Source organism: Zootoca vivipara, chromosome Z (genome assembly GCF_963506605.1).
Source record: "Zootoca vivipara chromosome Z, rZooViv1.1, whole genome shotgun sequence".
Classification (NCBI taxonomy): Eukaryota; Metazoa; Chordata; class Lepidosauria; order Squamata; family Lacertidae; genus Zootoca; species Zootoca vivipara.
In genome coordinates this window covers 819,572-960,332 of record NC_083294.1, presented here as the reverse complement: position 1 = coordinate 960,332, position 140,761 = coordinate 819,572, and the positions used below count along the sequence as shown (strand labels likewise).

Sequence of the window (140,761 nt, the reverse complement as noted above, 5' to 3'; positions counted from 1 at the left end):
AGGTACTGCCTGGGTGGGTCAGCAGGGGAACCCCAGGAATTTGCACCAGCAGACACAGAGAGGCCAGCTGGAATGGAGGCCGGGTTGGCATTCCCTCTTGAGGAGGACAGCAGGACCCATATGAGCCCAATGGGCAGGGGGGGGGCAACTGAAGGGAGCTGAGCCACTAGTGACCATCTTTTAGCCCACCAAAGGGCCAGGGGTCAACCTGGAAGAATAGGGCAGCTTTTCATATAGGTTGTGTTTTTATTTCTCACTGCCACCAGTATAAATGAAAGCCTGGTTCCTTTAAGAGTACACGGAACCTTCAGTCGCAAAAACGATGGAACTCACAGGTGGATAATACCTTTTATTTTAATAAACCTTATTTCTTTGCAAAGGGAATACTTGAAGGCGTTGATACTATACTACACCTTTGGAGCTGCGCCGGATCTTTGTGTGCATGCCGGGAGAATCCGCAACAACCTACCTGTAAACAGGATCCTGCATGACCACCATCTTCCCCTCGTCCCAGGCCCACTCCTTTCTCTGCAGACAGGAACAAAACATTAGTATAGCTCTCTCCTCCTCCTCCATGAATTTGCCTAGTGCCCCTTTAATGCAATCTAAGTTGGTGGCCGTCTCTGCCTCCTGTAGAAGTGAGTTCCACAGTTTAACTATGTACTTTATTTCGCCTGTCCTGAATCTTCCAGCATTCTGAATCCCCTGAGGACCCCATTAGTTTCTAGAACTAGGAGAGAGGGAAAGGGAGGTCCATCTACTTCTTCAACCTCATGCGTGATTTTCAACAACATTCACACTCTCCCCTCACCTTCTTTCCAAACCAAGAAGTCTCAAATGTTGCTAAGGGAGTTTGCCCTCCATCCCCTTGATCATTTTTTGCAGGATGAGTGGGTGGGGGCCCTTTTCCTGCCCCCTCCCAGCTCTCCAGCATGACTTGTCTAGGCCCCACTCCTCACCTTCTGCTTCTTGCGCAAGATCACCTTCACTCCGTCCACCGAGATAATGATGTTGACCTTCTTCTTTTTGATGTTCTTGGCCTTAAATTCATACTGCGGGGAGGAAGAGGGCAGAGAGATGCATTAGGGTGGCCAGTTGCCATCCAGCTTGGCCCCAAGGCTTTGCACACCACACCTTTCCAGTGTGGGGGGGAGGGGAAGGTCATGGCAGCAGCCCTGATACTTGGCTAGTGGATAAAAATACCTATCCAATTTCCACCTCTGGATTTCATGATGGTCAATTTGTAAATGCAACCATTTGCACCCGCTGCATTACCCATCCTGATTTTTGTTCATTGCAAACTGCAAAGCCCCTCCCCGACCTTCCTCTCTCTCTCTCAGCCGGAAGCACAGGGCTACTTTTATCTCAGCTCAGGAGGGAGGCAGGCAGGCAGGCAGGCAGGGCCTGCAGGGGGATTGTTCAAAGACCACTTGTGGGGGGGGGGGCTGTCAGACTGAAACGGCCCCTGATGCAGCTGCACCACTTAAATATTCATTAAAGCGGGTTTTGAATGAAGCAGCAGAACGGAGCAGTTTTTGTGTGTGTGTTGTAGCAAACAAAACAGCCCTCCCCAAAGCCCAAATAAAATCATTTGGAGAGAAAGTCAGTCGGATGATGATAATAATAATAATAATAATAATAATAATAATAATAATAATAATAACAATTTATTATTTATACCCCGCCCATCTGGCTGGATTTCTCCAGCCACTCTGGGTGGCTTCCAGCAGAAATATTAAAAATACAATAAAAACCAGACATTAAAAACAGGGCTGCCTTCAGGTGTCTTCTAAAAGTCACATACTGTTTATTTCCTTGACATCTGATGGGAGGGTGTTCCACAGGGTGGCGCCACTACCAAGAAGGCCCTCTGATTTCATCTTTTGATTTGAAGGGCTCAGTCTTGAAATGCAGGTAGTTGTGCTTACTCGACGGGGTGCAGATGTGTGAACTCTGCACATCCTCGGAGGCGCCTGCATTTGCTTCATGGCAAGGGTCCCAAGCTCAGTCTCAGCTGTGTTTTAAGCCTTCCTCACTTGACCTTCCGCCAGTAGCCTTTCTCCACCCTGCCCTGAACTTTGCTCTCCACCTACTCAAGTCAGAAGGCTGGATTAGCCTAGCCTAGCCTCCCCCCACCCACAACCTTGCCTACTCCCAAGGTCTAGGGCTGAAGGCAGCAAGCAGGCAAGAACAGTGCCCCACCACCACCACTTGGTCCCCGTTAAGCTGTGACCTCTTGATCAATCCATGAATTATTACACAGGGCAAGCTGTTTAGAAAGCTAAATTTAGCCACAAAGTGTGAACACACAGAGAGAGGGAAAGAGGAAGAAAGGAAGAAAGAAATGCAGGCCGGCCAGGTGGGTTCTTATTTACACAAAAAAGAGAGTTCAGGGGTGCTGGACAGGGCATGATCCGTGCTGAAAGGACAGCAGCTGCTCCGCCAAAGCGGATCCTTCAGAAGCATTGCCACCACAAACTCTGCCTGTGGCTAAGAACATGGCTTATCTCTCCCCTAACACACACACATACTGGATATGCACCTGTGGGGCCAAAATCAGCCAGGTGCTGCTTGTTCTTTCGAATACAGCAGGCATCCCCAAACTTCGGCTCTCCAGATGTTTTGGACTACAATTCCCATCATCCCCAACCACTGGTCCTGTTAGCTAGGGATCATGGGAGTTGTAGGCCAAAACATCTGGAGGGTGTTTGAAAAAAGCAAAATCCTGGTGTTTGGTAACTCATGCAAGAGTTATAGCTGGGTTTTTGGAGGTAAACCCATCCAGCAGGTCTTTAAATTCAATTATCTAGGAATCACCCTTCACCACGGGCTCCTCTGGTCTCCACATCGAGGCGTGGCGGTGAACGCCAGTAAGATATCCATGCAGGCAATTACGCGATTTTTTTACAACAAGGGGCAACTCGCATATCCCTTCTGCACTCAAGATCTTCAATGCCAAGACCATTTCACAACTGCTCTACGGCATTCCAATCTGGATCCCGGGGTTCACCCAGACAGTAGAGCAAGTGCAATCAGCCTTCCTCTACAAGATTTTATCTGTTCCAAGATGCGTCCCATATGCAGTTTTATGTTTAGAGGGAGCTCAACACAAGGTGGAATCTGTCGCCTGGGCAAGATTCCTTATATTCTGACTAAAAATCTGCCTCAACTCTGACAGAGATCCCTTCCTCCAGGTAATGCTTTCAGACACCTTCTTCCCCCCAGGGCTGCAACACTTCAACAGGAAGGTACAGCAACTGGGGCTTTCAGTAGAACTTCTCCGCTCAATGTCCTTACAATCTGCCAAAGCCACAGTCATAACAAGGTTGTGGGACATTGAGAGACAGGATCTTGTAGCGGCAGCAGACAAAACATGTTCCCCCCTTCTTTTCCACCTCCCGTGGGCTTATGAAACAAAACCTAATTATCTTGACTTCCTACTGAACCCACAAGAAAGAAGGGCATTTTCGTTGGCCAGGTTCAACGCAAATCCATCGAACCCCAGAGGACAGGATCACACTTCAAAATGACCTTAACAGATTAGACAACTGGGCCAAAGCAAACAAAATGAATTTTAACAAGGAGAAATGTAAGGTACTACACTTGGGCAAAAAAAATGAAAGGCACAAATACAGGATGGGAGACACCTGGCTTGAGAGCGGTACATGTGAAAAGGATCTAGGAGTCCTGGTAGACCACAAACTTGACATGAGTCAGCAGTGTGATGCAGCAGCTCAAAAAGCCAATGCGATTCTGGGCTGCATCAATAGGAGTATAGCATCTAGATCTAGGGAAGTAATGGTACCACTGTATTCTGCTCTGGTCAGACCTCACCTGGAGTACTGTGTCCAGTTCTGGGCACCACAATTCAAGAAGGATACTGACAAGCTGGAACGTGTCCAGAGGAGGGCAACCAAAATGGTCAAAGGCCTGGAAACGATGCCTTATGAGGAACGGCTTAGGGAGCTGGGTATGTTTAGCCTGGAGAAGAGAAGGTTAAGGGGTGATATGATAGCCATGTTCAAATATATAAAAGGATGTCATATAGAGGAGGGAGAAAGGTTGTTTTTTGCTGCTCCAGAGAAGCGGACACGGAGCAATGGATTCAAACTACAAGAAAGAAGATTCCACCTAAACATCAGGAAGAACTTCCTGACAGTAAGAGCTGTTCGGCAGTGGACTTTGCTACCAAGGAGTGTGGTGGAGTCTCCTTCTTTGGAGGTCTTTAAGCAGAGGCTTGACAGGCATATGTCAAGAATGCTTTGATGGTTTTTCCTGCTCGGCAGGGGGTTGGACTGGATGGCCCTCGTGGTCTCTTCCAACGCTATGATTCTATGATTCTAAAAGCCTACTTGAAGCTGCCTGCTATAAAAATGGGAAAGCATAGCTTTAAGAGCGATGGAACGGGCAACCTCTGAAGGTGGTGGACTCTCCTTCGATGGAAGTTTTCACACAGGGGGTTGGACTGGATGGCCCTCGTGGTCTCTTCCAACTCTATGATTCTATGATTCCTGTGGGGAAGATTCTCAGGCAGGGCGAAGGATGAGAGGATCTGTCCGTGTCATGACCCTCAGGTGGGAAGCCTTCTACATATGGTTTTTCATTGTAATCTCTACGTCGACCTTCGTCAACAATTCCTGGACCGGCTCTGCATCCCCAGAAGGAGACCAGAGCGGGAAATCTTACAATTCCTTTTGCTGGGGAAGGACCCGGTCCTCACCAAGATGGTGGCTCAATATCTTAATTTACTATTTTCTCGTCGTTAAACTCTGCAGTCGTCTGAATTATTAGAAGCCCCATTGTCGTGAAAGCGGATAGCAGATTATTCCCTTCTCTCTCTTAACACAGCGTTTGCCACAGTGACAGTTTTAATCTGTTATTATTTTGTCTGCAAGTTTGTTTGATGCCAATAAAGGTTTTACTTACTTACATGTGTTGCAAAGTGCAATATACAATTGTGACACTAGATGACTGTGAGCTATAGCAAATTCAATGCATTTTTCAAAACAATTTTTAAAAAAGCATTTTCACAACGATTTTAACATGTGTAGATTCCACCCTCCTGATCTTTTGTTGTTGTTGTTAAAGTTTTTATTTATATAAAAAAAACTTTACTAAGGGGTTTAAATATTTTGCAATGAAGCAAAACAAAGAGTCAGGTGGCGACTTGCTATTATAGATCCAGCGTACATGGCTGGATATATGACATTGGAACCTGAATGAGTAGGATGGCTGTTCTTGCAGGAACAATGAAGCCTTGCAGTAGTGGATATCAGTATCTACCAAATCAGTACCAAATGAAGTATGATTCGGTGGGAGCCTGCCAGCCATGCGCTTGCGTCTTAATATACGCCAGAAAACACCCTCAACATGGCAGCGGAGTCCATTGGCTTAGCGGTGACGTGTGAAACATGTGCATTTGGTGAAACGTGCGTTTCATTTGGTGATCTCTCCAGCAACCCCACCCTGAGCTAAAATATTATGCCAGGGGGTGAAAACCTCCCCTGCACACACACATTCTTAGGGCTGTGCATGATTTCACAAGCATCAGTCATGTCCCACTTGCAGAATGAAATGAGCTTGGAGAAGAGCGTGATGGATGGAGCCTCATCAGAATTATCTGGAGGGGAGAGGGGGGGAGTTTAATGAGCACAGACCTCCCTTTGGCAGGCAAGAGGCGTTTCTCTGGAGGTGCTGCAGACACAAGGAGAATCCGTAATGCTGCCATCTTGTGTGGGCATCTTGCAAAGGAGCTATTTCGGGCTGTATGGATTTACAAGCCAGAGAGAGGTGGGGAGAGATTCATTCACTTAGCACAGGAAAAGAACAAAAATCCCTTGAGCCAGTCTTCACAGAATGGACTCCCTGAATAGCAGCAGAGATGGAAGACAGGACGTTTGGAGGAGGAAAAAAGAAGCGTGGGGTGGGGGGGGCTGGCATGCAGCTGGGGGACCCGGGGCTAGCAGCCTGCTTTAAGGTAGTAGGGCTTGGAGGGTGTGGTGGGGGGCAGATGTCTGGGCAGGGCAGCTAGGCTTATCCCAGGGGGCTGGAATGCTGGTTCGGAAGAATCCTTGGCCGCTCACCCCTTCTTGGAAGCAAGGAGCGCCGCGGAGCCAGGCCAACCTTCTGAAAGGAGCTTCTCTGCTTGACTTTTGTGAACGAAGGATGATGTTGCTCTTGAGAAAAAGCCTCCGTTTCCGGCTCCCATGCTCACCTCCTGGCTCCAGGATGCCTTGTTTGCATCACTCTGTGTGCTGGCACAAGCCGGGGCCCAGATGACATAATGACACAGACCGTTCCTCAAGCAGCAGGCGTACCCCACACCTCTCGTGCAGGAATGCACAGCCTGCCCCATCCCAGGACTTGGCCACCTCCCTGGGTGGAACATTTCATGGCTCCATGCCTGTGTTCATCTGTCAGTATAGTACTGGCTGGCTCCAGGCTTCAGCTCAGAAGGGGAGCACGGACAACATCAGAAGAGGGGCAGTTTAAAAAACCCAAACCAGCATGCCAAGGAGTCACAGAATAATAAAATCATAGTGTTGCGAGGGACCCCAAGGGTCACCTAGTCCAACCCCCTGCAATGCAGGAATCACAGCTAAAGAACCCCTGACAGGCGGCCATCCAACCTCTGCTTAAAAACCTCCAAGGAAGGAGAGCCCACCGCCTCCCAAGGGAGAACGTCCCACTGTCAAACAGCTCTTAGTGTCAGAAAGTTCTTCCTGATGTTTAGATGGAATCTCCTTTTTTGTAACTTGAAGCCATAGTTCCGAGTCCTACCCTCCGCAGGAGAAAACAAGCTTGTTCCATCTTCCATGGGACAGACCTTGAGATATTTGAAGCTGGCTATCATATCTTCTTTTCTAGGCTCAACATTCCCAACTCTCTCAACCCTCCCTCCTAAGGCTTACTTGATCATCTGGGTCACCCTGCTCTGCATACCTTTCAGCTTGTCAATGAGATAATAATATGAATTAGCAAAGGCCAGCTGGTATTATTTTCAGAAACCTGCTGAGGTAACAGATAAAGGGCAGGTAGAAAATTTATAATAAATTGAGAAGGTTTGGAGACAGTGACCTTTTAATGGAAAGCCATAGGTTGCTAGGCAGATACAAAGAACCTGAGAAGAGCCTACTGGGTCAGGCCAGCAGTGGCCCATCTAGCGCCCAGCACCCTGTTCTCACAGTAGCAGCAGATCAGATGCCTGTGGGGAAACCTACAAGCTGGATCCGAGCACAAGAGCCCTCTGTCCTACGGCTTCCAGCACCTGGTATTCTTGAAGCGTTGTTGCTGCGTCCAGCTGTGGAGTCTGAGCATAGATGTTATGGCTACCAGCCACTGATAGCCCTCTCCTCCTCCTCCTCCACGAATTTGTCTAACTCACTTTTAAAGCCATTCAGGTTGGAGGCCATTACTATCACTTGGGTGAATGAGTTCAACTATGCCGTGAAGAAGTACTTTTATCTGTGCTAAATCTTCCAACTGGTCCCATCACCTCCTGGCAAATAGAAGGGGAAGAAATGGAGGCAGTGAGAGATTTGACTTTCTTGGGCTCCTTGATCACTGCAGATGGTGACAGCAGTCACAAAAATTAAAAGACGCCTGCTTCTTGGGAGAAAAGCAATGACAAACCTAGACAGCATCTTAAAAAGCAGAGACATCACCTTGCCGACAAAGGTCTGTATAGTTAAAGCTATGGTTTTCCCAGTAGTGATGTATGGAAGTGAGAGCTGGACCATAAAGAAGGCTGATCGCCGAAGAATGGATGCTTTTGAATTATTTTGCTGGAGGAGACTCTTGAGAGTCCCATGGACTGCAAGAAGATCAAACCTCTCCATTCTGAAGGAAATCAGCCCTGAGTGCTCACTGGAAGGACAGATCCTGAAGCTGAGGCTCCAATACTTTGGCCACCTCATGAGAAGAGAAGAATCCTTGGAAAAGACCCTGATGTTGGGAAAGATTGAGGGCACTAGGAGAAGGGAATGACAGAGGACGAGATGGTTATAGACAGTGTTCTCGAAGCTACGAACATGAGTTTGACCAAACTGCGGGAGGCAGTGGAAGACAGGAGTGCCTGGCGTGCTATGGTTCATGGGGTCACGAAGAGTCGGACACGACTAAACGACTAAACAACAACAAATCTTCCAACATTCATCTTCATTGAATATCCACAAGAGAGAGTGAGAAAAACCATTTTTCTTTCCACCTTCTCCACACTATGCAGAATTTTGTATGCCTCTTTCACATCACCTCTTACTTGCCTTTTGTCTGATCAAAGAAGTGCCTAGCGGTGCTACCTTTCCTCATAGGAGAGTCACTCCACCCGCTTGGTAATTTTGGTTGCCCTTTTCTGACCTTTTTCCAACTCTACAGTATTCTTTTTGCAGTGAGGCCACCAAAACTGTACATGCAAGGACAGGGGCGTACCCAGGATCAAAATTAGGGGGGGCAAGGGGCGGGGGCAAGGGGTGGGAGGGGAGGGGCCCCAGTGGGAATGTGGGTGGGGCTACATGGCCTGCGCCTCCCAGTTCTTCCGAAGAGGCGGTCCCAGGCTTCCGCTCTCGGCGCGAAGCTCCAGAGGCACGTGGGGAACACGAGCCTGTGGCTGCCTTCTCCGCTTACGCTCCCCACTCCCGCTTAACGCTCCTCCGCTTACGCTCCCCGCGCGCCTCTGGAGCTTCGTGCCGGGAGTGGGAGCCTGGGGCTGCCACGCTGCGCCCCTCAGCCTTTTGCTTCGGGGGGGGGGAATTGCCCCCTCCTGCCCCCCCGCCTACGCCCATGTGCAAGGAAGCAGAGTTCAACTGTGGTCCACTAAAGTTTACACTATCGTAGATATACTAGTCTTTAAGGCAGTGATGGCAAACCTATGACACACGTGTCAGACGTGACACACAGAGCCCTCACTGCTGGCATGTGCCCCATTGGCCCATTCACGCTGTTGTTGTCCCCCCCCCCATTTGTTCTACTGCTCCTCCTACAGCTTGTCTCCACTACAGCTTGTCTCCGCTGTTGCTAGTAGCCAGCGGTTGGTTTTTTAACCCGTTCTGTGCTAGTTTTGTGGCACTTTGGCAGACTATGTCGGTGCTGCGTGTTAGTTCCAGCGAAGGTATTATTCGTCATTTATTTCTGTTCTCTTCCCCCCCCCCCAAAGCACAGCAGCTTTGGGGCATCCCCCCAAAAAGCAAAGCAACTTTTGCACCCCCCCAAAAAAAACTTCCAAAACTTTGGTTAGCAGCTCCCCCCAAACAGCTCAACAACTCTGGGCACTTTGTGATAAATAAGGGTTTTTTGGTTTGGTTTGGTTAAATAATTAGTTTTTGGTTTATTAAATACAGTTATATATTAAAGGTAAAGGTAAAGGGACCCCTGACCATTAGGTCCAGTCGTGACCAACTCTCTGGGGTTGCGCGCTCATCTCGCATTATTGGCCGAGGGAGCCGGCGTATAGCTTCCAGGTCATGTGGCCAGCATGTCAAAGCCACTTCTGGCGAACCAGAGCAGCACACGGAAACGCCGTTTTCCTTCCCGCTGTAGCGGTTCCTATTTATCTACTTGCATTTTGACGTGGTTTTGAACTGCTAGGTTGGCAGGAGCTGGGACCGAGCAACAGGAGCTCACCCCGTCACAGGGATTCGAACCGCTGACCTTCTGATCAGCAAGCCCTAGGCTCAGTGGTTTAACCCACAGCGCCACCTGGGTCCCTCTCACAGTTATATATTACAATTATACATTTTTGTTATTTAAACTATGAATATCATGAAATTATGGGCTTTTCTCGTAGTGACACACCACCCGAGTTATGCTCGGTTTTTTGGCGAATTTTGACACACCAAGCTCAAAAGGTTGCCCATCACTGCTTTAAGGTGTTAGCATAATTTTTTGCCAGAGACTTGCGTTGTGCTGGAAATCTAGCCAAGGGTATCTGAAGAAGTGTGCATGCACATGAAAGCTCATACCTATGGCAAATTTAGTTGGCCTCTAAGTTGCTACTGGAAGGATTTTTAATTTATTTTTTGTTTTGACTACGTCAGACCAACACGGCGACCTACCAGGGACATCTGTAATGCTAGTTCACTCTTTACTGCTCCACCATGGAATCTCTTGCCTGTGAGACAGGGTGCCCCCAGGGCTGTTTTAAGCAAATCCGGCATTGTGGTGCAAATATCCCTCCATCGCACACACCCCCATTTCCCAGAGTTGTCAACTTTTTAAAGGGGGGGACCCCAAAGTTGCTGACCTTTAGGGAGCTGACACCGTGCTTACACATGATCTCTGCTTGGGAAAAGAAATTTATTCATGTTAAATAGTTTGATACATTACATTGTATGGTATAGTTTTTTCTCACATTCTAAGGTTCTCCTAACACCTTAATCCTTTGCTTTAATAAGGGAGACCTTAAAACAACGTGCGAACATATTTAAAAATAATTAAAATTTGAAATCCACTACATCAAGGCAGCTCTAAAAAAATGCTCAGTTTTTTTATTTAAAAAAAATTCTGTCTAGCAGATTCGTTGGTCATAAAACATTGTTCAATGTGGAAAATGTGAAAAGTGACCAAAAAAAAAAAAAGTCACTAAAAGTCAATGTGTATCAAACATTTTCTCAATTGGAGCCATGGTTAGTTTGCTTTCATCTCATAAACACATACTGTATGCTTCAAATACCAATTAAGAGATTTTGCGTACTGTTGGTCAGATAACCTTGTTAACATCAGTAGAATTCACAACAACAACAAAATGCTTGCCCCTAGCACATTTCACAGCTTCAACTGCTACAGACTGTCACTGAAAACAATGCATTGGTCAGTCTGAACCATGTCAAGTAAGCTATGAAAGTAGCATATCCACAACACAAACTGTGTAAGTACTTTCTTTTCAAGTCTTAATTCCATAATGGGTACAATATGAGGGAGCCACTACTCCCAGCCTGTGAAAAGTAGTGGAACTTGGCTATCAGACATTTTGAAAATGTGATAGTTTACAGCAGTGATGGGCAACCTTTTGAGCTTGGTGTGTCAAAATTCGCCCAAAAACCAAGCATAACTTGGGTGGTGTGTCACTTCAAGGCAAAAACCATAATTTTGCGATATTTATAGTTTAAATTAAAAAAATGTATAATTGTAACATATAACTGTATTTAATAAACCAAAAACTAATTATTTAACCAAAAACCCCTTATTTATCACAAAGTGCCCAGAGTTGTTGAGCTTTTGGGGGGAGCTGCTGACCAAAGTTTTGGAGGTTTTTTGGGGGGATGCAAAAGTTGCTTTGCTTTTGGGGGGGGGATGCCCCAAAGCTGCTGCGCTTGGGGGGGGGGAAGAGAACAGAAATAAATGACAGATAATACCTTCGCTGGAACTAACACACAGCACCGACATAGTCTGCCAAAGCGCCAAAAAACCAGCACATAATGGGTTAAAAATGAACACTGTTACACCCAATCATCGTCTGCCAAAACGCCAGAAAAACAGCACAGAAAGGGTTAAAAAACCAATCTCTGGCTACCAGCAGCAACAACAACAACAACAAAGGATCCGGGTTTTGACAATGGGTTTCAGCAGCGGAGGCAAGCTGTAGCGTGAGGAGGAGTGGGAGAACAAATGGGGACAACAACAACAACAACAACAACAACAACAACAACAACAACAACAACAGAGCAATTGGGCCAATGGGGCGTGTGCCAGCAGTGAGGGCTCTGCGTGTCACCTCTGACACACGTGTCATAGGTTCGCCATCATTAGTTTACAGCACATTCTTGTAGCCCAGTGCCAGGTTACAAGCATTGCAGTGGGTTGGACCCTTGGGTCCCTTCCAGCTTTACAGTTCTAAGATTTAATAAAAGGTCCTTACAACATAATGCAATTTAGTCCCATATGATTATGCAATTATAAATAAGTGAGTCCCCCACCCTGAGAATAATGCACTCAAGTAAACTGGCTTGTGCAGATCTTTTGGGGTAAGATACTTTGGTCATAATAACAGGCTACATCCTGTTGTATATTGTCTCCCTGCTTATTTAACTTATATGCAGAATTCATCATGCAAAAGGCTGGACTAGATGAATCCCAAGCCGGAATTAAGATTGCCGGAAGAAATATCAACAACCTCAGATATGCAGATGACACAACCTTGATGGCAGAAAGCGAGGAGGAATTAAAGAACCTTTGAATGAGGGTGAAAGAGGAGAGCGCAAAAGATGGTCTGAAGCTCAACATCAAAAAAACCAAGATCATGGCCACTGGTCCCATCACGTCCTGGCAAATAGAAGGGGAAGAAATGGAGGCAGTGAGAGATTTTACTTTCTTGGGCTCCTTGATCACTGCAGATGGTGACAGCAGTCACGAATTTAAAAGACGCCTGCTTCTTGGGAGAAAAGCAATGACAAACCTAGACAGCATCTTCAAAAGCAGAGACATCACCTTGCCAACAAAGGTCCGTAAAGTTAAAGCTATGGTTTTCCCAGTAGTGATGTATGGAAGTGAGAGCTGGACCATCAAGAAGGCTGATCGCTGAAGAATGGATGCTTTTGAATTCTGGTGCTGGAGGAGACTCTTGAGAGTCCCATGGACTGCAAGAAGATCAAACCTATCCATTCTGAAGGAAATCAGCTCTGAGTGCTCACTGGAAGGACAGATCCTGAAGCTGAGTCTCCAATACTTTGGCCACCTCATGAGAAATCCTACTGAGGGCAGACCCTTTGAAATTAATGTTTGGATTTTTAATTCATTTCAGTGAGTCTCCTCTGAGTAGGACTAGCATCTGATGAAACTGTGTTTGTGTGTTGTTGGGGGGGGGGGTTGTGTGTGGGAGGGAGGGAGGGAGAGATATGTAAACCTACATAGTAGGAGGAGGGCAAATGAAGGATGAGAGCAAATGCAAAAAGGTGATCTTCAACAGGTCCCTTCCAACTCTACAATACTATAATTCTAGAGCAGTGATCTACCCAGTTGGAAGTGATGACCCTTGATCTACATATCCATAATTCATACTTCATCCATTGTTATTTTCCTAATTTTACCCAAATCTCTACTGATTGCAAGTGTATTGTCCAAGCTTGTTAATATATCGATTTATTTACATTATTTTGCATATATATAACAATTATTTCCCATTCTTTTTCCTAACTTTGGCATACTTATATTTCGGCGATTATCAAATGACTCATGTTTAAGATTGTGCTCACCTTCTTCACAGGCTCCTCTTTGTCTCAGAGACTGTATTTTCAACCTCTTTCCAACCATCGAGGCATCCTCAAGTGTTGCCTGCTTCCCACCCCTACCATCCATATCTAACCTACATGTCTCCTGAATTCTTTCATATTAGTCTCATCCATTTCCCCCTCAATTTTCCTCCCTTTCTTGCTTCAATACATTCACCGCTTCTGTTACCAATGGCTCTCTCTATCTTAGGAGTCGATTCTGACACCATTTCAATATTTTCATCCATTCGGGCTCAAATCTCGTATGCTAAATTATCCCAAATTTCCTTCACCTCTTTAATCAACTCTTTCCACACAGAGAGCCCCCCCCCCAAATTCCAAGCAAACCTTGTCTCTTCCCATGTTTTAAACTACTCAAAATACTCAGGACCGAGTGAAATGAAAGCAATTCACTCTGCCTTCCCTGGTTCTCAAAACAGTCATCAGTTTTACAACAGTACATTATCACTTTGTCAAGGACACTTTCCCAGGAAACAGCTTCCTGTACTTTCCCTCCAGCCCGGTTACCCACTGTTGTCTCACCCTTCCAGCAAAGCAGGGGAGCGCATATATAGCCCTGGCCGGATTCTTTTCCCTCTGCTTAACGCAGGACGAGGGGGGGTTCCGCCACCGCTTGCAAGAGTGCGCTCCTCCGGTGTGGTCCCTGCAGCTACGATGGCTTCGCCGGACAACGGCCTGGAGAACATACTTTGTGCCTACGAGAGCCAGTTGGCCGAGGTCCGAGGGGAGCTCCACGAGCAAGTCTTGAAGTACGCTGCTCTTCAGGTCGAGCTGGAGACCCTGCAGGAAGAGCACAGGCAGCTGCTCGCCAGGTGAGAGCCTCTAGAGGGCGTGCCTTCCTTCTCCCTTGATCCCGCTTTCTTTTCTTCTTAAAACAAGGGTTCTTCATTTAGTCCATAGATTTCAAGTTTTCTGAAGTTAAATGTCGAAACAAAATTTTTAAAATGCCTCCCAGTAGCACCTTAGAGACCAACTAAGTTTGTCATTGATATGAGATTTCGTGTGTATGCACACTTCTTCAGATACGGATGCACATGAAAGCTCATACCAATGACAAACCTAGTTGGTCTCTAAGGTGCTACTGGAAGGAATTTTTTTTATTTTGTTTCAACTACGGATACCTACCTGTAACTGAAGTTAAATGTGTTCATGGCTGGAGCCGGGGGGGGGGGGGAACAGTTGCACCCCTCTTAAATCAAGTAACTAAATAAAAAATACTTAACTTAAAGTAAGTAACTGGGGGACCCAGGTGGCGCTGTGGTTAAACCACTGAGCCTAGGGCTTGCTGATCAGAAGGTCGGCGGTTCGAATCCCTGTGACGGGGTGAGCTCCCGTTGCTTGGTCCCAGCTCCTGCCAACCTAGCAGTTCGAAAGCACATCAAAATGCAAGTAGATAAATAGGTACCGCTACAGCGGGAAGGTAAACGGCGTTTCCATGTGCTGCTCTGGTTTGCCAGAAGTGGCTTTGTCATGCTGGCCACATGACCTGGAAGCTATACGCCGGCTCCCTTGGCCAATAATGCGAGATGAGCGCGCAACCCCAGAGTCGGTCACGACTGGACCTAATGGTCAGGGGTCCCTTTACCTTTACCTTTTAACTTAAAGTAGAAATTATTATTATTATTATTATTATTATTATTATTATTATTATTATTACTACCGTGCCCATCTGTCTGGGTTTCCCCAGCCACTCTGGGCGGCTTCCAATAGAATATTAAAATCACCAAACATTAAAAGCTTCCCTAAACAGGGCTGCCTTCAGATGTCTTCTAAAAGTCAGATACTGTAGTTGTTTATTTATTTGACATCTGATGGGAGGGCGTTCCACAGGGTGGGCACCACCATTGAGAAGGCCCTCTGTCTGGTTCCCTGTAACCTCACTTCTCGCAGGGAGGGAGCCGCCAGAAGGCCCTCGGAGCTGGACCTCAGGGCTGTATGATGGGGGTGGAGACGCTCCTTCAGGTATCCTGGGCCAAGGCTGTTTGGGGCTTTAAATGTCAGCACCAACATGTACTGGGAGCCAATGTAGGTTTTTCAGGACCGGTCTTATGTGGTCTCAGAGGCCCCTCCCAAAATCCAAAATATTTTGACAGATGGTTCTGAGCACTTAGGAGTCAAAGGAAAGTAATTTAAAAGAACTGTTGTTGAGACATTTCATTCCGAATTTGCTAGATAGAGCCAGACAGAGGATAATGACAAGTAGTGGCTAACCCCCCACCCCCCCAATATCCTTGCTATGCCCATGGATTTGTGTTTTTATTGTGTGGTCTCATTTTCTTGCTCTGAACTACTATAGGATGAATGCTGAGGCATATAGACCCATAGAATGGTAGAGTTGGAAGGGGTCCCAAGGTCATCTAGTCGAGCCCCCTGCAATGCAGGAATCTCGACTAGATGGCTATCCATCCTTCACTCTCCCTCCTAGTGATAGAGCTTGTGATGTCCGAATTTGATTTAAAAATGCTAAAAGCCATACCTGTTGAGATGCAAAGCCTTTTATTTACACTTGCAATCTGCTTGTTCTCAGGAATTCTAAAAATGAGAATGATTTAAGCCTGGCAGTCACTCGTGTGAAGGACCTCGATGCTCAGCTCTACTGCAAAGAGGCCGAATTGGCGACATCTTTGAGAAGACAGCAAAACCTGCAGAACCATCTTCAAGAGTCAGAGCATGAAATTGCCTCTGTAAGGGTTTGTTCTGTAAAATCTAAACTGTCCTGCTGAAATGACAAATGTTGTTAATAGATATTCAGGTCACAAGTAAAATGTTCTGTTATTTTTGGGTGTATTTTGAGAGGTGAGAAGTTCCAGGGGCAGCAGGTCTTACCTGCATTTGGAAGGTCACTGGGGGCTTATGGAACCTTGTGATATTTAAGGGCTCCTTGTGCCCCTGTCTGGTCACTACAGTCGCACTCACCCGATTTCCCCTCCACAACTGATAGGAGCTTTGTTTTTACCTCCTCCCATATTGTGGTCCCAATGAAATTTGCCCCCTGGAAGCTGCTTCCCCCCACAAGAAGTGAAGTTGCTACTGAGTCTGATAGCAGTTTCCAAACTTGGATGGGAAGGGGCTCTCACCATGGTTTCACGCAAAGTTACAGCCCTGTAATGGCACATCTAAAAATGTACACTTTGGCTGGGTACAGAACATGCATTTAAAGCACAGTTCCTCCCTGCTCCCAAAGAACCTTGGGGAACTATAGTTTAAGGGTGCTGGGAACGGTAGCTCTGCGAGGGTTAAATCAGGATTTTTTGAGTGGTGAGGCAAGTGTGTGGTCTGAATACATCCTAAAGGCAAGGTTTCAATAAAGCCTCACATTTGGTTCTTAAGTTGTCAGAATATCTTGAACTGGCCAAACTTACAGGTTAAATAAGAAATTATTCTACAGTAATGAGAAAATAAGGGGAGAGTGGAAAGCCATTATAAATTATATGAAGAGAACTGATTCCCAGATCCATACTTGGTTTAGCTTAGAATAAAAAAATCTTACAGGTAATTAGAATATTTCTCCAAAACTTTAATCATTGCAGACAACCAGTGATATGAGGAATAAAGATCCACATGGAGTTAGTTGGAAGTCACTTTTTTCTTTCTTCTTCTTCTTGGGCATTATTTTTTTGTTTTTGTTTTTTCTCTTTTTTTAAAGGAGAATATGTTTTATATTTTCGATTGTAGTTTATGTTATTATGTTTATATCCTTGTAAATTTGTTTTTGTATTTTCTTCTGTTTTTGTATTATTTGTTCATTTTTTCAATGCTTGTTTGTATGATGTATAAGTATCATATATATATCCATCCTCACATTTGCTAGGACATAGTCTGAAACCTATGGCTTAACCAGTGCTTTTTTTTCCAGCCGGAACTCAACAAAAATCAGTTCTGGCACCTCTCAGGTGGGCACCATTGCCATTGTAAGAGAACATGGGAGGTGTCCATGGCGAGTTTTGGCACCTCTTTTTCTAGAAAAATAGCACTGGGCCTAACACAAAGTCTGCACTAGCAGAAATCCAAAAAAGAAAGGCAGATGTACACAGATGCACAACCGATCCATTAATCTATGTTGCTCTCTGTGTCTACACCAGTCTCTCTTGTGTTCCATTGTTTGACTTTTTAACTAGTGGTATGTTTGCTTGGTGAACAATAGTATGTTATATGCCTAAGAACAATGACATTGCACAATACAAAACCTGCAGTTAATAAGAGTAACATAACCTTGCTTGCAGGCTTGTAATCCCAAATGAACGTGAGGAAAAGGGAAAGGAGTATGAGAAGATGGATTTCGAGTTCTGTTAAAACATGTTGGTTTCCCAAGGTTCTCCTTTTGGCTTATTAAACACTGTGGCTGAACAGGAGTCTTGGAGGTACCCTGTTTCTCATATTTTAAGGCATCCCCATAAAATAAGCCATAGCAGGATTTTTAAGCATTCAAGGAATATAAGCCATACCCCGAAAATAAGACATAGTGATAGGAGCAGCAGCAATGCCGGCCGCGGCAGGATGAGGAGGAAAAAAATAAGACATCCCTTGAAAATAAGCCATAGTGTGTTTTTTTGAGGAAAAAATAAATATAAGACGTGTCTTATAATATGAGAAACACGGTATTTAAGGGAAGCACAAAGGATTTGCTAACTTTCTCCTTTCCTAGCTCCAGGCAATGGTGAATGATTCCAAATGCCATCTTCAGAATGAGATGTTGAAAAGAACAGATCTAGAAAACCAAGTGGAAGCCCTGAAGAAACACATGACGTTTCTAAAGAACCTCCATGAAGATGTACGTACTTCTGCCTTTTTAGACTTCCTTAATTCCAGCTGCTGTTTAATTTAAAACACTAAAATTAAGGTCAATAACTTGGTGAAATAGTGGAGGGCCAAAAATGATTATAACCCTGGACTGCTGTGTTTAATTGTTCCTATTTTGCCCCTCTCCTAGCATGAATGGGATAAACAAACCAAAAAGCATTGGCTTCCTGTTGTATCTTGACCAGGGATCAGGGTTTGTTGCTTTCTAATAAGCCTTGATCAGTAACTCTGGAGAAATAAGCCACAAACCTGGGTTTGGATGACGTGCTAAGCCACACCATGGCTTAGCTGGCAGCAGTTTAGCAGCAGTGCCGGCTCTACGGCCAGGCTGGGTGGCGCAGGGCGCCACGACGCTGGCCTGCCAGGGGGGCGCCACGCAGCTGCTTCTGCCCGCCCACCGCCCGCTTCGCCGCAGAGCACTAAGCGCTGCGCGCTAAGCCCGCCCGCCGTGGAGCAGCGCCCTTGGCGGCAGCTCTGCGTGCGGAGCCCGGCCACCTAGAAAACGGGGCGGCGGGGGGTGGGGGCGGGATCCGTCGCACCACGGCACCAGGGTGCCAAAGGTGCCTAAGACGGCCCTGTTTAGCAGGACCATAGGAGAATCAAAGTGGGCACAGTCTCGTCTCTGGGAGGCTACGGTTGTTCTAAGGACTATATTTTTGGGGGGAGGGGGGAGAGAACAAATTCCTATGCCCCACATATAACCCAGAGATGCATTTTAAATAAAAGGACACATTCTACTCATGTAAAAACATGCTGATTCCCGGACCGCCTGCCCGCCGGATTTAGAAGGCGATTGGGCCACATCCGGCCCCCGGGCCTTAGTTTGCCCACCCATGTGCTAAGCCATGGTTTGCATTACACGCAAACTGAAGTAGTATGTTGTATTCCATTCAGTTGTGCCCCAAGGGAGACAGTTAGTTGCATTTGCAGAAGAAAATAAAAATACAAGGAGCAAACAAGGGGGGCTTCAACGTAGATTGCACCTCTTTTAATTGCTCTTAATGTATCATGGATGATCAAATTCAGGCCAAAGTTTAACCATAAAGAAATGCTGCATGTTCTTTATTCCAGGGCGGTACAGTACTGGTACTCCAATTTGCTTGTCTGCTTGGCTGAAACATACTGTTGTTTTTAATGCAGAGCCTCTTAAATCCTTCCTTCCTGCTGTATTTCCCTTCTCTTCCTAGGAGCTAAAGTACAAGAAGCAGTTCTACAAGAGCAAGATTCGAGAAATAGTGTTTCGCCATCACCAGGAATTGGAGAATGCTCTCAAGGAGAAGGAACGCGGCCCTCGTCACCGAAGAAGCAAGTCAGCATGAGCAAGTTGCTACCCTGCTGGGCCTGCCAAGTTCATGCAATTAAACAGCAAGGTCTCATAGTTGTTTTAAGAAAGGGCTCCTCCTGATAACCTGTTTATTCAACATTCACCCTGATTTGCTTGTACAAAGGTTACAGCATGGTTAGATTATGTCCAGTCTTTGTTGAGCATTTGTTCACCAGGCAGTGATGTGACCATGAGCATTCATCCTTTTCTGCATCCTGTACGCATGGGGTATTTACATCTCTTCCCTTTAATAATTTGTTCATCACACACTTTTCAATGCATTTCCTCGTTACCTTCCAAACATGCAAAAAAATCCTGGGAGGTGGGACAACACAGCTCTTTAACCCACTTCAAATGCACAAGCCTAGAGCTCCAGTTTGAATTTGAATCACTCTGGCAAATTAATGCCAGTCTGGAGGTATCCAAAAGAGGTCAGTTTAGTTAATTCTGTACATTTATATACTCCCCTTCAGCCAAATAGTTCACAGAGTTTGGTTGGTTGGTTTCCAACAAGATAATATAATAACAATGAAAGTGGTGTAATTAAACATAAAAGTAATAAGGCTTGCATATATATATATTTTAAAAAGACCACAATAAAATTCAGAATGTTAAAGACTAGGAGAACAGAAAAGTAATTGTGCCACCAAAGAGATAGCAAAGTCATGAAAGAGACCCTACTAACAAAACCTCCCCGCCCCATTTGTGCTGGAAATGTAAAAAGGAGGTGGGTACATTTTATCGTTTAGGGTGGGGATGCAAAGAAATAAAAAGATTCTGGAGTGAGTTATATGAAGAGTTAAAGAAATTGTTTAAAATCACATTAAAAAACACAACCAGAATCTTTTTTTATTAGGGTCAATCTCGGAGGAGATCCCCACAAAGAATACAAATGTATTTCTATAGGCCACAGCAGCGGCTAGATTGTTAATTGCTAAAAATTGGAAAGGGGAGAAAATCCCAACAATATTAGAATGGAGAAGTAAAATGTGTGAATTGGTAGACATGGTGAAGTTAACGGCAAATATTAGAGGTCAATCAAATCAAGAAATAATAAAGGAATGGGATGGTGTGAAGGATTATATGATGGTACATTGCTCCGGAATCGAGATTTTGGTAGATATGGTGTAAAACTGTGTAGGAGAAAATAAGAAGAAAAATAAAAGGAAGGAAGTTCATAAGATAAGATTATAGAAAAAAGTAACATAACTTAGAAGAGAAAGTTACAGGTAGGTAGCCGTGTTGGTCTGAGTCGAAGCAAAATAAAAAATTCCTTCAGTAGCACCTTAAAGACCAACTAAGTTTATATTTTGGTATGAGCTTTCGTGTGCATGCACACTTCTTCAGATACCTATCTGAAGAAGTGTGCATGCACACGAAAGCTCATACCAAAATATAAACTTAGTTGGTCTTTAAGGTGCTACTGAAGGAATTTTTTATTTTGCTTAGAAGAGAAAGTTGAATATTGAACTAATGAAATCACACATGGGAGGGGGGAGGGGGAGGGAGAGGGATAATGAGATTGGAAAGGGGTTTGATGAATGTAGTGTATGTAATGGATTTTTTGGTATCTATGGTTGATTTTATTTTGTGTAAAAGTTTGAAATTGAATAAAGTCTTTTTTAAAAGAAAAAGAAAACTTCCCCCCCAATTGACACTTGTATCAAAAGCCTGGTAGAAACACAGCTTCATAAGGTCCATTAAAAGGTCCTACACCTACTACCAATGCAGGGTATTTAAAACACAACGACTCAGCAACATCTGCACACACAGCAAAGGCATCTGGGGTCATTTTGCAATGCACCGTACAAATACACAGAGACATTGTACTGCTTTATTCTGGTTGAGGAGAGACTGCCACCCACTGAGAAAACCTTTCTGTATTTAAACTCAGTACTGAAGATAATCAGTCTAGCAAGTTATAGATACATAGCCTATTTCTGCAGTAAGCTGTAAAGAGGCTTATGGTAGCTCATTCTTTATATGACAGGTTGGTGTTTGAATGGTAGCTATGGGATAAGTGTGCCCCTGAGGGACCAGGTGTGCAGTCTGGGAGTCATTTTGGACTCACAGCGGTCCATGGAGGCACAGGTTAATTCTGTGTCCAGGGCGGCTATCTACCAGCTCCATCTGGTACACAGGCTGAGACCCTACCTGCCTGCAGACTGTCTAGCAAGAGTGGTGCATGCTCTAGTTATCTCCCGCTTGGACTACTTCAATGCGCTCTATGTGGGGCTACCTTTGAAGGTGACCCGGAAACTGCAATTAATCCAGAATGCGGCAGCTAGACTGGTGACTGGGAGCAGCCGCCGAGACCACATAACACTGGTCTTGAAAGATCTACATTGGCTCCTAGTACGTTTCCAAGCACAATTCAAAGTGTTGGTGCTGACCTTTAAAGCCCTAAATGGCCTCGGTCCTGTATACCTGAAGGAGTGTCTCCACCCCCATTGTTCAGCCCAGACACTGAGGTCCAGCGCCGAGGCCTTCTGGCGGTTCCCTCACTGCGAGATGCCAAGCTACAGGGAACCAGGCAGAGGGCCTTCTTGGTAGTGGCGCCTTCCCTGTGGAACACCCTCCCATCAGAGGTCAGAGAGATAAACAACTACCTGACATTTAGAAAATACCTAAAGGCAGTCCTGTTTAGGGAAGTTTTTTATCTGTGATATTTTATTGTATTTTAATTTGTGTTGGAAGCCGCTCAGAGTGGCTGGGGGGGACCCCGCCAGAAGGGCGAGGTATAAATAATAAATTATTATTATTATTACCACTACTACTACTATAAGCAAAGAAATTGCCACTGGGCAGTGAAATCACATGTCAGTTTTCTACAATAAACTACAGTACTGTACTAAATTCATTGTTTGTTTCAATTAATTTGCACAAGGGTGTATTTGGCATGTTGCGGTTTAATGACAGATTTATCTGCACTGGAATAGAAACAGTTTAAAAACAATCTTGATATCAAAGTATCATAGGATTTGCAAAAAAATTCAAAGTGCAACAAGGATGCAGTAACCCCCTGAAACTTAATAGGGCTGCCTTGATTTTAGGCAAACTTTCTCTTTTCATAAACAGAGAAATCTCAAACAAGGTCTGTAAGTGTTACTTTTTAGCGAATTTTTGGTGCAAATGTAAATACAGAGCCAAGCAAAAAACAAAAAGTATAAATAGAAAGAAGTTCGAAATCAATAAGATACAGGATCAATAAGGTAGAGATTCTAGTCTTTCGTTCGAACGTGTCTTTTCAGACTCAGGACCCACTTTTAACCCAAACATGCATTTGGGGACCCTTTTTTTCTTAATCTTTTACACCCTATATTTGTGCGGTGGTTGTGCTCTAGCAGGATCAGGCCGCAACCCATCGGCCAAAGAGCAGAGCTCTGGAGCTCATCCTCTGCACTCCCCTCCGGAAACATCCCACCACCTGCTTCGGCGGCCGATGTGAAAAGGTTGGCTGTCCAAATGCCAGAATGAGACCTGGGGGCAGATCAGACTTGGCGTTACTAAGGCCATTCCATTAGGGCCTCTGGTTTCTGCAGGAGGTTATCTCAGGCCTTCCCTTCCTACCTACTACGAGGGTGGAAGGAGAGAGTGTCAAGGATTATCACCGCGTTGGGGCAGGCGTGGAATCAAAGATTGGTAGAGTTGGATGGGGCCTCAAGGGTCGTCCACTCTAGTCCATCTCCCTGCAATGCAGGATTCACAACTAAAGCATCCCTGACAGATGGCTGGAAACGTTCCGGGAAGTTCCAGCGGCAAGTGGCCGTTTCGCCTCCAAAGACCCCACGTTCAATCCTTGGCATCTTCGGTTCAAAGGATCCGGCTGCAAATCTGGAAGTATCTCCAACCCGCTTCGAGCTGAAGGAGGATTTAGGCATAAACATGCAGAGCGTTACACTGCAAGTAGGCGGAATCGCTTCAGCTCAGACAAACAACTTCGAAGGTTGTTTTCTGCTGCTCCAGAGAAGCGGACACGGAGCAATGGATTCAAACTACAAGAAAAAAGATTCCACCTAAACATTAGGAAGAACTTCCTGACAGTAAGAGCTGCTCGGCAGTGGAATTTGCTACCAAGGAGTGTGGTGGAGTCTCCTTCTCCAAAGAGGAGAAGGAGGCTTGACCGGCATATGTCAAGAATGCTTTGGTGTTTCCTGCTCGGCAGGGGGTTGGACTGGATGGCCCTTGTGGTCTCTTCCAGCTCTATGATTCTAAGCAAGCGCCCAGTATCAACAGCTAACAGTTACGCATCCTCGCGGAAAACAGGACGTGGAAGCGGGGGCGTTCCTTATGCCTGGGGGCGGGACTGCGTGGTGGCTGCAATTTCCCCTAGCCTTTCCTCTCCTTCCTCCTGAGGCCTGACTCCCACCAGTTGCTTTTTAAAAGCTTGGTCGGTTGCAAATTTGTCTTATTTCCCGCTCCCTCTGGCCAATGGAAGGGGAACCCTGCATAGGTGGACGAGTGCACGCCTGAAATCGGTGCACTCAGGCGAGGGGGGGGGGCGTGGATTTGGAAGTGACACTGGTTTCCGTGCTGTGGTTGCAAGAGGGGATCTTGCAAGTAACCGACCTCCACAGGCGGAACTTGGCGGAGGCGACGTTCCGTTTCTTCCCGGGGAACGTTCCACAAACTTTGGCGCGCGCGCTCCCCAGGGACAGTTTTGTCGTTGTTGCAAATTGCAAAAAGACTCTCTTTCCCCTTTGCAAAAGCTCAGCAAGCAGCACAGAGAGGGAGGGTGATGGCGTGCCTGGAAGAGGAGATCCGGGCTCGGCTGGAGCGTGCCGGCCAGTCCCACTTGCTGCGCTTCTGGGGCGAGCTGGACCCGGCGCAGCGAGACTCGCTGCTGGAGGCGCTGGCGAAGCTGGACGCCGAGGAGCTGGGCGAGCATTGCCGGAAGGCGGCGAAGGCCTGCGCGCAGGAGGAAGAGCCGCGCCAGGAGAGACTGGGCTGCCGGATAGAGCCCGTCCCTCCAGAGTTCTTCGGCAGCGTCTGCAGGAGCGACCGGCGGACTTTGGAGCAGTGGGAGGAAGAGGGTAAGGCCAGGAGAGACCTGGCTTTTGGTAGCCCTTTTGACCGCTGGGGGTTGCAGATGAAGGAGGATGAGCAAGGCAGGCACATGGCTGGATAATGATGGACCTTTGGTCCGACCTATTAGTGCTTTAATTACGTTTTTATTTTCAGAGAGTGGGCGTGTGGAGATTGGAGAACGGACTACTGTACAGTAGGTTTTGTTCTTGTAACACCGCCTTTCCTTGTTCGGTCACGCCCACTTAATAAGACACACCCACCTACCCCTTTGGAATAACAGTACAGTGGAACCTCGGTTTATGAACACCTCGGTTTATGAATTTTCGGTTTATGAACACTGTGGACCCATCTGGAACGGATTAATTCATTTTCCATTACTTTCAATGGGAAAGTTCGCTTCAGTTTATGAACGCTTCAGTTTATGAACAGACTTCCGGAACCAATTACACCCATGCTTCAGTTTATGAACGCTTCAGTTTAAGTACTCTGCGGACCGTCTGGAACGGATTAATCCACTTTCCATTACTTTCAATGGAAAAGTTCGCTTCAGTTTATGAAAGCTTCAGTTTATGAACAGACTTCCGGAACCAATTGTGTTCATAAACCGAGGTACCACTGTATACTGTACTGTAGTGGACGACATATAAACCAGCATATTTCTCTTGTTCATTGTTCAATGTAGAAACAACCTGAGTAAAGAAAGGAAGATTGCACAACTTTCACACAGTAAAATAAGTTTTGTGCCACCAAAAATTGTACACTTAGACACCAGGAAACTGTTCCCTATGAGGTTCCCTTGCATTGTCTGTGGCCCAAGATGCTGTTGTTGGGCAAAACATTTTACGGAGTGATCCCCCCCCCCCCGTCCCGGAAGCCAGCCTCCTTCCTCCAGCTTCCTCCAGCTTGATAATCTTCAGTTGCCATTGGTGGCAATATTTGGCTAGGGCTGTTGGGAGTTGTAGGCCACCCGTTTATGAAGGGCGGGCGCCATGTTGGCAAAGCCTTCAGTAAGGGTTGTGTTTGCAAAACACAGTTTGGCATGCCTGGGTGTCTGTGTGTTGTGTGCTTTGGGATGAGCCACAACTTGCCTTGGGAGCTGTGCAAACACCAGTTCTGCGTTCAGAATACTTGTGCACCTGTGTAACATAATTTTAATACCTGTAACAAAAATTATATAATGTACTGATTATTGGACAGAAAGCCTCTGAGCAGTTTACAAAGACACTTGGGACTGAGGATACCAACCAACTGCCTAGAAGACCAAAGCACCTCTGGGCATGTGTAGAGAGAGCTGTAGGAACACACACATCAACAGGACCTAGGGCTACTAGAGGCTTCCCCCTGCCTCGCTCTAAGTGCTAAGTAGTACTGTCTGGGATTGCTTTTTACCTTCTCCTTCCCAGTTCCTTTTCCTTTTTTGTTGTATATTTTTGATGGAAAGTCTGAGGGAAGAAACAGACTTAACTGTGATCGTAAACTGTTCTGGGCAACGTTCTTGGCTGAAGAGTTAGAATAAAAGTACTTAAAATGATTTAAATTCCCAAGCATTGCCTCTGTTTTTAAAGCTTCTTCTTGAGCTGTCAGACCTGTTCAGTGATGAGGGGAAAGAAGTCAGCTGGGTCTACAGAAATTGCACCCCCACCCCCGTGCCTCCTTTAGATGATTCTTGCTTGGGGTGCAGGTGGGCACTGGCAGGGGAAGAGGGGTGCAGGGGGGAGCGCAACGTCCCCAGCAGTGCGATCCTGGTAGGGTGCCATCGCTGCTGCCCCCATTACGGGTGGGGGGGCTTCCAGGCCCCCAAAGGAGACTCTCACCCTGTGCATTGTCTCCATGGGCAACCATCTGGACTGATGCCAATAATCTCTTAATCTCAGGGTCGTGGGTTTGACAAAAGATTGGGCAAAAGATTCCTGCATTGCACTAGACTAGACGGCTCTCGTGGTCCCTTCCTTCCAACTGTGATTTGAACGAGATGCATATTTGCTCCGATGATCTTTCTCTTGTCTCCTTCAAGGGCTCCGTAAGATCTCCCAGAACAAGGTGGCCGTGCTCCTTCTGGCTGGAGGGCAAGGGACACGCCTCGGGGTGCCTTACCCTAAGGGCATGTATGATGTGGGGCTGCCGAGCCGGAAGACCCTCTATCAGATCCAGGCAGAGCGGATCCGCAGAGTGGAGCAGCTGGCTGGTGATAAGTTTGGAACTCGCTGCACAGTCCCTTGGTGGGTAGCTGGCTCCTGGGGTCTTCAGGCACTGGCCAATAGCTCTTGTGGTCACATGGTGTCCCAGAATTCTTTGCTGTTGTTCCATTTGCTGAATGGCGGGGTGGCTTTATGCCAATCTGATGCCCTCTACTTGGTTTGCAGTGTGACTCCCATTGGCAAAGTCTGTTTAGCTCAGGGGTCGGCAACCTATGGTTCTTGGGCCACAAGCAGCCCATGGGGGTCGTTCAACCAGCCCACAAGCTGCCCCCAAACTGAGCCGCTGGCTCAGTGAGTTCCCGTGTGCTGTGCTAAACCAGTGCAGTGTGGCGTGGGACTCGCTTCCGTGACACTGGAAACTGTGTCTGCGCATGTGCAGACACCAGAAATCGCGGGCACGCAGGCAGTCCAGCCCACAGAGGGATCTCCGCTGGAGTGAACTGGCCCAGGCAAGGTAAACCTGGCCGACCCCTGTTTAGACATTTAACTAGGATATTTCCAAAGCGCCAAAAATATCAGGACTGCCCCCTGAAATCTTTGTCAGATAATCAACTGAATGTTAATCAGTTGGTTAAACCTACATAAATTTGCATGTAACTGAAACAGTACCTCTGGAGAGGGGGAGAAGCATATTCGGGACTTTTCATTTTAAGAGGTAAGGGGGTGACACAATATAAGTTTATAAAATGACATATTCATGGTGTGGGGAAAAGTTTTCCTCCCTCCCTCATAATACTAGAATTCATGGACATCCAATGAAGCTGAATGAAGCTGGAATGACTTCTTCACTCAGCGCATGGTTAAACTGTGGAACTCCCTCCCACAGGAGGCAGGGATGGTCACCAACTTGGGTGGCTTTAGAAGGGGACTGGACAAATTTGTGGCAGAGGAGAGGGCTATCAATGGCTCCTAGTCCCAGTAGCTCTGCTCCCAGAGGCAGCAATGGTTATGAACCAGTTGCTGGATGCTACAGGACGGGAGAGGGCTCTTGGGCTCTCAGTCCTGTTCAGGGGTTCCCACAGACACCTGGCTGGCCACTGTGAAAACAGGGTTCTGTTTAGGGCTGGGCGATACCTGGTTTTTAACGTTGTCATATATCACCACCTAAACATCACAATGTATAAATATATCACAATAGCTGAAATAAGGATGGAGCTATGTAGAGGCATTGTTTGGCTTCCAAGGTTTCTTCCCCCTGCGTTGTGGCACTGCTGTTTACTTCTGTGGTTTTGAATCTTCAAAAGAAAGGCATGTGCCTGTCTTTGGCATGCTCGCTTTTCATGCCCTGGGTGTGCCCAACTGCAAAAAAGTAATGTGCTCTGCTTGCTTTGGTTGTGTGAATCCAAGCCTGCTGGTTTCCTCGTCCAATGCTTCTAACTGCAGTGCCCCCGTGTGCCTCCCCTGCAGGTACATTATGACCAGCGAGTTCACTTTGGGACCGACAGGGAAATTCTTCCAGGAGCACAACTACTTTAACCTGGAGAAGTCCAACGTCGTCATGTTTGAGCAGAGGATGCTCCCAGCTGTGGCATTTGATGGGAAAGCGATCTTGGAAGAGAAAGGCAGGATTGCCATGGCGCCAGGTAGGCAGCACTTTTCCTGAACTTGGGGAAGTGTGTCCTTCTTGGGAGCTTCTGAAGGCCTCTCATTGGCACCGTTTTGAATATTTGAGTGAAAAGGGGCATTGTGTGTGTAGCAAATCCTTCACATGTGGCAAGGGCAGAGCTTTCTCGTAGCAGCACAGCTGTATCATTTTTCTTTTTTAGAATTGATTCGTTATTTTTTAAAATGCAACCACAATAAAAGGAAAGAAAAAAAAAGTAGATGGAAAGCACCATACGCTGGAAGGAGAAAAGTAGAATAGAATAGAATAGAATAGAATAGAATAGTAATTTATTCACCAAGTACTTACATACTTGGAATTTGCTTTGGCTAATTTTACAATGTAAACGTACTTTATACAAAACATCTGTTAAATATCTGTGTGAGGATCGAAGTGTGCAGAACACTATTTCAAGCAAAGAGGAGCCACTCCGACTGCGCCTGGAGCTTTTGACTTCTGTCCCCGTAGTGAATTCAGAACAGGTTTGAGGTGGTTGTTGGTGCCTCTGGCGCCAAGTGAATTGCTCTAGTTGATAATGCTTGACTTTGCTATAAAACTGATTCAGGTCGTTTGCCAATTTTTGACTCTCCGGAGCAGAAGAATATGTTCTCTTATATTCAGTAAAAGAAGATGTTCTCTTATATTCAGAAATGTTCTGTAAATTCTTCCAAAGAGTAGCCGAGACATGTTTGTACAGAGTTAAAGCACAGCTCTGAAGGGATGATACAGTGTTAACTCTTACAAAGATTCCCTTTACAAATAATGAAGATTTATAAAAAATAAAAGTACTGTATTCTCCACCTGTGAGTTGCATTGTTGTTGAGAGTAAAGGTTCTATATAGCTTTAAGTGAGCCAGACATATGCATATACTGATTGCACTGAGAGACCATATACCTCAATATTTGTATAGGGAATACAATCATGCCATATAATACATAAAAAGGTAAGGGGACCCCTGACCGTTAGGTCCAGTCGCAGACGACTTTGGGGTTGCAACGCTCATCTCACTTTATTGGCTGAGGGAGACGGTGTACAGCTTCCGGGTCATGTGGCCAGCATGACAAAGCTGCTTCTGGCAAACCAGAGCAGCGCATGGAAACACTGTTTACCTTCCTTCCGGAGCAGTACTTATTTATCTACTTGCACTTTGACGTGCTTTCAAACTGCTAGGTTGGGAGGAGCAGGGACTGAGCAACGGGAGCTCACCCCATCGCAGGGATTCAAACCACCGACCTGCTGATCAGCAAGCCCTAGGCTCTGTGGTTTAACCCACAGCGCTACCCACATACTATTATAATTATTTTTTAGGTCTCTTGCCTGCCCTTCACTGTGAAGCTCTAGGATGGGTTTCATTTTTTTAAAAATTGTTTGTTTATAATATTTGTACCCTGCTCTTCAGCCTTAAAGACTCCCAGATTGGGTTACTTATAGTCAAAACAAGATAGTCCCTTCCCACAGGCTTACAATCCAAAAGGAAAATACACAGAAGGAAAAGGGAACAGGGAGGGAAGAGGAAAATAAAATAAAAACCAGACACCAATTTATAAACTGTTTTTAAAAACAATAAGAATATTACAATCAAGAGGATAGGATGTGTCCTAAAATATATATCCCAGCTTTCAAAGGCCAGGGTAAGGCCATATTTTATCAGGTTGACAGATCAGGGAATCATTTCCCCCTTTGACCTGCACCCCTGAAGGTGGGCTGCATGCATTTTTAAAAATCCAAGTGCTACATGTGCATTTGTTTGGTTATAAATTCCTCCGGCACCATTTACAAGCAGTGGTAAAACCGGTAACAGAGATTGCAGGTGAGAGGCAAAGGTGGGTGGTTGATAGCATTGGCGCTGGCCAGTTGGTGCTGGTCCTAACCCAGTTTCTGTCTAGTCGTTAACTCATTCCTTGTGTGCTGCAGATGGCAATGGCGGTTTGTACCGCGCCCTGATGGACAACAAGATCCTGGAGCACATGGAGCAGTGTGGCATCCAGTACATCCATGTCTACTGTGTGGACAACATCCTTGTCAAAATGGCAGATCCTGTCTTCATTGGTTTCTGTGTCTTGAAAGGGGCTGACTGCGGTGCTAAGGTGAAAGAAAACAAAACATTGGGCAGGGAGGATTGGACAATTCCCTTGTGTGCATGGCGGAGGGTTGTCATGGTGAAGGATGAGCAAGTGTGTGTGAGAGAGAGAGTGTGAGAGAGAAGATCTCCATCTCTGCTAGGAGTGACTCGTGTTCACTTCTAGCAAACATCCAAATGACAATTACGTGGCTCATCTAAGTAAAGGACAATTGCATCTTACGCTTGATTAAGTGGTGCAATTTTAACCTTATGTGGTTGAAAGCCAGCTGGCTGAAATCCCACAAATTAATCGCAGGCAAGGCTTAAAAGAGTTTAAAAGTTCATTTTGCATCGGGGGGGGGGGGGTAAGGAGAGTGCTTTTAAGTTGTTAGATGGAATCAGATGGAATCTGATTAACAATCCCTCCTTACTCAAATGAACCTTCCTCCTTTGTTGTTGCATTTTTTAAAAGTAGAGCATCTCTCCTCTAGATCTGCTTTTGCCTCCATGTAATTGTGTTGCGTGTCTTCCGCCGGCCTCCGAACCATAAACATGTTGAATATAGATAGTGTCTGAGATAGACAGTATATGGAACTTTAAGTAGCCTTAAAGCAAAATGAAACAAAACATGAAAAGTGAGTTTACTAGATGAACTTGGAACACCTGTGGGAAGTGCCTAGGGAAAATCTTAGAAGGGTGTCGGGGGGTGACCGGCAGAGATCCTTCCCCCCACTCCCTGGGCCTGCAACAGTTGAGTAATCTCATGCCTAACAGGCAAACATGCATATGCACCCAATTAATTGACCTTGTGAATTTCAGAATCCAGCATCCTCTGAGTGGAATTGATCTGCAGATTCAAGAATTACCCAGCCCCTCTACCTTTGTGGTTATTTTACTTGCTACCTGACTGGCCCAAAAATTCTAATTTTTTGTTTTTGTTTTTTTGTGTTAAGGTAGTGGAAAAAGCCTACCCCACAGAGCCTGTTGGGGTGGTGTGCTCTGTGGACGGAGTATATCAGGTGGTGGAATACAGTGAGATCCCCTTGGAAACGGCACAGAGGAGAAATGCGGATGGCCGGTTGACATACAGCGCTGGAAATATCTGCAATCACTTCTTCAGTCTTGACTTCCTGAAGGCTGTCACAGAGTAAGCCCTGCAGTTGTGCCTTCACTTTCCCATGACCTGTTTCAGAGTTTACGTGTGGGATCTGCATCCTGGAAATCAGTTCTGACGGAAATAATAATAATAATAATAATAATAATAATAATAATAATAATTTGTACCCCAGCCACTCTGGGTGGCTTCCAACAAAAATTTAAAATACATTAAAATGTCACACATTACAAACTTCCCTGAACAGGGCTGCCTTCAGATGTCTTCTAAATGTCAGGTAGTTATTTATCTCTTTGACATCTGATGGGAGGGTGTTCCACAGGGTGGGTGCCACTACCGAGAAGGCCCTCTGCCTGGTTCCTTGTAGCTTTGCTTCTCGCAACGAGGGAACCGCCAGAAGGCCCTCAGCGCTGGACCTCAGTGTCCGGGCAGAATGATGGGGGTGGAGACGCTCCTTCAGGTATACTGGACCGAGGCTGTTTAGGGCTTTAAAGGTCAGGACCAACACTTTGAATTGTGCTCGGAAACGTACTGGGAGCCAATGTGAGTCTTTCAGGACCGGTGTTATGTGGTCTCGGCGGCCGCTCCCAGTCACCAGTCTAGCTGCCGCATTCTGGATTAGTTGTAGTTTCCGGGTCACCTTCAAAGGTAGCCCCACATAGAGTGCATTGCAGTAGTCCAAGTGGGAGATAACTAGAGCATGCAGCACTCTGGCTAGACAGTCCGTGGGGAGGTAGGGTCTCATCCTGTGTACCAGATGGAAAATGGGGTGGGAAGGGATCTCTTACATTTCTGAGCATTGTATCAGCATTGTGACAAACTGAGCTCCTAGTTTTCTGGTTAGAAGCTGTAGAATCATAGTGCTTTAGACTTGGTAGAGTACCCTCCAATGGTCATCTGGTCCAACCCCCTTCAATGCAGGAATCAGAGCTAAGGAATCCCTGACAAATGGCCATCCAAACTCTGTGTGACAACTCCAATATACCAGTGAATCATTATCCAAAGATTTCCAGGAAGTGTCCTGCGAATCGCCAAAAATAACTTATGCACAGTTTTCCTCCCCTTTCCCCATGAAAATAGCTCAGCAGAAAGGCCCCCACCAGTAGTTTGCCAAACACACCGCCCCTCCTGCAGAAAAACAGGGAAACAAAATAAGGGGATGAAGCTCCCCCACCAGAAGGGAAAGCTAAAGATATGATCAAGAAGTGCCATGATGAAACTTTCCTCCCACTCCCCCCTGTTTTTTAAATTAAACTTGTGCATAAAGTAAAAGGTAAAGGGACCCCTGACCATTAGGTCCAGTCGTGACCGACTCTGGGGTTGCGCGCTCATCTCACATTATTGGCCGAGGGAGCCGGCGTATAGCTTCCAGGTCATGTGGCCAGCATGACAAAGCCGCTTCTGGCAAACCAGAGCAGCACATGGAAACGCCGTTTTTGTTGTTGTTTCGTTTTTGTTGTTGTTTAGTCGTTTAGTCGTGTCCGACTCTTCGTGACCCCATGGACCATAGCACGCCAGGCACTCCTGTCTTGCACTGCCTCCCGTAGTTTGGTCAAACTCATGTTCGTAGCTTCGAGAACACTGTCCAACCATCTTGTCCTCTGTCGTCCCCTTCTCCTTGTGCCCTCAATCTTTCCCAACATCAGGGTCTTTTCCAAGGATTCTTCTCTTCTCATGAGGTGGCCAAAGTATTGGAGCCTCAGCTTCACGATCTGTCCTTCCAGGGAGCACTCAGGGCTGATTTCCTTAAGAATGGATAGGTTTGATCTTCTAGCAGTCCATGGGACTCTCAAGAGTCTCCTCCAGCACCATAATTCAAAAGCATCAATTCTTTGGCGATCAGCCTTCTTTATGGTCCAGCTCTCACTTCCATACATCACTACTGGGAAAACCATAGCTTTAACTATACGGACCTTTGTCGGCAAGGTGATGTCTCTGCTTTTTAAGATGCTGTCTAGGTTTGTTATTGCTTTTCTCCCAAGAAGCAGGCGTCTTTTAATTTCGTGACTGCTGTCACCATCTGCAGTGATCAAGGAGCCCAAGAAAGTAAAATCTCTCACTGCCTCCATTTCTTCCCCTTCTATTTGCCAGGAGGTGATGGGACCAGTGGCCATGATCTTGGTTTTTTTGATGTTGAGCTTCAGACCATATTTTGCGCTCTCCTCTTTCACCCTCATTAAAAGGTTCTTTAATTCCTCCTCGCTTTCTGCCATCAAGGTTGTGTCATCTGCATATCTGAGGTTGTTGATATTTCTTCCGGCAATCTTAATTCCTGCTTGGGATTCATCTAGTCCAGCCTTTCGCATGATGAATTCTGCATATAAGTTAAATAAGCAGGGAGACAATATACAACCTTGTCGTACTCCTTTCCCAATTTTGAACCACTCAGTTGTTCCATATCCAGTTCTAACTGTAGCTTCTTGTCCCACATAGAGATTTCTCAGGAGACAGATGAGGTGATCAGGCACTCCCATTTCTTTAAGAACTTGCCATAGTTTGCTGTGGTCGACACAGTCAAAGGCTTTTGCATAGTCAATGAAGCTGAAACGCTGTTTACCTTCCCGCTATAGCGGTTCCTATTTATCTACTTGCATTTTGACGTGCTTTCGAACTCCTAGGTTGGCAGGAGCTGGGACCAAGCAACGGGAGCTCACCCCGTCACAGGGATTCGAACCGCCGACCTTCTGATCAGCAAGCCCTAGGCTCAGTGGTTTAACCACAGCGCCACCTGGGTCCCTAGCAAACTTGTGCATAGAATCATATAATTGTAGAGTTGGAAGGTCTACCAGGTCCAACCCACTGAAACACTGAAAGGTTGTTCTTCCGTCTCTCATAACACTGTAACTCTGGATCAGGCGTAGGCAACCTTGGCTCTCCAGATGTTTTGGAACTCCAACTCCCATGATCCCTAGCTAACAGGGTCAGTGGTTAGGGATCATGGGAGTTGTAGTTCCAAAACATCTGGAGAGCCAAGGTTGCCTACGCCTGCTCTTGATCATCCAAGGGTGATCCATTGATTTGTGGCAGTAGATTTCAGGCAGGTGAAAAGGCAGGATGTGCCCCTCCTTCCCCTTACAGCTGTGCAGTGCAAGGAATGACCTGAATGATCTTGCTGCACAACAACTTTTGAGCAGAGCAGAGTTTGAGGAAATCTCCTGTGCGCTTATGTCTCTGTCCTTCCTGCCCACCAGGAAGTTTGAGCCCTGCTTGAAACGCCATGTGGCTGTCAAGAAAGTCCCTTTCGTCGACCAGGAGGGCAATCGGGTGAAGCCGCTAAAACCCAACGGGATAAAGCTGGAGAAGTTTGTGTTTGATGTCTTCCAGTTTTCCAAGTTAGTGCCAGATGTGTCTCTTTTCTCTTTCTCTGTATCCTATTCTTTTGGGGTGGGAGTGGGGGGAGACTCACTCAATTGGCCTTAGCCAGCCTGGTGCCTGCCAAACGTTTTGTACTACACCTCCCATCCGCTTCTGCTGGGCCTGATGGGAGCTGTAGTCCAAAACATTTGGAGTGTGAAATGATAATGGAACCAGCAGCTACAGGGCAGGGAGTTGTGACAACACAGGTGTCTCCCAAACTTCGGATAGCTTCTGGTTATGTTTTCTGAATTAAAATGGCAAGAGCATTTTCTTTTTTGAGGGATTGATTATTGCAGTCAGTAGATGAGAACATTACATGTGCAGCTGCTGTAACAGGGCAGAATGGCATGCCCCAGTAGCCTCTAGACTACTACCATGAGTTACATGTGGGGCTGCCTATGAAAACCGTTTGGAATTTATATGCCTGGCTGCATTACTTTCCATAAAAGAAAACTCTTCAAAAGATGTAAATGTGACAATCCATCATGAATTGGGAAAAGGTGGTTTGCATCTGCTTTGCATGCAGAAAGTTCCAGGTTCAATCTCAAAGGAGGCCTGGGAAAGACTCGCTGCCTGAAACCCAGGAGAGCTGCTACCAGTCAGTGTAAACCGTGCTGAGCCAGCCGAACCAAGGGTCTGACTCTGCAGAAGGCAGCTTCCTGTGCTCCTAATAACATGGATGGCTCCACCAACAACAGTGAAATTTTAAGCTTCTTTATTAGAGGTTTTCTGAGCAGTGCTTTACACCAATTGTGCTGTAGAGGTATGTGTGTAGATAGATAGATGATAGATAGATAGATAGATAGATAGATAGATAGATATAGATAGATAGATAGATAGATAGATAGTGATTGATTGCATTCTGCTAGAATCCAGAGACCCAGCTTGAATGCAGCATGTTTTCCGATCACCTATCTAGAAATATTTAGTTCACATCCACACCATAAATTAAAAGCACCCTTATACTGCTCTAACAGTCAGGGAGAAGCATGGGGGCTGTACAGGTGAAACTCAGAAAATTAGAATATCGTCAAAAAGTGCATTTATTTCAGTAATGCAACTTACTATTTTTTATTTTCCTTTTAATTTTTACAAACGCTTTCTTTGGGAAATTCCACACTAATAAAACAAATAGTTACAATAATACAAAAATAAACAAAAACAAACATCACTATGACATTTCATTAATTACATTCCATTTATAGTATAATTGACCCGCCTAACGACAAATAATTACAATTACAACAAATAAAGGCTTGACATACCTTGCTTTGCATGTCATGCATCTATCTCATGTATTGGTTTCACCTTTTAAGTTGCATTACTGATAAAAATGCACTTTTCAACGATATTCTAATTTTTCGAGTTTCACCTGTATTTTGTTAAGAGTGCTGGGAATTATAGGCCTGTGAAGTCAGCACCCTTAGACTACTTTTGCGGTGTGGAAGCCATGGTGGCTAAATTATTTATTCATTAATTAAATTTATTAGTCACATGGGGGGGCATGGCAACTGAAAAAGCCCACACCATACATACATTAAAACCTGGGGGGGGGGAGAGAAGAAATACATTAAAACATCCTAAAGTAAAGGTAAAGGGGACCCCTGACCATTAGGTCCAGTCGTGATTGACTCTGGGGTTGTGACGCTCATCTTGCTTTACCGGCCTAGTGAGCTGGTGTACAGCTTCCAGGTCATGTGGCCAGCATGACAAAACCGCTTCTGGCGAACCAGAGCAGCGCATGGAAATGCCGTTTACCTTCCCGCGGTAGCAGTACCTATTAATCTACTTGCACTTTGATGTGCTTTCGAACTGCTACCGTGTTTCTCATATTATAAGACACGTCTTATATTTATTTTTTCCTCAAAAAAACACACTATGGCTTATTTTCAAGGGATGTCTTATTTTTTTCCTCCTCATCCTGCCACGGCCGGCATTGCTGCTGCGCCTATCACTATGTCTTATTTTCGGGGTATGGCTTATATTCCTTGAATGCTTAAAAATCCTGCTATGGCTTATTTTATGGGTATGTCTTAAAATATGAGAAACAGGGTAGGTGGGCAGGAGCTGGGACCAAGCAATGGGAGCTCACCCCGTCGTGGGGATTCGAACCGCCGACCTTCTGATCGGCAAGCCCTAGGCTCTGTGGTTTAACCCACAGCGCCCCCCGTGTCCCATAATTAAAACTTTGAAACATCCTACCCACTCTTAAAAGGCCAAAGGTGGTTAAAAGCCAAAGCCCCAGTTAAAAAGGAAGGCTTTTGCCTGGTGCCTGAAGATACGTAACAATGGCACCAGGCGAGCCTTGCCGGGGAGAGCTTTCTACAAGCGGAAAGCCACCACAGAAAAGTCCCTGTTCTCCTTTTGCCACTCTCCAGACCTCCTGGGCCTCAGATGATGGCTGCAGGGTGCAGGCTGGTTCCTATAGTATAAAAGTGCTTTAAATGTCTGGTGCGGGTGTGGCTTTAGTTTGCTTTTGCAGTCAAGTCCAACTGGAATTGGCAGCTTGGAGAACAGCTGCAAGGTCCCCCTGCATTCCTTTCATGGATAAGGCAAGTTACGTTTTCCTGGATTCTGGAACGTACTGTGGCCTCAACGGCTCCATGCTGCACACACAGGAGGGCACGACCACAGCTGAAACTCCCATTTTAAGCCTCCAGTTTCTCCATTTTGTTAACAGGAAGTTCGTAGCCTTTGAGGTCCCGAGGGAAGAGGAGTTCTCGCCTTTGAAGAACTCCGATGCGGCCGACAAAGACACTCCCACCACAGCTCGCCGGTCACTCCTCTGCCAGCACTACCGTTGGGCTGTGAAGGCAGGAGCTCGATTTGTCAATGGCAATGGCCAGAGGATACCTGAGGAACCAAGGTCTGTGAAGGCCCCTCCCATTTATTGCAGAAACTGTAGTTTACCCCGAGGGGCCAGGAAGCACTAGATCAGTGATGGTGAACCTATGACACGCGTGTCAGACGTAACACGCAGAGCCCTCACTGCTGCCACGCGCCCCATCGGCCCATTCACACTTGTTGTTTCCCTCCATTTGTTCTCCTGCTCCTCCTACAGCTTGTCTCCGCTGTTAAAACGCAGATCCTTTGTTGTTGTTGTTGTTGTTGCTGGTAGCCAGAGATTGGTTTTTTAACCCTTTCTGTGCTGTTTTTTGGGCACTTTGGCAGACTATGTCAGTGCTGCATGTTAGTTCCAGCGAAGGTATTATTAATCATTTATTTCTGTTCTCTCCCCCCCCCAAAGCGCAGCAGCTTTGGGGCACCCCCCCCAAAAGCAAAGCAACTTTTGCACCCCCCAAAAAAACCTCCAAAACTTTGGTCAGCAGCTCCCCCCAAAAAGCTCAATAACTCTGGGCACTTTGTGATAAATAAGGGGTTTTTTGGTTTGGTTTGGTTAAATAATTAGTTTTTGGTTTATTAAATACAGTTATATATTACAATTATACCTTTTGTTATTTAAACTATAAATACCGCAAAATTATTGTTTTTTTCTCGAAGTGACACACCACCCGAGTTATGCTCGTTTTTTTGGCGAATTTTGACACACCAAGCTCAAAAGGTTGCCCATCGCTGCACTAGATGAATTTGTGACATGAAATGCTGCCACAGTGAAACTGTGTCTGTGTGTGTGTCTGTGTCTGTGTGTGTGTGTGTGTGTCTGACTGACTTTAAACAGTCATGGCTTCCTGCAAAGGACCCTGGGAATTATTTAAGGGTGCTGAGAGTTGTTAGAAGACCCCCCTACTCCTCTTACGGGGCTACAATTGGTTTAGCAGTCAAGTCCTCTTCCCAGGAAACTCGGGGAGCTGCAGTTATGAATGCGGAATAGCTGGGGGTCTGGTCAGGACTAACTGTTAAATATCTGTTTAACATCCTTGGAACAGATTTTTGGCCTCATTCACACCATACATTTGAAGCACTATGATACTACCGTACTTTAAACAGGCGTGGCAAAAAAAATGAAAGGCACAAATACAGGATGGGAGACACCTGGCTTGAGAGCAGTACATGTGAAAAGGATCTAGGAGTCTTGGTAGACCACAGACTTGACATGAGTGAGCAGTGTGATGCAGCAGCTCAAAAAGCCAATGTAATTCTGGGCTTCATCAATAGGAGTATAGCATCTAGATCTAGGGAAGTAACAGTACCACTGTATTCTGCTCTGCTCAGACCTCACCTGGAGTACTGTGTCCAGTTCTGGGCACCACAGTTCAAGAAGGATACTGGATGGCCCTTGTGGTCTCTTCCAATTCTACGATTCTATGAGTCTATGATTCTCCCAAAGGATTCTGGGAGCTGTAGTTTGTTAAAGGTTCTCAGAATCCCCTCTCCCAGAGCTGCAATTTCCAGAGTTCCCCGGTGATTGTTAAACCACACTGGGAGTTGGTGCTTTGGGAGGGAAATTGGGGTGGTGGGGGGTTGTCTCCTAACCCCTCTCAGCAGCCTTTGCAAACCACAGCTCCCAGGACTCATGGCTGTTCAAAGCAGTATGATAGTGCCTTAAATGTATAGCTCAGATGAGATCTTCTTGTGGAGATAAATTGTGCCCTCTGGGGTTTATACCAGGGAGGGGAAGAGTGTAACAGAGCAGCTTTCTCCAAGATGGGGCTGGATCCAGCCATCTGCTGCAGCCACCAAAATGGATGTTGTATTCCAGAAGCATTTGGAAGGCACTAGATTAGGAGAAGTTGTGGTTAACACATCTTAGAATCATAGAATCATAGAGTTGGAAGAGACCACATGGGCCATCCAATGTAACCCCCTGCCAAGCAGGAAACATCACCCAAGCATTCCTGACAGATGGCTGTCAAGCCTCTGCTTAAAGACCTCCAAAGAAGGAGACTCCACCACACGCCTTGGCAGCAAATTCCACTGCCAAACAGCTCTTACTGTCAGGAAGTTCTTCCTAATGTTGAGGTGGAATCTTCTTTCTTGAAGTTTGAATCCATTGCTCCGTGTCCGCTTCTCTGGAGCAGCAGAAAACAACCTTTCTCCCTCCTCCATATGGCATCCTTTCATATATTTGAACATGGCTATCATATCACCCCTTAACCTTCTCTTCTCCAGGCTAAACATACCCAGCTCCCTAAGCCGTTCCTCATAAGGCATCGTTTCCAGGCCTTTGACCATTTTGGTTGCCCTCTTCTGGACACGTTCCAGCTTGTCAGTATCCTTCTTGAACTGTGGTGCCCAGAACTGGACACAGTACTCCAGGTGAGGTCTGACCAGAGCAGAATACAGTGGTACTATTACTTCCCTAGATCTAGATGCTATACTCCTATTGATGCAGCCCAGAATTGCATTGGCTTTTTGAGCTGCTGCATCACACTGTTGACTCATGTCAAGTTTCCTAGATCCTTTTCACATGTACTGCTCTCAAGCCAGGTGTCTCCCATCCTGTATTTGTGCCTTTCATTCCCCCCCCCCCAAGTGTAGTACTTTACATTTCTCCTTGTTAAAATTCATCTTTTTTGCTTTGGCCCAGTTGTCTAATCTTAATATTGCCCAGGGAAGGCTTTTTATGTTTTATTTTAAAGGTGGGGTGTAATAATAAAGCACAGGGGGGTTCAGGATTCAAAGCTTATTAGGGCCATCCTCTCTGATCTGGGGTGCCTTTCTCCCCATCCCAGGTGTGTGATGCCATAAAATAATAGAATTGCATGGCTGGAAGGCACCCCCAAGTGTCATCTAGTCCGGTCTCCTGCGTACAGAAGTACACTGCAGTTATACATTCTGGTTGCAGTTGTTTGGGTGGCAAGGGAAAAACACTTGGCTAATACTCTGGTGATTCTGTTTAGTGTTTACTTCATTTATATACGACTTGTCTTCCAAGCACCTATGGTAGATTACAGTTTTAAAATACCAAAACCAAACAGATGATACGAAATGTGAAGTTGGCCTGGGGCTGCGTTGAGCAATTTCTGTTGTTGCCTGCCTCTCTTTTCTGTGGTTTGCCCTATGTTTGCAGAGAGACACTATTTTCATTTTTCTCTCTTTTCAGTTTATCAGGAGATGATGACCCACCCGCTGTATGTGAGATTTCACCTCTAGTCTCTTACTTTGGGGAGGTGAGAGCACCATTTTATGTGAACTCCTGTTAAGGATTCAGTATCTGCTTCTAAAGGAAATAATTTCTTATTTCTGAGCCAGTGCAAAGAATATTGGAGATGTTGTAGAGCAGGCATAGGCAAAATCTGGCTCTCCAGATGTTTAGGAACTACAATTCCCATCATCCCTAGGTAACAGGACCAGTGGTCAAGGGTGATGGGAATTGTAGTCTCAAAAACATCTGGAGGGCCGGAGTTTGCCTATGCCTGTTGTAGCCCTGAGACTGAAGAATGTTCAGCCGATGGCAAATATGGGATAAAACTCCACATGGGCAAACTCTTTTTTCATAAGGGATCAGGCAATAGCGTCTTTCAGCTGTCCATAGCCTGGAACCACAGAGCTATAAAGGTTTTTCTCCCAATTGGCATTTGTGATGCTGGTTACATATAATTACATGGGACATACAAAAAACACAAAATACTTTTGTGTCAGAATAAAAAAAAAAAAAAGCAGCTAAGAATAATTTATTTTCTTTTATTATTATTATTATTAGTAGTAGTAGTAGTAGTAGTAGTAGCAATAAAATCTTTTTGATTGTTTTACAAGTGTTTGTATGTCACTTTTAGAGTTAACAACCTAGGCAGGTCCTTGTCTACAGAGGTTTAAAATCCAGAATAGGCAGGAGGGACTTAAGGGAGAATCAGCATGTAACACGAAATAAAGGCTGAAAGATGGGTTACAGCAGGGGTCAGCAAACTTTTTCAGCAGGGGGCCGGTCCACTGTCCCTCAGACCTGGGGGGGGGCTGGACTGTATTTCTAGGGGGGGGAAAACAAATTCCTTTGCCCCAGGAATAACCTAGAGATGCATTTTAAATAAAAGTACACATTCTACTCATGTCAAAACACCAGGCAGGCTACAAAGGTAGCTCCACCCACTTTCATCTCTGGCCCTGACCATCACTGTCATGCGAATTCTGAAAGCTTGCCCATAAGGGAATGTGGCCTTTGGCTCAAAATTGTTTTCTTTTGCAGGGACTAGAGAAGTACCTGAAAGCCAAAGACCTCCAGTCACCTTTTCTTCTCGATGAAACCAAAGCAGAAACATTAACAAGAGCTTGAATGAAGACACAACTTGGAAGATTCTCCTCTGCGACCACCTTTTTGCTTGACTGTTGCTTTATATTTAAGAAAAGAATAATTTTGAGAAACTATCAGCCAAAAATCTTCTAACTTTTCTTCTTCTGGGTTGGGGTTGTGCCTGGAGAGTGATGAAGTCCTCTGTTTCTGCCCTTGTTTGTCCCGATAGCATTCTCTGCAACTTGCAAAGAGCTGTCTGAAATAAGACCTGCCATCCTTACTATAGCTGAGAGGTCCCTTGTGTGTAATGCTGAAATTGGAGTTATAGGTAAGGTAGCCATGTTGGTCTGACGTAGTCGGAACAAAATAAAAAAATTCCTTCCAGTAGCACCTTAGAGACCAACTAAGTTTGTCCTTGGTATGAGCTTTCATGTACATGCACACTTCTTCAGATACACTGAAACAAAAGTCACCAGACCCTTATATATAGTGAGAGGGTGGGGAGGGGTTTTACTCAGAAGGATGGTGGGAATGGGTGATTGGCTGAATTTTGTGCTGAAATTGGAGGCAGTCTTGGGAATTCTTTGCTGGTGTCAACACTCAAAGGAACCTGAGAGGCAGGAGATAGCTGAGAGGAACCTCCAAATAGCGCTGCACATATTCCATACATATGATTTATCAATGCAGGGTGAAGGGTCCCTGTATTATCTTGGAGTATGACTCAGTGGCAGAACAAACAGGAGGACCCATGTTTGATTATCAACAACTCTACTTAAGAGGATGTTAGGTGGTAGGTCTGGAGAAAGCTCTCTGCTCCAGACCTTGGAGATAAGCTTCCAGTGCATAGCAATCAGTGCTTACCTAAATGTGCATTTGCAAGAACTTTATGCACTCAAAGTTAAAGGCATTGTCTGTGTCCAAAAGCTCTTGCCTCATCTTGGAAGTACTGCCCTTATTGCAGAAGAGACAGGATCTGAATTGCATCTATTTTGGCAGTGCCATTTTGAATCTGGTGTGAAAGCTTCCCTCTTCGCAAATCTTTGTTTTCTTTCTCCTTTTTAATTGTTTTCTTTCTCCTTTTTAATTATCCCAAAACCGTCTTTTGATACTGATAATGCCCTCCCTGATCTGGTACCCTCTAGTTGTTTTAGGACACTACAGTTTCTCTAATCTATGACCATGCTGACTGGGGCTGATGGGAATCCAACCATAGCTGAAGTCGCCACATTGGGGAAAGCTGCTTTATACATGTTCTGGAAGAAGGTGATGAAAACCCTACATTGCCGATTTTGTAATTTTCGCATATTAAAGGTGATTTTTAAAGCCTTAACTTGCCTTTTGTGTTTCTTTTTTTTAAAAAAACTGGCCTTACTCCAAGACCTGGCACAAAGACAGAAAAAGCTACAAGAGGAGTTGCAGTGCCCAGCCTCAGCAACCCCCAAATCAGTTGTCCTTCCATAGTTTACTAGTTTACTTCCCTAGACATGGATGCAGGGTGGGTGGATGGAAGCTATATATACAGGACCACCTGCCTTCTGCACTAAACACCATCAGGCACACAGGCAATCCAGATTAGATGGCAACGAAAGGCTCAGCTGTGTAAATGATGCAAATCATAACAGCTTGCATAATGTATTTGTTTTTTTGCGCAACTTACTCTCTTCCTGCTAGCCAATAGAAGGGCAAGGCTTCTGGTGGTTCCTGCCCACTGAAAATCTTACTCTGCCACTTCTGTCTTCACGTATCAGCTGGTACTGCCCACATTTACAGAACTTTTTTTTAAAAAAAGTTTGCAGCCATAATGACTTTTTAAAGTTTAAAATTTAAGTTGCCAAAATAAAAGCTTTTAAATGTGAGCAATATCAGAAGATCTGCAAATGGAAAACCAAGGTCCTTGAAAGGCCAGACACTACAGTGCCATATGAAGAATTGAGGAGTTACCGATTTGTAACGTGGATCCAGAGCCCTTCCTGTCCATTAGTGGTCTGATTTATTTTGCAGTATGTTTTCCACGAGCCAATTAGTGGCATTCTGCTGATTAGCAGTATTCCACATTGTGCCAAAGATGAAAAAAAATTCTGGGCAAAAGTATGCCTGTGCGTTCTGGTCAACATATGGCTGCTTGAAGGAATGGGCAATAATAACATCCTTTAGGTCAGGTTTAATGTGTGACTCAGTCCAGATGTTATAGACCAGTGGTCCTCAACCATGGGCCTCCAGATGTTTTGAGACTACAATTCCCATCATTCCTGACCACTGGTCCTGCTAGCTAGGGATCATGGGAGTTGTAGGCCAAAAACATCTGGAGGCCCAAGGTTGAGGACCACTGTTATAGACTACACCTCTTTTCAATCCTGATGGGTCAGGCTGGGCTGAGGCTGAGGAGCATTGTAGTCCAACGTGGAGAGCCACAAATACGTCACTCCTGGTTTATGATGAGAGGCTGGGTATAGATAAATGTCTTAACGGATATCTATATATATATAAATGCAAAAATCTTGAAATTGCCGGCCGCTATGTTCTCCGAAACCGCTTGACCGATTGTCCTGAAATTTTGACACAGCGATCCAGTCCACTCCCCGAGGGTTGTAGGGGACATGAAAAACCTCAAATCACACACCTTGGCAGGATTTGACCTGCTTTTCCACCAAGTCAAACAGCGCCCTCAAGTGGAATTCCTCCCACAGTACACCCCCTCCCTTCCTGAGAAATCTAAGCCACACCCACAAACCAAATGACATCATCAACCAAGCAACTGAAACCACCAAGGCGGCCATTATCAGACAGACAAGGCCGCTTTCCAGACTAGGCCAAGTGGAGGTAAGGGGGGGGGGCGAATAGAGGGCAGGGATACGTAATGGGTCAGAACATGGGGGGGGGGGGGAGACACAGGGATGAAACCTGCCCTCTCCACAATATCTCACCTCGGCTTTGCAGACTAGGCTGCTTTCCAAACTAGGCCAGGTGGAGGTAAGGGGGGGCAAATAGAGGGCAGGGATAAGTAATGGGTCAGAACAGGGTGGGGGGAGACACAGGGATGAAACCTGCCCTCTCCACAGTGTCTTGCCTCGACTCAGGGGGACTCTGAGGCTCAGGGGGATCTGAAGGGGGGCTATTACCCTCCAGTTCACAGACTAACGCACAGCAACGCGTGCAGGGCCAGCTAGTTAAACATAAAGTGCTGAGTGCCCTATTAAAGCAAGCAGTCTGATCCAAAATCCCATTTTGAGGTTTGCAGTCCTATCAACATGTGGGGAGTTTTCTGAGATATATATAATTAAAAGCACTTTCCTGTTGCAAGTTGCCTCAGGCACTTTTTAGTAGCAGGCATATAATAAAATAGCTGAGATTGCAGGGGGCTGGCCTGGATGACCTCCAGGGTCCCTTCCAGCTGTTACAATTCCACGAAATAAAAGTTTCAAAAGACAAGCAGATGAATCCATGTTGCATTTACTTTTATTTTAAAAATATTCACGCACCTTTCATCTCTCCGTAAACTAGTTTGGTGCAGTGGTCAAGAGTGCCCTGGAGAGACCAGACAGACCTCGGAGAGACCAGGGCTCACTCCCCACTCAGGCCAGGCACTGACTCTCTCGGCGGAGCCTACCTCACAGGGTTGTTGTGATGACCAAGCGGCGAGAGGGAGACCCACGCCCACCCCACTGAGATCCTCTGGGGTGGGGAGCGGAGCGCGGCATATAAAATGGCAATAAATACAACAAGGCCTCCAGCGGGCATGACGCAAAGCAGCAATGTCCTTTTTAAAAAGACGCCTGTGATTTATGGGCCATGGCAAATAGTCTTTTGCTGGCGGGCCCACTTTTAACCCTTTCACCGCAGGGGAACAGAGAAAGGCTCCGCGGCCTTGTTTCCAGGCTGTCGCTGGGCGCTGTTGCTAAGGAGCGAACCATAGAGTTTTCCTCCCCACCCACCCAGGAACGAGGGAAGTAGAGCGCAGACGCGGAAGCGGCCGCTCTGCGCCTTCATCTCTACGGGCTCGGCGGATGCGAGAAAAAAACCAAAACATGGCAGCCGGCGGAGGAGCGGCCCGCGGATCCTGAGGGGCCACTGCCTGCGCCGACATGTACTCCTCCGCCGCCTCCTCTTCGACGCCACTGCCACCCTCCACCAGGCGGGATTTCATCACCGTGACCCTCAGCCCCGGCGGGGCGCTCGACGCAGCGGCGGCCGCCAGCGGCGGCTACAACAACAGCAAGGCCTGGCGGAGGCGCTCCTGCTGGCGGGTGAGGGGAGAAGCCATAGAGAGGGGCTGGTGGGGGGTGCGTAGAGAGGCTGAGCGGCGCCCTCTGCTGGAGAGGCAGTAAGGGCCGCAGCGCTCTGCCCTCTTCAGGCTGGGGTGGGAAGTGCCGCGCAGGGCGCATGCGTGCGTGCGTTAAGACTTGGAAAGCCAGGAAGCCCCGAGGGTGGGCATTGCATAGCGACAGTCCTGAGGGTGGTTACTGTCCCCCTTCAACCTCACCAATCCAATCCAAATGGAGGGACCCCGAAGGTTATCCAGCCCGGCCCCCTGCAGCGCAGGAATCTCGGCATCCAGGACAGATGACCACCCAGAGCCCACCACCTCCCGAGGGAGACCGTTCTACTGTCGAACAGCTGTTACTGTCACAGAAAGTTCTTCCTGAGGTTTGGTCGGGTTCAAGTCCTCCCCTCTGGAGCTGGAGAAAACAAGTTTGTTCTCTCTTCCACTTGACAGCCCTTAAGATTTAGATTTAGTTGAAGGGCCAGGTGAGAAATGCAGTAACTTCCTCTGATCCCTTCCCTGCAGTCTGCAATGGTTGGATTTCTGCCTCTCTTTTCTGAATCATTGGGTATTGTTGTAGAATTACTGAATGATTGATTGCTTTCATATCCCACCTTCTCCTCCAAGAAGCTCAAGGCACATGGTTCTGAGTACCATAGTAAAGCATGCAGTGTGATCCACTCCCTCATTTAATCCCCACAGCAACCCTGTGGGGTAGGTTAGGCCAAGATGCAGTGACTGTCCCATAGCCACCCGGTGAGCTTCATGAGTGAGAAGGGGGTTGAACTTTGGTCTCTGAGGTCCTAGCTTGACGTCCTAACCACTACCGGTACATCAGCACCAGCTCTCAATCACCTTGTGGGGAAAGGGTGTGGGGATTCTGCTTGCTCTCCTTTCCCCCCGTTTGTGCTGCTATTTTATTATTTTTATTATTGTTGTTGTTATCGTTTTTGATGCCTTCTTGATGGTCCAGCTCTCACTTCCATACATCACTACTGGGAAAACCATAGCTTTAACTATACGGACCTTTGTAGGCAAGGTGATGTCTCTGCTTTTTAAGATGCTGCCTAGGTTTGTCATTGCTTTTCTCCCAAGAAGCAGGTGTCTTTTAATTTCGTGACTGCTGTTACCACCTGCAGTGATCAAGGAACCCAAGAAAGTAAAATCTCTCACTGCCTCCATTTCTTCCCCTTCTATTTGCCAGGAGGTGATGGGACCAGTGGCCATGATCTTAGTTTTTTGGATGTTGAGCTTCAGACCATATTTTGCGCTCTCCTCTTTCACCCTCATTAAAAGCTTCTTTAATTCCTCCTCACTTTCTGCCATCAAGGTTGTGTCATCTGCATATCTGAGGTTGTTGATATTTCTTCCGGCAATCTTAATTCCAGTTTGGGATTCATCTAGTCCAGCCTTTGGCATGATGAATTCTGCATATAAGTTAAATAAGCAGGGAGACAATATACAACCTTGTCGTACTCCTTTCCCAATTTTGAACCAATCAGTTGTTCCATATCCAATTCTAACTGTAGCTTCTTGTCCCACATAGAGATTTCTCAGGAGACAGATGAGGTGATCAGGCACTCCCATTTCTTGAAGAACTTGCCATAGTTTGCTGTGGTCGACACAGTCAAAGGCTTTGCATAGTCAATGAAGCAGAAGTAGACGTTTTTCTGGAACTCTCTAGCTTTCTCCATAATCCAGCGCATGTTTGCTATTTGGTCTCTGGTTCCTCTGCCCTTTCGAAATCCAGCTTGCACTTCTGGGAGTTCTCGGTCCACATACTGCCTAAGCCTGCCTTGTAGAATTTTAAGCATAACCTTGCTAGCGTGTGAAATGAGTGCAATTTTGCGGTAGTTGGAGCATTCTTTGGCACTGCCCTTCTTGGGGATTGGGATGTAGACTGATCTTCTCCAATCCTCTGGCCACTGCTGAGTTTTCCAAACTTGCTGGCATATTGGGTGTAGCACCTTAACAGCATCATCTTTTAAAATTTTAAATATTTCATGTGGAATATCATCACTTCCACTGGCCTTATTATTAGCAGTGCTTTCTTGAAGTATATTGTACATTAATTAAGAGCATAAAATAAAGACCACAAGAACAAGGTGAGGTTGAGTTGCGTGGCCAGCTGGAAGAGAGAGAGGCCCTTTTCAGTGGTGGTGCCCCAGTGATGGAATGCCCACCCCGGAGAAGGCCAGCAGGCACTTACTTGGTTTGCCTTTCAGTGCCAGGCAAAAGCCATAATGTTTCCCCAGGCTTTTTAGACTTAAAAGCAATCTAGCTTTAAAAATCTTGTTCCCTCTTTACTCCAATCCTCTGGCCACTGCTGAGTTTTCCTGAGTTGTTGTTGTTTGTTGTTTGTTGTTTTGTTATAATGGTTGATTGGGGTTTTTAAGGGTAATATTACGGATAGTAAATGTTGGTGTGTTTACCTTTGTTCCTTCAAAGGGCAGGGTTATAAAAAGAACAGGAAGAGTCCCATAGGTGCAGAAAACTGGACCATTAGTAATAATTTATAAGAATCTCAATTCCAACATGTTTTGAGAACAAACCTGGAGTTTACAGTTTAGATTAATAGACTCCTGCCCCTTCTGGGTTCATTTCAGCTTTTAAAGATAATTATGTGAACAAAGGTCCTTGGAGTTCCAGGATCCTTCTTTCTTCAGTGGTCAACCAGATGACCCCCCCCACTGGAAGGCTTGGAGGAAGCCTTAAAGGCACCCACCCCCCAAGTTTGGTGCTGCTAGTATCTAGTATTCTGAATACAGGCGTTCCAGCCCAGCTCCTCCTATGTTCTTCTGATAATTCAATCAGGCCAGAGGGGGCCTGTCAGGTCAAGCATCCTTTCCCCCCAGTAGCCAGCCAGTTGCCCAATAGAAAGCCCACATGTGAGGGATAAATATAACCCCCCTCTCCCATTGTTGCTTCCTAGCAACTGATACTCAGAGCCATGCTGCCTCTGAAATCTGGTGGCTCAATACAGCCATCACAATTAGTAATCATTGATAGCCTTTCCTCCCACTTGTTCTTCCCCCCTCCCCTTGATTTTCAGACCAACATTTCTTCCCCAAAGCAACTTGCATCAGTTCATGATGCTGGCAGCAGGTGCTGTACCTTCAAGGTGTGGGCAGGGTGCCTTTCTCTCCCCACTGAATCATCACAATAACAAAAGACAGACCTCGGGTGCAACAGGAAACAGAAAGGTGGCACTAGCCCCGGCAGCGTCCTTTTTGAGAAAGAAACCTTGAGCAGAGAACCGTCTCTGCGTTTTCCTCCGACAGCTGCTGCTGTCGAGCCATGAAAAAGTCAAGAAGCGGCCTTGATCCAGATCTCATGAGCTGTGCTGTATGTAAGAGGAATCTCTGGCATTTTTTGTTTTCGTTTTAGGCAAGATGCTGACAAAGAGAGGGAGGTGCCCAAGTGCTGTGAAATCAGGGCAATTGTGGAGGCGCGTGAGACAAGGAAGGTTCATGTTGCTTCCCTTTATAAACCTTATAATACAATTCAGTCCGTGGTGCCATCTCTCTCCTTTCTAATCCCTCCTTAATGGGATAGCTAGGGTGGCTGCATAGAACCTCCATGTTCAGAGGCAGTGTGCCTCTTGAGTGCTAGAGGGAGGGAGTGCTAGAGGGGCTGGCCTCTGTTGGAACCGAGTGTTGGATTGGTCAGTCCGAGCCAGCAGGACTGCTCTTCTGCTCTAACTTTCTCTCCACAGTCACAGCACATTTTAAGTTGTGTTTTTGCTTGCTGTTTGTTCCTTTCCCCTCCCTTCCCCTCTCCCAAACAGTTAAATTTCAGGCTTTAAGGGTGTGTGTGTGTGTGTGTGTGTACTGTTTTATACTATAGAGCAGAGTGGGCAGAAAATAAGTCAGGAGCTGTAGGTAGATTGGGATCCACTACTAGATCTCTGGGTAATCTGAAGAACATCAATAATGATTTCTCACTCCCAGTTGCTTAAAAATTTACTGTGTACAGTTCTGGTTGCCTTACCACAAAAATGTTATTGTAGAGTTGGAGGGCAACCAAAATTATCAGTTGGGAGTGGAGTGACTTTCCGATACATTTGGGACTTCTTAATTTAGAAAAAAGGCGAATAAGAGGTGGCAAGATAGAAGTTTATAAAATGATGCTTGGTATGAAGAAAGTGGATAGAGAAAAGTTTTTCTTCCTTTATTATAATGCTCACTGAATGTTGGAAGATCCTGTGTTCCTAACAATGGCATCAACAAATTTATTCCAAATATTGCTGAATACTGAAAACTAGGGAGGCGGGAACCCAGAGTGGATATTTTATGTAGAAGGGCTGTGTGCTCTGCTCAGTTCGGGTGCTCATAAGAAGTTCCCGGGCTCAGAATTCTTTCATTCCAAGATTTGCTTTTTTTCCCCAAGATTTGCTTCGATCTTGGGGTTTCAGTAAAAAAGCAAAGTGGATTCAGCAAAGCTGAAGTCTGCCCACCCTTATTGTAAAGTTTCATATGTGGTAAAGGATCACTGTCTACATAATTGCTTCAGAGATGCATCCTTGCTTTTCTGTGTAGAGTGAAAAGGGAGATACAAACTGGGAAGTGTTTAGTGCAGCTTGTGAAAACATTGTGGTGTCAATGCATTCATGTCAGGAGCTAGGGTTCTTTTCTGATTTAGACTTGTGAGTTTTGGGCATTATTTATATATTGCTATATAAATAGCACAGTTTTATATTTGCATTTCTGATTTCTTGGTGTATTGTTTCAATCTCAGAAATGGAAGCAGCTGTCCCGCCTCCAGCGGAGCTTGATCCTCTTCCTGTTTGCCTTTTTGGCTGTCTGCGGAGTCATCACTTACGCAAACATGTCCGAACCCTGGAAAAGTAGGTCTATTTCACTTACTTAGATTTTCTGCAGCTTAGTAAGGTTTCAGATTTGTAATTTGTAATTTTTAAAAAGCAACTAAAGCTTTCATCCTAAATTCAGGACAGGTTTGGAAAGTTCTATACACAGAGAGGGTCCTGTAAGCAAAAGGAAGAGGCCCTTTATTGGTGGGAGGCCAGTTTTAAAGCAGCAACCACTGGAGAAAAATTAAGGGCATCTTTGCTTACGGTATTTTCAGAGGCTGTTCTGCTTCTTTTGTGTTACTGTAATCAGAGGTGCTGAATGCAAGTTTAGACCACGGTGAAAATCCCCCCCCCACCTCCCTAAGCAAGGGCTAAAAAGTATTTACATGGGATGTAAAACAAATTCATGATCTCATTTGGGTATTAATAAAAAAATGATATTTGTTTGCTGCTGAGAAAGTTAAGATCCTAATGACTTATATCAGTAGTATAAGCATATAAGCATCTACACGATCGTTGCTGAACTAGTCAAACACTTGAAACATTCAACTTGTACTTCATTGTATTCACATGGTGTTCACTTACGAAAACCTACAAATGTGACCACATTGTAAGATGAGACTGTGCTGTCATATTGTCAAAGCATAGAGGCGAATGTTCGTAGACGTTTGGAAATACTCAGAAATCATAGAATCGTTGGCGTAACATGGAAGGACAACTTATAGAGAACTCTTTGACTTTTCAGAAGTAGTAAGATTTTAAAAAGGAGGGACTTGGACAAGTGGTGATGGATTGGTTACAGTATCATCAAATAAATGATGTGTTAAAACTGGACAAAAAAAGGGGTTTTTCGACCCAAAGTTCACAATTTGAAAGAGAGATTATTGATAGTAAAGAAAAATAATTTCTAAAATGTATAAACTACTATTAGAGTGGGAGACAAAAGATCAATTGGTAAAAAATGAATTGGTAAAATGGGTAAAAATATATATGATCCATTGGGCAAGGAATAAAGGGCATAATATAGAAATGAGTGCCTGGGAGAAATTATGGAAAAAAGATCTATAATTTACTGCATGTTACACACTGAAGGAAAACCATATGAAAATGATCTATAGGTGGTATTTAACGCCAAGAGGGGACCCAGGTGGCGCTGTGGGTTAAACCACATAGTCTAGGGCTTGCTGATCAGAAGGTCGGCAGTTCGAATCCCTGCAACGGGGTGAGCTCCCGTTGCTCGGTCCCAGCTCCTGCCCACCTAGCAGTTCGAAAGCACGTCAAAGTGCAAGTAGATAAATAGGGACCGCTCTGGCGGGAAGGTAAACGGCGTTTCCGTGTGCTGCTCTGGTTCGCCAGAAGCAGCTTTGTCATGCTGGCCACATGACCCGGAAGCTGTCTGCGGACAAACACCGGCTCCCTCAGCCTATAGAGCGAGATGAGCGCCGCAACCCCAGAGTCGGACACGACTGGACCTGATGGTCAGGGGCCCCTTTACCTTTACCTTTACCTAAATTAGCTAAGATGTATAAAACTGAAGCTGAGAGTTGTTGGAAATGTAAAGAAAAAGACGGCACATTTGATCACATATGGTGGACATGTGAAAAGGTTAAAAACTTCTGGGAAATGATGAGTTGAAAAAAAATGTTTAAAACCCCAGAAGCTTTTCTTTTAGGTATAACAGATGTAAATATACCCAGGGATCACAAATCTCTTTTTATGTATGCTACTACAACTGCATGGATGGTGTCTGCTCAGAGATAAAGGGAAGATAAACTACCAACGAAGGAAGAATGGCAGACAAAGTTAATAGAATATATAGAAATGGCAAGACTGGCAAACAAAATAAGAGATCAGGATAAAAAACTATTTGAGGAAGATTGGAAATGTTTTATGGAATATTTAGAGACATATTGTAAACATATTAAGAAGTTAACAGTAACAGAATGAATTCAGCAGTAAAAAAAATACTGAGATATGAAGATGAGCAAGATAAGATATAGGGAGAAATTATAATATGTAGTGGAAAAGTAAGTAATAAAATGCACCATGGAAGGGGGGGAAGGGGAATTAATATCAATTGTGTATTTCTTTTATTTGAAAAGTTGTTATTGTTTCAAGTGTAAAATGAAAATGAAATGGGGGGGGGAGAATCATAGAATTGGAAGGGGCCACAAGGGTCATCTAGTCCAGCCCCCTGCAGTGCAGGCTTGAACTCACAACCATTAGATTAAGAGTCTCTTGCTCTACTGACGGAGCCAACTTGCTGTTGATGCTTAGTTCACGGCACACATTTGCAAGCTATTATTTTGGAATTGTGCGTGCATTGAAGATGAAATACATATTTTGTTAATACGTTACATAAAACATGTGCCAATTAGTCAGGACCCCCTCTGGACTGCCAGGCTCCAGCTGCACCTGCTGCCCTGTCACCAGCCTTGACTGTAATAATGAATGAATCAAAAGATCAAACCCTGTCTCAGCTCTTTGGGCTAATATGTAACGAAAAAAAGAAATTATGCCAGTTCTTCTTGGTGGGTGATTTTTGTTGTGGGAGCAAGATACATTGGACAGGGCACAATGATTTGGTTTCCATGGTTTTGTTTATTGTTCTGGTAAGCCTGAAGCCAGCATGTAAACATGTTTAACTGGGTGAGATTTTACCAGGAGTCTTGGACGTTCATTTCATTATGTTGCATCAGGCGGCATTCACTGCAGTTAATTTCTCTTTTCAGGCCTAACCAGCAGAGCTTCAGAGGAACAGAAGACTTATATGGAGATCCCTGGGTTGAAGCCAGCAAATCAGGCAGTTCTCCCGATTCCACAAAACGCTGATGCCAATCTGGGGGATTTTTCACTTCAAGTAATTCTCTTCCCAATATCTTTTTTGGAATTTAGAGGGTTGGGGGTAGCAGCCTAAAACACAGCAAGCACCCTCTGTATCTAAGCGTGTGATAATATTTTATTATTTGGCTAATTGTGCTGTTTAAAATGTGGGTTTTATTTTTGACTTCCTTTAGTAATGCTTCCTTTTGAAAAGATGAGTAAGAGGTGACATGATGAAAGTTTATAAAATGATGCATGGCATGGAGAAACGGGATACAGAGTTTTTTCCTCCCATAAAATGATGCATGGCATGGAGAAACGGGATACAGAAAAGTTTTTTCTCCTCCCATAACACTGGAACTCATGGACATCCAGTGAAGCTGAATGTTGGAAGACTGAGGAAGAGAAAATAAAGTACTTTTTCACGCAGCACATAGTTAAACTTTGGAACCAGCTCCCACATGAGGAAGTACTTCCCGCCACCTTGGATGGATTAAAAAGAGGATTAGACATGGTGGGAAGTCATTTTCTTCCTCTGCTCCATTTCCTTAGAAACCTCCGAAGCAGCTTCCTGTCCGGCGGGGACCTCCTAACCTACAGATCAGGCCACCATGGAGAGACTCGAGATTGAACTCCCAAGATGAAGCAGCCAAGGAGGAGGGAGAAGCTGGCCAGGCTGGTAAAGAACAAAAAACGGAGAAGTCCGTCATCAGGTAGTTGGCTGGAGGAGCCTTGCTTGGTTGCAAGAAAGTTATAGCACACATTTCGACCCTTTAGGAGAGACAAGCGCAGGAGCAGCAGGAATAGAGATGTGAAGCTAACATGGAAAACATTTAGTGACAGATGTCTGGGCTTCAGTTCAGCTGAAGGTTAAGTTCTGAGACTGTAAGGATAAGCTAGAGGCTGGCACACAGAGGACCTGGGAGTCTTCTGGGCATAAGGTGCAGTAAGGGAGAACCATTTAAGAGACTTTTGTGCGGAGAAATCTGCAGCCCTAGGAAAAGGGGAGCAGCTATCTTTGGGGATGCAGCAACCCCAATCCTTCATTGAGCCTCTGCTGTGCATCTTTCTGACGTTGCTGTGACAGCAGACACCAGCCAGTATTCCTTGAATAGTTCTCTTTTTGCAGCTGGAGAGGAGCAGTCATTGAGCCGGACCACGGCACAGAACCTCCTTCCAACAAAATAAAGGAACCAGACAGGCCCTTGCCTGTGGAATCCGAAGATACTAAAGAGCCAGGTAATGAGTCAAGGGGAACCCCCATCTCTGGTGAGGTCATAGCTTATTCCTGCCATGCAGGCAGTTGCTGGTTACTGATGTCTGAAACAGACATGCCTGTGGGTTCAGAGACTCTGTTGGGGAAATATCAAGGTTCAAGCCTGATACCCTGGGCTGCTTGGAACAGCCAATAGAATCCAGATGCCAGTCGTCAGTAAAACAGGGTGTTTATTTAGGTGTTGCAGGGCCGAGGCATCACACAACCTCACCCAGCAAGTAGTGAGGAGGGTGGCACACCAAAGATGAAAAAAGCACAAGCATGTATACAGTTACAAGCAAAGGGTCAGGTCTGTTCATATATGGTAATAACTTTCACCTTCTAACTTCTACAAGAGATGGCAACAGGCTTCTAACTTCCTTATCTCTTCTCCTACAACAGTTTATAATAACAAGTTCCTGCTTATGTGCTACTTTGTCCTTCTCTCACGGTTCTGTTGTGAACACAGCCTTCACATTCCAACCTTCACTAGCTCAGTCCTTCTCAAACACTTTTCAATTTCCATTCTATAATTTATCTGACATATTAGTGAAGGTGGGGGCTCAAGCTTCCTTCCTGCCTGCCATTTCTTTCAGACAGTATGGCAGCATCTAACATTCAAATATGGTTTATTTTAACCTTTTTTAATGCTCATCTTTGGTTTTGTTTTAGCCATGGTTTGTTGGAACAAACTAGGATCAGTCTTGTGGACAGACAAAGCAACCCTGCCTAATAGGGAGGTGTGCTGGAAAGAAAACCAGGTTCATGCCAGTACATTGCATTCAAAAATTAATGGGAGATCATGGTTAGCACAAGCCAGTGTTTGTAAGCCAACTTCAATCCATAGTTTCACATTCTGAGTTGTTGAGTTGTTAGCCCCCCCCCCCAATTTATTAAACTTATTAGTCACTTGTCACCTGAAGGTCTCCAAACAACTTACAGTATAAATAAATAAATAAATAAATAAATAAATAAATAAATAAATAAATACACACACAACCATAAGGGAAGAAAATAAATAAGGGGATTATATAATACATTAGTATATTGTCTAACAAAACACTTATGAAAGAGCAAAGAAATAAATTGCCTTATAAATAATAACAGTGTTAACTATAAGCTTAACTAATAAGTTTCATAAATGGGGGGGGGAATGGTTTGATAGTTGACTAGAGTAGGCAAATCATGCAATGTCAGAAGGGGCCCTTGCCTAAACAGAACCCAGAGAGCTGGTCCCAGCAGCTAAGTTCCTGTGTCCTAGAGTTGAGTTCTTTTGCTTTCTGATTTTAGTACCTCTCAATGAGCGCCAGATGGCAGTGATAGAAGCATTCCGCCACGCTTGGAAAGGCTACAAGGAGTTCGCCTGGGGCCACGACGAGCTGAAGCCCATCTCTAAGTCGTTCAGCGAATGGTTTGGCCTTGGCCTAACACTCATTGATGCCCTGGACACCATGTGGATCATGGGCTTGAAAGAAGGTCTGCCCCATTTCTCCCATGTCAGCTTTTTCACTTGGCCTCATTTACTTGATTTATTTTGCCAAATGTCTATGCCACTTCATCGTGGCAGAACCTCTTGAGTGGTTTATGGGAAGTGTTAAAATCAACAGTAAGACAATTAAAAGCAAATAATGAAAAGCAATTATAAAAGCAAAGTCAGTAAACAAAAAGAAGAGATATAAAAGAGTGTGATGCAGCAGCTAAAAAAGCCAATGCAATTCTGGGCTGCATCAATAGGAGTATAGCATCTAGATCAAGGGAAGTAATAGTACCACTGTATTCTGCTCTGGCCGGACCTCACCTGGAGTACTGTGTCCAGTTCTGGGCACCACAGTTCAAGAAGGATACTGACAAGCTTGAACGTGTCCAGAAGAGGGCAACCAAAATGGTCAAAGGCCTGGAAACAATGCCTTATGAGGAACGGCTTAGGGAGCTGGGTATGTTTAGCCTGGAGAAGAGAAGGTTGAGGGGTGATATGATAGCCATGTTCAAATATATGAAAGGATGTCATATGGAGGAGGGAGAAAGGTTGTTTTCTGCTGCTCCAGAGAAGCGGACACGGAGCAATGGATTCAAACTTCAAGAAAGAAGATTCCACCTCAACATCAGGAAGAACTTCCTGACAGTAAGAGCTGTTCGGCAGTGGAATTTGCTGCCAAGGAGTGTGGTGGAGTCTCCTTCTTTGGAGGTCTTTAAGCAGAGGCTTGACAGGCATATGTCAAGAATGCTTTGATGGTGTTTCCTGCTTGGCAGGGGGTTGGACTGGATGGCCCTTGCGGTCTCTTCCAACTCTATGATTCTATGAAAACATGCCAGCTTTTATGTGTCTTGATAGGCTTGCTCAAACAAAAATGTTTTAAGCTGGTGCCAGAAAAAATACAGTGAAGGCACTTGCCCATTGCCAATAGGCAGGGAGTTCCAAAGAGCAGGTATTGCTGTGCCAAAAGAATGATTTATTGCAGCTGCAGAACAGGTCTTATGTGGCACCTACAACAGTGGCAGATCTGCAGATCAGAGTGGTCAAATGGGCACGTGCAGAGTGAGGCAATGCCCTCCACTTCATTGTTTCTCTCGCTCCGCCAGTGTTATCTGAGGAGCAAGAACCTTTCTGCCAGAGGTGGCGCATTGCCTTGAATATTAGCACGCTTTGCTGTAGCTGCAGAAGATTTTCTTTTTTGTCTTTTGTGTGTGAGTTCGGGGGGAGGGGATTTAGTTTGGGCCCCCAACCCCAGGTTGACCGTGTCTTCTATGGAGAGCTTCACCTGCCCCCTAACCCCCCCCCACTTCCACATGCATGAATGGTAGAGAGCTATATTGGGCAGGGGCCGTACCTGCAGCAGAGCACACTGTGCAGATAGATGCAGAAGGCACTGGCATCATCTCCAGTTAAAAGGGTCCACGCGACAAGTGATGGCAAATACACTTTTCTGCATGAAAAGCTGGAGAGCTGCTGCCAGTTAGAGTAGGCAGCACTGGACTAGATGAACGCATTTCCTGACTGGGCATAAAGGCAGCTTCTCCCGCTCCTAGGCCAACGAAGGAAACCTGTGTCCAGCAGCTTGGGAGGCTGTTCTTTTTTACCTGGCATCCAGGAGATGTGGCCTTAAGAATGAGGGTGGGGGTGGTGGGCTTTCCTGAGTTTTCCCTTCCCCAGCAGCCCAGAAAACCTTGGCGCAGGGTTTGCTTTGACAAGCTCTTGACTCCCTTCCCCAACGCAGAGTTCAAAGAAGCAAGGAAGTGGGTTGCCACGGACCTCAACTTCAATAAGAATGTGGATGTCAACCTGTTTGAGAGCGCCATTCGGATCCTTGGGGGCCTGTTGAGCACTTACCACCTCTCGGGGGACAGCCTCTTCCTAGAAAAAGCTGTAAGTAACCCTGCGATCTTGCAGTCCAACAACAACCAACACACACACACACCCCTTGCCGCTGCTGCCACCGAATCCCCACAATAATGTCTGGACGTTTCTGGAACTCTTGAGAAAGTAGCAGCCCTCTGAAGTTGAAAACTGAGGGCAGCCAGTTTAAAACCAGTATCTGTTTCCATTGTCTAATTGGATGCTTTCCATACCCACCCCTGCCACCTTGTCATGAGTCCCATAGACACATTGTAGAGAGGATTGGGGTGTTGGAGGAGCTGCCTGTGGTGACCCTGGGGAGACAGGCTTTACCCTGGCCTTGAGAGCCTGGAATCCAATCTTGGGAAGGGTCCCAGTGATGTAGCCTCCCAGCACTCTGCTCTGTCCCCTTCCTGCATCACCTCGGAGTGCTGCGTCCACTCTACAACCCCCAGCTCCAGTGCCAGTTTTGCCTCTGATCCTGACACCTCCTGTACCACCAGAGTCCGCTTCAGCTCATCCTCTTAGGAGAAGTTAGGCACTCATCAGGAAGAAAGGGTATTCAAGGAAGACTGGAAAATGTTTGTTGAATATATGAAGAATAATTGTAAGCAAATTCAAACATTAGCAGGATTAGATTTCAGCACTATAAATTATGTTGAGATAAATTGGATAAAATAGGATACAGAGTGAATAGAATATGAAACAGCAAGGGACAGTTAAAAGGAGCCATGGAATGGGGGGGAAGGGAAGTCAATGTTTAATGTATTGTATTTGGTGTATGTTAATGTAAAAAAATTGTAACAGTGAAAATCCCACATAACGGGACCTGGGTTGTGTGTGTGCTTGTCTTCATTTGCTTAGCCAGACACAGCCCCTGTTGTTTCTTTGAACCCTGTTTTGTACCACACTAATTTGAGCATTGAAGATATTGGCAGAGACTGTACTCTTGAGTTCGAGTTCTCAGTCCGGTTAGAACCAGGACAGCTGCTGATAAATGGCTCTGCAAATCCAAGTATTGGAGAAATCCTTTTGTGTGCTTTGGATGTCATGAGGGAGACCCTCAAGGGCAGCCTCCCCCAATCTGGTGCCCTCCAGATGTTGTGGACTGAAACGGCCAGTGGTCAGGCACGATGGGAGCTACAGCCCAATATCTGAGTCTGGGGAATACTGCTTTGCCTTTTCTCCTCTCAGTGACACTTCAAAGCAGCCCACCCATGGCAGATCCAGCTATCAAGTAAATGATATTCTGTTTGGTTGCTGAGCTTGGATGCAGCAAACCACTTAGCTTCTTTGATATCCCTGAAAGAGTTGTTGACTTATGCTTCTTGAATGGCTACCCTCTCCCCCTACCCCCCCCCGCTCCGCTCCATGTTTAAAGGCAAGCTGTGTTTGAAACTGATGGAAATGTCAAGAGCCCTTGGTAATATTGTGCAATATAGCGGGGGTGTGGGTCTGTTCCAAAATGTCAGGCATGAGCCCTTAGGCCCTTCTGAAGTAGCTCCTTGGACCCCAGCAAGTCAGTGCTAGCTTTGGCTCCCACTTTCTTTCTTGTTGGTACTGTCTGCATTTGGGCCTTCTATATTTCTCCATTTAGAAACTCCTATCCATCTTGGTCTCCCTTCTCTTTGAGTATTTCTGACCATGGGATCTCACCCAGTAGCTCCTTCAGCTTTTCAAAATTGGCCTTCTGAAAGTCCAGAGTGCATGTCCAACTAGACTCCGCTTTCCTTTGCCTCTGTATCCTGGAACCCAGGAAGACATAATCACTTCCTCCCAAGTTTCCACTTTGTTGATCAGTTCCTTCCTGTTGGTGAGGACCAGGTCCAGAATAGATTGTCCCCTTGTTGCTTCTTCCACCTTCTGGGAAATGAAATTGTCAGTGATGCAATGGAGGAATTTGGTGAACCTTTCATTCGTGGCAGAATTTAGTTCCAACAGATATTGGGGAAGTTGAAGTCTCCCATGACTACTATACCTCTATATCTGTATTGCATGGGGGCCTTCCTTACTTGTGAGGTGTGACAGTGAGGTCCAGTGGGCCTGGCTGATGACAGCCCTGTTAACTGAATGCATGGCTGGAAATATTCCCCTTTGGTACATACAGCAAACCAACTCGGGTGGCTTGTAGAATAGCAAGTTTGAACCTGCACCAGGCAAACAAACTCAATGAAGCACTCGCATCCAGGTGGCAATCCCAAGTCCAGTGGCAACATAGCAATGCCTTGCAGACCGATTTAGCTGCCAATTTAGCTTATTCCTGCATTGCATTGGGTTGGACTAGATGACCCTTTGAGTACCTTCTAACCCTACAGTTCTGTAATTCATCAAAATGGTTTTTGCTTACGGTGAATAATAAAATGATATTGGCTGTTCTCTCTTCTCCTCCTGTCTCTTCTCCCATGCCACCCTGCCAATATTACATATTCTTGACTGTTCAGAAAGATATTGGCAGCAGGCTCATGCCGGCCTTCAACACCCCATCAAAGATTCCATTTTCGGATGTCAACATTGGCCGGGGCACAGCGCATCCTCCTCGCTGGACATCTGATAGCACCGTGGCAGAGGTGACCAGCATCCAGCTGGAGTTCAGGGAGCTTTCACGCCTTACTGGGGAAGAGAAATTTCAGGTATAGCTGTTGGTGAGCTCTTCTCTCCTTCCTTTTCTGATGGCATGCAGAGGGTGACCATTGGCCATCTAGCCCCGCCCCCTTCCACCCCTTGCCAGAAAATGGGAATGTTCATCCATGCCATCCTGACTTTTGCACGCCAGAAGTGGATATAAATAGCTTCTGGGACGTATATCATTCCTATGCTATATGGACTCAGGCACTTAAACTAAGACATCCAGAATGGAACAGATGGGGGGGAGGGGTTGGAGAGAGAATTGTCTGATATGATCCCAATGATTCCAAACCACCCCCAGTATTTCCAGTAACCAATGCAGCAGGATTTAAGGTTCTATTAAAATGCAGTGTAAATTAGTTTCTCTTTTGGCAAGTTAATAGAGAAATAAATGAGCATGGAGAACAGGCTTGCCCATGCCTATTAGCCCAGCTAGCAAATGAAGGCCTTCTTGTTTAGATCTGGTATACCTCGAACTATTGGATTCTGAGAACGGGCAACCGGAGGGGACTGTTGCCCAGGAAGTCTTGCGGCCACTGAGAGAGAGGCACGTGGCCGGCCACCGTTGGAAGCAGGGTGCTGGGCAGCATGGATCCTTGGCCTGGTCCAGGAAGGCTGTTCTGGCATTTTTGCTTGCCTCTGAGAAATCAACATTTGAAACCCATTCCATCTGTTTTTGTACGTTTCCCTGGGGGTGGGGGTTGTGTAAGCGTACAAATGAGTCTCCCTTGTTTGTACATGTAGAAAGCAGTGGATGGGGTGATGAGACATGTCCACACCCTTGCTGGCAAGAACGACGGCTTGGTGCCTATGTTCATCAACACCAACAGTGGGCAGTTTACCCACTTGGGGGTCTATACTCTTGGAGCCCGAGCAGACAGCTACTATGAGTACCTGCTCAAGCAATGGATCCAGGGAGGGAAGAAGGAAAACGAGTAAGTCCTTTTTACTTTCCCTCCATCGCCTCCTCATTTCTTTTTTTTAAAAAAACTCCAGATTACATTGAACCTTGCTGGAAGTGGGGAATAGGTGGGCATCAAGGGACCTGTTGAAGATCTGTGCCCTCCATATGGAGGAAGAATATTGAGTGACCTGGATGGAAACGCAACAGCATGTTGGAAATCTGCCCACTCCCCCAGGCATTTCACGATCCTCCTAAACCAGACTTCCCTATCCTGGTGCCCTTCAGATGCTTTGGACTACAGCTCCCATCACCCCCAGCCAGCATGACTGTATGACACTAGAGCAGGTGGTAGTGCAGCTGGGGCTGATGGAAGTTGTAGGATCTGGGAGGGTGCCAGTTTGAATAAGGCTGTCCTAATGTTTTTTTCTCTTCTGAAAAAAACCATTTTGCTCTATGACCTGTGACAGTTCATTCACAGTTTGACACACACAAGGTAAATGTGAATGTCACACAGGCTGCAAGTGTGAAAGAGCTCTGGGTAGTATCTTGTCTGCTGACAGCAGTCACAGTGCTTAAAAAACCAAGCCCTCCTGATGTGTGTGTGTTTATAATTGTCAGGCTTTTGGAAGATTACGTGAAGGGTGTCGAGGGGGTGAAGATGCACCTTCTCCGGAAATCGCAACCAAGGAGACTGACTTTTGTTGGTGAACTTGCTCATGGCCGCTTCAGCGCTAAAATGGTGGGCTTCCTTTCCACGGCTGGGAGAGCTATTTGTTAACATTGTTTTCTCTTGACCACTCTGTTCTGTAAAGAGGGCTGATTCCTAGTTCCATTTTGCTCCTCCCTGAACCACCAGACTTCACCTGTTTTTATCTGTAAGGGTGTCCTGGTCTTTGACTTGCACCTCTCCTCTTTTTTCATGAAAGTTGGGCAGCAATCCTGTACATCCTTTCTTGACTATGATCTCCAATGAATACAATGGGATCTGGTTCTGAGTGTATGTGGACTGCTAGCCAATTTTTTTCCTTCCTATTCCCCAAACAAAATCTTAATTCCAGTGGATAAAACTAGCTGAATTTGTCAATGCACTACCACATTTTGGTGGGTGCCCTCTTAGTGTTGTAGATCTGTCTTTTTCTAGGCTCTGGGGCACCTAAAAAAACATTTCGCTGTTCATTCAAGGAGTAGCTCCCATGAAAACTGTTGGGTTTCCACTCCTCAGTTGTCCATTGCACAGCCACAGGGAACGGCTGCCGTCTGTGTCCTAGGGTGCAATCTTCAGCTCATGTCTGGCAGCATTCTTCCTCTTACCTCCCCATCCTTGTTTCATTCTGGGTTGTCTCTATTAAGATCATAAGCCTTTATTTTTTAATTTCCACCCCCAAGTGCACTGTCAGAAAAGCAGTATATATAGTAAAAATAAAAAATAAAAAATCCCACATTGAAATGCAGGGAGCTGGTGGACCTGCCCATTATTCCATTCCAATGGTGCACATGCCCAAGAACCCTTTTCAACACCCTCTGGTTCTGTTCCAGGGCTCCTTGCAGACAAATTGCCAGAGAAGCCCCCCCCCCCCGCGTGCGTACGCATAGACGTTGAAAACTCTTATAGAGAGATTTGGTTCTTCCTTAACTCTTGCCATCTGTTTCCTGAGCAGGATCACCTGGTCTGCTTCTTGCCCGGAGCCCTGGCTCTCGGTGCCCACAATGGGCTCCCCGCGGACCACATGGCCTTGGCAGTGGAGCTGGCAGAAACCTGCTACCAGATGTACGCGCAAGTTGAGACGGGCCTGAGCCCAGAGATTGTCCACTTCAACATGCATGCCCAAAAGGACCGGAAGGATGTGGAGATAAAGGTGAGCAACTCAGGGGGTGGGGGGTCTCAGCCCTGAGTTAATCTAACAGTCTTTTCCTCCACGGACCCCCTTCCCTTTTTAAGCAGCAGGACTGCTGTGTCCTCTTGTCTTCAGCAAAGTTTCCACTCTCCCATTTCTCCACCCCAGCAAGGCTTACAGGCCCAAGGCCCACCCCCAGCACCTCCACTTCCAAGTACGGCAGAAGCAACCTGAGGCAGGGACACAGCCGCCCAGCCTCTGGTCGCTGCTGTTACAGGCACGAGTGGGACAGATGCACCAACATACAAGGTTTGACTGTTGGTCCAGGTGTTCCGTCTGTCTTTACAACTGTATGTAGAGAGTGATTTGCAAATTGTATTATTGAGCTAGATCTGATCCTATAGTTTGCATTGCCTGCATTGTATGAATTCTGACTGTATGGCTGTAGCCCTGGGGTGTCTTGCTTAGAATGCTTTCCAGTGCCTCTGTGTCTCTGCACCAAAGTGTGTCAAAGGGCAAAGCAAAAAGGAACAGGATGCCCAGCTCAAGGCTGGATGATGGCTGGCTTTGTCTGACGCGCAGTCTGATGCGCAGAACAGGCAAGATAAGCCAAGGCTGCTTGAGGCAGGCACCGGGGCAGCATTAGTCAGCATGTGTTTACGCACATGGCGTAATGTGTGTTTATGAGAACAACCGGACACAGGAAGATACGCACACCCCCTTGCATGCGTGACCCCTTGCGTGCGCACTCTTACAGAGGAGGGGGAAAGAGCCCAAAAGAAGGGTATAAGAAAGCTTTGCAATTTGTGTTGCCTCACTCTGTCGTGGAGGACCACCTTGAGTCTCTCTATATGTAGAGATTAAAACTCTTTCTCTGAAACTCAACCTGGTGTCGTTTTGACTATCTCTGTCCTGCTTGGGGCAACCAAAGGACCCTTTACTAGCTGATAAGGCTACATGTATTATTCCGATATTGGGTTTTTTTGGGGTGTGTGTGTGCGGAGGTCTAAAACTGAGAGGTTAAAGACCACCTACCCGAGAGTCCCAATTTGTAGCTTTGGGTATCTTGGCAACTGTGCAACTTCATGGGAAGGCCTTTGGAAGAGTCTTCCCTGGGCAGCTTGCCTGGCACCATCTTTGTGGTGTTTTAGTGCCATGAGAAGCTTTCTATTCAACGAACGGTTAGCTGGTATCACCTGGGCCTTGTGATTCTTAGCTCTGTGTCAGGGGTGCAACTGAGTTTCGCTTTTGTGGCTTCCGGACTTCTTTGCATTCACATTGTTTTCCTATTTATTAAAAGACATCTAGATGTTATCAATGTTATGAAGCAACAAATGTAATAAGAAGAATAACTTAAGAAAATAAATAAGCAAGCTGTTGTGTACTACAAACACCTATTAGGGATGTATACTCTGGCATGCATATATACATTATATATAAAAACAGACCTGCTCAGTAGGTATATTGCAAACATTTTGGATCAAGAAAAGTAAGGATTATGGTAAAATGGAGGAAGGAGAGGCCAACACACATACTAGGGTGATGACTTTTTTAAAAAACAAAATCCTCAAAAATTATTTCCTGTAGCACAAGGGATGAACTTTTGCCTATTAATGACTAACATGAGGTATATTCCATTGAAATATTTAAAAAGGTCACGCACAAACCGTTTTTAATTTTTTTGTATGCCATTTTACCATTTCATAAAATTGTATTAACAATTCTATATATATTCCGTATCAAATTTGGACACAACACCACATTCCACAATGGGGAGCGTTCTTAGCAACATACGCTATACAAATGTCACACCTGTGCAAGGTAAAAGCCCCTTTTTGGGACCTCAAAGCTCAGCTAGCAGACCCTGCCGGACATGCTGGGAAAAGAACCTACAGGAGAGGTAGCAAAGGATCGCCCTCTAGCGGCGTCTATACTGTTACTGCAGCTAAAAAAAGCTTCATTGTGTGTTTGATGACCCTATATAATGTTGTATATATGTGACTCTAAAGCTTGGGTTCAATTTTATATCTGCCTACAGTGACTTCAAAAATGGTCAAAAAATGATTAAATTTTTAAAATAATTTTGTGCGTGAGGTTTTTTGTCTCAAATCTCTTTGAAAGTAAGATTTTATCTAATCTTTAATGAAAGCTCATCAAATTATGATACAGAGAAATGAGGTTGTAAAAAAGTCATCACCCTAACACACACACATCTCTCAGGGTATAAATGGCCCCTTTCTTCTTTAATTCTTTTTTTTTCCCTACCCCAGGCAGCGGACAGGCACAATCTTCTGCGCCCTGAGACAGTGGAGAGCCTTTTCTACCTGTATCGATTCACTGGTGATAAGAAGTACCAGGATTGGGGCTGGGAGATATTGCAGAGCTTCAATAAATACACACGGGTAAAGTGGATCTCTGGGGTGCGCTTTGGAAGGTCTTGGGCAGCCTTGGTCCATATCTTCACACAATGCACAGCTGATTTGTGAAATCTGCTGCCACAAAATGCGAATGCCTTGAGATTAATTAACTTCAAAGGGTGTGTGCATGTGCATAAGGAATCCAGTGGCTATTAGTCATAGTGGCTAAATGAAGCCTCCATGTTCAGAGGCAGCATAGCTCTGAAGACCACTTGCTGAGGAGCAACAGCAGGGGAAACCAGTTGTCTTTATGCCCTGCTTGAGGACTTGACCTAGAGGCAACTGGCTGGCCCCTGTTGGAAGCAAGTGGTTGGACTTGATGTGTTCTTTGGTATGATCCAGTAGGGATGCTCTTAAGGTGTTTGTTTTTAAAGATTATATCTCATTTTTTTGTGTGAGCTGTCCAGGCCAGCCTCTACCAACCTGGTGTCCTTCAGACGTTTTAGGCCGCAACTCCCATTAGCCTCCAGCACAGTGAGTTGAAGTCTGAAACGCTTGGCAGACATCAGGTGGAAGAAGGCTGGCTTAGAACATTCAAGGCAGTCATATGCAAGAATGATAACACCAGGCAATGCAGGAAAGGTGATGTTCTTGGAGGGTGTCCTCCTGGGCACAACCCTCCCCCACTTTTCCTCATGACATAGAAAACATGGGATTTGGAAACCTAATGTGGAGGGGGGTGGGGAATGGCTGGTGCAGGTGTGTGTGTCATTACATTTGCCAAGCAATAACCAAATGGCTCTAGGCCAGTGTTTCCCAACCTTGTGCCTCCAGATGTTTTGGGACTACAACTCCCATCATCCCTAGCTAGCAAGACCAGTGGTCAGGAATGATGGGAATTATAGTCCGAAAACAGCTGGAGGCACAAGGTTGGGAAACACTGCTCTAGGCAAGGAGCAGTCCCATGCTTAGCTTTGTTTTCTTGGGATCCTTCTGCCCAGGTCCCGACTGGCGGCTACACCTCCATCAACAATGTCCAGAGCACCAGCAACCCGGAGCCAAGAGACAAGATGGAGAGCTTTTTCCTCGGGGAAACGCTCAAGTACCTTTTCCTGCTCTTCTCCGATGATGTGGACCTGATAAACCTCGACAAGTATGTCTTCAACACAGAAGCTCACCCTCTTCCAATTTGGCCATCAGCATAAAATGAAAGATGGAGGCACCAACCATTCCCGGTCTTGATCGTCTCCCAGCTTGTTGGGGTCTGAAGGGAGGTGTGCAGAGTTTTGTGGGTTCATTTTTTTTGCTGGCAGCACGTCAGAAAGGTTTACGGAAGGGGAGCTCCAGACACACACACCCCGACACACTACCCTTGCGTCTTATCTCTCCGTCCACAAAGACTTGGTTGGGCAAGCAATGAAGTGCAGTGCTGAATCCTGCCTGGAGCACGAGACCTTTGAGAGGAGAAACGGGGAATGGCATTTATTTGACCCGGTGAGATCCACCAAGCCTTAGATTTCATATTGATGTCCGAAGGAACGTCCTGGTGAGAGGAGACTCATTTGGGAATGCCAATAAGCTCTCACTTTACAGCATCGTTCCACTGTATGAGCCTGTGCCATGTCTGTCTGGTAGAGGGAACAGAAAGAGATAGGCACCCTCATCCATCCCAGATTTAGAATCCTTGTTGCTGGTGCCGTTTGCTGATTTCCCACTTACATTCCAAGCCAGAAGGCTCTGCTGCTGGCCACACAAAAAAAGCTGACCCTTTTTAGCAGTGTTACCAGTGGCGACATCTTCATGGCACTCTGAATAATCTTGTGATGCTCGTACCGTTGAGAACTGTGGGGCAGTTTAAGCGCTAAGGCTGCTGGTTTGGGTGGAGGGTTGTGTACACTTCTAGGTGTGTCACTCTCTATATTTCTTAACTTATTTGCAGAAATGCAGGAAGACAATGTGAAAAAGAAATTTTACATTCTTAAAAAAGGGTTATCTGTGCAGAAGTTTATAGATGTATAGTTAATGTTTCAGCTCAGGTATTCCAACTGAAAGCTGCTTCCTGAAGCTCCAGGAGTCCTGAATAAATGTGTGAGGTCGTTGCCATTTCCTCCCCTGGATTGGAACCCATGCCTGAAATAAGCAGGCTTGCTGTTCTTTCCTTCGCTGTGTGATGGCTCAGCTGGGCCTTTGCTGGAAAAGAGGGTTCTTGTTTGGCAAACACAGCTAGAAAGCAGTTGCTTCCAGGGTCCAGTTTCTATGGTGAAGTCCGAAAGAGAATGGTAATGATTGTGACTGTTAGGAAATGGGTTAGCACAGAGGATGTATCGATTCCCCTGACCTCATTGGGTGTCTCAAAGAGAATGTTAGCCTGAAACAGTAGGCTTGATAAGAAAATGCTGTGGTGGCTTTTTAAATACAGGTCATGGAGTAAACCTAATGTATTAAGTGCAAATGTATTAAATAACCTAATGGGGTTTTGAGGTCTTGAAAGCTCTTGCTAAGGGGAAAGCTTAGCTTGAGGCAGTAGGGGCTCTTTGGCAGTATTCTGGCTCTGATGCTCCTGCTTCGTGTTCATCATCTTGCTGGCCACCTCCAGGGTTAGCGCAGAGTGGTGAAGGGCCTTGTGCAATAACCTGAGTTTAGGTCAACCAAGGAGCGGGGGCATTTCCTGGGTCTGTTGCATGTGCTACCCTTTCATTTGCCCTTGCTGTGGCTTCATGTGGAATTCAGGGTACATGTTTCAGAAATGTCTTGTCTGCAGTTTTTGTTTTTGCTTATGCTTGCACAGCACCACCTCTCCCTTATAGTTTGTTAGCCATTATTTCTTCCACCTCCTTCACCACCTCCTCCTCCTCCTCCTCCCACTGAATCCCAAGCTCCAGAAGAGGAATCCCAGATTGGAGGGGTGGAGAGGGTGCTGGAAACAATCCTCTCTAGTCACCCAATAATTTTCATTGCCTGCCGTGGAATTCCCAGCCTCTGTTGCTTTTTGCTTTTCTCAGTAGTATGTTCTGTCAGGCCTGTCTTGTAACCACTTAGTCACTGTTTTTGAGCTGGAACAAATTCTTTAAATATCAAGGGTAACAAATTAGTGGGAAGATGCCCTGTGGCATCGACGTCGGAATGAATAAGAGAGCAGAGCTTGGACTGGCACATGAGAATTTCCTGCAATGAATGATGTTCTTGGTAGATCCTACTTGTCTTTTCTTTTTTAGAATTGTGACATCAGTTCAGAGTGTCTTTTGCGAGCCATATCAAATCTGGCACGTGTTGGTGGTGGTGGACTCGCTTTGCCCATGACAAGAGATGCACAACAACAACTTGTCATAAGACTTTCCAATCAAAAAGCAAGTTTCCAGAGACTGAGGTTTGGGTTCTGACTTAATAGCTGGAGCAGCGCAGTGGACAAGAGCCTGCAGGTAGTGATCCAGTTCAAGTCTCACCACTGCTAGGTATAGTCTCAGCCTCAGGTTTCCCTGCAAAAGTGCATGGATTGCAGCAGCTCTACCTTGAAGGATGGTGGTTAGGATCTCGGAGATAAAAAGTGCGATATAATTGATAAGGATTAATAACTCCAAATTTTGCTGCTGAAACCATGGGTTTTCAGAGGAAGGCACTGGGTGCCAGTTGTTTTACCTGAAGCCTGTCTTCCTGGTTGTAGGGCAGTGTCTCCCGAGTGGCAGCAGAAAAGCAGTCACAAGCCACATGACCCTGCCTGCCCTGGGCAGTACTGGAACATTAGTCCGAGAAAGATTTATGTGTGCGTGTTTGTGTGTACAATTTAGAATACTGTGGTGTTCCTGTTCCCCACTCTCCTCACCCAAGTGCACCCTGGAATTTAAAAGCCATATTCTAAAGCTGAAAAGTTGCCCCGTCTCGGGAAGGCCAACGCTTAAACTTTGCACTGGGGCCTGCTGCACCCAAGGGTAAAGAGGGGGCGAGTGGGTCTAGGAGCTGGAGGCGAGCGCTTTCTCTAGGAAGGAGGCAGAAGCTGGTAGACAGGTGCTGATGTATCCCTTGGTAACATGCAGGTAGCCAGGCACAAGGTGGAGTCTTTTTGGCACTGAGCAACCTACCGTGCTGGAACACGCTGTCCGACTCCTGGGCCTCCACCCAGAGACGTAACAGCAGAACAAATGAGCTGCACCTGCAGAATGCGGCTTTTGCTGGTGCAGAATCCTGAATTCTCACTCCCCTCACATGCAGAATATTCACAGCTCCCCACAAAAGCCAAATCCTCTTCATTCTCTCTTTTTTTCAAAGCACTTCCAAAAAAAAAAGTGTATTGTCATTTTTCTCACTCTGCAATGCCACAGGTCTGCAAACATTCCATGTTTAATCTTCCATGGTTATGAGTAGGCAGGTGGGTTATGGGTACAGTGTTGTGAATAGGAACATGTCTTACTGTGAAATGCTGCTGATGAATATTGCCAGTTCTTTCTCCAATGTCTTAAAGGAGGGGAAACGCGAGCTGCCCACCCTCCTCCTCCGAACAAGAGAAAGAACAACCAGGAGTCTAGTTGGCAACTTGCTGCAAACTGATAGGAAGTGAAGGCCAGATCTTCCAGCCACCAAACCTCACGCCTAGATGCTGAGTTGCTGCTGTGTTTACTCCCCCGTTTGGTACAGGAGCTGCAGGGTGGAGGAGCTTCCAAGACTTGGCCTATTCCCTTTTCCCATGCAGCTGCTTTAAAGCTGACTGCCTTCCTTCTCTTCCCCTGCCAAAGAAGAAGAAAAGAACGAAGCCTTGCTGTGTTTGTTATCTGGTCCACCCTGTTTGTTACATAGACGGACCCCATCCCATCGTGAATGTGCAAATGATTTTAGGTGTACTTCACCTTTTTAAGAGGTGGAAGAGATATATCTTAAATAAGATTTAAATAAAAAACCCCATTGTATTTAGTCCAGCTAATCCACAGAATCCTATTCCACTTTAATAAACTTGTAATTTATTTTGAGACGCTGTTTTTTCTGTGTTCTGGTTTACTGCTTATGCATCATCACTCCCTCCGGGCAGCTCAGCGCCTGACTTTGCTTGATCTTGCACTGAACTAAATGGGGCATAGGTGCCATGTTCCAGTCAAGCTGTAGGCAGTGACCAAAAACAAAACAAAACAAAACTCATTGACACCAATGGTCCACAGAACAGCTAGAGAGCAATGCCCATCCATGTGTTCTTTTAAGGCTGACTGGGAACACCCTCGTGGTGGGGGGCATAGCTGTGTCACAGGACACCTGCTTTACACGCAGAAGTCCCCAGGTTCAACCCTTGAACAGGGGGCAGGTAATGGGCCCGAGATGTGGGGGAACAATGGAGTACTGGGCTAGACGGGCCAACAGTCTGACGGTGTGTGGGGGCCTGAGCTTATTCCAAGCCATTTCAGTGAGAGGGTAGAATAATCAACATACTTGCCTTGGGGTCAGTTATAAGCTCCATTAAGACACAGGCTGTTCTTGTTCTTCTCAGCAATGGCAATTTGCCTGCTTTAAAACAACACAGGAGACGAGTGAGCTTGAAAGCCTCAGCTAGCGAGAGCAGTTCCTTTCTCCGGAGAGAGCTGGCAGGCTCACTTTAGGAAATAATGTCTCATGTATACCTGGACCCAATCCAATGTTCAGGAAACCAACAAAGCAGGACAGAGCTCCTGAGGGAATCTCTCCAGTTTTATTCTTGTTTTTTTTTTTTTTTTAAGTTTTAAAAACAAACTTTATTGAATCTTCCATTAAAAACATTACAAATACATAAAAAGAAAAAATATCTGTACAACAAATCCACACATATAAGATCACTTCCCAACTCCTGACGTACTGCTTGATTCTCATATTCCCCTTAATCTTGTGTTGTCATTTCATTACAAATATCATAAACATATTACTTTCTTCATATCTTATAGCTTCTTTAAAACAAATCCCTGTACTCCTCTAGCTAAGACAGACCCTTAATTCCGTTTTAACATTCTTTTTTTTAAAATATTCCTCTACATATTCCCATTTTTTTATCAATTTTTGCTTCGATGTATTTCTTATAGCGGCAGTCATTTTGTCCAAGTTCATAAATTCGACTAATCTTATCTGCCATTCTGTTATTCCAGGAATCTCTTCTTTTTTCCACTTCTGACCTATCAATAAACGTGCTGCCGCACACCCATAAAGGAAGATATCTCTTCTATCCTTAGGAAGATTATCCGGGAGAAAACTTAACAGAAAATATTCCGGTTTTTTCTTAAAGGTGACCTTAACTATCTTTTTTAATTCCTCATAAACCTCTCCCCAAAATTTTTTAATTTTAGTGCAACCCCACCAACAATGCATATAGTTTTATTCTTGTTTTTACAATCCTGTTGCAGAGAAGAGTCATTGACTCAGCAGCCCAACAACCAACTGGCAAACTGTAGGCAGGACTCCTAGCTGGTTTTGGTACCCAAATGCTGCCTTGATTACTCCTGCTAAAGTCTGGCTGGATAGTAGTTGGGAGTGAGCTATTTCGAGGCCCCAGCTGCTGCCTTGACCCAGTCACGGATGATGTTTGCTTCTTGGAGACGAGCCTCTCTGGCTGAAGGTGGATCGGCTGGGTTGGAACCCCTGTTGGAACACAGAAAACCCACAGGAAGCAAATGCCAAATCGAGGGAACCGCACCTGGCAGTTTTTCAATTCGGCTATTTTGGAGCTCTTTTTGGGATGAAATGACACTTCTGGTTTATGCCTGCTCCTCCGGGGTAAACTGCCTCTAAACACAGAGGCTCTATTTATCTATCACAGGTGTTAGTCCCACCTTCTGTGAATTTAAGAGGGCTAGTCTTGCACTGGAGAAGAGAGAATGAGGAATTGGGCGTCTTAACATACCTGCACTGAAATAGCCCAGATTGAATTGCTGAATGCAATCTTTACTAACCTGGTGCCCTCCTGATGTTTTGGATGTTAATGGGTGTTGTAGTTCAAAACATCTGGAGGGTGCCCGGTTGGCAAAGGCTGGCTGAATGTCATTTAATAAGTGAAGAGTTAAAAATGTATTTACTTATAGGTTTTTAAAGGGATCTCCTGTCTGAAGGAGGATCTTGAAGGATTCATTAAACCTTCAGTGGTGGCACCCATGTTGGTTACATAGCTCCTGGCCATTTCTGCAAATACACACCTGAGATCTAGGTGATGGGCACCTCCCTTGATAAATATCGCTATCAACGAGGAGCTCAGGTTCTTTCTAACCTGCAATGACAATGAATGGAAGTCAGACTTTTCTGGTAAAGCGTTCCAAGTTCACAGCTATAAGAGAGCAGGCAGAATTTGGAGAGGGTGATAACGTACTCCACCACTGGCCCAGGGATCCAAGTCTCCGTTTGAGAAGATGATGTTGCTTGCAGCAGTCAGATCTGAGGGGATTAAGCAAGAAACTAAGATTATTTGCTTGTCTGGTAGAAGCTCTTTAAATTGCACCAAAGCAGCTGCATGATGAGCTGAGGCCCAGTGCCAGAGCACCTGCTTTGCATGCAGAAGGTCCCAGGTTCAACCCCTGGTATCTCCAGGTACAGCTGGGAGAAGCCCCAGCCAGAAATCCTGGAGAGCCACTGCCAGTCAGTGTGGACAATACTGAGCTAGATGAGGCAATAGTCTGACCCAGTAGAAAGCAGTATGGTGACAACTCACATGAAATAGACTCCCAAATGTAATGCCCAAGTGTCTTTCATGGGCTAGCTCAGGGGTCAGCAAACTTTTTCAGCAGGGGGCCGGTCCACTGTCCCTCAGACCTCGTGGGGGGCCAGACTATATTTTGGGGAAAAAATATGAACGAATTCCTATGCCCAACAAATAACCCAGAGATGCATTTTAAATAAAAGGGCACATTCTACTCATGTAAAAACATGCTGATTCCCGGACCATCCGAGGGCCAGATTTAGAAGGAGGTTGCGCCGCATCCGGCCCCTGGGCCTTAGTTTGGGAACCCCTGGGCTAGCTGAAATTCAAGGGGAGCTCTGGAGGACTGAGAGCAGCGTTCAAGGCAGTCGAGGAAAAGGACATGACCTAGACTGGGGAGGGGAGGGAGCTGCCTTGTTACAGAGTTGGACCACCTGTACCTCAAACCAATATTGACTACTCTGGCTGACAGCAGCTCTCCCATCAGGGCACCCATCAGGAGGTGACAAGGTTTGCCGAAAAGGGTTTCTGGTTGCTGATCTCACCAGTGAGGTACAATCCCAAGCCAAAGGGAGAGGGAATGAAGAAAAAAACTCTGTCTGCCTACCACCACCCCAGAAGCTTGTCCATAGCCATGAAGGCCGAGGGAGAACCCCCCATTTCTGAAAGCAGTACTGTTCCCTGGCAGCATCCGTGAAGGGGATCTCTGGGAACATGTCGGTCACGTTGTTGCTGTTGAAGGTTAAGTTGATTTCAGTGCAGGCCTGAAGAAAGAAGTGATGCTTCAGCAGCTGTACTGGTCCCAAAGAGGGGAAAAACGGCAATGAAGTCTGGGCATGTGTTTTTCATTTGAGCCCACCTGGCAGAGTCTGCACCAGAGGGCATACCGACTTTATTTCTACTAGTTACAGATTAAAGAACATAACAAACACGTATGAGAGGAGCAGCCCTCATACAGACATCCTGTCTCATCTCAAGACAGAGCAGAAAGAAAAAGTACAATAGTACCAGAGATGGAAGTCACAGGCATAGGCTTCCTTTCTCACAGAACAGAAAGTAAACAATAGGGTCGGATGATCCTTGCAATGGGAGGAGTGAAATACTAATAGGTAAGTCCCCACGCGCAGCGCTAAACCAGTGCAGCGTGGGGACTCTCTTCTGCGGCTCCGTAAATCGCTTCTGCACATGCCCAGATGCCGGAAATTGTTTCTGTGCATGTCTGCAGCACCGGAAATTGCTTCTACACAGACAATGGAAATTACTTCTGCACAGGCGCGATTTTCAGCACCTGGGCATGCGCAGAAGCGATTTCTGGCGCCATGGACATGCGCAGACGCAATTTCTGGTGTTGCACTGCACTGGTTCAGCCCACGGAGGATCTCTGCAGGAGTGATCCAGCCCATGCCCAGTAAGCCTTGCCCACCCCTGGTCTAGAGCATCTTTCCCTGTGGCAGCAGCCCCTCCTCCAGCATGGCTGGGGCTGCTGGTCGTCAGAGTCAACACAGCATCTGGCAGGCACCAGATTGGCGAAGGTGACACTCTTGTTAAATTTCACTCCTCTTCCCCCAGGCTTACCTGATAGTCCCATGCAGAGGCGTCTGATCCTGTGCCACAACCTGTGGGGTCAGCGCATTTCTGGTACAACTTGTAAATATTGAAGCATGGAACTATCCCAGTGGAGTTATAGAACAGCCCTAGGTGAGTAAAGGAGAGGAGGTTATGACGCTGCTCATTTCAAGGGGTCAGATTAGATGGCTTATTATCATCTATAACACCAGTATGTTTAATAGCAGCAGCAATTAATTTGTTGTTGTTGTTGTTGTTGTTGTTGTTGTTGTTGTTGTTGTTGTTGTTGTTGTATGCCACCCATCTGACTGGGTTGCCCAAGCCATTCTGGGCATCAAAGCAAACCACAACAATAAATCACCAAAACCCTTAATACAATTTAGTAAAATCAGAGTCATTCAACAGTAATAATTAAATTTACATCCTGCCCTTCCTTCCCAAAGGAGCCCAGGACACCAGACAACAAGAAATAAACAATAAAAACACTTGAGAATGTAATAATAATAATAACAATAACAATTTATAATTTATACCCCGCCCATCTGGCTGGGTTTCCCCAGCCACTCTGGGTGGCTTCCAACAGAAAAATGAAATAAAATAATCTATTAAACATTAAAAGCCTCCCTAAACAGGGCTGCCTTCTAAAAATCTGGTAGCTGTTTTTCTCTTTGACATCTGATGGGAGGGTGTTGCAGAGGGCGGGCGCCACCACCGAGAAGGCCCTCTGCCTGGTTCCCTGCAACTTGGCTTCTCGCAATGAGGGAACCGCCAGAAGGCCCTCGGTACTGGACATCAGTGTCCGGGCAGAACAATGGGGGTGGAGACACTCCTTCAGGTAGAGTGTCCGGAAGAGCCCTGCCGGATCTGGCCAGTGGCACATCTAGTCCAGCATCCTGTTTTCATGGTGGTCAAGCAGATTCTTCAATGGGAAACCTGCAAGCAAAACATGAGCACAAGAGCCCACTCCCTCCCTGCTTCTGGTTTCCAGAAACTGGGATTCAGAAGCATTTATTGCCTCAGACCATGGAAGCAGAGCAGAGCCATTATGGCTAGTAGTCATTCATAGCATTGCTCTCCTCCATGAATTCGTCCAATCCTCTTTTAAGGCCATCCAAGTCAGCAACCATCGTTACCTCCTCTGGGAGTGAATGCCATAGTTTAACTTTGCCCTGCATTAAGAAGTATTTTCTTTTCTCGGTCCTGAATATTCCAACATTCAGCTTCATTGGATGCCCATGAGTTCTTGTGCTGGCAGGGGTGGGGGAGGGACTTCTCTGTCCACTCTGTCCATGTCATGCATGATTTTATGAACTTCTATCATGTCACCTCTTCGTTGCCTTTCCTCCAGACTAAATAGTCCCAAATGCTGAGACTTTTCTTTGTAGGGGAATCTCTTCACCCCCTTCATCTTAAAAGCACCTTGAAAGCAATTCCAATATAGATACCATCTGGGAAATATCTGTACTTAAAAAGGCTTGTGGGGAGACAGAAGTCTTCGGTTGGTGCCAAAAAAGAAGAAGACTTCTAGTAAATATTTTTTCCAGGGCAGGAGAGATTCCAAAGGGTCGGTGCCACAACCCAAGAGGATTGCAAAGAAAGGACCTCCTGTTAAATTAGGACCTGCAGAACACAGTATACAAGGGGTGAGACAAACTCTCAGGTGTCCTGGTCCCAGTGCTTTTTTTTGGGGGGGGGGACGATGCAGGGGCACACATACCCCTAAACATTTTGTGAATCTCAATTTGGCCTTATTGGGGGCAGTATTTCAATATGAGTAGGAAAATGAGAGTACTCCTAAACATATTTTTAAGGAAAAAAGCCCTGCCTCGTCCCAAGCTATACATCAAAACCAGCACTTTGAACTTAGCCCGGTATCTAACTGGTAAATGCCAGAGAAACAGCTGGAAGCAGAGCTTTCCTCTTCCTATGCTGCCACCTAGCAAACATCCACATGCAAGGCCAGTGGGTGCAGCAGCCTGATCCTAGGCAAGGACTCAAAAAAAAAGCTGCAGGCAAGTCTGGACTTGCTTCCCTGGCCCGCTGCAAGCCACTTCAGGCATGACCAGGAAGCTGAGTAGATACTGCACCTTTGTGGACATGAATAGGCTCGTGGAGGTGGGGGTAAGGAAATGGGTGTTCTTGGAAATGACATGTCAGCTGACCTGCTCTCATAGTAGCCCAAACAAAAACTTCAGGCAGCCCCACTTCCAGAGAAACCACCAGTTGGAGTTTCTCTATTCAAGAGGCATGCCTTTAGATTTTAAAGAGAGGTCCTGAACATATTACCTTCTTCTAAGGCAACCTCCAGTGGATTACCAGACTCCAGCTTTTAGGAGGGATGGATCTTGCCAGTCTAGTCGGGGCCAAGAGCCAGAGTCTTTGCTCAGACACCTACCTGTCCAAACTTCTAGAGGGCCTCAGCAATCTGCGCACGAAGAATATCCTGTGCGATGTCACACTGGAGGCAGAGGGCGTCTCTTTCTCTGCACACAAAGTCATTCTGGCCGCAGCCAGCAACTACTGCAAGGTGCATTTTTCTGGAGATGCTGCAAGCCACAACAGTCACATCAAGCTGTCACGCGTCACTGCCCAGGGCCTGCAAAACATCCTGTCCTTTGTCTACTCCAACAAGCTGGAGCTGACGCTTCAGAATGTCGAGGAGACCTTCCAGGCAGCAGAGATGCTTCTGGTGCGCGATGTGATGTGCTTGTGCTTCCGGTTTCTGGAGGAGGGCTTGGATCGGCACACCTGCCTAGCAGTCCTTGAGATCGCAAAGAGGCTTGGCCCGAAAGAGTTGAGGCAGAAAGCCATGAGCTGCGTGAGTCGGCACTGCAGCCACATTCTGGCAGATCCGCCGCAGCTGCAGGAGCTGGACGCAGCTACTCTGTGCGAGATCTTAGACACTGCAGACACCAAGGACCTCAGCGAGCTGGAACTGTTCCGTGCAGCTGAATGCTGGCTGCTCCACAACAACACACACCTGAAAGATGCAGCCGAGGTTTTGCAGCACATTCGGTTTCCCCTCATACCTCTCCATGACCTGCAGACGTTCGTCCAGGACGTGCCCTTCATGAAGACAGAACCCACTTGCCGCCAGTACCTCCAGGAGGCCTTGGATTATCACTCCCGGCTCCATGCTCAGCCGACTCTGCAGAGTGAGCGAACCAAGGTCCGTGCTGGCGTTGACATGCTGGTTGTCCTTGGTGGCAGATCTGTGGACAACGCCATCTGTGGCAGCATGTGGGTTGCTGATCGGAACTGCCTTTTGTGGAAAAAGATTGGGGAACTCCACAGGCCCGTGTACAACCACTGTGTTGCTGTGATCCAAGGCTTTGTCTTTGTGATGGGGGGCCAGGACAGGTTTGACCCTACAGGACAATGTCCTTCAAACCAGGTAAGCACAAAGCTTAAAACGAAGAGAAGCCTACAGCAGCTCAGTCACACACAACGTTAGTCTTGAAAAGGAGAAAGTAGATAGCCCAAATATGTATCATTGATCCCTATCTGATCCTATTAGGGCTTCTGCTTCTGGGTCACTCATTGTGAAAGCTAGTTCCTCAGAAAGCCAACACTAACCCTCGTATGATGCTTTTTCGTTTGTACAAATGCTTTGGAATAGCCCTTGTCCCAGACGCTGTCCCATCCCTCCCATTCTGCTCTGAGGTTGTTTTTTAAAAAGAGAAGCTTAATCTGTGTTTGTGCATCTCCACCTAACCCTTGCTCCCTTCTTTATATGTGTGTGTGTGCAGAGTTTGCTCTTAACCTTGCACAATCATTGGTGGCAGCACAGTCCCAGAGACACCAGGGGGTCCACCCTCCAAACACACATCCCAGCAAAGTTATGAGTGCCCATAGGGGTAGGTGCAAGCAAAAGGCAGCCCAGTTCCCCAAAGAATGAGCCCTTTAATCCTCAGAGGAGGAAGCACCAAATACAGCAGTCTTGGTACACAGTCATAAAAGGACAAAGAGTGACTTACCCTACTAATCAGGCTGCAATAAAGAGGTACAGACGGGAATCACAACAAGCACAAACATCTGAGCGAGTAGAAGGCCTAACCAGTTGGGCACATAACAAGTCTCATCTCTGACATGACCAGACATACTCTGGTAACTTCCAGGCTGGATTACCACAATGCGCTCTACATGGGGCTGCCCTTGAAGACAACTTGGAAACTTCAGTTGGCCCAAATGCAGCAGCAAGATTACTGGTTGGGATTCAATTTAGAATTTATATAATTCCCATTTAAAACAATTGCATTCATTTGCCAGGTTCAATTTAGGGTGCTCATGCTAACTTTTAAAGCCTTAAGCAACTTGGGATACAAATATGTGAAAGACCGCCTCCTTCCCTATAGACCCTCTTGGGTACAGAGAAGGCTCTCAGAATAACTGCTCCACCATCAGAAATATGGGTGGCCTGGGAGGTAGGCCTAAGCACCTTCATTATGCAGCTTTCATGGTGCCAAAGACTCGCCTCTCTCCCCTGGCCTTTGACGCCTGAGATAAATATTTTTAGGACCCACTCTAGTTGTGATTGTAATGTGCTTTAAACTGTTTCTAACATTGTATCTTACATCTTCCATTCTTGTCACCCTTCCTGGGACCTTCTGGTGAAGGCTGGGCAACAAGAATAGAATTCTTAGTTCTGGGCTTTTTAAGTGAGCAAACTGCATGGATTTCACAAGCTCTGCCCATGTTGATAGGTCCGCACACTCTGTCTTCTTCATAACCTCAGTCCTCCTTTGATCTATCTGGGAGGCCTCTCTTGTGTGGTTGTATATTCCTTGTCTAACTACTATCAAGGGGAGACATACAACAAAATGCTGTACTGTCTCCCCAGTTACTCAGTGGGAGTGTCCCTGCTTGGGACTTTGCTTAACCTGGAGCCTTTGAAGCACTGTTTGGGGCTTGCAGAAGGCCGTGCATTCTTCTGGAATAAGAGTAAACACCCCTAGCTGAGTCACTATGCAAGAATGATGCCCCAACCCCAGAATGCAAAAGGGAGAAGGAAAGACTTGATGCTACTGACTTTTCTTTCTTTCTTTCTTTCTTTCTTTCTTTCTTTCTTTCTTTCTTTCTTTCTTTCTTTCTTTCTTTCTTTCTTGCACACCCCCCCCCCCTGGGGAGGGGAAAAGCTGAAAGAATAAGGTTGGGCTGGTGGCTGAAGCAAGGGTAAATATTTCAGATGGGCAGAGTATAAACTGGTGTGTCATCCGAGGAGCAGCCTGCAACAAAGCCATCCTATGTGGAACGCCACATTCCTACTGCAGCCACATGCACCAGCAGGGCAGGGATGTAAAAGATCTGGGGCCCACAGGCACAATTTTGCAGAGTTTACATGTGCTAATAATTTATATGCACAGATGCAGGTTTAGAATTGAAACGCCGCAGAAGGCATGTTGGCTAATTTCCCATCCAAACTGCCACATAAAAGTCCTTCAACTGATTTGCCCCCCCAGATCATCTCAGATCAGTTCCTCTGCATTTACAGCCAAACCGTTTCCCAACAATCCCGTTTCCCTTTCACCTGCCCCCATTCTGTTGTCCTCCACATCGCTTCTACATCATTAGGACATCTTACTCTGGTACAGTTCCAGTTCCCTGTCATCCATCACACACCCCAGAAAGACTAGGGGCACTTTGGAAAGGGCTCAGGGCAAGGAAGGCATGCCCCATGGACTCAAATCTAGCAAGTGATAGAAAGGAATGAACTATGTGCCCCACAGAATCCTTGTCAAGCTGCTGCAGGATTCCACAGCCAAGTTGCTCGCAGGGCCAAAACTGTTTGAGAATTTTAGTTACACAGGTCCTGGCTCAACTGCACTGGCTGCCAATCCGTTTGAAGACCAACCAGTCTTGGTTTTGTCCTATAAAGCCTTTAATGGCTAAAGACCGCAATACCTGAAGAACCGCTATGTGAACTGATCCGGACCCTGAGATCATCCTGAGGCCCTTCTTTGTATGCCTGCTCCCCAAGAGGTCCAGAGGGTGGCAACATGACATGAGAACAGAGCCTTTTCTGTAGTGGCTCCCCATTTGTGAAATGCCCCTCAGGGAGGTTCGGCTGGCGCCTTCATTGTACACCTTTAGGCCCCAAGTAGAAACGTTCCCCTATGAGGCTTTTAATTATATGCGGCCTCTGAGAAGTGGGTGGGTTGTTTTTAATGTATTTATTCTCCCCGTTTGGTTTTAATGTATCTACGTGAGGTTTTTGTGTGTGTCTACGTGGTTGTAAGTTGCTTTGGGTTGCCCTGGGCAAGATAAAGCAATTTATGAATTTAGTACAGTAAATCATTATGATCATCCTCATCCCCATTCACAAGCTTAGTATAAGATCAGCTCAGCATTAACCCTTGCAATACAAACCCACCAAGCAGCAGAGAGGAAAACGAGCCTTCTCGCTGAAGGGGACTCCTTGCCTGCTTCTGACTTAGCTACTAGCTGCTGCAGGAGAGCCCTTAAATGTCTCTCCCCTGCCTGCCCAGAGTGCTGAACGATTCCCAGCCTGCCAGCTGGAGCCCTGTCATCCCTTTGCTCCTTGCGGCTCCAGGTGTTCAGGTTTGACCCACGACACGGCAGCTGGCTCCAAGTGGCAAGCATGCTGGGACGGCGGACTCGCTTCCACGCAGGGGTGTTGAACGACTGCCTCGTGGCTGTGGGCGGGGGAGCCCTGCTGGGGACGCTCACCGACACGGCAGAGGAATACCAGCCGGCGGAGAACAAATGGCAGCCCATCACGCCCTTCCCAATGCCCGTGGCAGACCACGCAGGGGCCACCCACAAGGGGATCCTCTACGTCTCAGGTGAGAGACCACTGATGGCTTGACCGAGGGGGACCACCATCGGAAGTCTTGGCCCAGGGTGGAGGGAGGGGGTGGGAGGCTGGACGTTGGCCATTCTCCAAGAGGGGGCTCCTGGTGCTTGTTCACCTCACCTTCTAGAATGCAGACCACTTTTAAGGATTGCTGATTTTAAGGGAGCGTACAGACAAAGCAGAAAGGGAGGGTTCCTGGTGATGTGGCTGTGACCTGTGCTCCTGTAAACTCCAGCTTAGACTGCTGTAATATGCTCTACTAGGGGTTGCCCCTGAAGAGGATTCGGAAACTACCATTACCTCAGAATGCAGCTGCTGGGGTTTCAAACTAGCTTCATGTATTCATTATCATGTAGATAAATAGGGACCGCTACAGCGGGAAGGTAAATGGCATTTCCGTGCGTTGCTCTGGTTCGCCAGAAGCGGCTTTGTCATGCTGGCCACATGACCTGGAAGCTGTCTGCGGACAAATGCTGGCTCCCTCGGCCAGTAAAGCGAGATGAGCGCCACAACCCCAGAGTGGGTCACGACTGGACCTAATGGTCAGGGGCCCCTTTAGCTTTATTCATCCTTTGCACTTCTAAGTTTGCCCTTTACCAAATGGGCCCAGGGCAGGGTACAAAAGTATCTCGCTTGAAGCATATTGCACATTAATTAAGAGCATAAAATAAAGACCACAAGAACAATGGCAGGTGGATTGCACTGGCACAATTCAAAGTGCTGCTTCTGACCTTTAGAGCCCTTTCCAACATTAGACTGGCATACTTGAAGCATGTTAAAACTCTTCTGTATGCAGGGTCCCCCACCTCCTCAGGTGAGGTTGAGTTGCGTGGCCAGCTGGAAGAGAGAGAGGGGCCCTTTTCAGTGGTGGTGCCCCAATGGTGGAATGCCCACCCCGGAGAAGGCCAGCAGGCACTTACTTGGTTTGCCTTTCAGTGCCAGGCAAAAGCCATAATGTTTCCCCAGGCTTTTTAGACTTAAAAGCAATCTAGCTTTAAATATCTTGTTCCCTCTTTACTCTTCACATCCCTAATTTTGTTTGGATAGGTATTGTTTGGGTTTTAATTATTTTTCTATCTTCTGCTTCTTACGGAAACTGCCCTAGGGATTTATTAAAATTGAAGGGCAGTGTGTGTGTGTGTGTGTGTGTGTGTGTGTGTGTGTGTGTGTAATCTGTACTGAAAAAGCAGCATCCCAGTGCATAAATGGGGTGGGGGAGAGGCAGGATCAGGTGATTGAGCAAGGGAAAGGAAGGGCCCTGGATTGGAGTGCCTGAGAGGAGGGTTGAGTACACTCCCTTCCTATCATGCTCAACCGACTGCCGGGGGCCGGAGGGGAGGGCCAAGAGTAGAGAAGAGGAGACAGCCATGATGGGGGAGCCAACCAGTAGAGAACAGCGCAAAAACAAAACTATACCGTGATAAATCCCTGAAACGAGAGATTTGATAAAGTGAATGATATTAAAACTAAACTGATAATTGTTCAAAAAAACAAAATTAGCTTAAATCTCCCCAAAGAAACCTTGATATAGAAAAAACATACCCGTGTTTCCCCCTTTTTAAGACGTAGTCATAATATAAGACGTAGCAGGATTTTCAAGCATTTGAGAAATATAAGCCACACCCTGAAAATAAGCCATACCTAAGACGGCCCTGGATAGAGCTCCTGAGGGTGGCCAGCCTCGCTATCGCCACCTCCGCTACTGCTGCCACCCCGCACGCTCTTCGTCCCCCTGTTGTTGTTTTAGTTAGTTTCTCCCCGCTGCAGCGTCTCCCGGGTCCCGCATGCTGAAGCGCGGGCAGATAAAGGTTCGCTCCGCATAGGATCGGCCTGCCGCGGCTGCAGAGCGGAGCACCGAGCCAGCGGCCTAGCCTCTTTCTCTTTTTTTTGCCCAGCTGAGGAGACCTGCAGCCCCGCCGCCGGAATCGGCGGCTGCAGAGCGGAGCGCTCCGCAGCGCCGAGTGCGCGGAGCGCCCTGCAGCTGGCGGAGCGCCGAGCCAGCGGCCTGGCCTCTTCCTGGCCCGGCCGAGGAGACCTGCCGCCCCGCCATTGGAATCGGCGGCTGCAGGGCGGAGCGCTCCGCAGCGCCGAGCGCTCGGAGCGTCCTGCAGCGGGCAGAGCGCCGAGCCAACAGCCTGGCCTCTTCCTGCCCCAGCCGAGGAGGTCTGCCGCCCCGCCGTCAGAATCGGCGGCTGCAGAGCGGAGCGCTCCGCAGCGCCGAGTGCGCGGAGCGCCCTGCAGCTGGCGGAGCGCCGAGCCAGCGGCCTGGCCTCTTCCTGGCCCGGCTGAGGAGACCTGCCGCCCCGCCATTGGAATCGGCGGCTGCAGGGCGGAGCGCTCCGCAGCGCCGAGCGCTCGGAGCGTCCTGCAGCGGGCGGAGCGCCGAGCCAACAGCCTGGCCTCTTCCTGCCCCAGCCGAGGAGGTCTGCCGCCCCGCCGCCGGAATCGGCGGCTGCAGAGCGGAGCGCTCCGCAGCGCCGAGCGCCCGGCAGCGCTGGGCAGAGCAAAGAGCCAGCGACCTGTCACCTCGGTGCCTGGAACCTGCTGCTGCTGCGCAGAGCGCCCAGCAGCACCATGCAGAGCACCCAGCAGCACCCCGAGCCCTCGGCCCGGCCCGGCCAAGGAGGCCTTAAGGTACCATAAAAACATAATTAAAAAATTAAGACATCCCCTGAAAATAAGACACCGTGTGTTTTTTTGAGGAAAAAAAGTTATAAGACGGTGTCTTAAAAAAGGGGAAACACGGTAAATTTCTCAAAGAAACCTCTAAATAAAGTAAACCTTGACGAGGTGCCGGCTGAGTGACTCATTTCACTGGAAAATCTCTATCTGTTTCCTCAGAAGGAAAATATTTAGGGGCTGAGGTTTTCTTATCAAAAACTAGACAGGAAATGTAGACTCTGAAGAGAACTGAAAGCTACACCACAGTCTGGGGTGAAATTCCCCAAAATAAGACTCTAGTTTTGTTTAAACCAAAGGTTAGCTAATCCTATGAGACAGTTCAAATAATGAATATCATAGCTACAGTCGTACCTCGGGTTACGACCACCTTGGGTTGCGAACAATTCGGGTTACGAACTCCGTAAACCCGGAAGTATTTTTTACTCCACGCATGCGCAAAGTGCGAAAATAGCGAAAATACCGCTTTGCGCATGCGCAAAATGGTGGTTCGGGTCGCGTTCGGGTTATGAACTGCGACCCGGAACGGATCATGTTCGTAACCCGAGGTATTACTGTATTTGAAAAAGATTAGGTAGAGGGCTGTAAAAGCTCTCCTGGTTGTGATGTTATAACGCCATTGCTAAGACTGCTCAGCACTGTGAGCACACTTTGCACCCCCTTTTAAGATCCAGTCTCTTAAGACTTGGGAGAGGCCTTGGCTAAGTGGTAGGCAACAGGCTCCGCCGCGACACTTCGTTTCCACAGGACCTTGAGAAAAGGCTACTGTGCAACCCAAAGGGAAAACCACAGCCACCCAACCAGAAGGGCTGTCTTCTCTCGCCCGTTTTCACCAGGGGGATTCGCCGCTGGCCAACCTTTACGCGACACATACAGCTATCTCTCCCGCCTGCGTCGCTGGGTCAGGAACCAGCCCATGACTTTTGCCCGGTGTGACCACGGAATGGCAATTGCTGGAGACAGAATCTTCTGCATAGGAGGAAGGGCCCTGGCAAACGTATGTTGAACTTCATTTATTTAACTAGTTGTGGTGGGCCCAAACGCCAGCCCCAGGTACTCCATGTCTGGTGTTGCCCTGAGCTACACAATGTGCTCTCATTGCCCACTTCCTGGTGGCCAGGCTCCCTTCCCAGAAGGGGGAGCACCCCCTTCTGTACACTCTGACAATGGGAGCAATGGCTCTAGAGAGAAAAAGGAGGGTCCCTCCTAAGGTGGGTGCTGGATACCTGTCAATATTCACACATGCGGAAGAGTGGCTGTTGCGCTCAGGTCTGCTTGTGGGTTTCCCACAGGAATCTGGGTGTCCACTTTGAGAGCAGGATGCTGGACCAGAAGGGGCCCCCTCTGGCCTGATTCAGGTGCAGGGCTCCTCTTGCGATCCATGGCAGCCTTCCTCAAACTGGTGACCTCCAAGTGTTTTGGGCTCCCACCTCCCATCACCAATGACCACCAGTCATTTTGGCTGAGACTGATGGGAGACATGGTCCAATATATGGGGGGGGGAGGGCACCTGGTTGGAAGAGGCTGCTCTCTGCACCACAATATTCTAGGTTTCCTGACAGGGCATTGAAGTATTTCTTGCTTTACCACACACCCACACACGCCCCAGCCATATGGAACTAGCAAGCCCTTTAAAAAATAGAAACTCTTCATGCCCCTTCCAAATCTTCAATTCTATGTAGCTGGATCATGTGGTTTGCCCAATATATTTTACTACCTGGGACTGAAAGGCCAGGTGGCTCCCCCTTATTTGCTAATTAACAAGGCTGCCAAGTTTAATCAAACAGATTATTTTTTTAAAGGTGCTGCCAACTAACTGGGCAGCAGGTTTTTTAAAAGAGAGGATTATCTGAAAAAAGAAAAGAAGCAAAAAAAAAAAAAAGGCTTGTCCATTATGTGACTGATTCCCTATTTGACCCATAGTCTTAAGGTTTGTTTAAGCGAGTAGCATCCCAGAGTTAGACAGACTGGGTTCCATGACTGAGAAGCAGATTCCTGTCAGTTTTAGATGTTTTATTTCCCCAAAGGGTTGGCGTTTTGCAGATAATAAACCTAACACGTGGACAGAAAATACAATCATTTGGGGAAAACACGGGTTCCCTGGAACACACCTACATGGTCTGTCTCCTGATGAAGTCAGAAACGTCTTCATTACAATCTTGGTCTTTAAAATTTGTTGGAAGCCACCCAGAGTGACTGGGGCAACCCAGTCAGATGGGGGGGGGCATATAAATCATCATCATCATCATCATCATCATCATCATCATCATTCCTCTGCATATACTCAGGTGTTCCCTTGAACTAAAACCAGAGCAGATTGGTAGCATTCCTACTAACTGATTAACACCGGGGTGGGGGGTGGCAGCTGAACAATGCATTGCAAAGGTCTCTTGTGCAATTAGCGGAAACGGCCACACCAGCACAGCTTCTACACCAACTGACAAGAGCTGCTCTTTGGCCTCTTGAAAGCCAGGGGTGGCTCACATGCAACCTTCCCAATGTTTCTGGACTACTGGGTAGGCGGGTCTGGTGGGAGTTGCATTCTGAAACATCTACGGGGCACCAGGAAGGGAAAGGCTGCCTTATAACAACTTCTGTGTCAGGTTTGCCCAGGGGTCTGCCTGAACAACTGGCAGGCCGTGCTGTCTGCTGGAGCCGCAGCATACCTCCCTCGCCCTCCACTGAACAGGGACGGGATCCACCCTTCTGATATTTGGTTCTTTACAGGCTCAGGAATGGGTTCCTGTGAACGAGATGGAGTACTACTGCCCGGTTAGTGATCAGTGGACCCTGCTCAGTCTCTCGCCCTTCGACCTTTGTCAGTTTGGTCTTGCTGTGCACGAGCAGCAATTGTACATCACGGGTGGTGGATCAGTGAGACAGAAGAGGAAAGAGGACGGCGTCTACATCTGCAACCCTGGTGGGAAAGCGTGGGAAAAGGCGGGCTCCTTGCCCAAGGCTTTGGTGGATCATGCCTCTTTCTTTGTCCAGCTGCCGCGCCACCTGGTCGCAGGTGAGCGGCAGCAGAATGGAGAGGGGCCTTCAGCTGCTAGCAAGAAGAAATCCACCCTCAACCTGCTCATCACTAGCAAGACTTCAACCCAGCCAACTCTTTAGGCTGTGGGCAAAACCCAGGAGGAAGATCTCTGGTAGAAGCCCCACTGAAATGAATGCAAGTTGCACCTGATTATTTCCAAGCCTGTGGCCACATTCAGATGGCCTCCCCATCCACGGCCTGGACGACTGGGAATGAGCCTAAGGTTCGTGTACTCCATCCTCCACATATGAGGGCAGGAGATTAGAATCTCCCAGTAGCTTACCAGTCTGTCTAAATGTGGCAGTTTGAGCAAACCATAGTTTGCCTGTAAGGCAGAATCCAGAGACATGCTTTTATCCCGGCTTGGAATCCTGCTTTGTGTGCAAACCAGAAGCAGAAATGTCTAACCTTCCTTTGTGTACTGAAGAAAGGCTGGTAGGAGGTGAGAGGAGAGAGAAGGGAGCACGCAAGCTCAAGGCTTGCCCCTGCTCCCCTCAAAAGCGTGGCTTAAAGAGGACTGTCTGAATACAGCCTACATAACATGCACATTTTCAGGCCTAACACAACCTGAGAGAAAGCACAGTGCTCATGTACACTTTGGAAGGAAGTCAGATGTCTTACAGTCACTCACCACTAAGAGCTGCCAAGCCCCTGATCCGGTCCTTGTTCAGCAGCATCAGCTCACAGCCAATCTGAGTTAAACACACAAACACACACACACAAATTAGGTTTTTAGAGAGCCAAAGAGAAATTGGAAGCAAGTTACAGGATCTTAGCTGAAACTAACAAAATACATTGGTCACTGCAAAAATAAAAATGAAATAAAACAATGATGGAAAAAGCTGCTTACAAAGGCTGGTTATGGCTAAGGTGAAAGTTCAAAAGACTGACAGAATAACTTCTGGGTTTCCTGTGCATTTTCAGCCTACCAGACCTAGAGTCAAAGGGGAGTTCCAGCATTAACATTATACAATTTCACCCTAGCAGATGGTCATAAAATGATCCCATTGCTATGTAAACAGTATACTTCTTATATTATGTACCTATACAGTGGTACCTCTGGTTGTGAACGGGATCCATTCCGGAGGCCCGTTCACAACATGAAAAGCCCGCAACCTTAAGCGCTGTATCTGCGCAAGTGCACGGTGCAATTTGGTGCTTGTGCGCATGCACGAAGCAACCTGAAAAAACGTAACATGAAGCAAACGTAACATGAGGTATGACTATTATATTAGGACTCTCCTTCCTTGGAGGTTTTTTAGAGCGGTTGGATGGCTATCTGTCATGGGTGCTTTAGTTGAGATTCCTGCTTTGCAGGGGGTTGAACTAGATGACCCTTGGGGTCCCTTCCAATTCTACATTTCTAAGATTCTATGTTTATCATCCGTAAAATGGCAACAAACACCCTCCTCTTCTGTAATGCTCGCTCAAGTTTCCTCCCTGTTGAGCAGACAGTGTGGACAGACCAGACCAGAAATACTTTGGTGCGGCCTTTTGAGGGGGCACCTGCAAACACTCGCAACATTAACCAGGGTCTCTTGCAAGAAAGAACGAGGAACCCAGGTTTTTATAACTACGTTAACCTGTGTCGGGTATAAATCAGTACCAGGCAGGATAAGCTCCACAAAAGATGGCTGGCGGTAGTGTGGTTTGAGATGTTTTAAAATACAGTCATACCTTGACATTCGAACACTTCAACTTCCGAAGGTTTCGACTTCCGAAGTCGACAACCCCAGAAGTCTTTTTGCCGCACGGTCTGCACCTGCACAGAACGGCGCGCGCAGTCAGCGCATGCGCACAAGTGGTGCTTCGACGTCCAAAAACCTCGACTTACAAAGACGGCCGCGGAATGGATCGTCTTCGTAAGTTAAGGTACCACTGTAAGCAAACATTCAAATGACTACTATAGGTAGGCCTATAGACATGCTGTGAGAGCTTCAGCCCAGCCCAGTGGCAAACTGTGGAGCTGGGGAAGTTGAGCGTTCTCTGGCTCATTAATTTGCCTGATCTGGGCAGGCCTCACCTTGACAGGATTTGCTGGGAAATGGCCCATAAAGTCCGTCTCGTAAGGGTAGTCCATCATGGCTATCATGGTGAAGGCATTCCGGGCAAATCCGAAGAGCTGGTAGACATCATCCTTAGACGAAAGCTTTTGGCATGTAGACATCCCATGGCTGATCTTCTCGTAAGCTGAATGTGGAGAAGAGAGATGTGCAGTGTGGTGAATGATTAAGTGTGTCTCACCACATTCATAGAGGCTAGTATGCTTTAGGATAGCAGCCTAAGTATAGTGTTTGGGCTATGCAGTGCTTGGATGAGTGAGCTTTTCCGCTTTCATTCAAAAGAAAAATGAAGTGCCTAGACCTCATGGTTTTAAACTCCAGTGCTTAGTCAACTGACTGCTTACATTGTGGGGGGGGGGCAATGTGTACAGTGGTACCTCGGTTTATGAACACAATTGGTTCCCGAAGTCTGTTCATTAACTGAAGCGTTCATAAACTGAAGCGAACTTTCCCATTGAAAGTAATGGAAAGTGGATTAATCTGTTCCAGACGGTCCGCAGGGTACTTAAACTGAAGCGTTCATAAACTGAAGCGAACTTTCCCATTGAAAGTAATGGAAAGTGGATTAATCCATTTCAGATGGGTCCACGGAGTACTTAAACTGAAGCGTTCATAAACTGAAGCATGGGTGTAATTGGTTCCGGAAGTCTGTTCATAACCTGAAGCGTTCATAAACTGAAGCGAACTTTCCCATTGAAAGTAATGGAAAATGAATTAATCCATTCCAGATGGGTCCGCGGTGTTCATAAACCGAAAATTCATAAACCGAGGTGTTCATAAACCGAGGTTCCACTGTATTAGCTATAGAAGTGCTGCCCAATTAAAGTGGGCACATTTCCTTCAAAAATTGTTTATTTTCCTATGGACACTCAAGATGGGAGGGGTACTGCTTTCCTAAAACACCATTTTAAAGCAATTTGTTTATTCTATAGCTGCTCCAGAGGTCTTGTATCTTAAAAGTCCTCTCTCCCAAGGGGCTGTTCCTTGTCTGACAGGTGAGCTCACTTTACCTCCAGCCAGGTACAGGTCTTTGATTTGCCTAAATGCTTCTCGTACAGCCTTGGCACAGTCCGGACTGTAGTTCTGAAAGTCCTGGAAAAAGAGAGAGACAAAATGCCTTTTCTGATTTAAGTGAATTGCATCTTTGAGGGAGCCTGCGACTTTCATACCACTTCACAGGTTCAGGCACATCATTTTACGATGAGGATTAGGAGGTTTGCCTAGAAAGAGGAAATGAGCCCACTCAAAAGCTTACCGCTGTGACATCCCTGAAGAACTGATTGGAGTCTCCAATCCCAGCCACAGACAACACAGGGGCACTGGCAGCTAGAGCGCCAGCCACTATGTTGGGATACTTCATTCTCATGTAGGCACTCAGCATCCCTCCGTAACTGGAGGGCAGGGAAGAAAAGCGAGAGAAAAAGAAGCAAGTTATGTTCTTTGACACCATGAGACACTCAGGTGGACTGATTGCTCACTGGAAAGGGACAGAAGTCTCTTCAAATTGTTGGCCTGAATTAGCAGGTGCAGATTGGCCACCCTCAAAGAGTCAGAATACAAGAGCCAAGAGGAAGTGGGCAAAATGGCTGAACTTTGGCTTCTTCCCTTCCCAAGTAGCTCGCGCCAAACTCAGACCCCATTGCTCAGAAGGAAAGGGTATTATTGGCCCCAGGTAAGAGGGGAAGAAAAGTGTGGCCCCTGCTCAGTGTGATTCTTGGGGCAAATGATCTTTTTACTTCAGACAAGGGACAGCTATTATCCTAGGGGAGGAGCTATAATTTCCCTGGAGACTTTAGAGCAGGCATCCCCAAACTTCGGCCCTCCAGATGTTTTGGACTACAATTCCCATCATCCCTGACCACTGGTCCTGTTATCTAGGGATCATGGGAGTTGTAGGCCAAAACATCTGGAGGGCCGCAGTTTGGGGATGCCTGCTTTAGAGTGTTTCCAGTTGGAGTGCTGTAGAGAACAAGCACATGACAAGATCTGCCAAGGCATGCCTGTGTCCAGGGTGGCCCACTAAGCATGCCATGATGCATGCCCCAGAGAGAATACAATTCAGGGCACTGAACTTCCAACCTAAACAGTCCCAGAGTAAATACCGATTCAAGCAATCCCCAGTTTGGGGGGAAAGCTAGCATTGCACGCACCTAACATACTGGGCTCCAATCTTTTCATACTTCAACTTCTTTTGGCCCATGAGCTCTCTTCACCTTCCTTGGTGCTGGACCTTAAAAGCCCTAAACGGCCTCGGTCCTATATACCTGAAGGAGCGTCTCCACCCCCATTGTTCAGCCCGGACACTGAGGTCCAGCGCCGAGGGCCTTCTGGCGGTTCCCTCACTGCGAGAAGCAAAGCTACAGGGAACCAGGCGGAGGGCCTTCTCGGTAGTGGCACCCGCCCTGAGGAATGCCTTTCCATCGGAGGTCAAGGAGAACAACAACTACTGTACCTGACATTTAGAAAACACCTAAAGGCAGCCCTGTTTAGGGAAGTTTTTAATCTGTGATATTTTAATGTATTTCAGTATTTGTTGGAAGCCGCCCAGAGTGGCGGGGAAAACCCAGCCAGATGGGCGGGATATAAATAAATAAATAAATAAATAAATGGCCATAGTTAAGTCAACCCTTTGGAGAAATCTTGGTTACTATGAAGTTTAGATGGTGGTGCCTAAACATTTGAAATATCTGCCTCATTCCCTGTTCAGAACAGGACCCCACCCCCACCCTCCAAAAGACAGCTGGTATACAGCAACTTGGAAATATTTTGCCAGCCCTGCACGAAGAACATTGCACACATCAGCTGCAGATAACTGCTAGGAGGAACAAGCGAGGGAGCCCTCACCTGCCTCCAAATGCAATGACAGGGGAGTCCTGCGCTGCGTACTGCTTCTTCAGTGCCATGATGAGAACTGCATAGTCAGCGAGGGCTTGCTCCACACTCAGAAGGCCAGCGTTTTCCCTCTGCAATGACGCTGCCCCAAATGGAAGCGACTTCCCATAGTATCTCTGAAAAGCCAGTAGAGGAGCAGAAGAGACATCTCAGACAACAAGGTCACCATAATCCTCATCAAGCACACTGCCTTAGGCAATAGGGACACCTTTGCAAAAAACACTCACATGCTCCGCAAAGACCACCAGGGCATTCTGCTGCTCAGCTAGCTCCAGGATGAAGCCGCTGTTCTGAGCAAAGGCCCAGACATCTCCTTCATTCCCGGTGTAGAAGAAGATGGGTCCAGCCTCCCTCTTCCAGTATTTATCTGTGTGACGCAGCAGAAGTACATTAAGGCAACTAAGAAGAATCCCGTTTAAGGACACAGAGACCTCTAAGAAACTTGCCTGTACAGTGGTGCCTCTGCTTAACGAATGCCCTGCTTAATGAAATTTCCGCTATACGAATAGGTTTTGCGATCGGAGGTTGCCTCGCAAGACGAGGTTTTTTATGGCCGCTGCTTCGTCTTGTGAAGCGTGGCCATAAAAACCTCCAATCACAAAACCTACAGGGCATTCCTCTAGCGAAAGGGGAAGGAGCTGCAGCGCAGGAAGAAGGCAAAGGAAGATCAGCTGAGAGGCGCTGACAGCTGTCACCGCCTCTCAGCTGATCTTTCTTTGCCTTCTTCCTGCGCTGCAGCTCGTTCCCCTTTGTGTTCCGCTGGTCTCTGCCGGTGAGGGGCAACCGGCAGAGACCAGTGGAACACAAAGGCTGTAGCGTGAGAAGAAGGGGGGGAGAAGTGGATTCGCTGGCCGCCTCCCCCAAGCCAAGGGGAAGGCAGGCGGCAAAACGTCCCCCCATTGGCGCGCTTTGCCTCCGGGTGACGGAGGCGAAGCGCGCCGATGCGGGGGTGTTTTGCCGTCTGCCTTCCCCTTGGCCTGGGGGAGGCAGCCAGCGAAAACGTCCCCCCCATCGGTGCTCTTCGCCTCCGGGTGACGGAGACGAAGCGCACCGATGCGGGGGTGTTTTGCTGCCATTAATTTACTTTTAATGCATTCCTATGGGAAACGGTGCCTCGCTAGACGAAATTTTCGTAGGACGAATTGAGTCCTGGAACGAATTAATTTCGTCTAGCGAGGCACCACTGTATTAGGATTGCCATATTCGTTTCCCTTCTACAATAGCACAATGCTCAACTTTCTGATTGGTCTTCAGCATTGGAACTGGCACTAATTGCACCTTTGGGTGCTGCCAGAGTGAAAATGGAGGCTGGGGCCCAGCTGCTGGGCCCTTCAGATGTTGTTAGGACTACCATAATCCCTGTCATCAGCTGTGCTGGCTGAGGCAGAGAGCAGGAGCCCCACAAGATCTGGAGGGCCCATCTGTGTGCCACAGCAATCAGCCCTGCGGGGAGGTGGGCTCTTTGAAGCACTGCTTTTGCCCACAGATTGTTAATCACTCCAGATAAGTGGACACCTGCTCAAATTAACTAAGGAATGTAGAATGATATGGACATATTTGATATTAAGGGGCTGTCCACATCAGGGAAGCCCCCATAGCTCAACAGTAAAGTTCACGTATTTCAAAAAGAAGGGCCCAAGTTCGATCTCTGGCATCTCCAGGAAACAAAAACATTTTAAGTAGCCGGACTAGGAAAGGCCAGCCTCTGCCTGAAGCCTTGAAGGACCGCTTCAGTCAGAGGAGGCAACATGGGACGAGATGGGCCAAAGGTCTAACTTGGTATGAGACAAAATGGGCCATTAACACACAATTAATTTATGGAAGGTGCTGGTGACACTAGCTTTTGGATTCCCATAGCATTTATTTATTTCGTACACATATAATAAGAAGACTTCTCTCCGTCTTCTCTGAGAAGACTATTGGTCTCATGTCCCGCTTGTGGGCCTCCCAGAGGACCTGGCTGGTCATTGTGGTGAGACAGGATACTGAAATAGATAAATGCTTGCTCCAATCTAGAAGACATCTTTTCATGTTTTTATATATTTTCATCACCACTTCAAAAGCATACCTGTGATGAGGTATCTCTGGGCAAAAGTTTTGTTGCTGTAGGTTTCGAAGTTGAAGTGATCTAGCCACTGCTCAAAAAATTTCTCTTTGAAGTCAATCTGGGGGTTTCTGTAACCTTAAAAGAAACAAACCACGTCACTTTCAGATAGAAGGGGGGTAAAAAAATGGCACAGTCAATCCACTGACCATGGAAAAGTTGTCAACTACCCCAATATCTGCTCCGTTAAATCTGCTCTGCTGTGGATTCTATTGTACAAGAACAGCTAGGCTTTACTTCCTTTCCTCTGCCACTCCAAAATGCTGGCTGTATTTCTCTGTTATAGTGGTGCCTCGCTAAACGAATTTAATTTTCTCCTCACCGCCGCCTCCCGCCTGGAACGGACAGGCGGCGGGGGAAGACCTTTGCCTTCTTCCCGCGCTAGTGTTCCGCTGGTCTCTGCCGGTTGCCCCTAACTGCTTGTGGCAACTGGCAGAGACCAGCGGAACACAAAGGGGAACCAGCTGCAGTGCGAAAAGAAGGCAAAGGAAAATCAGCTGAGAGGCGCTCAGCTGATCTTCCTTTGCCTTCTTTCCGCGCTGCAGCTGGTTCCCCTTTCACTAGACAAATGCCCCTTTCGCTAGGTTTTGTGATCAGAGGTTTTTATGGCCACGCTTCGCAAGACAAAGCAGCGGCCATAGAAAACCTTGTCGTCTTGCGAGGAAACCTCCGATCGCAAAACCTATTCGTTAAGCGAAAAATTCATCTTACAGGGCATTCGTCTAGCGAGGCACCACTGTACTGTCAAACAATTATTCAAGGCTGCAAATTTGGTGAAGCATGTGCTGCAGAAATTAATATTATTATTTTTTTAAAAAAAGCAAAAAACATGGCATTTCTGGTCAGGTCTGGATACAGTGGTACCTCTGGATACGTACCTGATCCGTTCCGGGATGGTCTCACACCGAAAAGTACATATCTGGAGCAGCGCTTCCGTGTATGTGTGAAGACTGTTTTTGCGCATGTGCGCACGCGGCGAAGCCCAGAAGTAAACACTTCTGGGTCTGCCACGTACTTAACCTGAAAATACGCAACCTGAAGCGGACACAACCAGAGGTATGACTGTATTAAGAAATGTAAAAGGAAGGTAAGGAGGATTGAAGTAGGGCTGGAACTGTTTGTTGCTCCAAAACATGAAGTTGTGGAGCTCAAATCTTCCCAGGAAGCATGTCCACTAGCCCTTGACACACAAGCCATGGCTGATATTGCTCAAAACTGTGGAAGTGTCTATTGCAAGACAGAATTATAAACTGCAACCAGCTGATTTGAAGTTACTGAATGAGAGGGGTGGTGCTCTCTGCAAATGCTCAGAAGCACTCCTACCCAAAACAGCCCCAGAAAACACTAGCAAAGCAGCTTTATATGTTCACCAAGTGGACCGGGATGGGGTGGGGGCTCTGAGTTGTGGGGGTTAATTATAAGGGAATTGCTCCTGAGCCTGTGAAGACTGTACTTCTCCATCACATGCTTTCCGCCTCACAAACAAACTCAACCCAGGAAGACCCTGAAATAAGGAATTAACGAAGAACGAATAAATACATTCACAAAGGAGACTGCATGTATTCCTGTGCACTCTTGCCTCCCTTCCCCCTGATGCACCTGAGCATGTGCAGAGTTGCATGCCCCTGCGATCACCACCACCTATATCCGCATTTTTCACCGACTAGAACCTTACGCCTGCATGGGATGGAAGAAAAGGAAAGGAGGGCGTCTCTGAGCATGGGCAGAGTTCCAGAGTGGGGTGGGCGGGAAATGACGGCAACGGAGCTCCAGGAGGAATGGAGCGGGAAGCTGACCCTCTCTCTGGGAGCAGCGGACCCGAGGCCTGCCCGCCGCCGCCTCACCTGCAAGGACCCCCAGCATTATCGCCAGAGCGAGGAGGCGCAGGTAGAGCGCGGGTCGCGTATCCATGACCACGGCGTGGGTCCCTTCTTCTGCAGCGTGGCTAAGGGGTGGCGGCGGTGTCACGTGCGAGGAGCCCAGCGCGTCACGTGAAAGACCGGCCGGCAGAGGGGCGGGGCGAAGGGACGGCCACGTGATTTCCCCCCGAAGGGGCGGGGAAGGAGGAAGGGGACATCAAAGGGACATCAAAGGGCACTGACCCCGCTCCGCAGGCGCGTCTTAGCCATAGAGGCTAGTGGCGCCGGGCGCTGGAGGGCGCCAGGGAAGAGGTCCGGGGGCCACGGCTCGGTAGGGGATGCGTGGAGGCGCCGGGCGCGGCCAGCAAAACTCCCACCGAGGTCTCCTTTGCCGGCTGCTCGCCTGTAGCGCTGCATCGACCGCCGGCCGAACCGCAGGCAGCATGGTGCGCCTTCGCTCCGGGGGAGGCATCGGGACTCCGCCTCCTACCGGCCCCTTGCTGGCGCTACTGCGCGGACAGAGCTCCCCAAGCAGCCGCACCGCTAGCCGACGCCCGCCCGCCCGCCCGGGGAGCCCGGCAGGCAGGCAGGCAGCGGTGGGCCATAGCTGCCAAGTTTTCCCTTTTCTCGCGAGGAAGCCTATTCAGCATAAGGGAAAATCCCTTAAAAAAGGGATAACTTGGCAGCTATGCGGTGGGCTCGCCACCCCTGGCCGGCCCCCCCCCCGTCAGCCGCTGCGCCACACCGCCTCCCTTCCTGCTGCACAAAGCCAGCAGGCAGCGGCGACCTGTCGTGGCGGGCGCTGTCGCTCAGCCGGGGCCAAAGGGGGCCTCGCTTGCCCTGCGGAGCCACTTGCCTCGCTCTCCTAAGCGACTCGCTGGCCAACCCAGCTCCTCGCGGCCGCTGGGCAGCAGCGAGAGCGCCGGCAGCGGCCCCAATGGTGCCCTCCGCTCCAGGCTAGATTTTGGGAAGGGAGGGGGCGCCAGAGGGACCTTTGCAACAGGGCGCTGGATGTAGTTAAGACGGGCCTGCCGCCCCGCTCCCTCTCCATTGCATTCTGCACATGCTCAAGAGCACGCCTTTCTTATATTAAAAAAAGGGAACCCTGAAGGCCGGTCGGACGCGTATTTAAATTGCTTTCCTGGACCCTGCAATAAATGGTTTGCTTATGTAAATACAATTTACTTGTTTTATTTATTTATATTACATTTATTTTCTTGTTTTGTAAAAATTATGTGCCGCTTGATTGTAACACACACACGCACACACACACACACACACACACACACCTTCAAAAGCAGATTGCAAAGAGAATAACATTAACAAACTTCAAAGAAAAGTAATAGACTGAAAACACAGCAGCATTCTGAATTTATATCCCACCTGCCTTCCAGGGAGCTCATGGTGGCCTCCATGGTTCGTTCTTTCTCCATTTTATCCTCACAACAAGCTTCATTAACTATGAACCCTGAAATCTGGGTTCCCCTCCAAACCAGTGCCAAAGTTTTGTGGTGGTTTTGCAGCAAACACCCAAACTGAATAACTGATTCTCAAACTGGAGGTGATGGATGAGTGTCACCCCAAAATCCAGCCTTGTTTGATGGCTATGACCCCTGATTTAAGTATCAGTTACCGGTATTCAGGTTGGAGGCCACTGCAGAGCATGGGGTCTTCACTGCAAAATGATTGCCAAACTTTGGCACCAGTTTGGAGGAGCCCCACATTTTGGGGTTCATAGTTAATGAAGCTCTGTGAAGCAGGTTAGGCTGATTATTCCCCAAGGCCACACCTAGTAAGCTTCATGGCTCAGTGTGGGATTCGAACCCTGGTCTCCCTGATGTCCAGCACTCTAACCACTACCCCACCACTGGCTCTCATATATAATATAAATATATTTTGCAGATGTGTAATCCATTTGACAGTTTATTAAATCCCAGCATGTAGCCATGATGACTAGTATGCTGCCCTGTCAATGATGTCCTGGGTGCATGTCTGACTCCTGGAAGAGAAGTCCTATGATTTTGATTGTGGTTTTTGTGGATGTTCTTGATGAAAATGACAAGGTTCCATAAAGATCTACGCCCAGAACCATGTTTCTGTGCATCACAGTGCCGCAAACAGGAGCGGCCCAAGCCATTTAGCTGTTTGAGCCAACAGTGCATTCCCCATTCTGTGTGGGAAATCTGACTAGACTGGTAGTTGAGTCTTTCCTCAGCTCTGGTGATGGACCCCAGGGTGCTAGGGCAGTAAGCTAGCTTAGAGCTTGTAGGGCAGGCCCCATGACCCAAATTTCTAGCCACTTCCCACCCTTCAGAATTTGTCACAAAAGGCAGCTGTCTCACTTTGTCTCATGGAAGGGTTGGCCCTCACTGCAAAGCACCAGGTCCATGATGTTTAACGTTCAGTCAATTGTGAGCTGGAATGGTGGCGAGAAAACTGCAATCTCAAGAGGATCTGAAGAAGTGTGCATGCACACGAAAGCTCATATCAAAATAAAAACTTAGTTGGTCTTTAAGATGCTAATGAAGGAATTTTTTAAAAAATTTTATTTTGCTTCAACTCAGACCAACACGGCTACCTACTTGTATCAAGAGGATCTGTTTTGCTGGATCCAAATTTGTGCACATGTTCCCTCTCTCTTTCTCAACTCACTTTTTCTCCTTCCTACACCCTCTGCCCCCATTTTACAGTTGTTATAGAAATAATAAATGGTTTGGCTTTTGCTGCCCAACTCCCCAAGGGACTGAGTACCTTAAGTCCATGATCGGTCAGAGATGAATGGATGGAGGCACTGGCAGAGGAATGGGGGGGGAGTGCACCGCCCCCAGGACCATCGAGGAGGGGGTATCATCACGGCCTCCCCGACACGTGCCGCACACCCCCCCCCACTGCGCCACACCTCCAAGACACACACCACGCCCCCGCAGTCGGCACACCATGCCCCGCAGGCAATGTGCCATACCCCCGGGATGCCCGCCCCGTGGGACAATGTTCTGTGCCCCTGGGATGCACGCCAGCCACGCCCCCACCTGCTCTCTGCCCCCCCCCCGGTGCCAGAGAATGCAGCTTCACCACAGGATGGAGGCAAGATCCATAGAAAGCAAAGCAGATCTTTATTTTTCTGTTGCAACAGAGTTCCCTCCCATCCTTGCAAGGAGGTAGGAGAGACCCAGAACAATGATGCAGAAGCCCCTATAGAGACTTTTGAAATTGCCCACCCTGTAGCCCAAGATAAAGGTAAAGGTACCCCTGACTGTGCTCAGCTTAACAAATACTTCCCAGACGGCATTTGAAAAGGGAGGTGTAAGCAGTGGTGAACGGTGCTGCTTGGCTGCCCGGGGTGGCACATACGCAGTCCGTCCTGGCACGTGTGTTGTGATGTCACGACGCAGCCTGACGCTACCCCCGCCAAACAGGAGCTAGGGGCAACCTGCCCCCCGCCCCTCCCTTGATACGTGCCTGGGTATAAGCCCCTACAGTACAAAGACAACTGGAAAGCTTTTCCCATTTCCTTCCTCCTTGCAGAGAAATATTTGAGGTCAATTTGGGGGAGTCAAAATGGCTTCAGGATTGTTCTCCTGTACTATTTCAGAGGGCTGTGGTCTATACCACTGAGCCTAGGGCTTGCTGATCAGAAGGTCGGCAGTTCAAATCACCGCGAAGGGGTGATCTCCCATTGCTCGGTCCCTGCTCCTGCCCAACTAGCATTTCGAAAGCCTGTCAAAGTGCAAGTAGATAAATAGGTACCGCTCTGGCGGGAAGGTAAACGGCCATTCTGTGAGCTGCTCTGGTTCGCCAGAAGCGGCTTAGTCATGCTGGCCACATGACCCGGAAAAACAGTCTGCGGACAAACACCGGCTCCCTCGGCCAGTAAAGCGAGATGAGCGTGCAACCCTAGAGTTGTCCGCAACTAGACCTAATGGTTAGGGGTCCCTTTACCTTTACTATTTCAGACACGTGGTTTAGACACTTATGTATGTGTTCGCCTTGTACATTTATGAGCATTTATTCTATATTTGAGAACTTAGAATTCTTATAACACAGATCACTATTCTTTAACTCCTACCCTCTGAGGCACTCCACTTTCCCGTCAGCTTCTGAATCTTGAAAATAACACAGAACTGAAGCTCTTCCAGCTTCACTTCTATGTACATACAGAACAAGGATAACATGACATCTATCCAGGTGAGATGGGAACAGACTCCCCCATTTGTCTCTATGGCAATGGAGCTCACTCTTTTAAGATACAGATGATAGTACAGTAGAACCTCGGCTTACTTCGGGTTGCAAAAGCGGCAAACCTGGAAGTATTTTTCCGGGTTTCACTGCTCATGCATGCACAGAAGCGCTCTATCATGCTGTGCGCATGCACAGAACAGGCACCTCCTCCTGCGGAAACCTTGGGGTCCAACCGGAGCTCCAGAACAGATTCTTTCAGTAACTAAAGATACCACTGTACCTAGCCCCCTCCCAGCTATAAGGCCATTATCCTAGACAAAGGAAGTGTTCTGATGGGTTTCCTCTTATATACTCTACCCTTGCAGATACAAGGTCAAAGGTTTGGAAGGGACCCAAAAATGTCATCCAGACTGAGTCCTCAAACCATGTTGGCATCTGTCTCAGGAGACAATAGAGTGTACCCTCCACCTGTCTTACATACTGTACTCCACTCTGGATTTGTGTAAGATTTCCTCCTGAGCCTTTTCTTTTCTTGAAGTTCTCCTACAAGGTAGCAGAGGCCTAGGGTCAGAGCTTCCCTTCCCCCAGATGGGTTACCTTCCCAGGTGGATTGGCCCCACCTGCCCCTCACTTCCTTCTACAGCCCGTGCAGATACCACCTTCTTGACTGTTGGGCCCACTCTTGGTCTTGTCTCCTCAATCCTTTGGAGCCTCTCTTCGTATACAGAGTCCCAAACTCACGGAGGGTTTGTGACCCACGGGCTACCCTCACCTGATGCAGCCGGCCACTCGAAGCCATTCTCAGGATTGTGGCTGCTGTCACATGCTGGCAGCTTCTAGGAGCCACAGGTGAGTGCTGAGTGCAGGGTGGGGGGACCAAAGGGGGATGAACTACCTCAGAAGGAGCACAGCATGTCCCCCACCAGAGGTAGTACCCCTCCCCTAACGTCACAGACATCCAGCCCCAAACCTATACCAGTACTTTTCAAGGGAGGTAGGATGTTATCAACTTCATCACCTCATAGTGGAAGAAGCAATGAGTTAGGGGTGCTCAGGGGCTTGCAGGGGCAGCAGGTGACGTCTCCAAAGGTCCCCTTGCACTCTCAGACACCACACTGGCAATCCCTGAAGGCTCCCGGTGCCTTTAGCTCCTCACTGAGACAGTTTCGCTCTATAGCTGTGAGGGGGCACCAGACAGCAGGTGTCCCCACCCCTGACTGCTACTCAGTGGAACAAAAATGCATGTATTTGGGATGACAGGCCACACAGCCAGGGAGAATATGACAGCCCTCAGCTGTGGGCTCCTTTTCATGCATCTGCCTCAAACTGCTGGAGAGGCAAGTTTCAAACTGAAATTCAAAATGGTGTTGTCTCTTTAACATGTAAGGAGGGAGACGGGATGTTTTATAGTGGGATACCCAGGAAACACCGTCTTTGTCCAACTGGTCTGTTTTGGGCTACAACTCCCACAAGGCCTTGCTTCAGACAGCCATGCTAGGGAGTTCTAGTACTAAATATCTAGGGTACCTGGTTAGGGAAGGCTGCTCTTTGGGAAGCAATCATATATACCAGAGGTGAGTGGCCTGGGGCCTTTCAGATGTTGCTGGACACCAACTTCCACCATCTCTGCCCACTAGCCATGCTTGTAGGGGCTGAGAGCAGCTGGAGTCTAGTGATCTCTGAAGGGCCACAGGTTAGCCATGCCTGCCTTACCAACTGATGTTCAGAGATAGACTGTCTTTGGACATGCAGGTTCCATCCTCGGCTAGGAAGATACGAGGACAAGAGCTTTCTCTCATTGTTGCTCTGTAGCCTCTGATATTCAGAGGCAGATTCTTCTGGAATATGGAGGCTGGTGCTAATGTCCTCCAAGCACCTTCTGGCAAAGGACTGAACTTGATCACCATAAGACAGCCTTAAAGTTAATTATTTCCCCCCACTTCATGCACTGAAGTAGCTTGAAGAGGCGGACAGCGACATGCTGGAAAGCCAACTCATAATTGTAGAGTTGAGTTTCCACTTGAAGGGCTAAAAATAGTCTTAATAATCAATTTGGGGGCAGGAGATCTCAGAGAATTGGATTGTTGTACAAGAAAAGGTCAGTTCCAGGTTAGGAGAGAGAAAGTTCAATGTGCATTCAGTGAATGTTATTCAATGTAGATAACATTCAGGGTCCTCAAGCTCCCCCCCTCAAGAGAAAACAGTAAGAGAATTTAATGCTCCAAAGCACATTGCAATTCATATGGTAACTATTAATACTGAGAAACGGAATGATGGAGTGGGTTGTGGGTTCAAATTTCTGCTCAACCCATCAGCATCTCCCAGCCCCTCTATCCCACTCTACCTTGCAGTGCTGCTGTGTGAATAAAATGGGGTGGGGGCACCACAAACATCACTGGAGAACATAAATGCAATGAATATAAGTTGTTGTTGTTTAGTCGTTTAGTGGTGTCTGACTCTTCGTGACCCCATGGACCAGAGCACGCCAGGCACTCCTGTCTTGCACTGCCTCCCGCAGTTTGGTCAAACTCATGTTCGTAGCTTCGAGAACACTGTCCAACCATCTCGTCCTCTGTCGTCCCCTTCTCCTTGTGCCCTCCATCTTTCCTAACATCAGGGTCTTTTCTAGGGCGTCTTCTCTTCTAATGAGATGGCCAAAGTAAATAAATATAAGTAAATAAATGTTAATGCATCTGTCAGATGGATGCTGCTCTTTAGTAGTTTTCCTCAGCATGGATTAATCACAACCTTTGTGGGTTAATGATGTAAAAACCACCACATTCCTTTTTAGGTAAAGAAAATTATGGATTCAAAGAAGCCATTTAGGTCCTGCACCTTAATGTAGCCTGGAATCATCAGTAAGCTTACTAGGAAGTAGGCCCCACTGCACAAACATACTGTAATTACTTCTGAGTAAACAAGGAAGGGATCGCAGTTTAACAACGAATTATCTCTTGTAATCTATTAAAAACTAACACGAAAACACTTGTCTGGCATTTTGGTGTCACGTGCACACTGACTGCAATAGGGAGACGCGTTTATACTGAAGACAGAATACCGCTCCATGTAAGCGTCAACCTTCACAACCCACTGAAAGTTTTTGCGTAGCGCTCCGCGGCCGTCAAAGAGCGCGTTGGATCCAATCCATTCTCCGCTGCTTGTGAAGTGCCCGATGGCACTGAGCTCTTATTTGTCCAGAGGGCGGCGCTGAACCCGACTGCCTCGCCTTTCTCCCCCCAGACTTGGGCTGTCGGGTCGGGAGCTAAACGCGGCGGAGCGTGCCTTGGAGCGAGCTCATCGGAAACCGGCGCCAGCTGTGCATTTACGCACGGCGCGCCTCCGCTTCGCCGGAAAGAAGCTGCACTCCAGCCGGCAAGAGGAGAAGAAGGCAGCAAGGCGCCTTCCAGCAGAAGCTGAGCACGCATCGGGGGCCCCAGCAGGTGAGTGCGCTGCTGCTCCTCGGGCCCATTAGCCTTGCTAGCCAGCGCGTAAAGTTCTTTCTCCTCCAAGGCGTAGGAAGAGTCGACCCCCAAACCGGTGTCTTGTCCTACAGATGAGACAGGAGAAGAGCGGTTTCATCTGAGCCCCGAGACCCGTTTGGTGGAGCAGGTAAAGAAATCACCTAAACCGATTCCCACTGAGCCCGGGTAAAGCGCCTTCCTTTCCCTCCGCGGATTAACCTAAGCTTATCGTCTATTAGGTTTAGGGACGAAGGGCAGAGAACGATGGGTGAGCCCCGGTGCTTGTCTAGCAGCAAGCTGGGAGGGCAGAGACTAAGGAAGGCTCCCGGGCGTGCTCAGCGCAACTGCCCAATCCGCCTTTGCAGACCCCAGCAGTGTTGGGTTTGAGCGCGCTTTCTCGCTCTCCCCGCCTCATTACACAGATTTCTCTCTCCTATCCATAAGGGTTTTCTTAAGGTAGAAAAAAGTCCTGACGTTTTAAATAAAAAAATCCAGTTTCTTTGAAGGCATCGCATAACAGAAGCGAGATCAGTTGCAGGTAATGGTCCAGCTTTGTAATGGGGCTTCCGTTAAGAGCCATTGGGATAATTCCCTAACCCCCAGGGGGTGGGCTGGCCGGGTTTTTTACTCCCTTCTCAAACTCATCCTTTTTCCAGAACTGGATTTGCCAGCCGTTTTCAGCAGCCTTTAACAATAGTAGTAATAAGTGATAGGTTGTGGCTAACGAAGTTCTACTCAGAGTTGTTGTTGTTGTTTAGTCGTTTAGTCGTGTCCGACTCTTCGTGACCCCATGGACCATAGCACGCCAGGCACTCCTGTCTTGCACTGCCTCCCGCAGTTTGGTCAAACTCATGTTCGTAGCTTCGAGAACACTGTCCAACCATCTCGTCCTCTGTCGTCCCCTTCTCCTAGTGCCCTCCATCTTTCCCAACATCAGGGTCTTTTCCAAGGATTCTTCTCTTCTCATGAGGTGGCCAAAGTATTGGAGCCTCAGCTTCACGATCTGTCCTTCCAGGGAGCACTCAGGGCTGATTTCCTTAAGAATGGATAGGTTTGATCTTCTAGCAGTCCATGGGACTCTCAAGAGTCTCCTCCAGCACCATAATTCAAAAGCATCAATTCTTCGACGATCAGCCTTCTTTATGGTCCAGCTCTCACTTCCATACATCACTACTGGGAAAACCATAGCTTTAACTATACGGACCTTTGTCGGCAAAGTGATGTCTCTGCTTTTTAAGATGCTGTCTAGGTTTGTCATTGCTTTTCTCCCAAGAAGCAGGCGTCTTTTAATTTCGTGACTGTAGGTCCACTGAAATAATTGAACCTAAGTTCAATTGTGTTCAACTGTAGGTCCACTGAAATAATTGAACCTAAGTTTGACTGCCTGCCATCAGGTGAAGACTTTGTTCCAAGTGGCTTTTCAGAACTGACTGCTTTTAATGAATGGGGTGGGGCTGTGCTGTGCTGTTTTTATTGTAATTATTTGTCTATTTTAAACAAATGTTATATATGTATATAACTTTAATTCTCTTTTATTGTTTTACAATGATTTAATGTTTTTAAAGTAATTATTTTTATTTGTAAGCTGCCTTGAGTCATGTCAGGTGAAAATGTGAGGTATAAATAAATATGTAAGAAGTATTAGCAGTTACTCATGTCCATTAACTTCAGTGCATTGGATACAACCTTGTGCCTTTAAGCACATTTGGCATTCATTTAACCATAACCACCATTCTCAGGTGGCGCTGTGGGTTAAACCACATAGACTAGGGCTTGCTGATCAGAAGGTCGGCGGTTCGAATCCCCGCGACGGGGTGATCTCCCATTGCTTGGTCCCAGCTCCTGCCAACCTAGCAGTTCGAAAGCATGTCAAAGTGCAAGTACAGTAGATAAATAGGTACTGCTACAGCGCGAAGGTAAACGGTGTTTCCGTGCGCTGCTCTGGTTCGCCAGAAGCGGCTTTGTCATGCTGGCCACATGACCTGGAAGCTGTACGCTGGCTCCCTCGGCCAATAAAGCGAGATGAGCGCCGCAACCCCAGAGTCGGTCACGACTGAACCTAATGGTCAGGGGTCCCTTTACCTGTACCATTCTCATGTGCTTGCAAGTTTGGGAACTGAGGTTCTGAGGCAGGCAAAGTCTGAACCCCCACGCCCCATTTTTTAAATTAAAAAATAACAAGTTGCTATAAGTTTTGTGGGGAAATCCCTGCTTGGTGGTTTCAGCTGCTTTTTTTTTATTATTTTCCTTTGGTTCCCCAACTGATAAAGCTGTATGTGTTACAGCTTGCTTTTTAAAGCACAACAGAGATGTTGGCCCATCTGGTCTCATATTGCCTTGTTCTGACTGGCAGAAGCTTTCCACGGTCTGTCATGGAGATAGGCTTTCCCCAGCCAAGTGAAGAGTGTTGCTGCAATTTAGTCAAACGCTGCAGATTTATTCACATGGACGAAGTTGATAAGCACCTTGTAAATTAATGCAAGGAGGACCTTGACCATTGCCTAGACCAGGCATAGGCAACATTGGCTCTCCAGATGTTTTGGAACTACAACTCCATGACCACTGGCCCTGTTAGCTAGGGATCATGGGAGTTGTAGTTCCAAAATATCTGGAGAGCCAAGGTTGTCTATGCTTGGCCTAGACCATTGCCTAGTCATGGGCATCTTGTACAAGTTTTTCAGCACCAGAGTTATGTGCTGACTGTAGTCTGTCCCAAGCAACAGTCCAGCCTCAGCAATTTGCACCAGCTGGGGCTTCCACACTGAGCTAAAGGGTATCCACACCACAGAGAGCACATTGCAATCTTGAGGTTACAGATTATTATTACGTACATTATTATTACTTAATAAATCCTGCCTTTTCCCCAGATCGGGATACCAGGCGGCGTACAACATTTAGGAACATCATTATAAAATACAATAAAAACGAGTTGGTTGTTAAAACTCAGTCATAAAATTTATACAAAATGCAGTTAAAATGCAACAACATGGGATAAAGAGTGTACATCTTCATGCTTTTTTATTTTATGCAGTGCACATACTTACATTTGCAGCCTACTTATATTTCTATTCTTCTAACACCCGTTCATCAGTTAATGCTCATGAAAGTGCACAGTCAAGAGAGCAGTGACTTCTGTCCCAGAGGGTTAGCATTTGCAAGCTTAAGTTGCGGGAGAGAATAGTTTGATTGAATGTTGGGAGACACTTCTTAATGGTAAGAGGCTGTTGTGACGATCACCCAAATTGTAAGATCCTTGGAGTAGAGACTCTCCTTTTGTACTTCTTGCAAAGTGCCATGCCACACCCACAGCACTATACAAATACAGTTGTGCTTGCTTTGGAATTCTGGTAAATCAGCATAAAATGCAACCAGGTGACTTATTCTTCATGGCTTCTGCTGCTTTTTGGTGCAAATGCTATATTTTCTGCTGCTGCTTTTTTTGGTAAATGTCACAGAGGTGGGGCCAGGCATTTGGCAAAGATGCTTCTGCCTGGGGCAGGATTCAGTTTTCACTGGCTGCTAAGCTTCCTCCTGGCCTGCTAGGGGCCTGTTCAGTTTTGTTGGGGCAACTGGAGGAGACCTTGACTTGTAAAGCACGCCTAGGGACCACTCTCCGATGTTGGGAAATGGGAAGGGAGTTTACTCCTAATGCAGCCTTCCTCAGCCTGGTGCCCTCCAGATGTTTTGGGAATACAAATTCCAGCAGCTGTAGCCAGCGTGGATCCAAATCTAAAGAGCCAGTGCGGTGTAGTGGTTAGAGCTTTGGACTGGGATCTGGGAGACTGTGATTTGAATCCCTACTTGGCCAAGGAGCTTACCAGGCAGCCTCTCAGCCTAACCCACCTCACAAGGTTGTGGGGATTAAATGAGGAGGGGAGAACCATGAGCTCATTGGAGAAAATGTAGGCTTTAAATGCAACTAATAAAACAATGAAACTCCAGACTGGAACCTCAAGGACTTTGAATGGGGTTTGGAGCCTCCCTCACAGAAGGGAGGTGACGTATGGCAGTGTGAATCCTTGCCTTTTGCTGGGTTGACAGAATAGGACCCCATGCCTCCAGCCCAGACTGTGGAAAGCTCAGGACAGTGGGTTCACCCTCCAGGGGTCTCCAAAGCTCCAGCCTGGCCAAGACTGAGGCCAAGTTGCCTCTCCCTGGGTCACATGGCTTGGCTTCCTTGTGTGAGTTATTATCTGTAGCACCATGTGCCCACGGTGGCATATGTGTTAATACACACACACACACACACACACGGATCTGGATTGTGGTGATTAGTAGTTGGACATCTCAGCCCGTCAGTCAGTTGTGTGAACTAGATGATCTCTGGGCTCCTGCCTTAGGACTCAACAGTAGCAGCACCTGGCGTGAATACATACTGTTTCCTAGCAACCAGACCCAACCTCCTGTACTGAAACATTTAATTCTTTCCTTAAAAACAGAAAAGGAAAGCTGTCCCTCAGGTAGTTCTTTGTGCTTTCTCATAGTGCAGGGAGGGAGGAGGGAGAGATGCAATTGTGTGCAATGACGAGTCTCCCATCGGCTGTTTTTGCAAAGAGTTGTGGTGGCTCGAATTTCACCCGGTGACCTGTGTGCTAATGGAGTTGGCACCCAGTTTCTGCTGTGGATGGACTTTTTCCCAGGCAAATCCTCCTCTATGGGTCTCTTAGGTCCTACACAAGGTGTTTTTCCTTTTGAATGTGATCTGCAGGGTGCGAGTTTGTGTGTGTGCATGCCTACTCAGCATACATTGGAACAGAGTAAGTATTCTAATAATTTTGATGATCACGTTACTGAACCTTGTTTGATTGGGTATGATTTTGCTTTTATTATGATTGAAGTGCCAGATATTGAAATAGCAGTAAGAATAATTACATAAATAATTGTACAGTCTGTCACAAGGAAAATGGAAATTCTGTGGCGGCTATGAATTTAGAAAATATGCATGCCTTGGCTCCTTTCAGGAGGAGGAGAGTTCCATAATGCATTCATGGGGGGGGGGAGAGAGAGAGAGAGAGAGAGAGAGAGAGAGAGAGAGAGAGAGAGAGAGAGAGAGAGAGAGTTGATGCCTTTTCCCCTGACCACAAGCTTCAATCTCAGCCCCACAAGATCAATTAGTCTTTGCCAACATACTTCCAAATTTTCTCTGTGTTAACGCTTTTTACCCAGACGTTTCAACATGACTTCTGTTTCTTCTTTAGCAAGGCTGAGAGGCTAAAAAGTGTTGCATTCTCAACAATCTTTCTCCATACTGCTTTCTTTACCAACCTCTGGTGCCCTCCAGATGCTTTGGACTACAACTTGTATCAGCACATCCCTATCTATGGTGTAGGGCTTGGAGGGAGTCATAGTCTAAAACACCTGGACTGAGACTATAGAAACAGAGGCTGCCTTATGCTAGAGATAGAGTGTGGGTTCATCTGGACCAGTGTTGCCTGCTTTGACTGCCAGCAGTGGCTTTCCAGGCTCCCAGGCAGAGAGAAACCACCCCCACCAACTCCCTGAGGTTATTTCAATTGTATATGCCAACCTTCTACCTGCAAAGCAGGGGTTGTTATGCCACTGAGCTCTCCCTCAGAGACACGTGGAGATTCTTGAACATGGGTAGGCAATCTTTTATTTAAAATGCATCTCTGGGTTATTTGTGGGGCACAGGAATTCATTCTTTTTCTTTCTTTCCAAAATATAGTCTGCCGCCCCACAAGGTCTGAGGGACAGTAGTCTGGCCCCCTGCTGAAAAAGCCCCCCCCCAATTCACAGAAGGGTTATTTCCCTTTCCCTTTGTACATTCCCTATTCATTCTCCCACCCCCTGCTCATTTCCTTCTCCCCCCCCCCAATATGTATTACTTAGTTGGAACAAGGGGTGGGGGTGGGGGGGGAGAGGATTTCATTTGATTCACATTTATAGGTGAACTTGGCTAATTGCCACTTTCTGAAACAACATAAGAGCTGAAATACCATCACCATCAAATACTTACATGTCTCTGAGTTTTGCAATGCTGTTCTCTAACCAAGTTCATCAGGTGTACAAAAGGCATATTATGGGGGTTAAGTGCTACATGCAAAACACATTATATTAGGGGAAATCGTTTTGCCAATATATTAGGATAATTTCTGGTGTTGATTCTGCATCCAAGTCTTTAGTTTACCTGGTCAAAAAAAAATCCACTATCAGAGCAATTTAAATTCCAGGCTCTTAGCTAATTCTGTTAAGAGAAAACAAACCAAGGGCCAGTTTTTTTCTTTATGCATATTTGGACCCAGAGGGGGGAAATGTCTCTGGTGCTAATCAAACTGCTTCTGTGTTCATTATGTATTATGTATCCCTCTATGCCACTCGGGTGGCGCTATGGGTTAAACCACAGAGCCTAGGGCTTGCCGATCAGAAGGTCGGTGGTTTGAATCCCCGCGAAGGAGTGAGCTCCTGTTGCCCGGTCCCAGCTCCTGCCAACCTCCCCTGCAGTTTGAAAGCATGAAGTGCAAGTAGATAAATAGGTACCGCTCCAGTGGGAAGGTAAACGGTGTTTCCGTGTGCTGCTCTGGTTCGCCAGAAGCGGTTTTGTCATGCTGGCTACATGACCTGGAAGCTGTACCCCGGCTCCCTCGGCCAGTAAAGTGAGATGAGCGCTGCAACCCCAGAGTCGGTCACGACTGGACCTAGTGGTCAGGGGTCCCTTTACCCTTTACCTTTATGCCACCGCATAGGTGGATGTAAATGGCATCTGTCTTTTGATGGATAACATAGCCCCACACCCCTGAGAGTCATTGGGAAGCCACAGTTCTCCTCCCAGAGCTGCAGTTTCTAGAGCAGTGTAACAATCCATCTCCTCAGGGAACTTTTGGAATTGTAGCTCATGGTGGGGGGGGGGGGATAGTGCAGTATCTCTCAACACCCCTATCAAACTATAGCTCCCAGAATTCTTTGGGGGAAGCTGTGGCTATTTAGAATGGTGTTGTACTTCTTCAAATGTGTTATGTAAACTCTTAAAGAGTTTACCCAATAGAAACAGCCAGCCAGCAGGCGACCTTTTAAAACCCAGACATTTGGCCTCGTGGCACTTAACTTTCCGCTTTTCATTGGCTCTCTGGATGCAATAGGAAATTCTTGCTAGGTTGCATGGTATGGCCTTGGAGACCGACACCCCCACCCCCAATCCAACCATACCATTTAGGTTGAATATACAAAGGCCCCATTTCATAGCTAGTTACTGTTTTGGAAGACTGCGGAGCTATCCAGCTCTCCTCCCAGAGGCCAGCCATCAAGCTGGTTATTTCCAGCCAAGCTTCCGTCCTTCTCTACCCTCCCCATCCCCTGAGCCTGTGTGTCTGTGTCTGAAGAGAAGACAAAAGCGCCTCTCTGCTTGCCATAAGAATGGGGTTCCTGCTTGGGCGCAGTGCTGTGAATGGCTTGTCTCTAGTGCCTGGCGAAGGGGCATGATGCCAATTCACCTCTACACAAAAGGCTCTTTGAGGGAAGGAGGCAAAGAGGAAGGCTGGGCAGGCAGGAGGCTGATTGTGAGAAGAGCCATAAACTTGAGGAAATACATGTTTCCCATAGAATGTCAGATGCCAAGGTAGGGGGTGCGACGGCACAACGGCCCTTTCCCCCCTGGCGCCATTGGGGCCCGTCCTCTCACTTAAAAATAGTTGTTGTTGTTGTTTAGTCGTTTAGTCGTGTCCGACTCTTCGTGACCCCACGGACCAGAGCATGCCAGGCACTCCTGTCTTCCACTGCCTCCTGCAGTTTGGTCAAACTCATGTTGGTAGCTTCAAGAACACTGTCCAACCATCTCGTCTTCTGTCGTCCCCTTCTCCTTCTGCCCTCCATCTTTCCCAACATCAGGGTCTTTTCCAAGGATTCTTCTCATGAGGTGGCCAAAGTCTTGGAGCCTCAGCTTCAGGATCTGTCCTTCCAGTGAGCACTCAGGGCTGATTTCCTTCAGAATGGATAGGTTTAATCTTCTTGCAGTCCACACTTAAAAATACTGTGTGCACCCAACTCACAGAACACCAATCCCACAAATTCTCACAGGCTATCTCAGATCTTGTGCGGGACTTGCATGAGGTAAAACTTAATAATTAGGAGTCTCAGGCAGAATTTGTTCTAATAAATAAACAATAACGATTTTATTTAACAAGGAAGTTTATGACATGAGTGGATAAAACTTAGGATACTTCAGTTTACAATGTTATTTCACTTCAAGGTTTTCTCAGTTGTTTCACAATACTTTGGTTCTTAACTTAATACTTTGGTTCTGAACAAGGTGGTACAGTGGTACCTCGGTTTATGAACACAATTGGTTCCGGAGGTCTGTTCATAAACTGAAGCGTTCATAAACTGAAGCGAACTTTCCCATTGAAAGTAATGGAAAGTGAATTAATCCGTTCCAGACGGTCCGCGGAGTACTTAAAGTGAAGCGTTCATAAACTGAAGCGAACTTTCACATTGAAAGTAATGGAAAGTGGATTAATCCGTTCCAGACGGGTCCACGGAGTACTTAAAGTGAAGCGTTCATAAACTGAAGCATGGGTGTAATTGGTTCCGGAAGTCTGTTCATAAACTGAAGCGTTCATAAACTGAAGCGAACTTTCCCATTGAAAGTAATGGAAAATGAATTAATCCGTTCCAGATGGGTCCGCGGCGTTCATAAACCGAAAATTCATAAACCGAGGTGTTCATAAACCGAGGTTCCACTGTACTTTCTGTCGGTTGCATACTCCTTTGATAACCCTACTCCTGAGGTACTCCAAGTAATAGACCCAAGGTTTCACTGGTTTGGGAGTCTTGTCTTACTAGAAGAATCTCTCCCCTCCTGACTGGAATGAGACCTAAGTAGACGGTCTCTTTCCAGCTTCTTCTCCTGTCTCAACCTCAGCCTCCCAGTCAATTCCTGGCCTATTACTCTCATAGGACACCACACACTGTCCTTCACACTAAGCTCAGAGACGCTTTTCTCTAGTCTGTGATATTTTCCTCAGAGTGGATGTTTCGACCCAGAACCAACTCTCCCTCCCTATCCTCCCGACCTCAATCCCAACCTGCTCCAAAACCTCCTCCCAACACTCCCTCCAAAACTGTCCAGATCCTCTCCTTTTCAACTCCCCCCTCCTGGAACCTAAGCCAATCGGAGGCTGCCATACATTAACCCTTTTCTGGCATGGGGAAAAGAAAAAGAAAATACTTGGGGACCCAACCTGCCCCAGCAAAAAGAAACTTTTTTGTCACAAGGGGTACTTTCATGCTATGCCCTGGGGGCCTTTGGCTACTCAATTCCTTGATACATTCATTTTCTTCTCCTATTCATATCGCACCTTTCACCCACAATGGAACCTGAGGTGGTACCTCCTTGGGTCTTGTGGCCTCCCATTTAGGCACTGACTGGGCCCAGTCCTACTTAGCTTCAGCAAGATGGTGCCCTCATGTGCCCTTGGTGGCTAGGAGTGCCTTTTATTAACACTGGCTGATTCACCAGTTCCAGCCCCATTTGGGTAGAGATGACTTAGCCACTGTACTCCATGCTCTGGTGACTTAGAGGCTGGATTACTACAATGCACTCTCCATGGGACTGCCCTTGAAGACAGCTTGGAAACTTAACTTTGTCCATAATGCAGCTGCCATATTGCTGGGTGGGATTCAGTTTAGATTTCATATAACCCCTGTTTTTAAAAAGCTGCCCTGGCAGCCAGTTTGTTTCTGGGCCCAATCAAAGGTGTTTACTTAGTGTTTAAAATCCTAAATGACTTGGGCCCAAATATCTGAAAGGCCACCTCCTTCCCTACAGAACCCTTTGGATGCTAAGATGGCTAGTTCTTCTGCCCTCAGAGATTCAGAGCGTCAGTGACCCAGGAGAAGACCTTCTCTGTGGTGGCCCCAGTTGTGGAACTCCCTCCCCACAAACACACGCTCGGCACCTTCATTACATAGCTTTTGGCAAATGTTGAAGATGTGCCTCTGTACCCTGGCCGTTGATGCTTGAGGTGCATATTTTTAAAACTTACGACTTGCAGTTATAAGCTGCTTAAATCTGTTTCTAATACTGATCAGTAATGGTGGAAGAGGGTGCCTCATCAGAGCTCCAGGGAAGAATGGTGCTGGCCGTGGCCCTGGGCACCCAGTAGGCCCCACAAGAATGCTCCAGAAAGTTCTAGAACCATCTTGAACATTCTGGAACAGTCTTGCAGCCTGCAGGGCTCTCCTGGTAGATGTGCACCACTTTCTGGGGTAGATGAACCAAGGGATAAGTAGTTACAGGTAGGTAGCCGTGTTAGTCTGACATAGTCGAAAGGAAAAAAAATTCCTTCCAGTAGCACCCTAGAGGCCAACTAAGTTTGTTATTGGTATGAGCTTTCGTGTGCATGCAAGGGAGAGGTAGTTTTCCTGAAGTTTGAAAGCCCTTGGGCATGGGTGGGGAGGTCTCAGTGGCAGAATCTGGCCATTCAGAAGCCCTGGTCTTTGTTCTCTCCTCCAGTGCTTAAGCCTGGCTGGGATGCACCCTTGCACTCTGGCAATGCTTCTTTCTTTCCTGGATGGTGAAAGGAGACATTTCCTGTTTAGGGTGAAGTATGCTTGAAGCTTGTGCAGAAGCTCCTGACTTTTGCTGGAATGTAGCATGTTGTAGAAAGGTGAAAGGCACACATGCATTGCTCCACCTGCTTTTGGTTCTGACCCAGCCTGTCAATGGCATATGGTCCCTCAGAAGCTTGTCCATAGGGGAATGTGGCCCTTGGGCAGCATAATTCTTCACCTTGGGACATAGGAAGCTGTCAGTCAGCTGGTGAGGATGGCTGAAAGCTCTGTCCCCTGGAAGGGACCTCCTGTTTGCAAAGCAACCACGACAACAGCCAGCCTTGCAGGGCTTCTTCACCCATTTGGCAGAGCCGACAATCAAACCTGTTCTTCCTTCTGCCTCCTCTTTGCAGCACCTGTCTCTGAGATGTGTGAAATGGGGCTGGTCTCTGCTGAGCCATCCAGCCTGACGCCATACTATGGGGAGATGCCGGACGCTTATTGCCAGGATGACCGCTGGCAGAGGTTGCGCACGGCTGTCAGGAAGCTGGAATTCTGGGAAAACTTTGAGATGGAATTGATTGGCAGCGGCTTCTTCTCCAAAGTGTTCAAGGTATGACTGAAGCGAAATGCAGCCTTTCGCAATGCTTTGACACTGGCTTAAGCTCCCAGTGCAGATTCACCCTCAGGAGGGCAGGGCGCTTGCAAACCCTTTGCACCTTGCCTGCTTGTGCTGCCCCTTCAGTACAGCTCCACTGTCAGAGAAGGGAGAGAGTGTTATTCTGGCAGCCTTTTTGTGCTGCTGTAAAACAGAAGCCTGTTGCAGCCTGGAAAGGGCAGGTAAGGCTGTACTGTGGTGGTGGAGGAGCATCTGTTTTGTGTGCCAGGGGTGTCTATGTGGTTGGGGGTTCCAGGTTTAATTCCCTGCATCTTCCGGTAAGGCTAAGAGACAGACCCCCTGCCTGCCAGCCCCACAGAGCTGCTGCCGGTGAGAGGACACAGCACTGAACAAGACAGTCTGGTGGCCTTACACGAGATAACACAGCTTCCTGTGTTCCTAGACCAGGGGTAGGTAGGCAACCTAAGGCCTGGGGGCTGGATGCAACCCAATTGTCTTCTAAATCCTGCGCACGGACGGTCCGGGAATCAGCGTGCTTTTACATGAGTAGAATGTGCCCTTTTATTTAAAATGCATCTCTGGGTTATATGTGGGACACAGGAATTCGTTCGTTCTTTTTTCAAAATATACTCCGGCCCCCCACAAGGTCTGAGGGACAGTGAACTGCCCCCCCTGCTGAAAAAGGTTGCTGACCCCTGTCCTAGACCTTTACTCAAGCCTGTGTACGTTAAACCCACAGCATAACAGTGGTAAAAATAAGCTCAGCCGGGTTTCCTGAGAAAAGGGAAAGGGCACTGTTTCAGACAAGGAAGGTCAGCTGTAAAAATTGCCAGTCTCCTGCCAGCCTTCCTGATGCAAGCAGATTTGGAGGCATAGCACATTCTCTCCTTCCCAGGCACCCCCTCCCCTGGCAACTGGCAGCCATGAGCCGGTTCCCAATCCGTCATCCCCACCTACTCACTGCAGCCTCCTGACTCTCTTGTTCCTCCCACTCCTGCAAATTGCTGTGGTGATAGTTACTATCTCCTTCCCCCTCCCTGCACCCCTACACACACACATGCACACACACACACACACAATTTTCTTGCAGCAATTCTCCCCCTTCTTTCTCGGCGCTCTGTAGAATCCCAGCAGCCAGCAAAGCTGGAGCCATTTCACTGTAGAATGAAACTGTTTTAGATAACATGAAGGATTCCAAGAGATCCACTATGAAGCCTTTGTTTAGAATAGAGAGGGGGTCTCTCATTGGACATAGGTGAAATTGTGTTTTCTCATGCTGAGGGCATCGTCCTTCTTGTTTTATAATGCCCAGTGATGAAATAGCATATGATGTTTGGGTTTGTATGGCATCCAGGGGAGCTGTTCCCTGGGGTTTAATCGATTGGTTCCTAAACTCCTTTGGGTTACTGCCCCCTTGGTTCCATAAACTCACCCAATAAAAAGCATTGGTCAGAACAACACAATAAAATTTGAAACCGTAACAGTTAATTGCTCGTGTATTCAAAATCCAATTAAAACTTAAGTTTAGTTACCAAAATTGATTAACTTGATCCAGAGACATCAGCTTCTCAGAGTCTGATAGTTACTTAGCAAGAGTCTTAGATGCCACATTTAGTCACTTCACTAACACATTGGATGGGATACCACTTTCCCAATGTCTAGTTTAAAGTTACTTAGCAGGAGTCTCAAATCACCGCATTTATTACTCTGCAATCAATTTCTTTGCAAAGTTGGATGACCACACTAAAACCATGTTCCGCCAAATGTGATGTTGGGAATGCAAGGAGAAGCTGCTTAGCTGCTGTGCACAGTGCAGGATAGTGATTGGAAGTTTCCTTCCTTGACTCTTGGTACAATTCCCTAGTCTTTGAGACCCCCGAGTATAGGGCAGTACTGTATATGAATGCAATAAATGACCGTCATCATCATCATCATCATCATCATCATCATCATCATCATCTTTGGCTTCAGCTCAATGCCACCTTGTAGTTCAGTTACCGGCAGCTCCTCTTCCACTACCGCAACTTCTTCAATATCAGAAAATAGATTTATCACCCAATCTGGAATTTCCATCAAAAGATCTTCAAATTGTGCAGACGTATCTTTATGCAACTCTAACTTGGTCAATAGTAAATAAGCAGTGAATGCGCTCAGAGGGACCACCTTCAGAGCCCCCCTGCTGCCACATTGCCTCTTAGTGCCCCTTTAGGTAATCCTATACCCCCCTACTTTGGGAACTGCTGTCGGAACCCGTTTATCAATTAAGCCAGAGGCTGGGGAGCTGGTTCCCTCTAGATGTAGGTAGCCCAGGTCCCACCATCCCTGATGCTGGCTGGCTTTGGAGCCTAGCAATGTGGAGTCCACAGATGTTCCCAACCCCTGAATTAAAGGTTGCAGCCAAGGAGGCAGCAATGAGCACACTGTAGCCGTTGGCCCTCCTGCAGTGGCAGCAGCGAGTGATACATTCCTTGGAGGCTGGATCTGCTGCCCCTGTAGATCATGCCACCTGAGACAGCCGCCTCACCTTGCCTCATGGGTGGGCCAGCCTGGACCAGAGGTCATTCCCACCATGAGTGGAGGAAAGTCCCTTGCAGCCACACCAACAATCCTGTGGGATATTTGATGTCACACGAGAAAGCTGCACAGGGGTATGGGGCTGGCAGTGCAAATTTTTAAAGGAACATTCCCTTCTCTAAGCTGAGATTGATTTATATATAGGGCATGGGTCCCCATATTGCATTCCACTTAAGAGTCATCTATTTCCAGCTCTAGGCCCTTCTCCCAGGTAAGTGTAAAAGCTTCTAATGGGTCTGCCTAGATATATCAATAAGTTCCTGTAGAGAGATTTTTTTATTTGCCTTTCACAACTTGCATGCTCAGAGGCTGTGTACCTCTGGATACCTGTTATAGGGGACAGGGGACAGTGGAGAAAGTTGTTGTCTTCAAGCCCTGAGGTTTCTAATAGGCCATTGTGGGGGAAGCCCAGTGACACCCCCCCCAGTTGCTTTCAGTCATACTGACCATTGGTCCTGCTGGCTGGAGCTGAGGGGAGTTTGAGTCCAAAAGCTGGAGGGCACCTAAAGCAGTTGCTCCCAAAGTGGGCAGTATCCATGCTCTGGGGACTGGGCAGGCCAGTTGGTGGGATTACCTGTGGAGTGAGGCAACAGCTTCCATTGTAACCTTTTCTTTCTTGAATCTTAATGCCAAATTGATTGAATTCCTGATGACTTCTGACTCAAGGTAGTCCAGTGTGGGAGCACTGATATTTCGCTGAGCCCAGAGAGAAGCAGATGGTGGGTGAAGTGAGAGAATCCGGAAGGCTTCCGATTGTGGGTGCCAAATACCCTGAACTGGTGGTCCAGTTTGGAGATGCCCTGAAAGTGAGTAAGAGGAGGCAAGGCATGGACATTAGGTAGCAAATGCCACCACTGTCCTGAGCAAAACATATTTTATTAGGAAGAGGCGCATGGAGCCGAGTGAAGACTTCCTGCAATGCCTGTTTGCAAAGGTCGCTCCACAATTTTGCATCCATTAGAGGTGGCATAGTGACTGTTTTATGGAGCTGAACAGCTGAGCTGACCCCATCAATCTTGTTTTGAAGCTGGGAATGTGGAACAGCCAAGGTAGTGCACAAAGAGAGATGCAGGAGGCGATGAAGGTCAGATCGGAGATAGAAGTGCTAAGCAGCTATCAGTTAATTAAAAGGCCTCCAACAAATCAACAAGGGACCCTTTTAAAGTGTGCCTGTGGATGAATCTGAAATTTGCATATGTCAGTTTCAGTAAGAGGACCTCACAAATTCTAGCACTAATTATTGGAAAGAGAGATATGCTTTTAATGTATTTTTTGTTTTGTTTTCATTCCCTAGCCCAGTAATGATTCAGAATTCACATTAGTGTACCCTTAGCACACAGCTGCACTGAGTGTAGAATTACTCTTCTTGGCCAATAAATAAAGCTTTAGTTGATTTAATCTAACACTCCCACTTTCTGAAATTTGCAGCTCTGGCACTAAAAGATAAATGGAAATTTAGCTGCAGCAGATATTACTTGCTAAAGATAAAGGAATCAGCCCCACTAGAAAAATCAATATGTAAACTAGAGAATCCTCTAGAGGTAAAAAAAATGTAAGGACAATTTTCTTTCTTTAGTTAGCTTTTTAAAATGTTAAATAATGAACAGAACCATTCTACCCAGCCTATGAATGGCTGTGGATAATACAGGGGAAAAGGAATAGTATGCGCAGAGCCTCACAAACTAAGGTTCACTGGAAATGCAGTCTTTCTAGAAAGTAAGGTGTACCCATGTCAGTGGTGTTTTTATTTTTATAGTCTTGGTTCTAATTTCTATTATACAAAAAGTCTGGAATGTATCACTGAAGTCCCCATCCCCTATTTTTGTCTCTGCTTCAATATTTCTCACCAGTTTCCTGCTGGTATTGTTTTGTTTTATGCTTGAGTGTGCATCTTAATAAAGTTCCTTATAATACACTACTATAAAGAATACACACACACACACACACACACACACACACCTGGAAGCTGTTTTGGTGGATTTCAGCAGGCCTTGTGTATAAAGGTCTCTTCCAATTAACCAGAGCACCCCCTTGCTGCCCCAGCTGGAAAATTCACATTTGGTGAATTTTGGTGAATTCACAGCTGGAAAATTCACATTCCATGGGTGCCACAGGCAAGGAGTGGCTGTTTATAAATTCACTGTGGGAGAAGTGCAGTGATGCGGCAACGTCTTTGGCAGGTGGCATTTGGAGCCTTTAATCTGTTTAAAGTGTCCAGATAAAGGGATGTAACAGCACTACAGTCCTCGCTTCTGCCTTGGTCAAACCTCACCTGGAGTCCTGCGTCCAGTTTAAAAAGGCTATATTGACAAGCTGGAAGGTGGGGAGAGGAGGGTGACCGAGGGTCTGTAAGCCAAGCCTTATGGCGTATGAGGGACAGTTGAAGGAACTGGGAATGTTTAGCCTGGAGAAGAGGAGACTGAGAATTGGCAGAATAGCCATCTTCAGATACCCATGGAAGATGGAGCGTGCTTGTTTTTCTGTTGTGCCAGAGGGGAGGATCCAAACCAATGGATTAAAATTGCAAGAAAGATTCCAACTAAACATTTGAAGAACTTTTTGATGATAAGAGCTGTTTGACTGTGGAACGGACTACCTTGGAAGGTGGGAGACTCTTATGCCTTGGTAGGTTTTTAAGTGGAGTTTGGATGGCCATCTGTCAAGTATTCTTTAGTTGTGATCCCTGCATTGCCAGGGCTGGACTAGATGACCCTTGGGGTTCCCTTTGACCTCTATAATTCTATGAGTCTGTTATTCTAATCTTCTACGTCATATCCTTTGTGTGTTCTTTGGTACCTTAAGCCTCTGTGCTCTCCCAAACTTTGTTTAAACTGTTTCCATCTTACTGAGCAAATCACTACTATGATAGGGAGGGGAAAGTGTCAACAAAGGGCCTCTGTTCAGTCTGATAGCTTGATCAGAATGATCCAGCATGTACCAGCTTTAATTTAAGTTCACCTCCAAGTGCCAGGGTTTCAAAGGAGCCATCAAGGTTATGTGACATTATACCAAGGTGATCCTAGTATGGTTGTTTTAAATTCTGTTGCTCTCCAGGGCTGCCCAGAGATAGGGAAAGGCATAGACCTCGTCCTCACTAGGAAGACGTATCCATGCATAGTAAAGCTGTGGACTTCTCTACCGCAGGCCATGTCATGAGCCACTAGCTTAGATGGCTTTAAAATGAGGTTGGACAGATTCAGGGAGGAGTATTATCTGTGTAGACAATACTAAGACAGATGGGTCTGCAGTCTGACTTGAAGGTATTATTATTATTATTATTATTATTATTATTATTATTAATCCTGCCAAGTCAGGTAATAAGTGGCAATTTAATTTACATACTGCTTAATGCCTAGGTGGCTTCTAAGCAGCTCGCAAAACAGAAAAACTATTGCACAACATTATTTAAAAACAGAATTTAAATACAACCCTTTACATCCTGCTTGTGGGCCTATCAGAGGCACCTGCTTGGCCACTGCAGGAAACAGGATCGTAGAATCATACAGTTGGAAGCGAACCTGAGAATCATCTAGCCAATCATCTAGCCAATGCAGGATTATGCAGCTGTATGGGGACTGAACCTGCAACTTTGGTTTAATCAGCACATGCCCATACCAACTGCTGGTTGCTGAAACAGGGACGTAGGAGGCTGCCTTATACCGAGTGAGACCGCATCAAGCTCAGTAATGGGAACATGAGAAGATTCTGCTGGATCAGGCCAATGGCCCATCTAGTCCAGCATCCTGTTCCCACAGTAGCTAACCAGATACCTCAGTGGGAGACCAGCAAGCAGGATTCAAGCTCTAGAGCAGTGGCTCCCAGCAACTAGTATTCAAAAGCATTGTTGCTTCCAACTGTGGAGGCAGAGCACAGGCATTTTGTGTAGCAGCCATTGACTGCCCTCTCTTTCATGAACCTGTCTCCCCCTCTTGTAAAGCCATCCAGGTTGGTGGCCGCCACTGACTCTAGTGGGAGGGAGTTCCCTACTTAGACTATGCCCTGCAATCTGCATGAATAAGTACTTTCTTTTACCTGTTCTGAATCTTCCAAAAACTCACAGGTTGCCCAAAGCCCTGGAGGCAAAGCAATGGTGGTGAAGATCTACAAGAACGACGCAGACCAGGAGGGGATCGTACGCGAGATCAGCTTGCTGCAGAAGCTCTCCCATCCCAACATTGTCAGGTGGGTCTCTAGGTGGCAGGTGACATGGGGTGGCTCCCCCACTAGCCAGGGGCGTAGCCAGGATCAAAACTAGGGGGGGGGCAAGCCATGGTCATTCAGGGGCGGGGCCAAGGCACAGGAGGGGAGGGGCCACGAAGTGGGAATGTGGGCGGGGCTACAGGCCAGCGGGCCTGATGACATTGTGGCAGTGGCGGAGGCAGCGGCCACCTTGTGCTTCTGGGGCTGGCAGCGTTGGCGGCTACCCTGCTTGGCTGGAGAGGACGGGAGGGTCGGGCAGGCGAGAGGGGGTGGCAGGGCGGGCGAGGGCGAGGCAAGGCATGGCCGCAGCCACGACGGCTCCGAGGCGTTGCTGCATATCAGCATAATATTTCAACCATGGTTCAAGCCCCACCTTATGAAAAAATTCCTGCATTGCAGGGGGTTGGACTAGATGACCCTTGTGGTCCCTTCCGACTACAATTCTATGATTCTATTGATATATTACCATAGCATATGCATCATTCTGCTTTCTTGAATTGTCCTACTCCTAGGCATAGCAGCCAACTCCTAGAGGCCTAGGTGCCTCCCCCCCCCAATTACTGGTAAATACCATATTTGAAAGAGTCACCCCCCCCATGTTGATGGGCTTTCTATGTGGGGCTTATCTGCCCCCCCCTATTTTATTAAGGATGGAAGAGGGAGGGAAGGAAGGAAGAAATAGAGAGAGGGATAACTCATATTTGTGGGTGCCTCTGGGTGACGCTGTGATGCTGGAACTCTGCAGGTACAGGAGCCTTGTAAGCAGCTTTCTCTCTGCTTGATTTACAGCAGGCACGTCCAACAGGTAGATTGTGATCTACCAGTAGATCACTGGGTGTCTGTGGTAGATCACTGGTAGGTCACTGCCACCCCTAAAAAAAGCTCACCCAAAATTTTCCTCCTCCCTAAAAAAAGTTGAACTATGACCTGAAGCCCTAAACAAAAATGGGCCTCCCTCCCTCCTAAAAGAAGCTCAACAAGTTTGACCTAAACCCCAAAAAACAGGGCTTCCCTTCCTTAAAAAAACTCAACAGCTTTGACCTGAACCCCCCAAAAGGGGGTAGATCACTCCCAGTTTTAAACTCTGTGAGTAGATCAGAGTCTCTTGGGAGGTGGCCACCCCTGATTTACAGTATACAGATGCAGGAGGAGGGGCAGACTGGAACACCACTGCTTTTTATAAACATCACTGTGTCTGTCAAAGCTACAGCCCCCCCCTTCTTATTCACTTCCTTTTAGCCTTGCAGAGCCACCTTAGTCAAATTGAATCCTCTGAGTCTGCACCCTCATTAAATCACCAATAGAACTCTTAATGCTCCTGAATGCTCATTAACAACTCCCACTTAAGAACAATAGGGTGAAATGGTCAGCTATCGAATCTTGCCTGGGGATATATGCTCCATTGTCTTAACTGCTTAACTACTGGTAGCCACTTTGCTTTATTTATTTGATGTGTTTTTGTTACAGCTGTGTCCCCCCCCCCCAGCAAGCGGAGACTTAGCTGCTCTTGCTAAAGCAAAGCCCTTTCCACTTCAGTTTTTGGAGGGGAAAAGTGCTGGTTATGGTCTGTAAAATACATTAATTTTTTGCTTCTAGGGGGGCAGCTGCCCCCTCCTGCCCCCCCTTGCCTACGCCCATGCCACTAGCCTTGGTGAGGCAGTCTCCTCAGGCAGCAGGCTGGAGACAACTGGGAGGGGCGGCAGATCCAGGGCCCCAAGAAGCATGCCTCACACTACCTCCTGCGCTTGTCTCCCACGGCCATGGTCTGGAAAGAGCGGGAGCGATGCTTCTGCCACCTGCTCCCCTCCGGCTTCCTTTTTGCTCCCTTGCTGCTTTCAGGATGTTGGTTCTTCCCTGAGCGACCTCTAGCTGCCTCAGAGGTGGTGGTGGAAGGGCTCCATTTTTCTGCTTGGCTTCAAGCAACCAATTGTTACTTTGCATAGATATTTGTTATCAATAAATCAATTTGATATTCAGATATTAAGAAATGAACGGAATAAAGAATTGGAGGTTCCGTTAACATCCTGAAAGCAGCAAGGGAGAAAGCAGCTTCATATAGATGTTAAAAAAACATCAGGGAGAGGACGGAACCCTGAGGCACCCCACAAGTGAGAGGCCAGGGGTCTGAACACTCATCCCCCCAACACCACTTTCTGGACACGGCCCAGGAGGAAAGAGCAGAACCACTTTATAAAAGTGCTCCCACCCCCTCTAGGCGGTCTAGAAGGATGTCATGGTTGATGATATCAAAGGCCTCTGAGAGACCCAGCAGAACTAGGAAACAGCTTTCACCTTTATCCCTAGCCCGCCAGAGATACTCAACCAGTGAAACCAAGGCAGTTTCAGTCCCTTGATGAGGCCTGAATCCCGATTGGAAGGGATCCAAATGGTCCGCATCCTCCAGGCGTGCCTGGAGTTGTTCAGCAACCACCCGCTCAATCACCTTGCCCAAGAATGGAAGATTTGAGACTGGGCGATAGTTGGCCATATTGGCCGTGTCCAAATACGTTTATTTAAGAAGCGATTTAATGACCGCCTCTTTTAGTGGGTCTGGGAAGGCTCCCTCACAGAGGGAAGCATTCACCACCCCACAGAGCCCATCGCCCAGCCCTTCCTGGCTCGCTTGTATTAGCCAGGATGGGCAAGGATCAAGAAGACAGGTGGTCGGTTTCACTTGTCCAAGCAGCCTGTCCACATCCTTGGAGGTAGCAGATTGGAACTGATTCCATGCAACTTAACCAGACAGGACTCTAGTACTCTCCCGCTCCAGCCCTGCTCCCACAGTGGAGTGTACCTCTTTCCAAATCTGAGCGACTTTATTTGCAAAAAAACTTTGCAAAATCGTTGCAGGAGATCTTGGAGTCCTTACCAGGCCTGATGACACAGGTGGTTCTGCTAAATTACAAACCACCTGAAAGAGTCTCCTACCGCTGTTTTCTGCAGATGCAATAGAGGTGGTGCAGAGGTTCCTCTTTGCCGTTGCTATTGCCACTTGGTAGGCTCGACTTTGAACTCTAACCCGTATCCGGTATGATTCAGAATGAATTTTCCACCACTGGCGCTCTAGCCGTCTCAGCGATTGTTTCATCACCCTCAGCTCCGGGGGAAACCACAGGGCTGTCCAGGTTCCATTCAATTGGAGAGGGCACTTTCGGAGCCAGACAGTCGATAGCCCTGGTTAACTCCTCATTCCAGTGGGCCACCAGGAAATCAGCTGAAAGGCCATCAACGAGATAAAACATCCCCTCTGGAAACTATTTGGATCCATTAAGTGGTGGGGGCGAACCATCCAAATTGGTCCCACCTCCCTGCAGAGGGGAAGGGTAGTGGAGAAGTCCAGTTGCACCAGGAAGTGATCTGACCACGGCACTTCTTTTGTTTCACTTTTACTGAGTGTCAGATCACCATAGAGGTGAACAGCAGCAGGTCTAAGGCAAGTCCGCGACTATGATTTTTGTACATTATATTCCCTAATAAAGGTATCTTGGGATCTGTGTGAAGGGCAAGAAGCTGTATCCCATCCTGGAGGTAAGGAACAATTCCGCCAATGATTGCTCTTTAATGTTATTATGCCTACAAATATACAAGCAGTAACCATAACATAATAAACTGTTTCCCCATGATGATACTGATTGTTAGGCAGCCCTCAAGACTTGAACCCTTTCCAGTGAGTGCTGGCTGAGGGATCAACTTAGACTTTCGGTGGTGGGCTCCAGATAATACTGTCATTCCCACCTGTTATGTACTGAGCTGAATCCTAGAACAATAGGATTCAGAATCAGCGGGAGCTACCCAATCCAACTCCAGGTGGAAGTGAATCCGCAACCTGATTGGCCTGCTGGAGCAGCCAATCAGGCGGCTGGCAGAAGTGAATCTGCTACCTGATTGGCCTGTAGGAGCAGCCAATCAGGCTGCAGGCAGAAGTCAATCCACAACCTGATTGGCCCACAGGTGTAGCCCTGAAGTAGCCAATCACGCAAGGCCCATTGTGTAAATAATGTATATAAGCAGATGGTTTTGGGAAAAGAGCCATTCTTCTTCTCCTCTTCTCCTTGATGACTATGAGCTGAATAAAGAGCATGAAATTCACTCTCGACTCCGAGTACATTTCACCACCCAAGAGTCATCTCGTTCTTTTAGGACTAACGTGATGGAAGCTTCCACTAGAGCTCCAGCAAACAACAAATCCCTGCACGTAGAAAACTAGCAAGTAGAGCATTTCTGATTTACTAGCTTTCTGTGTGCGAGGATGACTAATGGAGTGGTCTGTCATGGGAACCGTTGCCGGCAAACTGAAGAGGAACACTCCGGGCACAGGTTGCTGTTGGCGGCAATTTAACCTTGGTCCATGAACAGCCTGCTCTGTTTGGCTGGAGCTGGGATCAGTGTCCCTTCCAGCCTCTTATGTAAATGATAATGGGTGTCCCTCTTCAATCCTCTGCTGGTAGTATGTGAATGGTGGGTGCCTGGAAGAGCTGTTGGCCTGCAAAGACATCTCTCTCAGCTGGAAGGAGAAAGTGGACCTGGCTTCAGACATCACCCGGGGGATGGTCTATTTGCACTCCAAGAACATCTACCACCGGGATCTCAACTCCAGGGTAAGCTAACTGGAGATCCTCCTTGGGCAGGGGCAGTCTACCTCTTAAGGACCAGTTGCTGGCTGTGATGGTTGGTGCCCACTGGAACTGTTAGGGCAGAAGACAAGCAGGCTGTCAGAACCAGAGGCAGAGCAGGCAGGGGGGGGTGGCAGTGCCTCTCGCACCCTAACGGACCAGGCTTCACTGGTTGCGAGGCAGCGATAGCAAGGGAGGGTTGTGGTTTTTACGGCCTGCTTGTGGACTTTCCAGGGCATTGGGTTGGCCACTGTGCAAAACAGGACACTAAACTGAGAACTTGCTCCAAATCAGGACATGGACCCATCTAGCTCGGTACCAAGGACAGAAGAAGAGCCCAGTGGCCCGTCTAGTCCAGCATCCTGTTCTCACAGTGGCCAACCTGTGGGAAACCGGCAAGCGGGACCTGAGCACCAAAGCACTCTGCCTTTTCTGTGTTTCCCAGCTACTGGGATTCAGAAGCATTGCTGCCCTTGACCACTCATAGCCTCAGCCTCCATGTATTTGCCCATTCCGCTTTTAAAGCCATCTGTGTGGGAGGAGGGTGTTCCATAGTTCAACACTGCACTGCGTGAAGAAGGACTTTTATCTGTCCTGAATCTTCCAATGTTCAGCTTCGTTGGGTGTCCACAAGTTCTTGCATTATGAGTACTGTCTATATACCAACTGGCGGCAGTTTTCCAGTATTTCAGAGAGGGAATCTTTCCCAGCCCTGCCTGGAGAACCTAGGCATTGAATCTGAAACCTTCTGCATGCAAAGCAGATGATCGGCTACTGAACATCTGGCCTTTCCTGATTGGTCTCTAAGCAAAGACAGTTCTTTATGCTCTTCGGAGATTTTGCAAATTATTTTAATTTTTTTACTCATTGCATAAAATTTATATGCAGCTTGATTGTTAAAAAAACAAAATAACCTCAGAGTGGCTTACAAATTCAACACACATAAACAAGAGCCCTTGCAGGAAATCTTTCACATGAACCTGAAAAGAAAACTGGCTGAATAGGGGAAAGGTGTATCCTTTTTGCTGCCTGCCTCTCCAAGGCAAAGCTCTCCAAGCTAAACAGTGAGGTCATTGCCAATCTACTTAGAGGAGAGGCAGGTGCTGGTTAATGGCACCATCCCTTAATGGGATTTTGACCTCTGCATTTCTTGGGCCTTTTCCAGAAGCCTCCAGATTTGCAGAGCTGTTGGTGGTCGTGGGTAGAGGTTCATGGAAGATTGGGATTTGGGGTCACCCCAAGGGAAACAAGTGGGCAAGAGATTCCTGGAAGAGGGAAGAGTGTATTTGTTTGCAGCAATGATGCAGTGATGCAGCAATAGCTATCATTAAAAGGCAATCAGGCATATTATTGGATAAGGAGGTCTGTCAGTGACTATTAAATTAATGGAACTTCCATGTTGAAGTCAAGTCTACCTCTAACAGCTACAATCGGGGGGGGGGATGCAGCTCTTTGGAGAGTTTTATGTCTTATGTGTGGATTTCTTGGAGGTATCCTGGTGATAATTGTGGGAAGCAATGTGTGTATGTGTGTGTTGATCTAAAAAGGCTCTTCCTACAAAAGGGGTGTCAACTAGGAATGAACAAATCCGCCTCTTTCTCTTTCTAATTTCCTCCACGGTCTTAAATTCTGCATCAGTTTGTGTGGGTTTTTTTAAAAAAAATTCTCACGAGAAGGTCCTCACTTTGGAAACACACACATACACACTTTTGCAAGCAATTTCCCCAAATGTAATTCATGACTATATGTTGTCTACACTAATATATGCATTTGTTACCATAAGTTTGTTTATATCCTGCTTTTTGGCCCAAAGGCCTCCAAAGCAGTGAACAGATTAATACAGAAAGAAATATCCAGTTAAAGTACAGTATGTATAGAAGTACAATGATGCTCGATGCTCCATCAATCCCATTGTATGTGTTTGTGAGCATCTGGGGTGAGATAATGAACCCAGCTCACAAACACATACAATGGGATTGATGGAGCATCTAGCGACTTCACTATTTTATAATTTTATTGAATTGTTGTATTTATTCATTGTACTTCATTTAGGCAAACTAGGCCTTGGCCTAGGGCGCTGAAATGGAGGGGGCGCTGTCGAGTCTGCCCGCCGGCTGCCCGGGCTGCCGCCAGCGCCGGAAGCAACGAGGGAGCGGTGGCGGCGGCAGTGCCCGTAGCTGAAGCCTTCAGCTATGGGTGCTGTTGCTGCCACCGCCGCCGCTTGATCGCTGCTGCCACTGAAGAACTCACAGCGTCCCCTCCATAGGCGGGAGGCGCGAGCCGAAATGAGAGCTCAGCGCCCTCCCGCCTATGGAGGGGACGCAGTGGCGTCAGCGGCGTTGTGCACGACGCACGAGTCATGACGCATGTGCCGGGGGGAGGCGCCAGAAGGTGATTTAGCCTAGGGCGCAAAAAGCCCTAGCACCGTGCCTGGCTCCCTTGATCAACTCCATTCATTCTGCAGCACCCCTGTGGGGCTCAGGAGCCCAGTTAGGTCACCCCTTGCCTGCAGAGCTGGCAGACTCTCACCTTTTTTGAACACCTTCCCTTGTGGAGTGTTCCCTCAGCCTCCTCTCCCCTCTCCTTGGGAGTCTTCCAGGCAGCAGCTGCTGCTGCTGCCCCTGGTCTCTGATCTGCCCCCCCCCAGCCTCACACTGCCCCACAGGGGCCTGGGACTTATCTGTCCATTCCCAACAGCAAGGGCTGGTGGGCTGGCTGGCTGGGCCCCCTCAACCACTTGCTTGCTTACTCTTGAGACGGCCTCTGCGCCTGGCCACCAGCACCCCATGTGGCCAGCCCTAGAGGCACCATTCACCTGGGGAGCTTGTAGCCAGGGCTATCTGGAACAAACAGCTGTGCAAGCCTTTGGGAGGCAGACCCACGAGAGGGCATTAGAAGAGGGAGGGAAGGAAAAGAGAGCCAGGGTTGCAGGGGGTGCTGCAGCACACTGGTTGAAAACCACTGCAGTAAGCTAATCTGGCGCATCTTCCGGGTGCAACTTTTAGTTGATGGGAACCATGGTGGGGGGAGGGTGCTCTTGCGCTCAGCTCCTGCTTGCTGGCTTCCACAGGCATCAGACTGGCCACTGCGAGGAGAGGGTGCTGGACTAGAGGGGCTCTTCTTATTGATCCTCCAGATCTGTAGCATCTTTTGGGGCTAGTACAAGAATTCACACACACCTCCTAGTGGTGCGGCAATTAAACTCCTGGCACACTTGCAAAACTACCGTAAGCAGGATCTGGTGTGATTTCAAATGGGATGAGGGAACACATGTTGAGATTCCTGCATTGGAGGGGGTTGGGCTAGATGACCATCAGGTCCCTTCTAGCTCTACAACTCTGATTCTTGTATCTGTTCAAAGTTGCCACTTAGAGCAACCTTGTAAAGTGTGCCTTGAAATGGGTTTCAGAACTGCCTCATTCGGGTGACCCAACGGGGGCGTGAGGCCCTGGTGACGGATTTCGGCCTAGCCAAGGAAGTGGCGGAGCTTTCTGCGAAGGACCCTGAGAGGAAGCTTTCCTTGGTGGGCTCGGCTTTCTGGATGGCCCCTGAGATGTTACGAGGGGAACCTTATGACCGGAAGGTACCATGTTGCCCCCCCCCATTAGTTTGAGGGCTGTTCTTTGTTGGACCCAATATGGCCCTTATCCCTAGGGTCTTTTGGTTTACTAGAGTAGTGTGCCTTGTTAGTGATGGATGAGCCTAGGAATTTCAGTTTCTCTGGTTCCCAATCTTATGTTCAGCTTATATTCACTTGTATTTTTCTTAAGTCCTCACGTTAATTAGTTGATAACTTAGCACAGTTTCCCATTTCATATGCAGTTTCCCCTAATATTATTTTGCCTTTAATGCCATTTTAAGATAAGATAAGATATCTTTATTGTCATTGTCCCCTTGCGGGAACAACGAAATTACTCGGTTGCTACATCCACTCAGATAAAGCATTCCGCATAATCCAAAATTACAAAAGCTAATTAAAAACAGTAAATATACTACAAAATAACAAGTAAAATAAGATGACTTCAAAGTCCGGGCTTTCCATTTAAGGCCAAAATTGCTCTAGAGAAGAAACTGTTCCTGAGACGGCTCGTTCTTGCCTGCATTGTTCTATATCTCCGTCCCGATGGCAGGAGCTTTTCATGAATATGCATTTTCATACACACTTCCCCAAGTGCTTTTGTGTGTGTGTGTGTGTGTGTGTGAGAGAGAGAGAGAGAGAGAGAGAGAGAGAGAGAGAGAGAGAGAGAGAGCGCACACACACACACATTTTTCTTGGATTGGAGAAATGTATGGCAAAATTTGGAGACGTGTGAATTTCAAGGATAGCTGTGTTTTCGTTCATATCTAGTTTCAGGAAGTATTAATTGGGTAGGTTTGCATAAAAGTGTGAACTGAACAGAATCCACCCCTCACCCCCTGGGTACCATGCCTATTTCTTTTATTTTGCAACATTTATATAATGCTTGATCACTATACAGTCATACCTCAGAAGTTGAATGGAATATGTTCTGGAAGTCCGTTCGACTTCCAAAATGTTCAGAAACCAAAGCGCAGGTTCCAAAAAATGTTCGCAAACCAGAACACTCACTTCCAGGTTTGTGGCGTTTGGGAGCCAAAACATTTGATTCACAAGGCATTCGGGATCTAAGGTACGACTGTAAAACCAAAAAGCAGTTTACAAAAACCCTGTTGTTTAATGTGGATAGTAAATTTCTTGTACCTCCATTCATTCTATGTTGTCCATACAGCATTCTTCTCTTAAATCACTCATTTCCCACACATTCTCCTCTGTTGATCTGGATTTTCTCATACAGTGGTGCCTCGCTAGATGAATTTAATTCGTTCCACAGGTCAATTCGTATAACGAAAAATTCGTCTAGCGAATCCCATAGGAATGCATTTATTTTTCCCCTTTTTTTGCCCATAGGAACACATTAATTGAATTTCAATGCATTCCTATGGGAAACCGTGATTCGCTAGATGAATTTTCCACTAGAATTCGTCTAGCGAGGCAACCTCCGCTCGAAAAATCTCTTCGTTAAGCGAAAAATTCGTCTTACAGGGCATTCGTCTAGCGAGGCACCACTGTACTTGAAAAAGGGGAGGGCATGAAACAATCCGGATTGGAGGAGAGGAAAGTGTGGGCAGGTAGTGATTTAAGAGGAGAGAGTCATATGGGTGGTGGAGAAGCGATGGAGGTACAGGAAGCTTCCTCTCACATTAAACAGATGCAGATGAGCCATCAGTCTCTGACTCAGACAACAGTGTGTGTTGTTTGCTTTTATGCAGAGACCTAGACGGCATCATCCTTAGCTGTGGTGGGTGGAGAGGTCTGCCTGCTTTCAGGTATTTCCAAGCCATTCAGAAGAGATCCACCCACTGATGGCATTTAGCCAACCTCCCCGACAAAAGAGGCACTTGGCAACTTTGCCAGGCTCATTAAGGACTTAATTCTCTCGCACTGGCTCTCCTCCAAGCTCCCAGTCTCACAGGAATGTTGAAAGCAGTCTTTTATTAGCAAGGCACCTCTGTTTGTGGGCTAGTAACCTCAGGGTTCCTGTCTTCCAACCCTTTATTATGTCGCCTCCAACTTCTGTTACGTGAAAGGCTGGATTGTTGGTCCCTCTCCTCACTGCCTGTGGGGCCTCCAGAGACCATCTCCCACTGCCTCCTCCCACTGACCCCTTGCTCCCTCCTACAGGTGGACGTCTTCTCTTTCGGCATTGTCCTGTGCGAAATACTAGGGAGAATCCCAGCTGACCCTGAGGTGCTGCCCCGGACCCAGGTCATTATGGTGCTTTTATCTGCTGTTCCATCTCAAGTAACGTTGGCTGGCACCAAGGCTTTGGCATGTTGCATCATTGCGCCACCCATGCAGTGCCCACAAGGTGCTATGCTCTGTTTAAAAGCACATGCATTGGGAACTCTGCCTACGTAGTGACAGTGGTGGTTTTGTCCAGCGCCATCTGTGTTAGCAGGTGGAGTTTGTATCTTGCAGGAGAAGTTAACTTCAGTGAACTGAATCCTTGCTTGGAGGAAACTTTCCATTGGAAGATGCTCACTCTAAGGCTTGGGATAAAACAAGAAAGCTTAAGGGAAGTACGTTTATTGACAGGAAAGGGTTCTATAGTCCATGCCAGGGGTCCCCAGACTTACCCGGCTTTGGGCCGGAGGGCAGGGGAGTGCGCATGCAGCGGGCTGGAGGGCGGGGGAGTGCGCGCCCGTGCGCATGCGCACACACACTTACTGGCACGGTGGCGCGCTTCCAGGTCAGAAAAATCACCGAAAATCGCCTCCCAGAAGTGCACCGGAAATGACCCCTTCTGGGTCAGGAGAGGCCCATACGCATGCGCACAAACGATTTTTGGCGCTTTTTTCCAATATGGAAGTACGCCGCCGCGCTGCGCGCCATAAGACCGGGTGGCAGCAGTGGGCGGCGGGGGTTGTCGCGGGCTGGATTGGGAGGCCAATTGGGCCACATCTGGTCTATGCTAACTAAGTAGTTGGGGAAACCAATAATAATAATAATAATAATAATAATAATAATAATAATAATTTATTATTTATATGACCCAGGTGGCGTTGTGGGTTAAATCACTGAGCCTAGGGCTTGCTGATCAGAAGGTGGGTGGTTCGAATCCCTGTGACGGGGTGAGCTCCCGTTGCTTGGTCCCAGCTCCTGCCAACCTAGCAGTTCGAAAGCACATCAAAATGCAAGTAGATAAATAGGAACCGCTACAGCGGGAAGGTAAACGGCGTTTCCATGTGCTGCTCTGGTTTGCCAGAAGCGGCTTTGTCATACTGGCCACATGACCTGGAAGCTATACGCCGGCTCCCTTGGCCAATAATGCGAGATGAGCGCGCAACCCCAGAGTCGGTCACGACTGGACCTAATGGTCAGGGGTCCCTTTACCTTTACCTTACTACCCCGCCCATCTGGCCGGGTTCCCGCAGCCACTCTGGGCTGCTTCCAACAAAAAATTAAAATACAGAAATCCATCAAACATTAAAAGCTTCCCTAAACAGGGCTGCCTTGAGATGCCTTCTAAAGGTCTGGTAATTGTTGTTCTCTTTGACCTCTGGTGGGAGGGCGTTCCACAGGGTGGGTGCCACTACCGAGAAGGCCCTCTGCCTGGTTCCCTGTAACTTGGCTTCTCGCAGCGAGGGAACCGCCAGAAGGCCCTCGGCACTGAACCTCAGTGTCCGGGCAGAACGATGGGGGTGGAGACGCTCCTTCAGGTATACTGGACCGAGGCTGTTTAGGACTTTAAAGGTCAACACCAACACTTTGAATTGTGCTCGGAAACGTACTGGGAGCCAATGTAGGTCTTTCAGGACCGGTGTTATGTGGTCTCGGCGGCCACTCCCAGTCACCAGTCTAGCTGCCACATTCTGGGTTAGTTGTAGTTTCCAGGTCACCTTCAAAGGTAGCCCCATGTAGAGCGCATTGCAGTAGTCCAAGCGAGAGAGAACTAGAGCATGCACCTCTCTGGCGAGACAGTCCGCGGGCAGGTAGGGTCTCAGCCTGCGTACTAGGTGGAGCTGATAGACAGCTGCCCTGGACACAGAATTGACCTGTGTCTCCATGGACAGCTGTGAGTCCAGAATGACTCCCAGGCTGCGCACCTGGTCCTTCAGGGGCACAGTGACTCCATTCAGGACCAGGGAGTCCCCCACACCCGCCCGCCTCCTGTCCCCCACGAACAGTACTTCTGTCTTGTCAGGATTCAACCTCAATCTGTTAGCCGCCATCCATCCTCCAACCGCCTCCAGGCACTCACACAGGACCTTCAATGCCTTCACTGGTTCTGATTTGAAAGAGAGGTAGAGCTGGATATCGTCCGCATACTGATGAACACCCAGCCCAAACCCCCTGATGAAGTCTCCCAGCGGCTGCATGTAGATGTTAAAAAGCATGGGGGAGAGGACAGAGCCCCGAGGCACCCCACAGGTGAGAGCCCAGGGGTCTGAACACTCATCCCCCACCACCACTTTCTGAACACGGCCCAGGAGGAAGGAGCGGGACCACTGTATGACATTGCCCCCAGCTCCCAAGCCCTCTAGACTGTCCAGAAGGATGTTATGGTTGATGGTGTCAAAAGCCGCTGAGAGATCCAGCAGAACTAGAAGCCTTGTTTGCCCATTTGTTCTCAGAAGATCAGTGCAGGTGCCAGGCTGTTTTGCTCCCTAGGCAAGGCTTTCTTGTAGACAAAAATAAAATAAAATAAAATCACAAAACTTGAAACTGCTAAATTTATTTTGAATTGCAAGATAATATTTGATTATCTTTCTCAAATACAAAAGAAAATGTTTTAGCACATATATCATTTGAATAATCTTCATGCCAAATAGGCTTCTGAGACGTTGACCAGACTGGCAGGGGCTGAAAGTTGAGGGGTCCAGCAGCCTCTGGCCACAGGTGTTCCCCACTCATTTTAAGGGGTCCTCTTTTGTGGAAGGAGAGTGGAATACCTGGGGCCCAAGTGTAACAGAGGGGGCAGAGGTTTGCCCAAACATGTGGCACAGGCTCTGCTGTTCTTGAGCTGGATATGTGGATGAAAAGCTAAGTCACCTGTGAATCCTTTTATCATTTTCCCTGCTAGGATTACGGCCTGGATGTGGCGTCCTTCTATGGCATGATCAGCGAATGTCCCAAGCAGGTCTTGGATCTGGCTGCCAGCTGCTGCAGGGTAAGGAAGCTACTGGGAGGAGTGAAAAGAAAGTTCTCATCATGCAGTGTATCATTAACTTACAAAAATTGTTGCCGTGGTAGCCAATTAGCTTGGATGGCTTCAAAAGCAGAGAAGAAGCTTCCCCCCCCTTTTTTAAGGACTGTTGACTTTAGTCCCTGGCATCTGGTTAGCCACTATGGGGAGCAGGGTACTGGACGTGATGGAGGTTTAATCCTTCTTGATTAAAAGCGACGCTGCCTCTGGCTGTGGAGGCAGAGTGTAGCCGCCATAGCTAGCGGCCATCGACAGCCTCCGTGAATTTGCCCAATCTTCTTTTAACCTTCCAACATTCCACTTCATTTGGCTTCCTGGCCTTGATTTTTCTCATGCTGCTTCTCCCCGCAACCCCTTTCTCCTCCTTCCAGGTGGAAGCATTCAAGCGCCCGTCGTTCTCAGAGATCTTGGAAGAGCTGGAAGACACTGCAGAGAGGCTGGAGTCTACAGTGGGCAAGCAGACCCCTGGGTGACACACCTGGGACCTGAGCTGCGGATGTACTTGTATATCTTGAAACGAAAAGGGACAGATCTGCGACTTGTCTAGAGGAAGAGGAGGTTCTGTTTGTGCCTGCCCAGCCCCTGGATCTGTCCACTGCAGAGCCTCTCTTACAGAACAGCTTTTAAGAAAAGATGGTCCTGCCAAGGTCCTGTTGCTTGCAGAGCAAGCAAGGTGTGGCACACAAGCAGGGGGGAAGGGCCACCCACCTTTCCAGACCAGTGCCTGCTGAAGAAATGGGCTTTAGGTAGCTCTAGCCTGTGAGCCCAAGGTGCATGGAAAAGGCAGCAAATGCACTGCAGTTTCCAGCCCCAAAACCTGTTCTGGCCTGTTCTGCCCTCCCCCCCACAACATTTTATTGAATTTTTATTCGTATACAAAAACTGTAGGCACCAAAAAAAGAAAAATCTGTTCTTTGGCCTGCTGTTATTCCTCAAGCCTCCCCCACCCCCATTCTCTGGCCGTCTTGCTGTCGCTTCTTGGCTGTATCTGCTTCTTAACTGGTGCCAGGGTGAGGCCAAATGAGAGACAACTATGCACACACAGTGAGCATCCCCGTGTTCTTTTGCAAAGGGAGCAGCCAGTAAGTGCACCCTATTTGCGCACATGCCTGCACAATTGTGCTATGAAGCAGAGCAGAGGCAGCAGAACAAGCAAACCGTATGCCAAACAAGTTCTCCTTCTTTGTCCCATTGGCCTTGGAGTGTGTGTGTGTGTGTGAGAGAGAGAGAGGGGGGGGGCCTATGCCCTGCCCATGGGAGCACCTGCCTTGCCATATTTCTGTTCAGTGGCTAAGCTGCATTCAGGCAGCTCCCTCTTGTGGGCATTTGTAGCAACAATGTGCTCCGCGCACACATTAAATTACCAGCCCCCTGTCTTCAGCCAGGGGCAGGGTGGAGTGGGAACAGATCCAAATACTGTACAGTTCCACCTAAACATTAGGAAGAACTTCTTGACAGTAAGAGCTGTTCGGCAGTGGAATTTGCTGCCAAGGAGTGTGGTGGAGTCTCCTTCTTTGGAGGTCTTTAAGCAGAGGCTTGACAGCCATCTGTCAGGAATGCTTTGATGGTGTTTCCTGCTTGGCAGGGGGTTGGACTGGCTGGCCCTGGTGGTCTCTTCCAACTCTACGATTCTATGATTCATCTTGCCTCAAAACGGATATTGTAAAGTTGGGAAAGATTCAGAAAAGGGCAATCAAAATGGTCAAGGGGATGTAGCGACTCCCTAAGAGATATGGTTGCAGAATTTGAGACTTTTTAGTTTAGAAAAAAAGGCGAGTAAGAAGAGACATGATAGCAGTTTATAAAATATGCATAGCATGGAGAAAGTGTGCAGAGAAAAGCTCCCCTCCCCTCATAATCCTAGAAATTTTGAGTTATCCAATGGAGTGGAATATTGGAAGATTCAGGGCAGATATGAGAAAGTCCTTCACAGCTCATGGTTAAACTATGGAACTCCCTCCCACAGGAGGTAGTGATGACTGCCACCTTACATGGCTTTAAAAGAGGGCTGGGCAAATTCATGGAAAATAAGAAAAGAAAAAGAAAGCAAGGTTATCAATAGCTACCGTATTTTTTGCTCCATAAGACGTACTTTCTCTCTCCTAAAAACGAAGGGACAATATCTGTGCGTCTTATGGAGTGAATGTGTGGTCCCTGGAGCCAAATTGCCCAGGGGCAAAAAGCAAATCCTGGTTTTTTTTAAAAAAATGAAGGGGATGTAGAAAGGAAGCCGCCAAGCAGCTGATCAGCAAGCGATCAGGAGGGAGATAAGGCTGGGGGGGGGAGGTAAAGACAGCGGACTTGCAAAGAGTTATCCTGGTAGAGGAGCGCCGCCTTCTCTTGCCGGCACAAGCCCCTCTGCCCCCACCTCGGCCTGCCTGCCTGCCTCCCTCCTCACTCGCTCGCTCGCTCTAGCTGGAGCTGAGCGTGGAGGAGTTTGCGCCGCCACTCACAGGCTGCACTTCCAGTCAGCCAGCGTGAGAGGGGTAAATGTGCGCACTCCGCTTCCTTGACAGCAAGCCGGGAAGGAGGGGCTCGCTGTAACACAAGCAGGGGGAGAGCCGCAAGTGGAGGGAGAGCCAGTTTGGTGCTGTGTCAAAGTGGCTCTCCTCCTGCTTCCATTACAGCGAGCGCGGAAGGAGGGGCAGACAGGAGCCAGCTCCCGACCACCCCTCCTTCCCTGCTCGCTGTAAATGAGGAGAGAGCCAGTATGATGCCAGTTTGACGCTTTCCCTCCGCCTGCCCCACAGCAAGTGGGCAGCATCAGCAGTGGAGGGATGAGCGGCGAGAAAGGGCTCCCTCCACTGCCACTTGCAAGAGCTTCCTCCGTTGCCACTCGCGAGAGCAGGCATAGGAGACTGTGCCTGCCCTTGTGAGAGGCGGGCAGCGGCGGCGGCGATGAGTGGGAGAGGCGGCTGCTGCAGCAGCAGCAGCACTGCTACCAGCCTGGCCTCGGCCCCTCCACGCCCTCCTTGGCTCGCCTTCACCACCCGCCATCTTGCCGCCCTGCGGGGCCCTCATGAAGCCCTCGCCCTCCTCCTGGCCACTGCTGCCGCTGCCTCGCTGCTCCCCACAGGTTAGGCATGCAGGAGGGCGAGCTGGCAGACGGACGGCACCTCCTTGCTCCCGCACACGTTCACCTCAGGCCGCTTCCCACCCTCACAGGAAGAGGGGCACCCCCTCCCTCCTGTCTGTGTAAGGGGTGGGGGCTCGTCTCCCTCCCCCCTAGGAAGGTGGGGTAGTGTGTGCACACTGTCTCTGCAGTGACTCCTGTGTGTTGTGCTTTGGGCTTCATGGGCAGCTGCTTGCTTCCACCAGTTTCCTCACAGCGTCACCCACAGGCACCCACAAAGTATTCCCCCCCCCCTGTTTTCCTCCTCCAAAAACCAGGTGCGCCTTATGGAGCGAAAAATACGGTTCTAGCTTTAATGGCTATTGACATGTTTTTTATTTCCTTTCAGTGCTAGACCTGAAGGGAGCTTTATCAGGCCTTTCACATGCAAGTCCACACCTCCAGGTTTAGGCAGGGAAAGCTATTCCGTTTTACTGCTGCTGTTAAGCAATTGAGACTCAGAAACTCTTGCCATTATCTACCCAGAGTAAATCCCGCAGATCATTCAGTAGAGGCGGATCTTTGTTCCAGCCAGGAGCTGCCTAATGTCCTTAGTGTGTACGGTGCTTTACAGAGCCTAAGAGGAAAGATCTCTGCCTGAAAGAGCTTACAGTCTAAAATTAGACACTGGAAACAACTGGAAAAGGAGAGAGCAAGGGGCGGGTGGGGTGAATAAGAAAGTCACATGCAGCTGTTTCAGTTGCACGACTTTCATTCAGATCAGATCAAACCTTTATTGTTATACAATTATCAGAATTAAGGAAACAAAACGAGAGGGACATGAAACACACTATGCTGGTATGTTTAGCAGGGCAAAGAAAGAAAATGAAGCAAATAGAAGTAACGCAGAGCGAGGTAAAATGGGCACCGATATTTTAAAAGTTATAGTCATGTCACAAACCTAAAGAGGAAAAATCACAAAATGTCACAGGGGTCTGTTTACTGCAGGTTTTGCTTGCTGGAGGGCAGGACTTGGCCACACTGAAAACAATAGATGCCTTTCAATCTGAAAGGAATAAAATGATGTAACATGCACCTGTTCCTCTGTCAGGTGCTGGCTGGATGACAAAGAGTGGGGGGAAAACCCAGCCCAAGAACTCGGGATAACACAGAGGAAGATGATTTAGACCCAGCACAATGCCAGTGGGACAGTCTGCAGAAGTGGCAAACTGGAAAGCCATACCAGGGCAGGGCAGGGTACCAAGGGCCTCAGTGTGAGTGCAGACACTGACCGAAGGAGAAAATACCACATTTTTCGCTCCATAAGACGCAACTGACCATAAGACGCGCTTAGTTTTTAGAGGAGGAAAACAAGAAAAAATTCTGAATCAAATGTACTGAATGTTGTAATGATGAAGTGGGACAATGCCATTATCACACGGGACAATGCCGTTATCCAAGAGGAAGGGATCTATAGCCTCTCTGTGTAAATTCTGAAATAAAAAAATTACTGTAATTAACTTGTCCTTGTCTTTATCATTTCATGGGCAACCAGCTGGGAACTGCTGACAGCGGCCTGACGCCAGGTCTCAAAGACCTGTTTTGAGGTAGAGAGGCCAGGGTTGTGTACTCTACAGCAGTGTTTCTCAACCAGTGTGCCTCCAGATGTTTTGGGACTACAACTCCCATCATTCCTGACCACTGGTCTTGCTAGCTAGGGATGATGGGAGTTGTAGTCCCAAAACATCTGGAGGCACACTGGTTGAGAAACACTGCTCTACAGTGTGCCAAAGGTGGCTGCACCACCAGTTGGGAGGACAGCATAGACTGAGATATTGGAACTCACTCCATCCCATAAGGAGATACCCAATGCACACCCACAGTGCAGAGCCATGTGGAGATGGTACTAGGCTTGATAGCTACCGAGGCTAGGCTAACCCCCCAATGCGATACAGAGGACCCAGAGACCCATGAGAAAGCGAACAATTCCTTTACAAAGATGAGCACAGACCTTGCGAGGTTGGAAAGTACCCAGTGGCTGGAGTAGGTCCCAGGGTGGTTTGGGGCTCTACCTACTGGAGGGCCAGAATCACTTCCTTGTTTGTGGCTGATTGCATAGGGACAGGGTTCCCAATCTGGACAGTGGG

The 140,761-nt window shown here is 47.3% G+C and overlaps 5 protein-coding genes and 1 long non-coding RNA gene across 10 annotated transcripts in view; 4 read left to right on the top strand and 2 right to left on the bottom strand.

Annotated features, from left to right (window-relative positions):
• The window catches only part of LOC132591504 (uncharacterized), a 17,787-nt gene extending 3,682 nt beyond the window's left edge, over nt 1-14,105 (bottom strand). Inside the window, exons 1-3 of the long non-coding RNA XR_009557007.1 lie at nt 13,743-14,105; nt 960-1,052; nt 470-528 (exon numbers count right to left, since the gene is read on the bottom strand). This is a non-coding gene — a long non-coding RNA (uncharacterized LOC132591504). The remainder of the gene's footprint in view (nt 1-469; nt 529-959; nt 1,053-13,742) is intronic.
• A 9,552-nt stretch (nt 14,106-23,657) lies between these two features.
• On the top strand, nt 23,658-43,166 carry UAP1L1 (UDP-N-acetylglucosamine pyrophosphorylase 1 like 1). Its single transcript, XM_035112896.2, has 9 exons — nt 23,658-24,377; nt 26,387-26,591; nt 27,978-28,153; nt 30,089-30,261; nt 31,190-31,383; nt 34,542-34,682; nt 37,388-37,573; nt 40,712-40,778; nt 41,792-43,166. Exons 1-9 carry the CDS (start codon nt 24,083-24,085, stop codon nt 41,876-41,878), a joined length of 1,524 nt encoding a protein of 507 aa, XP_034968787.2. The 5' UTR covers nt 23,658-24,082; the 3' UTR covers nt 41,879-43,166.
• Nucleotides 43,167-45,820: 2,654 nt separating this feature from the next.
• MAN1B1 (mannosidase alpha class 1B member 1) lies at nt 45,821-71,005 on the top strand. Of its 3 annotated transcripts, none has more exons than XM_035112895.2 (13): nt 45,821-46,080; nt 50,835-50,943; nt 53,640-53,767; nt 54,283-54,443; nt 54,860-54,969; nt 56,276-56,461; nt 58,201-58,349; nt 60,761-60,949; nt 61,689-61,879; nt 62,467-62,587; nt 63,507-63,704; nt 65,954-66,085; nt 67,042-71,005. In XM_035112895.2, exons 1-13 carry the CDS (start codon nt 45,919-45,921, stop codon nt 67,243-67,245), a joined length of 2,040 nt encoding a protein of 679 aa, XP_034968786.2. In that variant the 5' UTR covers nt 45,821-45,918; the 3' UTR covers nt 67,246-71,005. The 3 variants fall into 3 exon arrangements, with proteins under 3 accessions (XP_034968786.2, XP_060126404.1, XP_060126403.1); XM_060270421.1 differs by lacking the exon at nt 45,821-46,080 and adding an exon at nt 46,099-46,582; XM_060270420.1 differs by lacking the exon at nt 45,821-46,080 and adding an exon at nt 47,952-49,442.
• Nucleotides 69,101-96,783, bottom strand: DPP7 (dipeptidyl peptidase 7). 2 transcript variants are annotated; one of them, XM_060270424.1, is made up of 13 exons: nt 96,670-96,783; nt 94,790-94,903; nt 92,949-93,088; nt 92,674-92,837; nt 91,085-91,220; nt 90,840-90,921; nt 89,790-89,956; nt 88,398-88,458; nt 75,246-75,364; nt 74,278-74,461; nt 73,344-73,408; nt 73,174-73,244; nt 69,101-72,622 (listed from the first exon to the last, which is right to left on the bottom strand). In XM_060270424.1, exons 1-13 carry the CDS (start codon nt 96,734-96,736, stop codon nt 72,520-72,522), a joined length of 1,473 nt encoding a protein of 490 aa, XP_060126407.1. In that variant the 5' UTR covers nt 96,737-96,783; the 3' UTR covers nt 69,101-72,519. The 2 variants fall into 2 exon arrangements, with proteins under 2 accessions (XP_060126407.1, XP_060126408.1); XM_060270425.1 differs by having other exon boundaries at nt 74,278-74,434.
• LOC118084251 (kelch-like protein 13) lies at nt 77,381-88,404 on the top strand. Its single transcript, XM_060270422.1, has 4 exons — nt 77,381-78,630; nt 81,787-82,039; nt 85,566-85,726; nt 87,457-88,404. The coding sequence occupies exons 1-4, from the start codon at nt 77,575-77,577 to the stop codon at nt 87,844-87,846; spliced, it is 1,860 nt and encodes a 619-aa protein (XP_060126405.1). The 5' UTR covers nt 77,381-77,574; the 3' UTR covers nt 87,847-88,404.
• A 7,322-nt stretch (nt 96,784-104,105) lies between the features above and the next one.
• On the top strand, nt 104,106-140,174 carry LOC118084551 (dual specificity testis-specific protein kinase 2-like). 2 transcript variants are annotated; one of them, XM_035114172.2, is made up of 9 exons: nt 104,106-104,303; nt 115,244-115,443; nt 122,084-122,205; nt 125,703-125,751; nt 126,672-126,821; nt 130,246-130,419; nt 132,538-132,621; nt 135,440-135,526; nt 135,934-140,174. In XM_035114172.2, the coding sequence occupies exons 2-9, from the start codon at nt 115,258-115,260 to the stop codon at nt 136,033-136,035; spliced, it is 954 nt and encodes a 317-aa protein (XP_034970063.2). In that variant the 5' UTR covers nt 104,106-104,303; nt 115,244-115,257; the 3' UTR covers nt 136,036-140,174. The 2 variants fall into 2 exon arrangements, with proteins under 2 accessions (XP_034970063.2, XP_060126174.1); XM_060270191.1 differs by lacking the exon at nt 104,106-104,303 and having other exon boundaries at nt 113,881-115,443.
• The last annotated feature ends 587 nt before the right edge of the window (nt 140,175-140,761 follow it).

Bases quoted from the DNA above. Each gene is read 5' to 3' on its own strand.
- LOC118084551 (XM_060270191.1), top strand. From the start codon at position 115,105: ATGGCTGAAAGCTCTGTCCCCTGGAAGGGACCTCCTGTTTGCAAAGCA. The intron at 122,206-125,702 runs GTGGGTCTCTAG...TCCCTAATAAAG, and splicing joins TCCCATCCCAACATTGTCAG to GTATCTTGGGATCTGTGTGA. The intron at 126,822-130,245 runs GTAAGCTAACTG...AATGGGTTTCAG, and splicing joins ACCGGGATCTCAACTCCAGG to AACTGCCTCATTCGGGTGAC.
- UAP1L1 (XM_035112896.2), top strand. From the start codon at position 24,083: ATGGCGTGCCTGGAAGAGGAGATCCGGGCTCGGCTGGAGCGTGCCGGC. The intron at 24,378-26,386 runs GTAAGGCCAGGA...GTCTCCTTCAAG, and splicing joins GGAGCAGTGGGAGGAAGAGG to GGCTCCGTAAGATCTCCCAG. The intron at 30,262-31,189 runs GTGAAAGAAAAC...TTTTGTGTTAAG, and splicing joins GGGCTGACTGCGGTGCTAAG to GTAGTGGAAAAAGCCTACCC.
- DPP7 (XM_060270424.1), bottom strand. From the start codon at position 96,736: ATGGATACGCGACCCGCGCTCTACCTGCGCCTCCTCGCTCTGGCGATA. The intron at 93,089-94,789 runs GTATGCTTTTGA...TGCGTCACACAG, and splicing joins CCAGAGATACCTCATCACAG to ATAAATACTGGAAGAGGGAG. The intron at 73,245-73,343 runs GTACGTTATCAC...TTGTCATTGCAG, and splicing joins ATCCCTGGGCCAGTGGTGGA to GTTAGAAAGAACCTGAGCTC.
- LOC118084251 (XM_060270422.1), top strand. From the start codon at position 77,575: ATGGATCTTGCCAGTCTAGTCGGGGCCAAGAGCCAGAGTCTTTGCTCA. The intron at 82,040-85,565 runs GTGAGAGACCAC...CGTTTTCACCAG, and splicing joins GGGGATCCTCTACGTCTCAG to GGGGATTCGCCGCTGGCCAA. The intron at 85,727-87,456 runs GTATGTTGAACT...GGTTCTTTACAG, and splicing joins GAGGAAGGGCCCTGGCAAAC to GCTCAGGAATGGGTTCCTGT.
- MAN1B1 (XM_035112895.2), top strand. From the start codon at position 45,919: ATGTACTCCTCCGCCGCCTCCTCTTCGACGCCACTGCCACCCTCCACC. The intron at 61,880-62,466 runs GTAAGTCCTTTT...TATAATTGTCAG, and splicing joins GGAGGGAAGAAGGAAAACGA to GCTTTTGGAAGATTACGTGA. The intron at 66,086-67,041 runs GTAAAGTGGATC...CCTTCTGCCCAG, and splicing joins GCTTCAATAAATACACACGG to GTCCCGACTGGCGGCTACAC.